The sequence below is a fragment of the Raphanus sativus genome, chromosome 6 (genome assembly GCF_000801105.2).
Source record: "Raphanus sativus cultivar WK10039 chromosome 6, ASM80110v3, whole genome shotgun sequence".
NCBI lineage: Eukaryota > Viridiplantae > Streptophyta > Magnoliopsida > Brassicales > Brassicaceae > Raphanus > Raphanus sativus.
The window spans coordinates 20,687,202-20,809,097 of NC_079516.1; the positions used below are offsets into that span (position 1 = coordinate 20,687,202).

General features: G+C 32.4%; 9 protein-coding genes, 1 long non-coding RNA gene and 1 pseudogene across 18 annotated transcripts; 5 read left to right on the plus strand and 6 right to left on the minus strand.

Moving 5' to 3' along the window:
* The first annotated feature begins 4,075 nt into the window (after nt 1-4,075).
* Nucleotides 4,076-8,321, plus strand: LOC108806152 (GDSL esterase/lipase At5g45960). The gene is made up of 5 exons (XM_018578188.2): nt 4,076-4,454; nt 4,533-4,663; nt 6,597-6,830; nt 7,417-7,687; nt 7,971-8,321. The coding sequence occupies exons 1-5, from the start codon at nt 4,145-4,147 to the stop codon at nt 8,165-8,167; spliced, it is 1,143 nt and encodes a 380-aa protein (XP_018433690.1). The 5' UTR covers nt 4,076-4,144; the 3' UTR covers nt 8,168-8,321.
* Nucleotides 8,322-9,482: 1,161 nt separating this feature from the next.
* LOC130495634 (uncharacterized) lies at nt 9,483-14,245 on the plus strand. Its single transcript, XM_056987059.1, has 3 exons — nt 9,483-9,882; nt 9,995-10,365; nt 14,051-14,245. The coding sequence occupies exons 1-3, from the start codon at nt 9,483-9,485 to the stop codon at nt 14,243-14,245; spliced, it is 966 nt and encodes a 321-aa protein (XP_056843039.1).
* A 3,814-nt stretch (nt 14,246-18,059) lies between these two features.
* On the minus strand, nt 18,060-20,837 carry LOC108806588 (GDSL esterase/lipase At5g45950). Its single transcript, XM_018578741.2, has 5 exons — nt 20,423-20,837; nt 20,069-20,196; nt 19,715-19,948; nt 18,466-18,712; nt 18,060-18,350 (listed from the first exon to the last, which is right to left on the minus strand). Exons 1-5 carry the CDS (start codon nt 20,694-20,696, stop codon nt 18,160-18,162), a joined length of 1,074 nt encoding a protein of 357 aa, XP_018434243.1. The 5' UTR covers nt 20,697-20,837; the 3' UTR covers nt 18,060-18,159.
* Nucleotides 20,838-31,970: 11,133 nt separating this feature from the next.
* Nucleotides 31,971-33,214, plus strand: LOC108805648 (nudix hydrolase 11). Its single transcript, XM_018577580.2, has 4 exons — nt 31,971-32,431; nt 32,520-32,662; nt 32,742-32,861; nt 32,928-33,214. Exons 1-4 carry the CDS (start codon nt 32,236-32,238, stop codon nt 33,132-33,134), a joined length of 666 nt encoding a protein of 221 aa, XP_018433082.1. The 5' UTR covers nt 31,971-32,235; the 3' UTR covers nt 33,135-33,214.
* On the minus strand, nt 33,128-34,738 carry LOC108805647 (magnesium-chelatase subunit ChlI-2, chloroplastic). Its single transcript, XM_018577579.2, has 3 exons — nt 34,540-34,738; nt 34,353-34,462; nt 33,128-34,256 (listed from the first exon to the last, which is right to left on the minus strand). Exons 1-3 carry the CDS (start codon nt 34,637-34,639, stop codon nt 33,204-33,206), a joined length of 1,263 nt encoding a protein of 420 aa, XP_018433081.1. The 5' UTR covers nt 34,640-34,738; the 3' UTR covers nt 33,128-33,203.
* A 3,942-nt stretch (nt 34,739-38,680) lies between these two features.
* Nucleotides 38,681-42,010, minus strand: LOC108805729 (ubiquitin-like modifier-activating enzyme atg7). The gene is made up of 11 exons (XM_018577658.2): nt 41,763-42,010; nt 41,367-41,575; nt 41,048-41,294; nt 40,841-40,941; nt 40,484-40,770; nt 40,261-40,405; nt 39,829-40,176; nt 39,578-39,739; nt 39,375-39,490; nt 39,145-39,307; nt 38,681-39,063 (listed from the first exon to the last, which is right to left on the minus strand). Exons 1-11 carry the CDS (start codon nt 41,905-41,907, stop codon nt 38,893-38,895), a joined length of 2,094 nt encoding a protein of 697 aa, XP_018433160.1. The 5' UTR covers nt 41,908-42,010; the 3' UTR covers nt 38,681-38,892.
* A 2,986-nt stretch (nt 42,011-44,996) lies between these two features.
* Nucleotides 44,997-47,303, minus strand: LOC108810221 (senescence-specific cysteine protease SAG12). The gene is made up of 3 exons (XM_018582350.2): nt 46,805-47,303; nt 46,080-46,340; nt 44,997-45,494 (listed from the first exon to the last, which is right to left on the minus strand). Exons 1-3 carry the CDS (start codon nt 47,256-47,258, stop codon nt 45,169-45,171), a joined length of 1,041 nt encoding a protein of 346 aa, XP_018437852.1. The 5' UTR covers nt 47,259-47,303; the 3' UTR covers nt 44,997-45,168.
* Nucleotides 47,304-51,159: 3,856 nt separating this feature from the next.
* Nucleotides 51,160-53,299, minus strand: LOC108810413 (uncharacterized). 6 transcript variants are annotated; one of them, XR_001943080.2, is made up of 6 exons: nt 52,839-53,276; nt 52,620-52,747; nt 52,346-52,460; nt 52,189-52,230; nt 51,904-52,072; nt 51,196-51,591 (listed from the first exon to the last, which is right to left on the minus strand). It is a non-coding gene; the product is annotated as an uncharacterized LOC108810413 (long non-coding RNA). The 6 variants fall into 6 exon arrangements; XR_008934751.1 differs by adding an exon at nt 51,676-51,692 and having other exon boundaries at nt 51,160-51,591; nt 52,346-53,299; XR_001943083.2 differs by having other exon boundaries at nt 51,160-51,591; nt 52,346-52,747; nt 52,839-53,294.
* A 19,289-nt stretch (nt 53,300-72,588) lies between these two features.
* Nucleotides 72,589-74,105, plus strand: LOC108809516 (pollen-specific protein-like At4g18596). Its single transcript, XM_018581654.2, has 2 exons — nt 72,589-72,841; nt 73,554-74,105. Exons 1-2 carry the CDS (start codon nt 72,664-72,666, stop codon nt 73,898-73,900), a joined length of 525 nt encoding a protein of 174 aa, XP_018437156.1. The 5' UTR covers nt 72,589-72,663; the 3' UTR covers nt 73,901-74,105.
* Nucleotides 74,106-98,658: 24,553 nt separating this feature from the next.
* Nucleotides 98,659-102,009, plus strand: LOC108811706 (alpha-barbatene synthase-like; annotated as a pseudogene).
* Nucleotides 102,010-102,155: 146 nt separating this feature from the next.
* LOC108811707 (DNA replication licensing factor MCM6-like) lies at nt 102,156-103,921 on the minus strand. 4 transcript variants are annotated; one of them, XR_001943357.2, is made up of 6 exons: nt 103,546-103,921; nt 103,418-103,473; nt 103,205-103,331; nt 103,001-103,111; nt 102,798-102,923; nt 102,156-102,724 (listed from the first exon to the last, which is right to left on the minus strand). XR_001943357.2 is itself a non-coding variant. In XM_056988867.1 (3 exons), the coding sequence occupies exons 1-3, from the start codon at nt 103,290-103,292 to the stop codon at nt 102,820-102,822; spliced, it is 303 nt and encodes a 100-aa protein (XP_056844847.1). In that variant the 5' UTR covers nt 103,293-103,921; the 3' UTR covers nt 102,156-102,819. The 4 variants fall into 4 exon arrangements, 1 of the variants encoding a protein (XP_056844847.1); XR_008935795.1 differs by lacking the exon at nt 103,418-103,473 and having other exon boundaries at nt 103,474-103,919; XR_008935794.1 differs by having other exon boundaries at nt 103,205-103,916.
* Between the last annotated feature and the right edge of the window lie 17,975 nt (nt 103,922-121,896).

Genomic DNA, 121,896 nt, shown 5'->3' on the forward strand with positions numbered 1-121,896 from the left:
TTTGTTGTTCATTTCCGGTTCCTTGTGGAGCTACGGCTTTTGAGTGTTTTGTTGACTCTCTCCTGCATCTTTCTGATAGCAAGTTTGTTACATTCTCTTCTTAATAAGTTAATGTCCACTGTAACAGGAATTGGTCTTTTAGTGATGGATCTCAAAATTGTGTTCTTTTCAAGCCACTACTGTGGATAAAAAAGGAACCAGTTTCAAAGATCCCAATTTGTGTTTTATCAATCTGGACCCTAATTTTGGATATTCGATATCAAGAGCAAATGGCACATAATTTCATCATCTCTGCGGCCTCATTTGTTCATGCTTAAGATGCTGTACCTGTTGCATTGTTCATGCTTAAAACAGGGCATGAACTTTTTAGTTCATCGCTAATAGTGTCACAAGTGGTCACTGCGTATCTTGCGACGGCTTGTCCTCAATGGCTTGGCCTCTCTATGAGAAGAGGCATCCAGTGATGGTTTACAGTCACATGGATGTGGAGCTGTGGATATTATGTTCTCCATGCAGCTATCCTTCACTTCTTCAGTTTACTGGTCTTTGATACGGCACCTAATGGTGTTTACTTTTTAGCCTTTAATTTCTAATTTATTTATTATGTTTTTTTTATTTTCCCCCAATCCTCTGTTTGTGAGGTGTGTGCCTCTTAGGGGGCTGTTTTGTTAAACTCTTTTTATTATTGAATACAATTAGCGTTAAAAAAAGGAACATAGAGGTTAAAAATCTCTTTTTAATGGTAGCTAAATATGCATAATTTTAGGAACAGAAACTTGGTCGAATATTAGGATATCTTGAGATAGGGTTACGATATAGCCGACATTACCAAAACCCTATATCTATCAACGTCCCTTCTTCTCTTCCTAAACAAACCACTACCATCAAACACATCTCACGTCTATGGCGTCAAATATGCAAATCACAAATCGGTTGCATCTACTCTGAAAAAGCTGCGATGATTAAGGATTCGAGGGCTTGGAGATCAAATTGGTATGTGCATGTCAAGGTGCTACTCACTTGGAAACAATGTAATATGGTATCCGGTGAAACCATGAAAATCATTTTGGCTGATGAGAATGTAAGGTTTCTTATCATTTATGTTTCTCCTATTAATTTAAATTGTTTCTCCTGTTCAAACAATTCTCATGGTTTCTCTAACGTGTAACAAGGACATAAACTTCATGCAACATGCAAGCAGACTTACATGGAGAGTCAAGGAAGTCTGCTTCCGGTTGGAGTATGATTATTGGCCATGAGAATCTTATTATGTTTCCATCTTTACAATGTTCTGATTTCGATTTTTCTTACAAAGAGTTAAAGAAATGTGATTTTCACCATCAAAACAAAGCTTTTGGAGTCGCAAATTATTCGTCAGTAAAGAGATGACTGTTTCTTTTGTCAAAAAAAAACAGAGACACTGTTTCTAGATCTCTCTTTTCTTTTCTTTTTTCTGTTTTTCCTTTTTTTACTTGAGAAAATGGTGACGGTCACTTTTAGATAACCTAAATTTTGCTGTGTTGGGCCAAGTCATCCAATTCATGTTGGATATATTATTCTTTTTCGTAAAACCTATAAAGTTGGGTAATTTCTTTTGGACCAATCAAGAGCCAATATTTATTTCCTATAGTGTTAGATGTAAAATTATAAATAAAATCACTGTATTTTGTTACTTAATAACAAACTTAATTGATTTGAAACAAATCCATATACTTTTAAAGTTATAAATTAGCCAATAATATATATATATATATATATAAAATAAATTGGCATTCGATTATATATTATTATTGTTATATCTCAGTACTTATCATTCTAAAACATATAAGAAACTACTACACATAACAAAAATACATTTTTTTATTATAAATATGCATGTTATAAAAAAATATGTTACTAAATAATATATTTCAAAAGGAAACAAACCACGCTTTCAAAGCGCGGATCAAAATCTAGTCGTAACTTAAATTTTAATATGGGTGCTAATTTGGGAGTGGTCTCATCAGTGCCATCGTCTACTAATAAAGTTTTTGAAACGTAAGCTTATTTACAAAATTATTATTTAATATTATCTTCTTTTTTGGTCAATTTATTTAATATGATCTATTAACTGGTAAAATATTTTTTTTAAAAGTTGAAATAAACTGAACATGGAATATACTAGTATTTTGTAACTTTCTTTGCTATAAACAAAACTCAAATTTTAATATGGGTGCTAATTTGCTATAATAAAATTTGTTAAACATAAGCTTAGGCCTACTGTTGTATATAAAGCATACGGATTTACAAAATAATTATTCAATATGACTTATCGGTAAAATAATGTTTTGAAAAGTTGTAATAACTTGTACATGGATTACTACTAATATTGTTATAACTTTTTGCTATATTTTCTTTTTTGGACAATAACTTTTTGCTATAATAAAAACTTAAATTTAAATCTTGGGCTTATTGGCCCAATAACCCAAAACAAAAATTAAATTTTTAGCAAGAAGTTAGAAAAAGATAGGAAGAGAAAAAAATGAGAGAAAGAATGTTTCTGGTTAGATAGTGAGTTTTTTTTTTATAGTTATAGAGTGCAATTCCCTTAAATATTTATGGGTTTTTTTAGGGAATAACCAAAAAAAAATAGAAATTAGATTTTTAGAGAGATTGAAGAGAAAAGAGGAGAGAGGGTGGGATTTTAGATAGATTGTGAATTATGGTTTTTTTTAGGTTATTAAGCCCAATTTCCCAATATTTATCCACATTTAAGAAAACGCAATCAATTCATTTTTCCTCTGTCATATTTTTAATAAAGTAATTATTGTGATAAAACTAATTTACTATTAATATCATTGATTGTAAACCGCCAAATATTTTTTGTGAAATAAATTTAAATAAACAATTTTATATTAAATAATATTTATCTGTACGTTACCATTTTATAAACTAAACATAAAACAATAAAATCCTCTTCGTAAATTTTTAATCAAAAAAAGATTAGTTTAAAAGTTATTAGAACAATTAAGTAAAAGTATTAAGTAAAAGTAGATATTATTTTATTTGTCTTATGGCATTAAAAAAACTAATGTTCTGCTCTGGGTCCCCTCATGCAAAATTAGTAGTTGTACTATACATTTAAAAGAAATTAATAAACACCCGCAATTTACAACATTTAGTGTAGCATTACAGCATTTAAAGCCTTCACCTAAATAAGACTACAAGTTGCATTTCACTAATCGATCCATGTGATAATTCATCCAAATAGATAGTTTCCGTTTTATGGTAACAGGGCAGTTTCTATTTTAGTGTTATCAGTACTTTTTCCTTAAACTAAACTTTGTTTTGCGATTTTTTTTTTTGGTTCAGTAAAAGGAAATATATCTTCAAGAAATTAGTACTACTATCATAATTATTTGATGGGACTACTTCCATTTCTCTTCGGTTCTTGATTACATTTTCCTTTTGAAATATAGAAAATAGAATCCTTACAATGTGTTCTGTGGATTGTTTGGTTTGGATCGAGCCTTCGGTTCAGAATCAGTTTTGGATATAAATTAACTTAAATATACTATATATTTTAGTAATTTGCGACTGAACAGAAATAAAGCTCTTGTGAGGAAGACGAAGTTGAGAGACTTTGGAAAGTAGTGAATATTGACAAAAAAAAGGAAACTATTGAATAGTTTCTTTTGATTAAATGTCAATATACAAGTGATTATATACAAATTTTATCTGGTACAAACCGGTTCTAACTAAACCGAAGTCTAATGTCTAAACCACATTCTGGTATCTAATAATATTATACCATGTTTATTATAAGACATAAAATGTTTTTGACATGATGGAAACTATGATTTCTAATATTTATATCTAGATGTAAATGTTTTTTATATAAATACTTCTGAGGAGGAATTTAGTTACAGATTTGCCTCGATCTTGACAATACTAGTTTATTTGAGCATGAAACTGAAAATTTAAACTGATTTAGTTTACTTTATTGAGCAAATTTTTGATTCAATTATAATATTTATTTGGTTGGATCAATTAAAAAGTAGTATACACCCCTTATAAATACGATCGGATATTTTATTATGTTATGTGCTTACACTAGAAGGTGTCAACCAAACTTCTCATTTGTCTCCCTCCAAACGTTCACAACATGAGAAGTCATCACACGCATTCTTCGTTTTCCTTATCCTTCATCTTCTTTATGTTCCTATTCTTCAATATCTTCTCATTCTCCACACCAAAACTCGAACCGGTAAATCCTGGTCCAGTCGGATCATACCATAAACGTAAACAACCAGTCTCAGCTATTCTGGTTTTTGGAGATTCAACCGTGGATCCTGGGAATAACAACTACATCGAAACAGCATTCAAGTGTAACTTTCCTCCTTATGGACTCGATTTCAAAAACAGCATTCCCACCGGTAGATTTTGTAATGGTCGACTGGTGACAGATTTCGTCGGTTAGTATTCATATACTATTTATTTGTTTTACTGAAATATCGTGATTGTATAATGAATCTTTAACATCATATGTACAGGTTCATACATCGGGGTGAAAGAATTTGTGCCGGCATATTTGGACCCAAATCTTGGAATAAATGACCTAATGAGTGGAGTTAGCTTTGCTTCAGCTGGTTCTGGATTTGATCCCCTCACTCCAACCATTGGTGTTAGTATCCACTATCCAGTCTCTTCTCTATCTTTTCATTTTGTTTTAGAACAGATTAACAAACAAACGATATTTATTATATTTGGGTCTTTATGGTCCTATAACTATTTTGGTGCTGATCAGACTTCCAAACGGAGATATATATTACGTTTCAAATCTAGATCTAAGATACGTTTTCGAAGAACTATAAATTTAGGATTATCAATGATGCATAAATATACAACTTTCTTTGTTCTATATGAAATATTACATTCTTCAATATTCGAGGAATATATTTCTATATGCCATATGAACAAAACCAATCATTTAATTGTTGGGCCAATTTCATTTAATTCTAAGATTAAAAATTTGAAATCTCATAAATTTTTATGTAAAAAAGCTAGTGTTTATTCACGGGCCGGTAGGTTCGAGAATGCGACAAAGAAAACTGAAACTAATAATCACCATCTTAAATCAATCATTATTATTTTTTGGTCAAATAAAATCATTATTTAACGACAAAAAGATAGCGAGTTTTGGCATTTTTATCTAGGTACCGCACCGGATACCAATATCCAAAAATTATCGCGAGTAGACTCGTTGAAGCCAAATAAAACGAGTTAAAATTTTGGCCCTCAGCTCTCGTGATTTATTAATATTGGTCATCTTTGAGTCTTTTCGTCTCCACATAGGAGTTCTATCTATGGCCAGCTCGAGTTGTTATTTTAAGAACTAACCATTAAGAAATCAACTATACACCTAGCCGTTTTAGCCTTTTATGTTTAACTTAGAATTTAAAAAGTAATATAACAATTTGAATTTTTATTATATTTTTTTGTCAAGACCAAAGAAATTTGGAAAGTAAAGTTGGAAAACAAAATATGGAAAAGCACATAAAAGCAGTGCCGTGCCAAGAGTTTTGGGGACCTAAAGCAAATTTGAAAAATAAATTTATTTGTAGTTATGTTAAGAAAACAATATATCGTGACTAATCATGTCAACCATATACATAAGTCTAATGTTTAAAAAAAAATTATTACATATATGTATAGTCATGCTTACATAAGATAGGAGAAAAGAACTGAAAATATTAAGAGATTTGGTCGAATGCATGTGGAGTGCATCTTTGAAAAACGGTTAAACCACTGAGTTAGATGTGACTTTTGTTATTTAGGAGCCCCAAATATATCTAGTTTAAATGGGGGCCTCAGGCAAATGCCTTTTTCAATGAACTGTAGGCACGCCTCTGCATAAAAGAAGCTATATTTTGTGTTAGTGCAGGAACCAACGACTTCATCATTTTTCAATTCCAAAATTTTCTTCTTATTATTTAAAATACGATAAAATATACCAATTTAACATTTTCATTGCAAGTAAAATTGCTAATTAATAATTATAGTGATTTGGACTCAAATACTGCAATTATTCATTCCAACTCAACAATTATATTAGTGTACTGTTAGCTAATGAAAAATTATATAGTTTGTAGTTATAATATTTATATGAATAATTAAATATATTTTAAAATCCAAATATATTAAGAATTAACTTCAATATTAAGTCTGTGTTAATTATTTATTTTATTTATTTTTACGATACATATATAATTTCCCATAAATAAAATATTCAATTTCAATCTATCAGTAATTAAAAACAATATTGATGATTTGATATATCCCATATCCAGTATTTATACTATTAATAATACATTGATATGATTAGAAGATGATGTAATAATGTTCAAACGAACAACATGAGCATTTAGATGAATTGTCTAAACACAAAGTTTGCATTTAGATGCATTGTCGAAACACAAAAAACGAATAGAACCATATTAAAATAAGGGTTCTAAACGGTGAAAGTGATATATATTTCGGATATTTTTCTTTTGCTTTTCAATCTTTTTTAATAATTAATATATTGTGTATTGTTGCTTTCATTGGTGGGGCGGTAGAACGTGATAGACATACCAACTCAACTGGAGCATTTCAGAGAATACAAGAGAAAATTGGAGAGTAAAATTGGAAAACAAAATATGGAAAAACACATAAAAGAAGCTATATTTTGTGTCAGTGCAGGAACCAACGATTTCGTCATAAACTATTTTTTGGTTCCAATTCGAAGGAAAAGTTTCACTATTGAAGCTTATCAGCAATTCGTTACTTACAATCTCAAGCAACTTATCCAGGTAATTATATTTTTACTTTTTGTAAATGTTTTCCATTTTGGATGTTTAATATCGAATTTTCTTTAGTTGTAATAATAATTTGTAGATTTTGGCAACAAAAAGATAGAAATTAATTTTGGGTGGTGTATCGGTATATGCTTGATTTATAATTAAATAAAACACGTTGTGGTATTATAAAATGTCAATAATTAAACAAGAAATATCTGACCATTGTTTTCATAAAATGTCAAAATATTACAAATACTAGGTTTGTGAGAGGTTCATAAAGGTTTAGTTAGGATTCTAAAAATCAAAAATCCCTTCCCAAATGGTTATGATATATATCTTTCCTGAATCTAAAATTATTAACACTTTTGGAATATTTCGTACCTTAAAATTTGTTATTTCTTAGTGTATATATGCTTTCCACTTAGGCTCGGATTACTAAATTTTATAGTTACTAAAATGGGTCTGGTATCATTGTTCATCTTGATTCTAGTGTGTCAATTTGTTTTTGTTTGGACTTTGGACAACGACCGGTTTAGTTTGTATTTAATAAATTTCTTATGAAATATACTTTTTATATTGATGGTTATATAATGGCTAGGATTTATGGCATGAAGGAGCAAGAATAATAACGGTGGCAGGTTTGCCACCAATTGGGTGTTTACCAATTGTTATAACCGTGTTCTCCGGCGAACCTTTGACCAACCGTCGTTGTATTGACCGTTTCTCCACCGTGGCCATAAACTACAATTTCTACTTACAAAAAGAATTGGACCTCATGCAAAAAAGTTTGGCCCACCTTGGGTCCAAGATCTTTTACCTAGACGTGTACAACCCACTCTATGAGATCATTCTTGATCCTCGAAAATTCGGTAAGCAAGCACATTAACCCATTAATACTCTGTGGATACAGTTTTAGCCTTTTGGGATAATCAAAAAAAAATAAATCCAAGATAATATACGGCATTTTAAGAAATAAGAAAGTATTATTTTCTATCAAAAATTCAGGCTTAAGAGTTTATGTTTTGGATTTACATTTTGATGCAAGTTTTAGGGTTTAGGAATTTTAAGAATTTTCGTTACTTTTCGTTGTACCAATGTGAGTTCTTCTTTTAACATATATATACAATATTTATATATATTTGCATGTTATAGGATTTGAAGAAGTGAGCAGGGGATGTTGTGGAATTGGATACTTAGAGGCATCGGTCTTGTGCAATCCAAAGTCATATTTGTGCTCTAATACATCTGCTTATGTCTTTTTTGATTCCATCCATCCAAGTGAGAAGACTTACTTTATCCTCTTTAAGGCACTCCGACCAATTATTGATTCCTTTCTCGGTTCTTTCTGAAAATTATAATTAGTTAATACATCTGATTGTCACTATTAGATAATTGATCAGTTGATCCTAAATACACTGATATCATGTTTGGTGATGAAATGTAGTGATGGCTTATGTAATAATAATACAAATTGAAATCAAATGAAATTTATAAGTTACTAGATATGCTGTTTCTTTTGTTCCGTTCATAGAAATTAATTAAAAGAACCAAATCAAAATTATAACGGAAACAAACCTACATTACATCTCTTGATCAATTTGTTTTGTAGTTATAAACCCGAGTGTGCAAATTCAATGGCACACACTAAGATTTATAACTAAATAAAAATTTGAAAAATTAAGTGAGATATTTCTCATGTTATCAATTATGATATTTGTCACATATTTATTCTCTAGCCTAAAGATATAACAGCTTTTAGTCTAATTCAATCACAACCACATTTTTCATACACTATGATAATAATATGAACTTGTAACATATTATAAACAAATTCTAGCATCTTGCAATTCATTCAAAGAATTGTAATCATAATGCAGGAAACTTTGAAAGTTTGTTATAGCTTCCTTAATCATGATATTATCTCTGATTTGCATATAAGTCTCTGGTACTATTACTACTTTTTCTTAAATGTTGTTTACAAAAAAAAATCGGTAAGGGCTGACAAATTAAATTAAGCTGCACTAATTATAAGACTTACCAAACCCAGTTGAAAATTTACAAAACAGTCAACGCAAGGAAAAGCTATTTGTTTGCTATTGGTAGCAGTGAGCATGATTATATGTTCCACATTATTCCTCCGGAATAACTAAATAAATTAATTTCATATCATCCCCTCGGTTTTCTATTACGATCAATGGGGAGCTTGCTGGCTTTTTTGTGGGTAAGAAAGGGTAAAGGAAAGGGGACTCTATCTCTCCTTACCTATTCATTATGGTAATGGAAGCTCTATCCAAAATGGTAGAAGAGGCAGTGGACCAAGGACGCATTCGACTGCATCCAAAATGCACAGACCCTCTTTTTTTTCATCTATTGTTTGCTGATGATTTACTAATCTTTTTTGATGGGTCTCGCTATTCTATCACCGGTATCTTGGATGTAACAGTTTAAGGAGTATAGTGGGCTGGATATGAACCCCGCAAAGTCAAAACTGTTTTTTGGAGGATATTTGGACATACATAAGTCAATTCTGAGTGATCTATTTGATATTAAACTTGGCTCATTCCCTGCTCGGTACTTGGGTCTACCGCTGAAATCCGGCCGTATTAGTCAAGCAACCCTGCAGCCTTTCATAGAGCAGTCACATCTAAGATCCACGACTGGACAATGAAATACTTATCCTTTGCTGTGAAGATCCGTCTTGTCTCTTCGATTATTTATGGGAAAGTAAACTTCAGGAGCTCTGTCTATACATTACCAAAGAGTTTCTATGCAATATTGACTCTCTTTGTGCCTCGTTTCTATGGAGTAATAAATCCTTTCCATCTCGAGGTGCAAGAGTTGCTTGGAAGGATATCTGCATGCCAAAGGAGGGGGGGGGATCTAGGAATAAGATTGTTGGAAGATTTTCAAGTGGTGTTTCAGCTCAAGCATGCTTGTAAGTATTTCACTAATGCTGACTCTCTGTGGGTGAGGTGGTTAAAATCGAATGTTTTCCACTGGAGACCTTTCTGGTTAATGGAGGATTCAAACAGGTTGTCAAAACCAGTGCGGAGTATGTTGGGAGGTTAAGGACAAGCTGGTGGATTTCTTAAGATGCCAGATAAACAACGAATAGACAGCTTTGTTTTGGCATGATTCTTGGTGTGATTTGGGTCCGTTTTTGAGCTTCGTTGGAGATACATGGCCTCATCAGCTGCGGCTTAGGCTGACTGCAACAGTTGCTGAAGTTATCAGAAATGGATCTTGGAATCTCCCTTCAGCAAGATCACAACAATCTGAACTGCTGCAAATTGCTCTTACTGAGATTCAACCTTCAAATTCAGAGCTCAGAGAAGATTTGTTTCTCTGGATCCAGTCAAATGGCTCCTTTGGTTCTACTTTCTCCTCCAAGACAACATGGGACTTAGTTAGACACTCATCTCCACCTCAGCAGTGGCATAAGGTTATCTGGTTCAAGGAGCATATCCCTAGAAACTCTTTCATTGCTTGGCTAGCTCTTCTTCGTCGACTGCTAAAACGTGATCGGTTGAGGCGCTGGGGGATGAATGTCCTGGATCAATGTGTTCTCTGTTCCTCGGCTCAGGAAACACACCAACATCTATTTTTTGAGTGTCGATTCTCTAGCATCATTTGGTATTTGTTTGCTGAAAAAGTCGCTCCTAACCCGCCGCAAGACATTCACTATGTCGCTGCTTGGATCAACATGACTAGAACATATCTTTCACTGCAGGCTCGGTGTATCCTTAAGCTCATATTTGATACACTAAAAATGAATCCTTGCTACTGCCAAGTTAACAGTTGCAATTGTAGTAATTGAGATTCAAATCCAGAGGACCAGTCTACACTCTAGTTCTATGAGTTCCGAAATCAAGCTAAGAAGAAGATAAAGATTTGGTTTTAAAAGGTGACGTAGAGAACAAGTAAAAGCACAAGCGATTAATTCAAGTTAAAAGGAGTTAATCTAGGATGAATGCGAGTGATCTCAATCACGACCGAGCAACTATTCAGGTTCGATACAGTTCTATCTAGAACTCGGAGAACAGGCTAGAACAACACACTGTCGTGTAGTTGATCCTTTCACCGATCAGGCCCAGCTCCTAAGATGTCGCTTGGTCTGAGATCTGATGGTGAACCTTAATGAACGACTCCGATTTGTTCACAATGCACCTTAACATCTACTTTCGTGTGGCTAAGGATGCAGTGCTCATTCATACAGGATCTAGCAACCTATTACACTTTTGATGCACAGATTTACTTGGGATCAAACGCTAGATGATCAGTTTAACGCAGGCATGAAACAATGAATGAATGAAGATTTACTAAATGATAACCTATCTATGCTCAGTCGCGAATGCACTCTATCACCCTAGATCAACAGTCGACTACTCAATCATGATGCAAAGAAGAACAACAGATGAAACTGAAATACTCATGATCAGATTAAGAAGAAATAAACTAGGGTTCAGGTTGTTCTCTCGAGGGAGATGAGAGCCGTCGCCCTTACAAAAGCTTGAATCCAAAAGTATGAAACTTGTCTCTTGCAAAACTAGCGTAAAAAAAATAGAAAATAGACATATGGCGTTTTTATATGGAGGCGCCAATCAGAAGAAAATAGATTAGGGCAACAGGGCTTAAATTCCCGAAATAGGAGTTTCCATATTCGTCTGGAACAATCTCCGGATCATTCCGTCTGCTTGTTCCGCTTGCGATAGAACAGTCTCGGGACTGTTCTCTTGAGTGTTCTCCGCAGGAATGCTCCAAAACGACTTCTTTTCATCAAGCACCTTCTCTTCTTCCTTCTACTAACTCCAGACCTGTAAAAGGTCAAAAAGGACTAGACTGACACGAATTAGTGACTTGAAACAAATGAAAACATATATACAATGATGTGAAAAACACCATATATCAATATTCCAAGCCACCATTACATGATATGGAAGGAACAGAACATGAGGTTATTCTCTGCCAGGTTCTCATCGGCGCAAATGATCAGAGCTGCAGTGGATCGCCGAATCCGTGACAGGTTGCTCTCCATCAAGTCTTCTCCCCGGGTCCAGCCTTCTCTCCTCTTCTTTTTCTTCTTCTGCACTAGATCGCCATGATGATCCCTTTTTGTATGTCTTTTTGTACTGGATTGTTTATGTTCGTTTATGGTGTAAGAACATCCTCAATCCAAAGAGCTTAAATTAGGGTGCTTAATTTTTTTTTTGCTTTTTCAGATTAAAAAAAAAGTGAACCAATCGCGGACCGCCACATATTAATGGGGCCCGCAAACAGTTTGAGCAACACCAGATCTGCGACCGTTAATCAAGCGCTTCTTCTTCTTCTTCTTTCTTCTTCTTCTTCTCTTTCCTTCTTTTTCTTAATTAAAAAATCCTAAGTTACTTCCTAATCTCCTTGCATTGAGGATGCTCTAATAAGATGTTAAAAACATGTAAACTTTTTCAAAAAATGTATGAATTTAATATGATTACCAAAAACGACAACAAAAAATTAAAATGCATAATTTTTATTCCGTGGAAAAATAAAGCCTCATGTGTCAAGTAAAAAAAGGTTTAGCAAAAAATTAAAAAAGGGTACGCATAGGTAACTCAACCGTTTTTCAATCAAAGCCATGATCCCCACCTTTTTACGTGTAAATGGTTTAGGGCTAACTGAATAAAATTTAAAATCTTCTCTTTTTTTTTGCATTGAACTATAAAATCTTTAACAACAATTTTTTTGTACAAACTGATGTTAGTTCTGGCTGGTTTCTTCATATCTTTTTTTTTTCTTTTTCTGCATCAATTTGAATTTTTTATCATTCATTGCATGAATTATTTTTGTATGCCGGCTTCATCACTAAGTTTCATGACGAGTTCATAAGAAAACTTATTATGCAAAATCTGAGCTAACAAAAGAAAAACATTAAGCATCGATTTTTGTATTGTTGAGTTTTTTGAAAATATTTTAGTACGCTGCAGATATGTATCAGAAATCAAAGCTAAAAAGAAAAAGAAAAAGAAGACAAAAAATATGAGGAATTAGTTTCAAAAAAAAAATGAGGAATCAAAGAAAAGTTTGGATGAGATATGTTTTGAGTAAAGTTGGTGAAGGTTTGAAGGTAATGGATAGATAGAGTTGCAGAACGTTTTTTTGTCAGCAAGAGTTGCAGAACGTTTAACCATTCAAAATTCAGGTAAACAATAATTTTAGTTACTTTTTAGTTTTGTCACTTTAAATTAAATTTCTAATCATTTTCTGTAATTAGTTTTAAAATTCCTTAAAAAAATATATACAATAGTTTTTTAATGACTATCTCCTATTCTGGCAACTTCTCCGCTCACCGCATTGTTGGGAGATCTATGCATTTCTAGAGACGGTTTTCAAATGTTTTCAAAACCCATTAGTTGGGTCATTCAACTTCGTTTTCGATTTTTTTGTATTCGTTCGAACGCGGGTTTTAGGATTAAAAGTGAAGATCTTCTACAGGATTCTTTTCTTCTTAGCCACCTTTATTTTTTGTTTTGTTTTTGTTTTAGTTGTGTTAGCTTCTACATTTATCATCGAGTATTTCTTTGGTTGTAACCGACTTGTATCATCAGATGTTTCATTTTAATATAAGAATTTGTTGTCCAAATTTTTTTTAATGACTATCTAAAAACAGAAAATAGTTAAAGTTTTTAAATAAACACTTTTCCTGAAATACTTAATTAATAATTCAAAGAATCAAAAATTTAATCATAAAAATCAAATTTTCATCTCAATATTTTTGGAAAATATTGCAAACATGTAACCATTTTAAAATTAATATCAAAAGTTTTGTTTAACCCCTCCTCCTTTCAACCCATTTGTTTAAATTTGAATGCACCATAAAATATTTGACATAAAACAATTTAATTCTAAGTGAAAATTATACCATGATCAAATAATGTTGAAGACAGTAAAATATTTTTTTTTTGTTTGCCGTTAAAAAAAAATAATGTTGAAGACAGTAAAATTAACATGTGCTTAGCATGGGTGTTGATACTAGTATTGTATAAAAATCCCTAATGAGTCCGGTGTACCGGAAACAGTTGAGTCCAATAACATATGATTTAAAATAAAGGATTCTAATAACAATAGATTTAAAGGAGGAGGGCAAGCAGAGAAAAGAATTGTTGAAGCGCTAGACTTGCATCTCCGACGAACACGAGCTGGCTACAAGATCTGAAAACTCCGCAACTTCACTCTGAGTTGGTGGGTGTTTGTAGCCGACCTGTCGATCCATTCACGGTGTCGCTTCAACGGTTGAGCTGCTCCAAGAGGTGACCCTCAACCACAAACGCCGGGATCTCGAAATTCTGACTCTCACCATTGTCTTCGTAGACTCCATTGACGCATTGCCGTCACAGAATGACCTAGAGCACCAAACAAACCTAAAGATTCATCCTGTCAAGACCAGATAAGATTCCAACATGCTTGAAAGAACCACCATCTGATGGAAGAAGTTTCCGTCACCGAAACTCTCACAACCATCAATAAAAATTCTAGCCCAAGTGACTGACTTGCGATTTATAAGCCGCTTCTTCACCATTTTCAGCTGAGAGCACCGACCAACAATACCGGCGAGACACCAAAGCCAGAGCTATCCTCTAGTTCACCACACTAGGGACCAAACGAGATCTTGGCGAAGGAAGATGCGCCGCCAAGTACAAAATGAGCCGTATATCTTCATCGGGGATGATGAATTGATGACCGAAGCCGATAAAAAAAAGGAGATAGAGGTTCCATTTCACCGGGCCGGTGACCAGAGACGATCACCCAAACACAAAAAGATGAAAGAACTCTAGAAAAAGAAAAGAACGTGTGAAGGCCATTCAAAGCTTTGATGTAAAAATGCTTTGATGTAGTGTGTTTATATTTAATCGGTTCTTATTAAGCTAATTCTACACCCTTCTGTGGGACTCGAAACACAAACCTACCTTATGATGTAAAAATATTAATGAACCTTTAATCAAATCACTAGACTAAGAAGACTTTCTATTCTTGTTTCTTGTTTAATCAAGGCTATAACAAATAACAACCATTTTAGAATCAAAGTAATTGATCACTTGACTGCTATCAAATTATAGATTCGACGCCAACCTTATCAAATAAGAAAAAGATAGATTCAATTCTAAATCAGAAAAATTAGGGTTAATAAAAGAGATCGATCATTTATAAATAGGATGTGGATGTCTTAAAATGGAGCTTCAAAAGACAAATAGAGAACGTAATCATTGTGCGGTAAAGTACTTATAATATCATAAGGATAAGCTCTATGTTTGTGTTCGGATCGGTAATCACGAGGGCCAGTTTTCAAATTTGCTTACAGATACACTTTGGTTTAATACATTTCCAAAGTAATTTTTTTTTATATTTTCTTTGTAAAATAGAAAATTTCTGTAACAGAGATATAAATTGCACAAATGTATTCTCTTATAATAGCAATTTTCAAAATATATAATAACTAATAGAGATTGCTATTTTTTCCCTAAGTATAGAGGAAAGATATAGTACTTTAGAGGGTTTTGAAGGTTTACTAGGAGTTAGGAATACGAGGGCTAGTCAATCCCCGTTACATGCAGAAGTCGAAGCTCTTATTTGGGCGATGGAGTGTATGAGGAATTTAAGGCAATTTAATGTTACATTTGCAACGAATTGTTCTCAATTGGTGAAGATGGTTTCAGAACCAGAAGAATGGCCAGCATTTGCGAGTTACTTAGAAGACATCAAGAGTCTGAAGAGAAGTTTCAACAGCTCAGAGATTATTCATATACCACGGACGCAAAACAACAAGGCGGATAGCTTAGCACGCAGTGTGAGGCAACAAACGTCGTTTACTGTCCATATGGATACAGAACACCCAGTTTGGTTTACAGAGTCCACATGAGTCTGTAAAATGGTCGACAAAAAAAAAAGAGGAAATATATAGTAATCTCTATTTTAGAAGAATAAATAGCAATGAATTAGAATAAAACTGACTATAAATGCTATTATAGAGACAAAAATTGTAATAAGATGGAGAATCTCTCAACCGCATATGTTTTAAAAAAATGATTTGCATAGAAACAATTTTACGACTTCATACTGTTTAAACTTTTTTGAAGTTATAATAATTTTAAAAAATATTTGCATAGAAACAATTTGCTTATATTTTGCAATTATTTTTGAGAAAATGTCATTTAAATCATCAACTTTCAAATTTGGTTGAAATAAAGCATCAATTTTTCGGTAAGCAAAAAGAACACTCAACTTTTATTGACGAGCTATTTTAGTCATAAACTTTTGTTGACTATATTATTTTAGACATATCGTTAGTCAACAATTATAGTTGACTATCAGTATGCCTAAATGACTTTTAAAGTTGATTTTTTTTTGGCACAAATATAAATCAAATTTTTTTTTCAAAAAGATGAAAATTAAATTTTAGAATAAATTATTTACTAACAAGATAATATTATACATAAAAATATTAAATAAATAAAATATTTTTTATTATTTTCTTCAAAATAAAATGTAAATGTTTTTATTTATATTCTAAAATAGTTAGTTAACATATCATTAGTTTAATACTTTTGTAATTATTTATTATATTTATATTACTTTTGTAACTATTCAGATAGTCCTAATTGGATTATGATTCATAATTTTTATTGTCTGTAAAATATTAATATATTTTTATTCTCACAAAAATAAAAAAATTAATGGTATTCTAATTATGTAGCTATATTTTGGATCTTCACAGTTTTTGGTGGAATTTATTTATAATTAAAATGCAGAAGTAATATTGTAACACATTTATAGGAATGATATAAATTTTGTTTTGGATAACTATTTTCGTTTGAAAATAAAAAGTTGAACTAGCACTTCACTAAAAATAATTTGACGTCAATATTATAAAACATAATCCCAATAAGATTATATAAATAATTACGAAAATTGATCATAGATAATTATAAAAGTTTTTGATAATTATTTTAAAATTAATTTATTAATTACTCGTTGGTTAACTAATTATTTGAAAATATAAATAAAAATATATAAACTTTTACTTTGATAAATGAAAAAAAAATGGATTGAATTGTTTCTTATTTCATTATTAGTATTATAGTTATTAAATATATATTTTAAATATTTAAAATTTAATATTTTGAAAAAAGTGTTGATTTATTTTTGTGCCAAAAAGGCATCAACTTTATAAGTCATTTTAGACATAACGTTAATCAACTATAATTGTTGATTAACGATATGCCTAAAATGATATGGTCAACGAAAGTTTTAGATTAAAATGGATCGTTAATAAAAGTTGAGTATTTTTTTAGCTTACCGAAAAATTGGTGCTTTATTTCAACCATATTTTAGAGTTGATGATTTAAATGACATTTTTTCCAATTATTTTTACTATAAGCTCTACTGTGTTATATTTATCATAGAAACGAATGAAAGAACCAAATGAAAAGTGTAACTGAAAAAACATTGGTCTACTAACAAACTGATCGTTACATACAAAAAAAAACTTTGTTATTAGGACCCATATACTCTTCTTTATCAAATTTATTTTCTTATTTATATAGCTAAAATTTTATGAAAATGTACAATGTTGGAGATGGATTTGACAATTTTATCAAAGCCTTCTTAAATTCAAATCGGACCATTTAATAATTTCAAAAAAAAAAAATGGAAGTCGACAAAGAATAGGAAGTTAACAGAAAAAAAAATCGGCGTAGAATAGAACATTGTGATAAAGTGCACAATACCTTAAAACAAAAAGAAAAGCTTAGAAGAAAAATGAAAAGACACTGACTAACTTATACACATAAAGAGGCTCGCAAGTCTAAATGATCATCTAAAAACATCTACAAGCACCTCGACAGCTTCCTACACAAAGAGAACTCTCCTAAACGTCACTCTGTGACTTAAACGCATAATAGTGAATTACGATTTGGCTTGATCCTTTTTCAAATGGTATGTAGGAAGTCTTTAATCGGGTTTAACTATAATAAACAAATCCTCTTTTATGTTCATTCTCCGAGTTCTGATCTCAATACGTAAACTTCTCTTAAACCGTCAATCAAAATCGTGCTCTTATCAAATACTCCTATTCCAGATTCACCAAATACAAGTTCATAATTACAGCTTCTTTAAATTTATAAAATAGTTCTAAATTTGTAAGAGAATGATACTTTTCTCAAGAATAATATTTTCACATAATTATTTTCTAGTTTGAAACATTAGAGATAAGTATATAACATATCTTTCAATCTTTGTCTATTACATTATGGGACATAACTTTAAATTATTCGTACACGATGATAGTAATGCGAAAATACAACATATTCTAAACAAGAAACTCTTCACTAATAGATGCAATTGCTTTTTTAACAATGATTTGATACATTCTTTGTGTTGGATGGACTGCATCCCAAAAAATATATTTGGTAGGATCTTTGCATACGTTCATATCTTTACATGTCTCTCCATATTCATAGGTACCAGTTCCACAACATCCTTTTGAAGCTTCTAGGAAACCTACAAGTTGAATGGTTTTCAAAAATAATGCTTATGAGATCTCTACTTTATGCTTCCTTTGATTACTAATTGTATTTTAAAATTACGTATGAAGCAATCAGATCCATATTCTTACCAAATTTTCTTGGGGTTTTAATGGCTTCTTGGATGGTGGAATAAGCATCGACGTATATAGTTTTCAGACCAAATTTAGATTGCAGAAGCTCGAGATTCTTGATGATTTTTGAGTTGAAGGAGAAGGCAATTTGGTTTAATTGATCAACGCAAGTCTTCTGCCCTTTTAGGTATTTTATTAGGGGCATGCATCCCATGGGAGGAACTCCTACCACGACCAACCTTCTAGCTCCAAGTCTATGCAACATCTATGAAACAACAAAAGCAATCTCAAAAGCTGATTAGAATATTATCTATATGAAAAAATGCAATATATATATTCAGTGATGGCTTTGTTAGTATGCACATGTACCTATTAGAGTTTTCTAACCAGTTCGGATTATCCAAATCATAAAAAACTGGATCGAAAGAATCAAGTTAAGAGTTTGTGATTTCAAAAATATACTGAGTGTGAATTAAACCTCAAGTTAGTCTTTGTTGTCATAAATCCTATTTAGTATAACATTCTGCCGATAGTGAAACAAAAACTGGACACTTCTAGTGACCATATAAATATGGTTATATATTTTTCCCAATATATGGGAATCGAAGTCTATTAACTTAGTGGTTCAACAAAATAAATGCAAAAATAAAATTTACAACTAACCAAGAAAACAATTTTATATACTTGTGGATATGAGCTGTGTACCCTTGGACAGGTTCAAAATCCGGACATGAAAATCGGAAATTCATGTCGTTGTAGAGTAGAAATTATTTATGGAAATTAAATGTTGTCAACAACCAGATATGATTCTTAGGAGTATTATTTTCTTATACGCCGTGTCTTTTTCTCCCTCTATTTTTGTTGTAATTTACTAATTTAATTTATGACTTTTCACGTAATTCATAATCAGGACCCACACACATGACACATACACAAGATATTTGTCGATTTAATAAATTTCAATAATTCTATTCGCATTTATTTTAGCAGCTACACAGAGACGCGTCTACTTTATTTTACAGTCGATAGTTCAAGCCATAGTGTAATATAGTTGTTACAAGAAGCCCAAGAATTAACGACATGTACAAAACTATAAATAGATATTGGCGACATGTATTAATGTATATATGTAAACATGCATAATCTAGAAATAGAGGGAGTATCTATTTATACATGTAACATGTCGTCAAATATCGTTCTCATATATCATTATTAATGCATACATACATGTATGAGACTAAGAGGTTTAGTGGAGACGTATGCGTACCTTGGCGTCGTCAAGCATACGGGAGGAGAGAAAGTCGATGTATTGTTCAACAGTGAATTGCTTTTGTCGAGTAAAATCGACTAAGTAATTTTGAAGAAAGTCATTTGATCCCATACTCATAAGAAATATCGCATTATTTATCATTTTTGCGCTCTCTAAGGGTCCGACCAATTTATTGAGGTGAATTTTGTAATGCAAAAAGTAAGTTGCTTGCGTCGAGAAACTCCACACGTTCTGTTTCACCGGAGAAAAGCAAATCGATTTCAGTTTGACTTTATACTAAAAGAAAATTTTAACTTTATGTTTTTATTAAAAGTAAAAACTTAATAATAAAGGAAACTTGTTCAGGCTTACGGATATATTAGCTGTAAGATCGTCATAACCGGAACCAGCCGAGGCAAAACTTGCACCGCGAGGTAGATCAGCTGGGGTAAGGGTTGGATCAAGAAAAGCTGGTATAGGTGGGTGACCCATGGCCTCAGCTGAAGAAAGTGCGAAATAAAAATGTAAGTTTGACGTGAAACTAGTTTCGTAATAAACTATAGAGTTTATTCAGCATATATTAAGTCTTAAGATTAATATCCAGGGACTAATGTAAAGCTACCAAATACATAAGTTTAATGTGAACATAATTTATAACTAAAAAAAATATCTTTAATTAACTTATAGAAAATTTAAGACTAATAAAAACTTTAATGTCAAACTTACCGATAAAATCAGGTGCGAGCAATCCATCACATAATCTTCCGGTGGATTTATGGTTCACGAAATTGCCACCATAAGGTGGAAAATTTCCTTTCAAATCGGTGTTAAGAAAATTATTGTTTCCTGGATCAACACTAGAATCTCCAAACACAACTATTGTTGTTACATTGTGCTTTGCAGCTAGCTGGCGGAGGAGGTGGACGTCCAAAGCCACGACCAAAGATGGCGGCTGCAAAGCCATCGCGGCGAAAAGGGACATAAACATAGCAAGCAACATTTTAATTAATAGACAGGAGACTGATTGACAAAAAAAAGACAGGAGACTAAAAGACTTTTCTTTTAGTTAGAAAGTTCCTTTAGAGAGAAGGTGAATATGTCATGTGGTCTGAGTAGAGAATCGTCATATATATAGAGGTACTTTTGACAGCTTGGCGTTCAGATGTTGGTTGAGAGAACATAATGTATTGTAGCTAACGGAGAAATTCAAATTTGGTTCTTGAGTTGGTTTGGTTGTGATATATAAAGTATTTATGACTTTCTTGTCTCTCACTCCTATTTTTGGTATTTTTTTACATATGGGCTCCATCACATATTACCTATATTCGTTTAAGTACGTTGTTGGCTTTAACCGGGTACTTCTTTTCATAACTGAATCCAAAATAATTATCAAACTTAACTGTCATATATGTAATTAAAAGTCAATTTGGTTATTAATCATATTAAAATTTATACTAATAAGATTTTATTAGACAACATAATCAAATTCCTTTGTATTTTTTTTTTCTTTTTGTAACACAGAATCAAATTCCTTTGTATTAATGTGGAAAGTGACATCTTCGTCAAAAGTACTTCATTATACTAATCCCTAAACGGGTGGAATCGTACAATACATTTCTTAGCTAAATTTCTACCCTCTTTGGAGATAAATCGAAAAAGATGGATGCAAAAGAATGAAGTTAAAGAGATGGAAACTCAGAACTAGCTCTAATCACTTAGGGGGGTGTATTCAACCGAGAATTTTAGGTGATTTGTATTAAAATGTCAAATCTACTGTTATTCAAACATAAATTTTAAAAGCTCATTTAAAATCCACTGTTATTGAATTTGACATTTCGTAAAGTACTCTGAAATCCACTGTTATTGAAAAAAATTTAAGTTGTGGAGTTTTAAAGTTTTGAGGTGATTTTAGGGTGTTTGGGTGGAGTTTCTTAGTTAAAAAAATTAAAACTCAAATCTCATGGTTTTAGGTGATATTCTAGAGTAGTTTAACAAAAATCACCTAAATCTCTGCAACTTATTAAAATCATCTAAAACTCCATTAAAAATCAAATCACATTAAATGTTAAATTGAATACATTCCTCTTAATGTGAATCAGACTTGTAAGCAAATCTTCTTGAAACGCGGAACAACTGAGTGATCTATTGCTACTCATACGACCCATCCCTTCTATAAAGCAAGTAGAGCACTTGCTTTAAGCCACAAACTTAAGGTTCACCTTCTATATATGCGGTGGAGCAATTAATGCATTCCCTTTTGGTCATGATAAAACAGGAATGCTTATCGCTCTAAACTAACCAACGAACAAATATCGATAAGTTTTCGATGTAACACAATTTATGATAACCATATTAGGAGAGAAATAACATTCATTGTTGTGTATTTTGCATTGAAAATGTTCCCATAATCAGTACTTCATAGTTTGACCAAAAAAAAAAAAAAATCAGTACTTCATAAATGGTCATGGTCTGATGTCAAAAAAATGATGATCATGGTCTCTTACTGTAAGAATTTGTAGTCGCCATTTTCCGTAATAAACAACAGTTGTTATTCGTATTCAATATTTCGACTCACAATCAAATTCGTTGCGTTTCATTCATAACAGTATTAGCTGTTTTGCGTTTGCCTCATTTTTTCCATTGATTCAGCTGATCTCACTACACAAACGAAATAGACCTTTGAACATATTCAGAAATGATGTGTTCATTTATACTTTTGAATATATTGTTTTTGTTTCAATATACCTTTGCTTTGATAATTACAAAATTAACCTTCTAACTGAAAAAATAACTAAATTTTGTTACTTAAATATTAACTATATTTATTTAAAAAGACACCTTATTACTAAAAATTTCTTTGTTTTCTGCGTCATTGTCACAAGACAAAAGAAAACAACAAATGACGAAAACAATTCTCTCGTACTTTCTGCGTTCTCGACGCTCTTCGCCGTTCTCCGGCTCACAATGTTATTCTCCCGGCGTTTTCTCCATTTTCTCGCCGCCTTTTAGCAAAAAGAGGAAAGCACAAAGATCGTTAAATAAAAAAGTGATGGATTCAATCCCATTCAATATAAAATACGTCAAGAATAAGATTTTTGTATCACCCGTCAAAAATAAGATATATTTGAATAAAATTAGTTAAAATTGTTTTGTAGATTTTCTCAGATATAAAAAACATAAATAACCGAAAATATAGAAATACACATATGTATTCTAAATATGATAGAACACAGACACAAGGTTACGATATAAATACTAACCTTTTTAGAATATAGCATAAAGGCAAATGTAGATATTTTTATCTACAATAAAGTAAATAATAGAACAGAAGTAAACGTTTTCTAGATCATAGAGAAGAAGTTACAATGCAAATTATAAATTTAGTAAAACGTTGAAAACAAGTTAAAACGTCTATTTTTATCCTTGTAAAAAGAGTTATAAGATATATATATATATATATATATATATTCCAAAAAATCTAGATTAACACATCCAAATTGTTTTTGGAATTCAGTTTTTATATAAAATATATTAAATATTCTCACGATTGTATTTATTTTTAATGTTTTTTAACTCTATATATTTTTAATAAATATTTTTATTATTATGAGGATAATTATGTCAAAAAAAAATTAATATACATGTATAGCGGGACAAAAAAATTCTCATTATGGGCTATTTTTCCAATTTCCCAACAAAATATCAGACTAGTAACAGCGTTTACAATTACTATTAAAATAAGTTATTAAATAACTGAAAAGTAATATAGTAAATACTAGATTTTAATCTGCGATTCAAAAGTGTGGATTATTTATCATTCATAGAAATTTAAACTAAATTATAATTTTGAATATAATTTATGGATTTTAAAATTTTACTAGCTTTGAATATGTGTTTTAAAAGCGCGAGATTTTATTTTGTTAAAATAACTATTAACCCATTCGTTAGTTCATAAAATAAAAATAGCAAATTTGTTTTTTTCAACCTGTTTGTACTTGATATATATTTTAAATAATTTGATGGAATAACCAAAAAATAACGTTAATTGTTAAAGGTGTACTCATTAATGTAGTTTGGTTTAGGAAAATTGACTTTATTTGAGTTTTTCAATTCTTATTTTAAAATAATTATAATTTACTTAAAAGTATTTAAAATTATAGGTTTGGAAGGCATATATATATATATATATATATATATATATATATATATATATATATATATATATATATAGTAGATGATGTTACATTAGTTTATAAAATAATTATTTCTATGATTTTAAAATATTTTTCAATGAGTAACTGTAATATTTTTTTAATATTTTGTCTAAATATTATAAATTTTGTTTAGAAAATATGATCTTTGTGGTTTTTGTTTTAAATTAAAAATTAAAGTTTATGTGGTTGTTTTTGGATGATAATGTCAACACATACATATATATGTTTTTGAAAAAATGACTCAAAACTAAAAATCAAATACGAAATTAACCTATGAATTTTTGGGAATTTTCATTTGCCTATTCATCCCAAAAGTTCAGATTATTCGCAAAATACCATTACTTTTATTTTTTGGTAATGGTTATTTTACTCAATCATCCTCATTTTCCTCTTTTATTTACAACACTGTCATTGTCATCAATACATCAACCACTATGAACAAACAATTTCAAGCTCTAAATTTACCTAACATCAACATCTACATCTTTATAATCTTATTTCTCACACACACAAACCATTTCCTTTCACTTCCTCTTTTATTTCATCCCAAAATCTCAACTTTTTATTTCAAAATTTATAAACTTACTAGAGTTACTCAAGTTCATGATTCTTGGTTAAGAACGAGTGAGTAACTTTCATAAAGAAGTGATTTGTGCTTGGAGAAGATAAACATGAACCTCAATGGATTTAACAATGATTTTTGATTTTTTCCCAGATATGTTTGTCAAAAGATTTCCGTTTAAGTCTTATGGTCATAGAAGACTTCTTGTCAATGCAAATGTTACTTTTGCAATTGACTTTATATCTATTTTTCAGAGACGACTTTCAACGTTTCTATGTTAATAAAAAAAGTCTCGAAAATACCATAAAAGACTTCTTGGTAAGTCGTCTAGGAGAAACATGCTATTTTTAAAATTGACAGGATTGTGTCAGAAATTTGGAGAAAATTAGGGGTGTTATTGAATAGGGTAATTTAATAGAATTGAATGTAATTTAATTCCAGACTTAAAACCAGTGTTATTGGATTGTGTATTTGGTGGATAGAATTTAAATCCATTAAAAACCCATGTTATTCAATATTTTTTAGATGTCTCTGGAATTCAGTTATGATAGATTTTAATGGAATTCATTGTATATTTTTAACTAAAACAAATCCTACTATTTTTTGTCAAGACTTCAAAAGAAACGGGACATGATATCTTTTTCCATCGAAGTACTTGCAGACTTAAATTCCCATACTTTATTGAAATTCCAGTTTCAATAACACCTGTGTGGGAAAAAGGTAAAAATTTATGCAACATGAAGTTACCAAATGCAAAAAAAAAAATCAGACATAGAAACTTATCAAAACGCTCAGATCTGTTATGAAAGAGGAAACATAGAAGAAGATTTTGTCATAAGTCTTCTAACGCATTATATTTTAGAAAAATTCTGAGAAGAGAAGTCTTCTAAAATCTGATCTAAATCTGAAAACTTGCATATCTAAACCCATATCTGAAAAACCTACACATCCAAATGATTTCAAAATAGAGAAAATGAGTGGAATCTATAGGACACACAAAAATATTTATCCAAGTGGAAGATGAGAACCATTTGAATAAAAACCTAAATAAAGATACATTATTGAGAAAGACAAATTATTAAGAAAGACATGAGACAAAGAATGAAAAATTCATAGAAAGTTTGGTGTTTTCAAATTCAAAGAGATTAGAGAGAGGTTTGGAGATTTTTATTTTGGGAAAAAGGTAAGAGCTTTATGCAACATGAGGTTACTAAATAAAGAAAAATCAGACATAGAGACTTACCTAAACGCTCAAATATGTTAAGAAAGAGAAGACATGGGAGAAGGCTCCGTTAGAAGATTTCCACGAAGTCTTCTAGCGTATTATATTTTAGAAGACTTCCTAGAAGTCTGATCCAGATCTGAAAAACATGTATATCCAAATCCAGATCTGAAATACTGCATATCCAAAAACGTTCAAATGACTTAAAACAGAGAAAATAAGTTAAAGATTAGATAGATCTACCTTTACAAGACACACAAAATATCTAAAATTTATAGATCTACTTTTAAAAGATTGGAAGATAAGAACTATATTGTGATTAAGAACTTGCAAAAAAAAGATAAATTAGTGAGAAAGACTTGAGACAAAAATAAGAAATTGTTATAAAGTTTAGTGTTTTCAAGTTCAAAAAAGAGAGAAATGTGAGAAAATATTACATTTTTGTTGCAGTCATTTGAAAAGAAGAGAGAAAATGTGTAGTTTTTCTTTATATATAGAGACAAAAAATTCCATTTAGATCAAATAATTTTGATTCAGAAGACTTTAAGGGAAGTCTTCTAACCCGTATATATAATTCATCAGAAGACTGCTCGGAAGTCGTCTGTCTAGACCCTCAATATAAACCCTAAACTTAATTAACTAACTAAACACTTTATTAAACTTAAATTCAGCTTAAAATGTTTAATATACACATAACTAAACACATATAGATCAAATTTTAATTTTGTCAAAAGAAAATATTAAGCTTCCAAAATCTAACCCTAAGAAAACATACAATACTACAATATATGTTACTAAATCATAAACCAAATAATACCATGACTCACTACATTTACTCATCTATGTTGAAAACAATTCAATTTTACTATATCTTAACTTATATTACTTACAAATGTTTATAATTATATGATTTCAATTTTTTCGCAGCAAAATATTTGTAATAAAATTTATAAATGAATTTTAAGATCTACTATACAGGAAGACTTGCAGGCTGCAAGTCTTCCAGATAACTTATAGAACCTCTGAAGATTTATAAAATCTCAAAACACTTTATGAGGTTATTTCGTAAAAATAATTTCTATTTTTTTTGGTCATAAGGGGCTAGTTCAAGTTTAGTTATACTTTTGAAGTTAAAATCAAGTTTTAAATCATATTTGGCAAATTCCCCTACATATATTGTAAAATGTTGTATATCTTTTGAATATATAATTTAATTTTGGTTATAATATAGTTCAGATGTTAAAACATAGTGAAATATCTTTTATAACATAATTTGAATTTTGAGTTAATTTTTTATTTAATACTGGAATATCTTTAGTTATATCTTAAAATATAAATCAATTCAATCATAAAATATAAAAATCTAAACTTAAAAAAACAAGAAAGATTTGGGTCATTACGAGTCAAAATTTATTATCTTGACCTTAACTAAAGATTTGGGTCATTACGGATTGAAAGGAACCGGTTCCTCGAGTTCTTGTCGATAAGCTTAATTATGTGTGATGTGGTCAAAGCAATGTCTCCAGTTTTTAATGTGGATTGAAACATACACCTTACGATGAATGTTTTTGTTCGGTCCAGGAAGGCTGTGTCTTAGATTAAGAAAATAATCTGGTCCCAATTTGCTGAAAACTGATTTCCAAACAACTTGAGAGTTAAGCTCCGGTGTACTCCTTCTGTTTCGGAATATGGTTAGGTGTAGAAATAATAATGTTTTTATTTTAGAAATATATAAAATTAAATATATTTAATATGTGTGCATAAATTTAAACAATTTAAATGAAACATAATGTGTATATCTCAATTGACTAGAAGTAAAAAAAAAAAATATATGTGATATTTCTATATATTTTTTCTAGTCTTATATTTCGTAGAATCTAAATCTGTTTTCTCTTTTTTTTTTGGTCTTTATAAGTTTAAATGGGTATTACCAAACATACATCAGATAGCTAATTCACCATGTAATCAATATATTAGGGCTGGACAAAAATCTCGAATCTGAAAAAACGAACCGAATCTTATTCGAAAATATTACCAAATCCAAATTAAAATTGGTTAAATATTTGAATCGGTTCAAAATTTTGATATCCAAAAAACCGATACCAAACCGAACCTGAACCCATATATTTTAGATACCCGGATGTATTTTAAATAGATTTATATATCTAAATCCATTAACTAGTTTTAGATTTAATATATAAAAATATCTAAAATATATAATTTGAAATTTTCCAAAGTACTTGATAATATATAAAGATAGCCAAGATTAAATGTCTAAAATATTTAAATAATACTCAATATACCAAAAATACTTAAAATATCTATTAATTTATATCCATATATTTAAGGCAAATCAGTTTATATGTTAAGTTTAGTTATTTTAGCATATGTTATTTAAATTTATTGTAATATATGATTTTGTTTTAAGATTTTGAAAAGTATAAAGTATGTAAAGAATTTTTTTTTTAATAATTTAAACGGGTTATCCGAATTCAAACTGAATCCATAAAAATATGAATCGAACTTGAACTAAAATTTACAGATATCTGAATGTGATCGGAATTTTTAACTCCAAAAACCTAAAACCGAATAGACCCAAACAATCTAAACGGATAACCGAATGTCCACCCCTACAAAATATAACGAATGATTAACCAAAAAGTACAAAATTAATAAACAGGACGTCGATATTTATTGACTATGTTAGTGACATGAAAGTTTCCAAATATTTTTAGGTGACCTAAACGTGTGGAACAAACATAACAGTTGGAGAATGGCCGGCCTTTGCCGTAGTATTAATTATCACTGTCCTCTTTTTCTTGCCAACTAATTTTTATTGCCCATGTGTATAATACACAAATATATCATATACAGATAATATATTGCAAAAATATAGATATGTTTTATATTTTTCTATATACCTATACAAAACATATATAATCGGAATATACACAAGGTCGTTCAATATATTTAATGCAATTCCGTGATAGAACTTAAATTTTATTCTACTTTCTTTATTTATTACTACCTCCGTTTTATATTGTAAGTAGTTTTAGCAAAAAAAAAATTTGTTTTAAAATAAAAGTAGTTTTTACATTTCAATATAACTTTTATATTTATTGTATATTGTATAACCAATGAAAATATGTTCATTTTTTATAATTGGTTGAATTCATATATTAAATGATACTTTTTGAAAAGTAATAAATTTCTTAATATTAGTATTTTTATCTAAAACTACTTACAAATTGAAACAGAGGGATCATTATTATTTTTTGCTAAAATACTACTTTCGTTTAAAATACCAGCATCATCTTAAGATTCTTAACAATAAATAAATTAAGTTTTCGTGACTCGTATTAAAAAAGAAGGGAAAATTATTTTTAGACGAAAAATAATAACTATTCTTCATTAGGCTAATTTCTATTTTACCTCTAATGTCTTTTAGTATTTTGGAAAATAAATTAAATAAATAGTTTTACAAACAAAAAAATTGGAAAATAGTAACTGCTAATGAAATATCTATATCAACTTAGTAGTATTTTTTCCAATTCTAAAAATGTTTAAATCATAATTTCAGATTTTATTTTACATAAACTAGAATTGTTATTTTACGAAGTAGAAAATAAAATCAACTTTTTTTCATTGAATATACTTATGTTTAGAATATGTGATCTATGTAAATAATAATATTCTAAAAATATATAGAATACACATTTTGCGCTTAACATATCGCTCTAAAATTTGTAGAAATATGAATCTACATGTTACTATAAATCTAAAACATGTATAAATCAAAATCTACATATTACTCTAAAACTGAAAACTTGTAGAAACCAAGTTCTACAGATTTAATGTATTTTACGAATAAAAATAATCAGTTCTGAAAATTATCGAAAGAAAATATTTGAAAATATTCAGTTTACATATATGAAAAAGATCAAATTTTCAGAAAAAATAAAAATCTGTTATTAAGTGTAATGAAATGTAGTTATCATTTTTGGTCTAGAAATTTTTTTTCGTAAAAAGAATCACAAGACAAGGAAATAATTATATGTTAGAATGTAGGTGACATTAACTGCTGTATTGATCTCAATAAAGAGAGTAGAATGATACGTAAGAATAGTAGGTAGTTGTGTGGCCTATATTTATTGGACACGTCACCCACTTTTGTAAGTTGGGGACATTACCGACCGTATGGGCGTATGGTCATGAATTACAGTACAAAGGAAAAATATTTTTCTTTGATAAAAAAGGTTAATTTGACTGACAACCATAATAAAAAACAAAAATATAACCATATGACTTAGTCAATGTAATAAGTAACTATATGAGTTGACAAAAAAAAACTACATGGATACTGTATAAGAAGAGTTTTGTCGAAATCGTTCTTCTACTTTTTTGGTTTTTTTTTTGCTTAAAATTTGGTGAAAATCGTTCTTCTACTTTATGCAATCAATTTTGCTTTTTCAAAATACATATAGAATAAAACTACATAATAAAAAAAGTAGAAAATCATAAACCTTTTATGATTACATTTTAAAGATAAATTAAGTTGACTACCTTAATAGAAATCTGAATAATGGATTCACTTTAAGAGATACTCTTTATAAATTTTAAAAATTGAGACATATAGTGGAATACAATAAAATTCACAAATGAAAAAATTGAAATTATGAAATATATATAAATATAAATCAAACAACATAGAGTGAGAAAATAAAAACAAAGAAAATTAAAAACTGAAAATAAATGGATAAAAGGTCTAAATAAATATGTGCTATTCTATACAAATAATATAGAATAAAATGAAAATATATTTTTTACTAACAATTTGTAATTCTGAAAGAAACTTTTATCTGTTTGGAAAATTTTAAAATACAGCATAGGTAGTATTATTTGGCTGAAATTTATTGGTAAAAAAATATAGATCAAATGAAATGAGAGGGAAAAAACAAAAAAAAAATGAAAAATGAATGTTTGTTATTGATTAAGGATAAATAAAGTAATACTACATAAGTATCATATTCTAGCTATACTTTTGATATTGTTATATGGTAAATTATAATTTTTTTTATGGTTATGCAATGCGATTTCTCTAAAAACAAATCTATGAAACATCCAGAACAATTGTTTATTTTTAATCATTGTAAATTAGTACAACACTAGACTTTTAATCATACACTCACTATATTTCACAAAAGGTATTATCTGAAGTTTTTACAAAAATTATAAAAATATGCTTTACTTCTTATTAATATACTAAATAAAGTTCTCTTTCCAAGTAAATCTAACATACTGAAAATAGGTTAAAACCGTATTTTATTCAAAATTGCATTGGAAAAAATAAATAAATTACACTTTGTAAAACAAAATAATACTTTAAACTGACACTCTTTATAACATAGAGGAAGGATATGACACCATTTCTATATGTAGATGGGGGTTCGGTATGGGTCCATGATTAATTCCAAAGATAGAACTATAAAAGTTACAAATTTGTAACTTTGATGGGGGGTTTTTTGAAAATGGTCGTACAAATACTAAACCTGGATAGTGTATCAGCAATGAGTCAGGACAATATATATAAGAGCAGGACAGATAGATTAGGGGAACAATGAATGCTTTAGAGAGTGAGGTCCAAAAGTTGATAGTTTCTATTCAATGTTGTTGGAGCAAATGTATCAAACGAATCATTTTGAAGGGGAGTACAAACTGTTAGTGAGTATGGTAAACAAGGAATCCATCTACTTTAGTCGAAAATTATGTTCGAGAAGTTTAGTATTGGATTAGCAAGTTTGAGGAAGCATCGATTAAGAAATCTAATAAACCAGCAGATTTACTCACCACCAAAGATTTTGCAGAACATGTTTCATAAATTTTAATATTTACTATCTCCTAATTCATCTTGTAATATGTGACAGTTATCTTATGACTACTTTGATTCTTTTTTCTTTTCTTTTTTCAATGAACAACTACTTTGATTCTAATATATAACCATTTATGTTTGGGAAAAGTATTACAAAAGTGTTCCATCATTTCTGGAAATTACTGAAGAAACCCCATAATTCAAAAATGATACACAGGTTTTTCATTTCGGTTTGAATAGTTTGGTTATTAATTTCAAAATAAAACAACTTTAAAACTAATTCTAACATTTGAATGGTTGTGTTTTCATCAAGTATACCAATTCAACAGATTTTAACTTCTGTTTCAGTTCGGTTTCGTTTAAATCAGGTTATCTATCATACAATACGAGACTTCAGTACGCAAATTAACATATGACATGCTTTAAAACCATTTTTTTGTTTTTTTTTTTTGGGGTGGGGGGGAGTAAACAATTCTCGGTATCTAATAAAAAAAAATTCTTGGTAAATCGGATTGAACGCTCCCAAATCAAGAACCATGGATGTTAAATATTTGATGTCCACCCTTTTAACAGATCTGATTCTTGTATCATAACAAAGTCCCTTTATTCAGATCTGAAGAACACAAAAGAACAACAAACAAAGTTCCCAAGTGTTTTTAACTCTGTTCCAATATGTCCTCAACACCAACAGATTCTTTGCAATTCCTAATCCAACGGTTTCAAGATTACAAATCTCATAACCTTCTTCAACACATTCCAGCAAAATCTTCAGCTGTCTTAGTCTGTATATACCAAGAACAAGGAGAAGATGGAAACGAGCTACGTGTAATCTTAACCAAACGCTCCTCTACACTCTCTTCTCATCCTGGTAAGATCAAAATCTCATTCTCTCTCTCATTTAAAAAAAAAAGAAAGATCTCATCTTCTTGAATCATAACGTGTGGAAACGGTTAAAGGGGAAGTAGCATTGCCTGGAGGGAAAAGAGACCAAGAAGATGCAGATGATATAGCTATCGCCTTGAGAGAAGCTCGTGAAGAAATCGGTTTAGATCCTGCTCTTGTGACAATCGTCTCCGTTCTTGACCCATTTGTTAACAAGGTAAATAAAAACACTAAATCATCCAAAATATCTAAGATTCAAGTTAATTGGCTATTAAACTATCAGTCTCTATTCGCAGAAGGGAATGTCAGTTGTACCAGTTATCGGTTTTTTACGCGAGAAGAAAGCTTTTAAACAGCTACCAAATCCAGCTGAAGTAGAAGACATCTTTGATGTTCCTTTAGAGATGTTTCTTAAGGTAATGTATCCATCACCAAGTTTTAGTTATCTTTAATGAGTCTCTCTCTCTATCTCTCTCACGCAGGACAAGAACAGGAGAGCAGAGGAACGAGAGCACGAAGGAGAAAGATATCTTCTTCACTACTTTGATTACTATTCAGAAGATAAAGAGAAAAACTTTGTTACATGGGCACTCACTGCTGGTATTCTGATCAGAGTTGCCTCCATTGTTTACCAGAGATCCCCAGAGTTTCAAGAACTCAAGCCAAGCTTCTGGAAACAACCTTCTTGAAAAATGTATCTTTATTTAAAAAAACATGAAACTTATCCTTGTAATAATAAGCGAAAACAAAGTACTCTTTTAGCTGAACACCTCGTAGAACTTCTCTGAAACGACAATTCCTGAATCCATAGACTCAAGAGGATCTTTCCTAAGACGGTGTCTTAAGCAATTGGGCATAACAATACCAACATCTTCTGCTGTCACGTGATCTCTTCCTTTGAGCGCAGCGAGCGCTCTCGCAGCTCTGTTCGTCACAATGTCACCTCTCAAACCATCAACGTCAAGCTCAGCGCAGACCCTCGAGATCTTCACTTTCAAATCTTGATCGATCTCGACTTCAGAGAGATTGCTTCTGGCACACGTAATCTGCTCCTGAAGCTTCATCTGCTCCTCTAGATAAGACTCTCGAAACTCCTTTGGGTTACTATCAAAACGAGCTCTCTCTTCAACGATCTTTACTCTCAGCTCAGCGTCTCTAACCGTCCCCACTTGCGCGTGCATACCGAACCGATCAAGAAGCTGCGGTCTAAGCTCTCCTTCCTCCGGATTCCCTGAGCCAATGAGGATAAACCTCGCCGGATGAGAGATCGAGATCCCTTCTCTCTCAACAGTGTTCCAACCAGAAGCAGCTGAATCAAGAAGAACATCAACCAGATGATCATCCAAGAGGTTAACCTCATCCACATAAAGAATCCCTCTATTAGCTTTAGCTAGCAGCCCTGGCTCAAAGGCCTTAACACCTTCTGTTAAAGCCTTTTCGATATCGATCGTTCCGCAGACTCTATCTTCAGTAGCACCTAGAGGAAGATCAACCATGTTGATTTTTGTTTCCATGACATCAAGCTCTTCACCTCTTTGAACTCTCTCTCTCACTTCCTTCCCCATAAACTCAGGATCTCTAGGGTCTGAGTTATAAGGGTCACCAGCAACGACCTCGATCTCGGGGAGAAGATCGACTAAAGATCTAACGGTTGTTGATTTGCCGGTTCCTCTGTCTCCCATGATCATCACACCGCCTATCTTAGGGTCGATGACGTTTAACAAAAGGCATAGCTTCATCTCGTCTTGACCAACTATAGCAGCGAAGGGATACACTGGCCTTGCACTTTCCTTTGTATCAATCTTCTTTGCCTGATGAACACAAAAAGCTAACGTCTTTAGCACAACATTGTAAAGATATGGTCACAAATCATTCAAAGGTTGATGCTTGGTAAAGAAAGTTCGTACTTGTTCTATAGAGTTGATCCCAGTGGCGACATTTGTAACCAATAAATGGTGATGACGAGATCTGTTCTTCTTTGGCTCTGATTGTACTTTTCTGTATAACTTGCCTCCACCTGCAAAACAAAGAACAAGCTTCAATGTTAGATGTAAGAATGAGGAATTCATAGGGTTTTTAAGGGCAGATTGGAACCTGGTCGGAAGCAGCAGACAGGGGATGTTGAAGGTGTTGAGGAGAGACGAGGGCAAGTCAAGAAGATTGAGGAACAAGATGTTCGGACAAGGGAGACCATTGTTAGTGTAGTGAGCTCTCTGGTTTCGCTACTTTCTCTTGGAGCATTCGTTTCTGTTTTGGATAAGGAGATGAGATTGATAGTCGATTTTCCGGTTAGAGAATATTCTGAAATACTACTTAAAAATGAAAATACATTTTATTAATTTTTAATTTAAAATTGCAAAACTAAAACAAATAAACATAAAAACAACTAAAACAATATGTTTAAGAACATATAATTTCACCTTCACTTTATTGTCCTTAAACACATACTAGATTTTTGATCTAAGCGCATATGTACTATTTTTATTGTTTATTTAAGTATAGATTGATATTTTTTTTTTGTTTAATTATATAAACCATATAGTATGTAAAGAAGATTTTCTGGTAAACCATAAAGAAACAGGACAAGATAAGTTATTTAACAATGCTCAATAATTACTAATTAGATCTCAATAGTTTGATATCCGTATTGTTATTAATGATTTAGCACATGTTGCTAATGATGTAATGTTATTAGTAACATGATACAAAATAAAACTAATGGTTTTACACAGACATCATAACTTATAGGAGAATGTAACGTATAATAATTTATAGGTCAGAATGATTAAAATTCATTGTTGTATAAAATCAAATCCACTTAAATGTATTATAGGCCAAAAAATCCGAAAGACAATAATGTCATTAATAAAAAAGTTTATTTGTTCATAAAATCAAAACAATATTGGAAGACTTAAATTTTTTATTAAGGATATAAAACGAAAATGATTACTTTTTAATGGTATTGATACCTCTTGAGTTTGTTCTCCTTAAATTTAATATCCTCTATGGTGAAATGTTTGATATTGAGATTCATGACAATCCAACTTGAAATTTCTTGATTTATGTGAAGTCATTAAAATGCTACAAAATTCTTCAGAATAGACTGTTCACTAGTGCTTGGATGGAGCCTTGGAGTCCTCGTTACAAATTCCAAAACCACAAAGTACCTAACTAACATCTTCTTTATTAAAAAGAGAATTATTATTTTATCTACCATAAAAATCATAATAGATCAATTTTATTAATTATATAATATAACATAATAATTAATAAAAATATTAATAATAAATAAATTTTGGTTATAAATTTAAATTTTATTTTTAATTATAAAATATCTGTTGAGAAAAATTTAACAAAATTCTAGTCAAATTTTTAAATATTTTTTTATTAAATAATATATAAATTAATTTCGTAATCAATAATATAATATTAATTAATATTAGTTAAAATTTATTATAAATCCTAGCTAAAATGTTGACAATAATATGGAAATCATTTTGTGTAAGTAAGCATCATTCGTTTTTTTCACCGAATATATATATATATATATAAATATATTCATCACTGAAATACATGGTTGAGACTAGGGATGTTAATGTGGGTAAAATAACCCAGCCTAGTCCAATCCAGTTTATACCCAACTCGTGAAAACCCAGAAACATCAAGGCTAAAATTTAACCTATAAAAATAACCCAAATGTGTATAAGTTTACCTATGGATATCCAAATTACTACTTTATTTGTTCTAAAAAGATCATGTAAAATATTAATATCATTAATGTGAGATATTTCTCCAGTTTTGATGGAAAATTTTGGTTTTGCGGTTTTGGTGAAAAAACTCGATTTTCGGATTTTGGCAGAAAACTTGATTTTTGGGTTTTGGCGGAAAAACTCGGTTTTCGGGTTTTGGCAGGAAAACTCGGTTTTCGGGTTTTGGCGGAAAAATACGTTTTTTGGGTTTTGGTGAGAAAACTCGGTTTTCGGGTTTTGTCGAGAAAACTTGGTTTGTTGGTTTTGGCCGGAAAAACTCGGTTTTCTAGTTTTGGCGGGAAAAATCTGTTTTCCAGTTTTGGCGGGAAAACTCGGCTTTTCGGTTTTGGCAGGAAAGCATTTTTCCGATTTTGGCCGGAAAATTCGATTTTTGGGTTTTGGCGGGAAAACTGGAAAACTGTGTTTTCCGGTTTTGGCGGAAAAAACCTGTTTTCTGGTTTTGGCGGGAAAAACTTGTTTTCCGGTTTTGGCGGGAAAATCCGGTTTTCTGTTTTTTGGTGGGAAAATCCGGTTTTCTGGTTTTGGCGGGAAAACCTATTTTCCGATTTTGGCTGGAAAATCCGGTTTTCCGGTTTTGACGGAAAAACTTGGTTTTTTGGTTTTGGTGGAAAAATCCGGATTTCCGATTTTGGCGGGAAAACTTAGTTTTTGGTTTTGGCGAGGAAACTTAGTTTTCCGTTTTTGGCAGAAAACCTGATTTTCCATTTTTGGCGGAAAAACTCGACGAAAAAACTCATTCTGATTTTGGTTGAAAAACATATATTTTGATTTTGTCGGAAATTATTTTTTTGTGTTTGACAGAAAAAAGTTTTTACAAATTTTTTATTTAAATAAAATAGTGGAAAATATAATTTTATAATTAAAAATTCATGGGTACCCATTACCTTTTATTTTATCCACTATGAATATGGGTTTTAAAATTTATATCCATAATTGACCTAATTAATTTTGGATGGGTAAAAACCCAATCCAATATTAATGGGTTTGGGTAAACCCATGGATAATCACCCATGTTAACCTCCCTGGTTGAGACGCACACTGGAAATCCAAGTAGAGCCATCACTCAACCACTGCGATTGACAAAAAAAAACTCTGATTCGCTAGAAACACGAAAGAGAAAAATATTATCAAGCATTTGTAGTATTTGGTACTTTATTAAACCATGATTACATAATAAGATCCATGCCTATAAAACGGTCTTTAAGATCAGATAGGCCTTCTGAGGTTAGTCGTATCGTTCTCCATCAGGAGGACTTCTTCAAGTTCTGCTCTCGCTGGATAGTGTCATATTCATACATCATCTACCACACTGAGCTTGTTTCTGTTGGAGATCAAAAAAAAAAAAAAGTAAAGAAAAGAAGCAAAAATTAAAAAACTCCTATATGATTATTGCTTAAAAGCTCCAAAAGAAATAAACTCAGTGTGGTAGATGATGTGTGAATATGACACTATCACCGGTGATAGCAGAACTTGAAGAAGTCCTCGTGATGGAGAAAGAAGAAACTAACCTCAAAGGCCTATCTAATCTTAAATCCCTCATTGAAAGATCAGGAAAACCCCAATTAACAACAACTTCAGGGACATTTTCTTCTCCATTCAAGTACCCTAATCACAATTCTCATCGATTCGTCTTTGATGGCAACAGAACAACCCGACCATGAGGGATAGCCGTGCCTCTCTATAGTTACAACAGTAGAGAGGCAAGGCTAGCTCTCAGAGTGGGGCTGCTATGCTGCCATCAGAGACCAGTGTGTCAGCCGTGGATGGGAATGGTAATTAGCTACTTAAATGGAGAAGAAACTCTACCTGAAATTGATGATATTTGGGGCTTTTCAGATTCGTCAGTGAGTCACATAGGCCTTCGAGCTCAGTAGCATCTTTCTCCCTCAAGAAGACTTGCTCTCAGTGGGCCTTCGAGCTCAGCGCATTTTTCTCCCTCGAGGACATATCTTTTTAAAAAATGAACCTGCATTCATGACGTGCTATTTTCTTTGCATCTTAGATGCCTTATATATACGTGAACTGGTTCAACGGGTTGTGGCAGTGGAGTATGGTTGCTAGGAACAAGACACCATCCAAAAAGTAGATCTTCGTACCAGATCCTATTGTGAGACAACGAAAATGGGGCTTTATTGTTACTACGGCCCATACGATGAAATCTTTACTTACAGAGAAGCATGTCATGTGTTCGTGTTGATTAACGGGTTACTTACATGGACCATATCTCCACATGTGAGTTAACGAGATTAAATTAACTATACTCTATAGCAGTGATAGAATGAGTACACATACTTTTTAGATGATCCCATATTTTTACCAAAACGGTTTAAACATTGCATTGTCTATGCGATATGTTCCATTGTGTGTTTCTTGGTTACTTTTCCAACATATTTTCCTTTCTTTTGTAGGTGAACATCCAATCATAAATCTTAGGTAGCGTTTCAAATCGAAAGAACTCTATAAAATAAGAAAAGAGTATATAAATTTTATTAATAATAAAACGTGAATCAACACTGCTAATGAATGGCAACTAACTGAATGTTCTTAGCGAAATGAATTTGGAAAATGATGGTCCAGTCACTTGTGATTATCAAGAAGACCACCATTTAATATGAGCCAGCTTGTGATATAGTCTATGGTCTAACTGGTTCATAAAACCTGTAATGAAAATAACTTATTACATATCTACAGCTTCATCGTCGTCATCATCATCGTCTTCCCAATCAAGGCTAAACGAATTAGCAGCTTTCTTAAGCTCGGTTAAACCGGTGAGATCCTCCAGGTATGTAGGATGGTTAATAGCTTCAAGTATGAAACTGTTTCCTTTTTCTCTATACTCTGATACCACCTGAGATACAAGTATTTAAACATATATAAGAAGCCGTGCAAGCCACGTTTTGTTAAGAGAGATCTCATGTATGAAACTTACGGTTTCAGAACAAGCTGTACAGCTGTTGGAAGCTTGCCCTAGCAGCGTGATCTGTGAGAACTGAGAAACCGAGCCTCGAATCTGATGAGGTAAGATCCCGAGAGGTGATTCATCGGTGTTTCCTCCACTACTCGATCTCGAGTTGTCTCCTTTTGCATAGATACTACAAAAGAAAAACATATGTAAGAAGACAAAGCCTGTGGACTGAGTCAGACTTTCAAAAGGCTTACCCTAGTGGGTGTTGTAGGACTCCTACTAAGAGTTCAACGGCTAGAGCTCCTGCAATAGGAGCTAGTCCCGGGCGTGTAACAGTGCATTGCTGGTCAAGAGTTCGATCAGTCATTGACTGCAAAATGTAAAACAACAAAATAAGTTCACCACAAGTAAAAGCTTGAGGTAAATATAAAACAAAGTCTCAGCCAAGTGCTATTACATCTTGAGGTGCAACAACATCGTTGCAGAAGTAACAACCAAGTCTCCGTCTTCCTGTCTTGTTCATGTCAAGATTCTGCATTTCATCAGTTAACGAGGTGGGGCCAGCGCCATGTCGCATTACCATGTAGCTATCGAAACCTAAAGCCGCGTTTATAGCGATCTGAAAATTCAAAAATCAAACAGGTTGTTTTACTTGTGTCACAAGAAACAAAAAAAAAGAAATAAAGAAACAGAGTTAAATGTTGTTACCTTATTAGCATTAGCGCAAAGAAGAGAAGGTAGCCACCTGCTCTCTCTTGTATCAGTCAACAAGAACACTGCATCATGAGACTCAATCAAATCACGAAGGCGTTTGCAATCACCGAGAACAGACTCTTCTTCTTGGCTAGAGATGGGATGTCCAGGCATCGGTATAGCCATAACAACTCCACTAGATTCCATCGCTGGAAAGATCTGTTTAAGGCTTTTAACAGCAGCAACGGCTTTGAACTCGCCGCGGCCTAGGCAGTCTTCAAACGTGTAGAGAGATTGCCTGACTGGATTAGACATGGCTACTTTGCCGTAGTCAACAAAGGTTATGTTGCGGATTCCCCAACCCTAAAATGAAAAGGGATAGAGAGGTTCTTTAGTTAGTAAGTGTATGATTGTTTAATTAATCTCTCATTCTAGTTGATGCATTACCATAAGAGTACGAGCAACTTGGCAACCCAATGTACCAGCTCCGAGAAGAAGGCATTTCACAGAGGAGAGAACGTTTAAGTCTAGAGACGGTAACGCACGCCATCTCATTAACTTTAAGTTTAAATCACAAGCAGAAACAGCCAACCTGCGGAAAAAGGATCGTTAATCAGATCTTATCAATTTGGCTTTATCTAAAGCCATTGATAGGGAGCAAAAGATGTACCTTGTTGGATCCATGGAGTTAGCAAGGCTAATGGATCGGGGAGCTCGTTTGCCTTTGTTAAGCTCCCATCCCACTGAGCTAGGTACAGTCTCATCTGATGGAAGAAGTGTAATGGAGGCTTGACCAACAAGGGAAAGGCTCATGTCAGCGAAACCGCGACTCTCTCTGTAGCAGAAGAACAAAACAGTCTCTAGGTTCCACTTTGAGCGAATCAGTGCTAGATAATTTCGAAGTGGCCAGCCAGGATTACTAGGGAGGTGACACGGGTCATAGAAACCGAAAAGCAACTGCAGGAAAGAGAGGTGAAGTTTTTAATCAGCTCTGAAGCATTTTGAAAGAGGGTTAGTTCGCACATACCTTATGATGATCATCACCTTGGCAAGGTTCCCAGTCTTTAAGATGTCTGATGGTAGCTTTTGAATCATCAGAAGAAACCGAAACCAGAAAGAACGGAACATCTAATAGCAAAACAGGTTTCAGCTTCCACTCTTTAAATTTGCATAATAATAATAATAATAATAATAATAATAATAATAATAATTGGAGGAGAATGTTGTTGACTACCTGTAGTTAAACTTGAGTCTCTCCACTCATTACAAGCAGCAGATACTGATTCTGCTTCTTCTAAAGTAAAATGCTGTGAAGCTGGCTTTAATTGAACCAAGCTCGCAGGAGGATCAAGCACAAGAGCAGGGAACGCAAACCAATAACGAAAACTCCACTTCTTAAGGTCAGCAAAGGAGATAACAAAGAACCTAGCTAAACAAGCACAGTCCTCGAGTGCTTTTCCCGATTGAATATCTTCCCAAATCTGAAACAAGTTTTAGTTAGATATTCTGTCGGAAAAAAAAAAAGAAGAGTCGAAACCATACATATACAGTACCTTGTTTGCTTCTGCTTTTAACAAGCTTTGTTTGTCGAGTTTAGTAAAGCTTTCGACGGTGTTGGTGTTGTAGAGAGTCCCTGGAACAGGACACTTGTTCCTATTCCCGTGAATCGACGATGACTGTTGATCTGAAGAAAGCAATAACGACTCGGAAAGAAGAGTGAGATGGTTTGAGACTTGTGGATGTGAACACGGTGCATAGAAACCTGCATGTTCCCAAATCCAAATTAAAAAAAAAACATAAACACCTCAGCGCATAAGATGAATCTATAACATGATCTATATAAAGTTGTAAACTTTATTCCTAAAGTTGCCAACTTTTTATTATTTTGTTCTCTAACAAAAATCGAATTGGAATGGATGTTGAGGGTATTTTGGTAATTGAGGGTTTACCGGTGATGGGGATCGGAGAATCGTCGATTCCGAGCTTATCGAGTTTCAGAGAGGAGAAGCTGTGCCAGAAACCTTCGTCGACGGAGCTGTTCAATGGAGCGAATTGAAGTATCGTCGTCGATGGAGATTGTCTATTATCGTCCATGCCGGAATCTTTTAATCTCGGAGCGATTGCAATTTGTGTCGACGAGAGTCAATGGCTTGTAGGAAAGAAAGAAGAGAGGAGAGAAAGAAAAAGGAGTCGTGCAAGGAACATAAGTCAATCATGGTCGGCTTTTAATCGAAGCAAACCAAAACCGGTTTACTTTTTAAAAACAAAAAAAAACTGGTCTATTTTTTTTTTTTTTAGTCAAACTAACTGATTTATCTATCTATCTTATTAAAGTAGAAGTACTTTAAGTTTTTGTTTGGTAATAGGGATATAAATCTTTAAAAAAATATTAATTGTGTTTGGTAACAAAGATAGTAGAGATTTTTTTTCCTTATTTAAATGATAGATTTAAGTATTTAATGTTCTTTCCTAATTTAAATAATAGATTTCTTTAATAGAATGAATCTTAACCATAATATATTTTAGTTAAAATTTAATATTATTCAATATTTATTAATAAAAATAATAAAATAAAAATCACACATCAAAATCAATTTATATATCATATAAATAAAATATAAAATATTTTATTTATAAATTGTTAGTATAACACTTTTATAATATAAGTCCAATTAATTATAAATATTAAATTTTTATATGATACACTGTGATATAATAGACGATTAAAATCACATAATATAATTATTTAAAGTAATATATTAATTTTTTGTTTTAAAATGTTATACTAACAATTATGTAATACATATTAATTTACATATATATATATATATATATATTATCATTAGAACAAAGAAAAAAAATTGAAGTGAAAGCAAATATTTATACGGCCACGGGTCAAACTATAGAAATAAACAACAATGGCGTAAGATTTTTTTAAACAAATTTATTTTAGTTTCAAATATGTTTATATATTTTATGTATTTATAAATTATTTTATTTGTTATTAAGAATGCTAAGATTTTGGAATTGGAAAAAATTATGATTCATCTCTATATTATTTTAATTAGGAATTTCAAATTAATATCAAAATATTTTTTTAAACTTTTAATTTTTATTATAACTACAAATGTTAATTTTCAATCTAAATTTATGTTTAAATATTACAAATATATCATTTATAAATAAAAAAACTAAAAACATAAAATGAATACCCGCCCGGTTGGGCGGGTCAAGATCTAGTTTTTCTTATGGTGGAAATCCGAAATCTTAAAGCAGGTCCAATCTATCTATCTATACTATTATTTATGAAGTGATTTTGCTTATATGTCATGCTCTCTATGATTTTAGATAATATTGATTATTAGTTATATTCTCCATAAGAAATTTTAGTAATTTAGTTGATGATTTATCATTATCATCTTTAAATAATTTTAGTGATTTATCTGATAATTTATTATTATATCAAATAATTAAAAAAATTTAACGATAATATCAAATTTATATTTACATTATATTTAATTAAGTAATATTAAAATATTATATATGTATTTACTTTATATTTGGTTTAACCAAATATAATTTATATATATATATATATATATATATCACATAATTGGAGTGAATAGTATATATTTGATTTTTTCGATCTACTTTAAAAATTAGAGCATTTAAAATATTTATTACCCTTATTAATATATAGTTATATTGAATTTCTAATAGATAATTACCCACAAAATAAATAAAAAATCATTAATTTGATAATCATCACTATCTAAAAATATTATATATTATGTTGTCTAAAAATATTTTAAATTATAATAGTTTAAAATAAATAAATCCATGTATATAATTTTATGAATATATGAATTTTAAGATTATTTACGTAATAAGAGATATTCTATTAAATTAAAATTTGCATATATAAAAAATATAATATTTAATTAATAAATATTTCAAAACATGATTAATTTATTCTAATAGTTTTTGGATTGATGATGTATCTATTTATATTTTTTGTAAAATTATAAAGCCCGCAAGTGCGGGCAAAACACCTAGTATGAAGTATTTTCTTTAGAGTTTTAAAAATACATATATATATATATATATATATATATATATATATGTGTGTGTGTATTTTTAGAATTTCAAAAAGAGAGTTTTTTTTTTATCAAAGATGCTCTTATACATCCATTAGTATAAAAATAGTAAAAAAACACATCCAGTAAATTTTAACATCGGTTTTCTTTGTTTCTGATTAAAGGTTGTTTCAATTTTTTACAAAAATATGTTCTATTTTGTTGGACTCAATACAAGAAGGATAATCAGAACTAAAAAAAAGAAATATTATTATTATAAGTTTATAGAGTTGTACATATACACACAAGACTCAATCATATTCAATCAAAAATAGAGTTATCAAATTTTATGGTATGTATCTAAAATTTTTAATTTTAAAAATTTAGACAATATTTTTTAATTTGTGTTTACTAGATTTATTTGACAATCGGTTTTTAACCATCTGTAGGAGCTGGTTCCCAAGATATATTACTGTCTTTAGTTATCTCTAATAGGATACATGCTTTGTTAAAAAAATTGGTTAATTAATTTACTATGTTTTTCATCTTATGTTTGTGATTATAAAACTAAGTCATATTTACATTTATTGAACAAGGTCCAATAATAGGTGTTGTTAAGGACCATATTAGACGAAGCTGAAGTTTTGTTTTTGAATTAAGGATATAAAAATTTTGTATTGTGATTGTAGATTTTTAATGTGATAGGATTTATATGTGGGTAAATTTTTTAGTGATTTACTCATAAATCTTTCAAAGTTGTGATATTAAATCTGTAAGTACTTTTTGTTCTCTAAAGCTAAATCAGAAGAACAAAATATGTAGTTTCTAAAAATCTCTATAAATATGAATGGAAGAGATTTGGTGTTTCTTGGAAAACAAAAAAATGGATGTGAAAAACTCTACAAACACTTGTCAATCAAACCCGGAATCGGACTTGTTTGACTGAGGAACCAAAACGTGTTGTGAACGATGAACAAATGCGGTTATCACTAGGAACAGACTAATCTCTACTTATCATCCGTTTTCATTATTATTTTGCGTACGTGTTTGAAATTACACCTAGCTATCATCGTCAAGATTCATTGATATCGAACTTACGTGACTGAATTTGAAATAAACAATCTGAACTTATCATCATATCTTTTGCATCCTTACCTTTTTCACAGATTACATACAACAGTCTTAAATTATAAGCATACATACTATTCATATCACCATTTTTAGACATAAGAACCCACACATATACATTTTAACCTTGACCGGGTATTAAACGGGGTTTTCATATAGTTGGGTAAGAAGCCTTCATGGCAAGACCACATAGTCCTTCTTTATCTTTGATATCTTTTTTAATCCTCATGTATCCAAGTTCTCCCCATTTTGTTCCCCATGAATTTTTGATGATCCAATACTTTGATCCGTTGGAAGATTGGCTGTATCCAACCGCAGTCACCGCGTGATCAAGATACGTTGTGCACTCTCCGGTGAACACACCGGACGAGTAGAATTGGAAATCAAAACCACCTCCTTCAATTCCAACGCTTACCGGTTGGTGTGCCACTGCCTTCATTAGAGCATTCTCGTCGTTAACCGGGACATCCTCATAGCCTATGATTCGTGTACAAATGATTAAAATTCAAAGCATGAGTACTAGTATCTATTTCTTAAAAAAAAACAAAGAATAACTAGTAACACAAAGATGAACATTTAGACCAAAAAAAAAAAAACACAAAGATGAACATTTGCTCGTTTGGTTTGGTTTACTCGCTTGAAAATTATGATCTAATAGAAATATATTGGTTGGTCATGACCGAAAATGGACATAGATAAATGAAACACTGTGTATGTGTAGAGACACCAAAATTTTAAGAATTGATATATATATATATATATATATATATATATATAAACAAAATTGTGTAAAAATTATTAGAATTCATACTAAATTATGTGTAACTCCCAAAATCTCATGACTGATCTTCTTTTATATACTCGGTTGTGAGAATTATGATCGAATTTGAAAGTTGGTTTTGTTATGTATGATAATTTGTTATATTTGGTTTGGTTTGTATATTCTTTTATAAACATTTTTTCTAGATTTTAATTAATTTTAGTTTGTTCGGTTAACTTTTGGTTTATTATGTGCATTTCAAATCTTTTGTATGACTTTTATCAGAGAACAAAAAGTGAAACCTGTGATAGAAGCTGCTGTCGGTTTAGTGCTCTTGATCTTGCAAGTGGCGTCTTCGCCTTTATAAGGATAATTTGATTCAGTGGTTAAGCCGCCAGTGGCCATTATGTGCTCAAACGCAGTATCCATTAGACCGCCGCTGCAGCCAAAATCGTTAGTGTCGCAGTCAACAAGCTGTTGCTCAGACAAAGAAATAAGTTTCCCTTTCTTTATCTGCGTTGCTCCTTCTATAGCCGCAACTGCTGAAAACGCCCAACAACATCCTACACATACACTCCCTCGTTTATTAGTTTCACCATCCATGCAAAATTATCTTAGGGATGGTTATTAGATCTGGTTAGATTACATATTTTGACTTTTTCGGTTTTGAGCTTTCATAATCGGAACTTTTAAGTTCGGCTTAAAATCCTCGATTCATATTAGCTCCGATTTTGGAATAGAAGCTACTTGAAATATATTTATTTAAATTCTCTCTTAGTTTTAGCATAAAGAAATCTATTTTATTTTGTATATATATAATTGAAAAAAAAAGTATCGGTTCGGTTTATTTTGGTTATTTGTTGTTTATATTAGGTACAAAATAAAGTGATCAAATCGTTTGGGAAAAGGAAACCAACTTTTTCAGTTTCAAACTTTCAATAAAAACGGTTCAAAATTTCAGCTTGGTCTAGTACTTTAGTTTATATTATTATATACATGAATAAAGATTACGAGTTATGTTTATTACCACAACTGCCTTGATTCTTGATAGGAGTCACAGCTCCTTTCGTCCTCCAATCAACAGCAATCGGCAAAGCACCAGAAGAAACGTTTTGGTACCTAAACGAGGTCGATTTTGTTTGACTTTGGCTAGACAAGACCGAGTTTCCTTTGTAACCAGTGTACATAGAACGAAACTCGTCGTTGGTTAGATCAGCAAACTGGTTCACCGCGAGCTTAAACGTTCTTCCGGCGGGAACGTTGTTTAAGCGTTCAATGCGTTCCACGTTGCGCTTGAACACAACGTAGCGATTGCTTTTCTCATTCATATCTGCGTAAACACGTCCATGTTCGGCCATCCACTCGTCGTGCCTCTTTTGCATGATGAGTTCATCGTCGAGAGGGCGAGAAAGCGTGATCGAGAAACATAATGATGAAACTAGAGAGACTATGAGAAAGATTTTGACGTGGTTTAAAGCCATTGTTTTTGAAAAGTTGAAGGGGATTTAGATACTAGTTTGATTACTCCAAAAGGGTTTTGAAGTGGGGTTTTTATAGTGAAAAAAGTGTGATCTTATTGGTAATGTTCCTATGAGGTGATTATGACAAAGTATTTTTAGTTTACAAGTAATGATCACTTATACACCTATGTAGATAACTAGAACGTATCATGGTTCAAACCTATTAGACTTTCATCTCCCAAGGCTTAACGATACTGGAACTTGGTTACTGATTGGTGTTTGGGAAATATATTTATTAATGTAAAAATTGAAAATCAAATATTAAGGAAGCATTTAAAAATGATATTTGTTACAAAAAAAAAACTGAAAATCATGTGAAACATATTTGTTTGAACTAGCAATTTTCAGCTGCTCAATATATCATTTATGTAACTATGTTTACCCATCATAGCGTCTCTTTTTTATTTAAAAGGCTAAGACTGTAATCTTGCATAGTTTAGAAAATAAAACAATGGGTTTATTGTAACAGTTAACGCTTTTTTGTTTGCTAAATACAATTAACCAATTTCTACGTACTTTCATAGTTTTTTTTTTTTTTTTGTAACTTCGTACTTTCATACAGGGGCGGACGGACATTATAGGGTATGGGGTCACATGCCCCCTACTCTTTCAAATTTTTTCTTAAGTAATCTAAATTAATCTGGTTGAATTGTACATAGTTTAGTGAAGAAATAGGTAAAGTGCCCCCAATTCAGAATTTATCTTGTCATTTTTAACATTGTGCCCCCAACTAAAAGTGTTTCTGCATCCGCCCCTGCTTTCATAGTTTGTTTCTGAGGTTTTATAATATGTTCAATATGATCATTAATCTTTTTCAACTAGAAATGGAACTTTCGTAGTTCAACATTCTCAGTTTTGCTGATTAACGAATTTGTTTCAAATATGCCGTTAACGCATAAAATCATTATAATCTTATCAAAACATGGAATCTTATTTTGTCCTCTTATTAATTAATTAATTTGAGTTCAAAGATTCCGTTCATTCAGAAGAGAACCATTCGTGCAAGTTAAAAGTTTAAACAAAGAGAAGAAAATGATTCGACAAAATTAACTAACTGGATCAAATCATCGAATCATAATCACTCAGAACAAGTGAACTTCATTACGCTAAGTATCCTTTGGTAGATAAATCTAAATGATTTGCTTTCCTTTTCAATCATGTTTCCCACCAATTTCATCTATTCGAATTTCTATGAAGTTTTCTATTTTGTTCATAAAATACAATACAATTGCTTATAAGTTACAGCTAGGAGGTAGTTCAAAAGAAAAGAAGCCACAGCTAGGGATGATATAAGAAAAAATGAATAATCACTGGGCGGACAGGTACATCATTTCATCAAATACTATTAAAGTATGAAGCACAAATTGGGCCAAACTTTTGTTCACCGGGTAACATTACCAAATTTAAACAACTATTAGATTTTGCTCAGCACTTTTAAAATACAGAATTATTTTCAGAACAAACTAAATTTATTTAATATAAATTTATATTTTTATTTGTGTATTTACATTTAAATGTTACAAAAATCATATTCTTGCAATTATTGTATGTTTAATATTCTAATGGAAATAACTTGAATTGCGGAATATGCAATCAACTTTTAGAATGATACGTAAATATTGGTGATATGGTTTTAAAATATTTAATCAGGTTTGAAAAAAAAATCAAAGTACATTCTCTTGCAGTTATTAGCATTTTGAGTTATTAACATAAATAGTTAGAGCATCTTCGACCCTAATTTATTTTATTCTAAAATGGAGTAAGATGAAGTAATAGTAAAAAATGTTCCAAACCAATTAATAAATTTCACTTTAAAATAGAGTTTACTCCATAAATGTAGTAATCTATTTTTGGTTATTCATTACGCCATTATGAAGTGAGAAATAGAAGTGGATTGAAACATTTTTATTCTACATTCTCTTTTACTCCATTTAAAGGGAAAAAATGAAATTTTACATCAGAGATGCTCTTAATAATATTTTTACCCAAAAATTGATCTGTAAGTTAGACTCCCAAACCCAATTAAACTCATTCTACATATTCAAACATGTCTTAAATTGCTATATCCGAAAATAATATCGAACACGACCTGTACCGAGAACCGAATAAATATATAAATAAGTATATATATATATATATATATTATAATTATAGTTATAATAATATTAATACCTAAAATTAAAATTAAAAATTAAATATATTAGTTATTATAGGTATTTATGGATAAAAGGATATATTAGACACAAAATATCCAAATAAATTCTATCCATGGATAATTTAAGATAAAAATAACCAATTTTAACAATATACTAGATTTTGACCCGCGCTTCAAAAGCGCGGGTTTTTAAAATATAAATAAATTTATGTATTATGTTACAAATTATATTATATTGTATAAGGGAATTTTATTAAAATTTATAATTTTTGAATTAGTTTGTTTGAAATTCGTATGTACACTCCTATGTAACTCTTTAGTAGGTATGAGCATTTTTACCAGGCCGAAAAAATGAATCACTCAAAAATGCAGGCTCAGTTCGGGTCTCGAACCAGGAAAATTTTATATATTGGGTATAATTTTGGACCCATGGGTCTCTTTATGAGTCTGGATCTATCCGAGACCGGATCGAATATTCAAAGTATTTGAATTGTATATTTAATTATTTTGGATAAGTTTTTGGTATTACATACAGTTTTTAAGTTTCTTGTTTGAGTTTTTTGTTTATTTTTTGGATTTGAGGTAAAATATCAAAATTTTAAAAATATATTTCAGGTATTCGAATAGAATTTTTGGTATCTTCGGTTCTTCTGATCAGATTTCAAGTAAAATTTTAGTTTTTTGGATATTTGAATATTTATTTTGTTTTTGAGTTTTTCGTGTTTTATATATTTTTGGGTTTTCGGATAATTCTAGTATTTTTGGGTTTTAAATACTTGAACCAATCCAAACCTGTTATACCCAAAAGTTATAGGTTTTTAACATGTGTTTGAATTATATACATGAACCCGACTCGTAACCAAAAAAAACTGATCCAAATTCAAACCAAAATTTTAAAATTCTTATTTGGATCCAAGTGTTTAGGATTTGAAGGACATGGACCCGTAAAGAGCCGATATGTGCCCGATTCGAGGATTCAAATGTCCATGTCTACTCTTTTTATTATATTTTATGTGAATTTTATAAATCATATTTGTTGAGTTAGTAGAATATAAGATCTACTTGGTAGATTTTTGGCTAATTTAATAGTGTAGATTTGTATGGTTATCACAAATTTAAATGTATCTTAGATAGCAAATTTTTATCGTAAATTATGTTTATAAAGATAATTTAACATGATATATAATTTAGTTTTAAACATATTGTCTGCTCTTCTTTATCAAATTTGATTTCGTAAATATTTAAAACTATATATGTAAGATGGCACGATATATAATATAAGTTAATTCATTTTGATAATTAATCTCTAAATTAGATCCATTATTGAGTGTAAAATATAGTGCATAACAACTTTAACGTTGGGTGCTAAACTATTTTTAAAATTTGTTCGTTTGGACTGTACTTGAATGGTTATTTTGTGTATAAATTATCATTGAATATGATCTTATTAATAAACTAGGGTAAACCCGCCCTACGGGCGGGACAATAAATTAAAAATAACATATATATAACATAAATATAAATGTATTTTAATTATATTTTGTTATTTTTGTTCAAGATCACAAATTTTTTTTTTGATTATGATAGTATTTAGAATAAAAATCTTTGGAATGGTAGTTGATTGGATTCTGTAAGATAAATATAGATTGTTTCTTATGTTTGTATGTGTATTTTTGAATCTATTGGGACTTTGGAAGTAAAAAAAAATTCTCTAAAAATTTCTGATTCAAATGATGTTGTAACTCACAAAGAAAAGAACATTATTTGTTCATTATTTGATATGCTTCCTCACTATACACAAATTATTCCAGTGAGGAATAGAACCCTTTTCTGTTAGATATGAAACAACTACTGCCCATGGTCTTTGGGTTCACATGTGAAACTCAATTGAGACAGTTTGGTGATAATGTAAAATTCTCTCTCCCTATTTTGCCTATTTGCAAATCATGAAAAACAATATGGAAAACAATAACTTTATTTTCCTAATAAGGAAGATCAGCGAAGAAAAAAAAAATAGAAGCAACTAAGCTTTTGTGTGTTGGTTGTTGAGACTTGTCGTTATCGCTTGCAATTTCAGCATTATTAGGGTGTTCCTGCAGCTCTGCTCATTGGTTTGAAAGGTAATTGTCCACATGGCTCCTAGATTTAAAACAGGTTTGTGAGTGGAAAACAAAAGCATAGAATATATGAGAGGAAAACAACATATCTTGTTTCAGTCTCTACCTCTTTCCACGATGAAACTGAGGCGAAACATATCATATTAGTATATTCCAATCTAAAAGAAATAATCTCAAGCTCCATTTACCTTTGAAACCAAAGGTTTCCGCCTACAAACTATGCTATTGCAATTCCTAACAAAAATCGACAGGTATATCTAACTATCTCTTTATTTTCTTTAGATACTTATAAATTTTGAAGATAAAAGATAATGCTTTGATCTCAAAGACATACCTCTTGGGACCAAACCAAGTTGTCATGTTCTTTTTAATCCAATCATCCAACTTTTCCAAACAAATCGATCAAAGCATCTTTTATCTTCTTCATTCCAAGTCTCCATGATAACCAACTTCATGTTTTCCCATCTCTCCAATATTCCATCAATAGTTAATCCCTCTGCAACCTTAATTCAACAAATGCAATCATCATCAAACTATTCATCTATCATACACAAAGGATCTCTTTATCCAAGAGCTATAAGTCCTGGAAAGGTATATTTTGATAAGCATTCACACTCACTAAATATTTTGGAATAGAAGGTATCTTCGTTTCCAACAACAGCTGAAATAAAAGATTTTCATAACCAGTTTACTTTCATTCAAAATCAGAGCATTAGATACCAATATCAAGTTTCAATCTGAAAAAACTAAATATATAATAAATTTACAATATGCACCTCATCAATGATCCATTCCTCTAAAGTGGGATCAACTCCTTCAAACAAACTGGGCCATCTCATTCTCACATTCTCGCAGCCTAAACATATGAACAATCTAGTCTGTTGTCGAAACCTAGGAAGAAGAGATGTGAAGAGAAGATGAGTTCAAAGTGAGAGATACTAACATATATTTATACACAACACACACGGCCTCACAGATCTGACAACGCATTCAAGACCTCATCGTGGCTACTGAATTAACGGGATTAATAACAAAAGACATAACTCGGACCGTTTCAGTTAGCATGCGGAAACTCAGACGTCACCACGCGGCCGCGAAGAAGAGAGACGACATACATCTCCTTGAGTTTACCATTCATACTTGATCTAGCAAGGAACTCTGCTTGTGGATTCTTTTCTCTGAAAATTTTAGGAATGATAATGATTGAAAGGAAAGAACTGATGAATTTCACGAAATGAAACTCACGTATTTATAGTTGGAGATTCATACAAAAGAGAAAGGGGGAATGCATTGAATAAGAAATCGTGTGAGGAGTGGGGAAGCGTTGTTAATGAGGGAGTCAATGACGATGGTTGATTGCAGTCGACTTCCGTAACGTTCCCGGATTTCGTTCAGAGTGAGAAGATCACCATTGGATTAGACGTCGGTGTCGGGTTCCATCAGGAATTGGCGGAAACCATTGATGTACGTAACAGAGACTTCAGCGGGGGAAGAAAAAAAAAACAGAGACTTCAGCAGCGACTACCTTCATCGTTATTAGCCGGAGTTTCAAAATACAATACATTTTTGGTTTAGGTTATATCATATACACCGACCCAATTTTCTATTTTTTACAGGCCCTAAAGTAGTTGATATAAATAATAGTAGCCCATTTGTCCACAAAAAAAAAATTAATAGTAGCCCAAAAAGAAATCAAAGAAAAACTTAATGAAACGCAGCGTACTAAAAAAGGGACAGGTGTTGGCTTCAGGTTGAATGAATTGATGACGTGTCTCTCTCAGGAGAGAGACAACTTTTCTTTATAATAATAGATATGCTATGCTGTTATTTATGGCTTTAAGACTTGAAATAATAATATATTAGAATATAATGGCTGAGTAAAATATTAAACTAAATATGATATTGTGATTTATACGTGAATTGTAGAAGATACATTATTAAATGATTCCTTTTTTTTTTGGCAATCTTTGAAGATCTTATTTATGAATATTGTTGTGTAAATAATGCAGTCAACTGATCTTTCCTAAAATGTAGGTGAATGAGCCTAAACGATTTGTTACATTTATAACTAATTGTATGTTATGCTATGTTATTAAGTCAAATAATTCTAACGAATAAGTCCAATAACCTTTTGTAAGTAGATTTTTTCAGAATGTTTCTCTTTTAATAGAATAGATAATGAGTATTTTTTTTTTTGTATATTTGGGTAATTTGAATATAAAATATTTAAACCGAATTGGGTAGCTTGGTTATTTCGATTAAAATATCAGAATCCCAATCATATATAACAGCTATCCAATTTTTTTTGGTTCTTTTATATGAGAACCGTACCCATCAAGAACCATACCGTTAGAACCCAGGAAAACTTGACTCGAACCTGGCACAATGTTTGATAATATCTAAACAAAACATTTTTCAAAACCCAAAAAGTTGATACTTGAAATAGCCGATCCATACCCAAATACCAATACTTAATCTCAACTAAGTCACATACTAAAAATAAAATTGCTATCAGTTATATATATTTAGCTCTTTATTTGTGAGCTAAAATATCCTTTTAATTTGAATATTCAATACCACAAATAGATTACGAATATTTCTTTTTCTTTTTTTTTAAATTGTTAAGTATCTAAATCAACCCATATATATCAAACAGATTTGACAATAAAATAAATAGATCCGTTCATTTTAAGATTTAATAAGATTATTCATTTAGACTTGTGATAGTTATGTTTATCTATTTAGATCCATTTAAACCTATTTAAAATGTTTTGAATATATTCTTTTTAATAAAAAACGTACTGAAAATATATTTAAAGTATATTTCTTAACAACTTTTAACTTATTTTTTTTCAAAAAATCAGATTTTTTTTTTAAAAATAGTATATCTAACTAAATATATTAATAAAAAAAACTGAATATTTAGAGTAGATTCTTATGAGCTCATGCTGATCTTGTATTTTAACTGTGTTACTTCCTCCATTTCATTATAAGTGTCATTTAAGTTTTTTTTGCACATAAATTAAAAAAAAAGATTAAATTTTCTATTATACCCTATATAATACATCTTTTTGTTTGATTTCACTATCTAATGAGCTAAGAGTAAGAGTAAAACGACACTTATAATGAAACAAAATAAAACTAAAAATGACATTTATATGAAACAGAGAGAGTATATGATACGAAAGTGTGTGTGTCCACTTTAATTTTTAATATCTAACTAGATTTTGATCTGCGCTTTTAAAAGCGTAGGTTAATATTTTGGTTAATTTTTAATTGAAAAGTTACTATCAATTTTTTAGTTTAAAATTAATATACGAGCTGTTAACATCTATAATTGAGAATAATTTACTTTGACGGTTCATAATTTTGGGCATTTGTGTTTTCAATTCCGGTTATTCGTTTTTTGGGTTATTCGGGTTATGATGTTTAAAACCCATTAAAGAATATATTTATTTTTGGATTGAATCGGTTCGGGTAATGTCGGATTTAGGTCATCTTTTTATTTTCTTATAAAAATTGTAGTGGATGCAAATTAGAAATAGATTGGGTTTAATTCAGGTTTAAAGGAAAAAAATCCCCAAAACGCTTTAAAACGAGAGTTAAACCCGTAAAGACCACAAAAATCCAGGTAATTAGAATAATTAGGTGATTTTGGATATTTTTTATTTTAGGTACCCGTTTGGTTTTTGGTTTGGCTTCAGTTTTTAGGTTTTAGAGAGATAAAAACCACTGATTTATTTTTATAATTTTGGTCTGATTCTAGTTCTGATTTTTTATTTGGTTTGGGTATGGTTTTGACAGTGTTTTGAAACCCCGAACCTACGGATGAACCTGTAAACCCGGTGATCCAAGATAACTACATTTTGGGTTTTGTGAAAAAAACTAATATTTAAAAACCCAATAAAACATATAAGAACCTTAAACCCCAAAATCTGGTTACCGGTCGAATCACTGGTTGAACCAATAAATAATTTTTACAATTTTTAGATTTTAACTATGATTTAAATCTTTTTGTATTCTAAATTTTAATTTAGAAGTTATGTTATTTTTAGTTTTATTGTCATATTCCTCTTTTGACTATGTATCTCCTTCTTTTTTAAAAAAAAACTTTTTTGCTTTTTGATTATTTTTCTTATCAATAAGTCTCGCATGCTACGTTTTACATGTTCTAAGTTCTGAGTTCTACTATGTTTTCCATTATTTGTTGTGAATCACATGAGTTTATTTTATCTTTTACATGTTTCTACATAAATATATTTTGTCTTGAAAGTCACTGATTTTATTCTAATTGTTTATGCAAAACCATATGATTTGAATCATGTTTTGCAGTGATTTTTCCACACTAGACATTTAAATATTATGATTATAAATCTTGATATATTTTTGTTAGATTTCATAACTCATAAGTTCTTAACTTGTTACAAAAAAACTAAATAATCTAAACTATTTTTGATATTTTGTATGTCAAATGAAAATAAAGATATAATGTTTTCTAAAACATAAAATATATATATCCAAACTATTATTTTATTGTTTAAAAAATATTTAGGAAATACTTGACTTTAGTGTCTATATTTTTATTTTCAAATCATATATATTATTATGTAATAAAATTAATTTGTTTATTAACCCGCAATTTCCTCGCTGTTGATCCATTGATCTAGTAATTCGTGAGGTTGTCCAGTTCGGTGTCCGGATGAGTTTCAAAATACTGGTTTGAGTTTCAGTTAATATGTCAAGGACTAACGTTTCATTAGACTACGTTGAATATCACATTTAGTTTCATGTGTATGTAAATTGCTGGTAGGAGATAACTATCATTTATCCAAAAGAAAAAGACAACTTATCAGAAATATTACATGTTATACAAATTAAATGTTCAGCTACGAAAACATTTTAAATTCCAAGACAAAACCGATAGTTGTTTAGTATCTATTTTTTGTCTAGTATATAAGATCCCTTTGTCATTTCATTTGTTGATAAAATTGTTAATGTTAGAAGATAAAGATGAAAATAAGATGATTATTCATCTTGGACACATGTCTTTTTTACAGCAATCATGTCATCCATCACCCCTTGATATTTTAACTTCTTCTCTTAAAGCAACCAACTTTTGTGTAGTATAAATAGCTTCTTCTCTTGTTTACTTTATGAATGTAAACAAGAAATAATAAACACATTTTTCTCTCTCGTTTCCAATCATCATTCCTCTCTCTTCCTTTTATGTTTAGTCATTTTCAAATCATATAAATATATATAATAAATAGAAAGTGATCTCAATCATTTCTTCTCATCTTGTTGTTCATAACACGTTATCAGCACGACGAACTCTCTTATACCAATCGTTCTTATACCAAACGACGTTAAGCAAACAGGTGATGTTTAAATTTTTGTCTTTCAATATATTTAATTTATTTAAAATTTTATTTATTATTCCGGATAAGAGGTTAGGCCTTCTCCGTTTATTTTTTGGGATGATAGGCGTTGTCTTTCCCGACCGATCGTTATGGTAGGCTAGCCCTCCACGATCAGAGAAACACGTGGTAGGCTTTACCTCCGTTAATAAAAAGAAAATGTCAAAAATGGTAGGCTAGGCCTCCTGGACCTTGAAATAAGAAAAAGTTAACATGGTAGGCTAGGCCTCCTCTGACTTTGAAAAATGATTGCTATGGTAGTCCATGACTCCTCAGATCATATGGTAGGCTGGGCCTCCAATTTTATCTATACTATTTAAATTTCTGCAATTCAAGTGTACGCAATTTATTTTTTGTCTTTATTTTATGCCTTTAATTTCTGCATTTAAATTATGCATTTAATTCTCGTCTATATTTATATTATTATTTTATGAATACAGTAATCATGTCAAATTTGACAAAGCTCGTAATTAATGCCCTGGATATTACGATCTGGGCACTGGTGCAAAGATGCATCTGAGAGAAAATAAGCTTTGAAAAATCATCGATAAGTTAATCAAATGAAAAAAGAAAAGCCATGATATCTTACACCATTTGAAGATGGTTTATAAGATGAGGTGTGTATCATGAGAAAAGATCTAGAAGATCTTTGAGTAACTAAATCCTTGAAAGAAAGGAGTCACTAAATAGTTGGAGTTGATGTAAATCCTCCATGAGAACTGAAATATTGGAAATCATGATACTAAACCATCAAGTTGGTCCTATTAGAAAAGGACGAGGGTGTAGATGCGGTTGAAACCGCTATCGTGGTCGTGGAAGAGGACGAGAAAGAATATATCGTCCCTATGAAATAATAAGAACTTCCACGTAAATAAAAATGGTCGGGTGATAAAAGGCAAACAGAAAAGGTGTGCTACAGATGTGGCAAGAAAGAACGTTGGGTACGTATTTGTCGTACGTCAAAATATTACCCTATCTGTATTGATAGTCAATAAGAAAAGAGAAAGGAAGTGAAATAAACTTCATCTCTTATGAACCGGGTCATCCTTTCATGATTTAAATGATGATACTTATCTCGATGTATCAGACTTTCTGGTTGAGCCATAGAGTATCGATAAATGAAATATGATCGATATGATATATGTTTACTGTATTATATTATCTATATATATATGTTATTTTCATGTTTTACGATATATGTTTTATAAATATTTTAAAATTCAGAAAAGTGCCAGACTTTGAGACTTTGGATTGAGATATGTGCTTGGTGGATAGTTCATAAACGCACACGATAATTAGAGATAAAAAATATTTCTCCAGTCCCAAAATGAAAGATTACACTGGAAGCGTAAGTACAATATCTGGTAATGCAAAAACTTATTATTGGCTCTGAAAGAGCAAAATTTTCAATGCCAGAGGAAACAATATTTTCAATTCAATAAATTATGCATTGTATTCTCCCAAGTCTCATAGAAACTTGTTAAGTTTCAAGGATATCCGAAAGAATGGATATCATATTGAGACTATGAGTAAAGATGCCATTAAATTTCTTTGCATTAAGTTAGAGGGAAAACATGTCTTGAAAGAGTTAAGAATGTTATCCTCTGGACTATATTGTACAAAAATATACATGACTGAGTCCTATGCCGTGGTAAACATGAAGTTTTCTGATACATTTAAAATTTGGCATGAAAGGCTAGGACATCCTGGTTCAGTTATGATGAGAAAGATATTGCAAAACTCGAATGGCCATCCTTTGAAAAACGGAATTTTTTTGCAAACGAACGAGTTTACATGTAACGTTTATAACTCGGCCATCACCATCAAAAGTAGGCAATGAATCACCAATGTTTTTATAAAGAATACATGGTGAATTGGTGATATATGTGGGCCGTTTCACCCACCGTGCGGGCCATATAAGTATTTCATGGTATTGATTGACACATCTGCTAGATGGTCACGTGTGTGTCTTTTGACAACACGAAATACGACTTTCGCAAAGTTCATTGCCCAGATAATAAAGCTGAGAATGCAGTTCTCAGAGTATGCCATTAAGAAAGTAAGGCTTGATAATGCTGGTGAATTTGCATCGCAAGCCTTCAATGATTATTGTATGTCAATGGAGATTGATGTGGAGCATCCAGTTTCCCAAGTGCATACACAAAATGGCATGGCCGAGTCATTGATAAAATGGTTGCAGTTGATTGTAAGACCATTAGTCTTGAGAACAAAGCTCCCAATTTATGTATGGGGTCATGATATATTGCATGCGGCTGCACTGATTCGGTTGAGACCGAGTGCATATCATAAATACTCCCCATCACAATTGGCATCTGGGCAAGAGCCAGATGTATCCTATCTCTGTGTCTTTAGGTGTGCAGTCTATGTTCCGATAGCACCGCCACAAAGAACAAAAATAGGCCCAAAAAGGAGATTATGAATATATGTGGGTTATGTGTCACCAAGTATAATAAGATATCTAGAACCAGTAACTGGTGATATGTCTACGTCACTATTTGCTGATTGCAATTTTAATGAGTATGAATTTCCAGCGTTAGGGAGAGGAATTAGAGAAATTTCTAAAGAGATTACATGGTGTACATCATCGTCGTTACACCTTGATCCCCCTACGAATCAGAGAGAGCTAGAAGTTCAGAAAATTGTGCATTTGTATAATTTGGCAAACCAGTTACCAGATGCGTTCACAGATATGAAAAGGGTGACAAAATCGTATATACCCGCTGAAAATGTTCCATCAAGAGTTGTTGTTCCTGGGGAACAAACTGATGGAAACAAAATAAATGAACCTGGGGTTCAGTTAAAGAGGAGGAGACCAGTAGGTTCTAAAGATAAAAATCCCCGAAAAAAAGAAATTGGTTGAGTAAAGTGGAAAGATTCCAGAAAAATCTGATATTGAAAGATGTCTGAAAGAAGGCATAAGTGAAAAGGTTCAACAAGAACCAAATAAAGATGATGATCCAGATGACGAGGAGTGAACATAAAAGTATGAGATTTCCATCAACTACGCTCATGATTAAAAATTATTGATCAGAAATAAGATAAAAGATGTTGATGGAATGTTTTTCTTTTCTGTGTCCAAAGAGATCGATCATGAAAGTGATAATCCCGATCCAAGGTCCATTTTAGAATATCAGAAAAGACATGATTAGGAGTGGAAGAAGGCCATTCAAATTGAATTACTCTCCCTGAATAAAAGAAATGTCTTTGGACCTATATTCACAACACCTGAAAATATAAATCTTGTTGGGTATAAGTGGGTATTCGTGAGAAAAAAGAAATGAAAAGAATGAAGTAACACGATATAAAGCCCGATTAGTTGCCCAAGGTTTTTCTCAGAGACCGGGAGTTGATTTTGAGGAAATGTATTCCCTGGTAATGGATGCAATTACGTTTATATTTTTGATGAGCCTTACGGCGTCGAAAAATCTTGAAATGCATCTCATGGACATTCTGACAGCATATTTATATGGATCGTTGGATAATATATATATATATATATATATATTAAACTCTTTGAAGGATTAAAAATGCCTAAAGCATTAAAAAGAAAAATACAGGGAGGTATGTTTGGTCAGGTTACAGCGATCCCTATACGGAGTAAAGCAATACGGACGCATGTGGTACAATCGCTTAAGTGAATATCTTTTGAGTAAAGGATATATGAATGATGAGATATGTCCATGCGTTTTTATAAATAAATCGTCATCTGGCTTTATGATCATCGCTGTATATGTAGATGACCTGAACATGATTGGAACTCAAAAGGAGGTTGATGATGCTCGAACTCATATGAAAGAGGAGTTCGAAATGAAAGATCTTGGCAAGACAAAATTTTGTCTTGGGCTCCAGATAGAGCATCTCCGAGAAGGAATATTTGTGCATCAATTAAACTATACAAAAAGGTTATTGAAACGCTTTCGTATGGACAAAGCGACTCCTTTGAGTACTCCAATGGTTGGTAGATCTTTCAATGTTGAGAGTGATCCTTTTAGGCCCTGTGAAGATAGCGAGAAGATATCAGGTTCAGAAGTACTTTATATGAGTGCTATCGGTGGGCTTTTATACCTAGCAAATTGTATCAGGCCTGATATTGCTTTTGCAACTAACCTCCTAGCAAGATATAGCTCTGCTCCTACTCACAGGCATTGGAACGAAATTAAGCATTTATTCCGTTATTTACAAGGTACAATTGATTTAGGGTTAATGTATTTTAGAAAATCTGAGTTTGGTATGGTTCGTTTTGCAGATGCAGGATACTTGTCAGATCCTCATAAGACTCGATCGCAAATCGGCTATGTTTATACAATTGCTGGAACCACTATCTCTTGGCGGTCCCAGAAACAAACTCTGGTTGCAACTTCTTCAAATCATGCAGAAACTATTGCGCTTCACGAAGCATGTCGAGAATGTGTGTGGTTGATGTCAATGAGTCACCATATACAAGATTCAAGTGGAATAGTTAACAAGAAAAAGCCGACAAATTTTTTTGAAGATAACTCGGCTTACGTCGCTCAACTCAAAGAAGGCTATATCAAGAGCGACAGAACAAAACACATCCCTCCAAGATTTTTCTCGTACATTCAGGAGCTCGAGAAAAATAAAGAAGTGGACATGGAATATGTAAGGTCATGCGACAATCCGACTGACTTGTTCACCAAAGCTCTTCCTACTACAACATTCCGAAAACAAGTCAATGGTATCGGGATGCGGCGTTTGCATGACCTGTGATTCTCAGAGGGAGATTACGTCAGTGTACTATTTTTTCCTTATCATGATTTTTATCCCATCGGATTTTTCCATGACTAGGTTTTTAACGAGGCAATACGTAATTAATGATGGAGAATCAATGGAGAGTGTTAGAAGATGAAGATGAAAATAAGATGATTATTCATCTTGGACACATGTCTTTTTTACAGAAATCATGTCATCTATCACCCCTTGATATTTTGTCTTCTTCTGTTAAAGCAACCGACTTTTGTGTAGTATAAATAGCTTCTTCCCTTGTTTACTTAATGAATGTAAACAAGAAATAATAAACACATTTCTCTCATCCCTCGTTTCTAACCATCATTCTTCTCTCTCCCTTTTATGTTTAGTCACTTTCAAATCATACAAATATATATATATATATATATAATAAATAGAAAGTGATCTCAATCATTTCCTCTCACCTTGTTTTTCACAACAGTTCTGTTCTATATCAAGATTTCATAATATACTTTCCGATTGTCGTTTCATTTGTTGATAAAATTGTTCAGTTCTATATGATTTCACAACATACTTTCCGAGTGCTGTAAAACACAATCCATATAATTTAGTTTAGAGAACTGACTTACCGCAGTATGTTAATAATATTCATATCTGTGTATTCACTATAAAAATCTATATTTTCGAAAGGATTGGTCAAATTTCTCACTTTTAATAAGTGGATTTGAAACTAGCTAGTTTTGATGTTCTGTAATGGCTTATCTTGGGAAAGAGGATGATTTTTCCATATGAAGATAGATGTCTATGTTTCTACTATTCTAATCTGTATTTTTAACCAGAGATCGAACGGAAATACTACGCTTTAAATAAGACTAAGTATGAGTTTATCTAATCTAAACGATCCAACTACTCGGTAATATCTTCTTTTAACCTTCACAAATCTATACTATTATTTATGAAGTGATTTTGCAGATTTGTCACATTGTTCATAATTATAGGTAATTTGCTTATTTATCATATTTTCCATATTTTTAGACAATTATTTATTTTTTTGTTCTAAATAATTTAAGTTTTTCTTATTTGTCATATTCTCTATAATTTTAGATAATTTATTTATAAGTTTTTGATAATTGTAATTAGTGATTTTACTTATCTATCTTATTTAAAATACTTTTAGTTGGTAATTATAAATCATTGTTAATATAAACATGTGAGAAGAAATCTGTTAAACAAAAAAGCATATTATATCCATCAATTGTTTAATATAAATATTCATTAAATAATGTTTTGTTTGGTTCCTTCAAATACACACCTGGGCAAAAACACAATGAAAACATATACTTTATGAACTATATATAATAATTGACATTTGACAGTATCGTATTATTGTAATAATACCGAGTCAATGTAACTATGTATTATTCTAATTTTGTTTACATCAACACAAACCAAAAACTACACACAAAACTCATAAGAATTCACACCAAAAATAATGACTTGCAAAAGATGTTTTTTTGAGAAGTAATTTTACTTATTTTTATATTTTCTATAATTTTACATAATTTTATTATTTATCATGTTCTTATGATTCAAATGAAGAGTCATCAGTTTAAATTTATCCTATAATTTAAAATTTATTAAATAAGAAGAAATAAGCATTAGGATAGAAATCTAAATATTTAGCTCGACCTAATCTTTAATCTTTAAGATCATATTTGTCATACAATATATATCGCAATATACATCAATCAATATGTAATAAGTTTTAATTTGTGAAAACTTTATCATATTTAATATTATATAGTGTTTTTAAATTAATTTTTGAGCTTCAGTCTTTATCAAAGAAAAATATATATACATAATAAATTTTCCGTCACCGTACTGATCAAAACTTTGAAATATTAATAATTGTCAATGAAATAATATCTAAAATATTAATACTGAAGTACAAATAACTCTGTCCCCTTAGTTTTGCACAAATATTACCACTGCATGCCACTGCCATCACAATTAAAAAAATGTGGCCTATTATCATTGTCTTTGGGCTTTCTTTTTAACATGCACATGGTCTATCCTAAAGCAGTCTTAAATTTTCGTATTTTTTTAATTAATGTACATTAATGACATTTAAAGCTATTTATAATTGATACTCACTCTAATATTTTTCTAATACTACGCGATCTTTCAGTTATATTCACTCAGAGATTTTCCTAATCCTACGGGAAAAGAATATAAACTATTTATTGTTAAACAGCTCGATGCAAATAACTAACCATACGAAAATCTTTCAATGTAATCTTGACCACCAAGTTCTTTTTTCTACGAAAATCTTTTTAAATATCTTGACCACCAAGTTCTCCTTTTCTCTACGAATATTCTTTTTCCCTAATAGATACTAAATAATAAATGTACATTTAATTACTTTTAAGATATTTTGCCTTTGATTGTGTTTTTAAATTATAACTACCAAAAATAAAATATCGAACTTAATGACATTTAACCTAACCTGCGACATCTTTCACCACCACTATATATATCTCATCATCTATTCTCCAAACCATATCCCAAAAAATATTATTTCCATATATTAGTAAATTGGGCCTATTTGCTATTCTGGCCTATCATAATATAATTTTCAAAACAAAATAATTTGGGTACATTTCCTTTACTTTTTAGATTTAAAAAATCCTGTAATTAAAAGTTTAGAATATTTAAACTTACATACACAAGTTATACTAAATTATAATTAAAAAAGTACACACAATAATATTTTCAAAATTATTTAATTTTGGTAAAATATCCTTTATTTTTTAAAAAATTAGAAATCATGTAATTCAAAGTTTAGAATATATAACCTTACATACACAAGTTATAATAAATTTGAATTTTAAAAAAACACACAATAATATTTTCATTCTAAAAAATGGATATTTATATAAAATCATACTTTTTAATCAAATACTCAACAAACCGAACAAAAAACACAAATATAAGTTCAACAAATATGAAAGCCTCTAAATTTTTATTTACCATTTCATCTTTCCAAACATACACCCGCGCGGGTGCGCGGATCCAAAATCTAGTTAATGAAATTAAGTTTCATCTGTATGTGCCGTTAGGCTAATTTCACATATTATAATTATACCATTTAATGTATCTTTAGTGCATATATAAATAATTTCACATATTATAATTATAGCATCTAATGTATCTTTAGTGCATATATAAATAATTTAGATCTTTAACAAAAAACAATATTTTTTCAAAAAGTCACTTACTATGTTATATTAAATATTCTGCTTGAAACTCTCTTTGAAATAATATTTTTATAAAATATGTGGCTAAATGTTTTAATATGTTAGTTTGTTTTAAAAAGCTAATTTATCGTTTGATATGATAAAATAATATTATATATAATTGCAGTTTACATGATTTTCATCTTTATCAGAATATGAATATGAATCTATAAGACAAATAAATTTATCTATATCCTAAAATTTCTTGAAATAATCTGAATTTAAAGCTATATTTCGATTAGAATCCTAACTTTATTATGTAATATATTATATTTAATATAAATTAAATAAATATACATTTTTTGAGAATATTTATGGGATCTCTTATTTATATTTCCAATTGTTTTGAAATTAATTTAATATTGTTGATTGTGTACACAACTAAACTATACCTATTACTCTCTCTGTTTCATAATAAGTGTCATTCTAGCATTTATTTTCTTGTTATACAAAAATATAATTTTACAATTCTACTACAAATTATATTTACTTTCAGATGAAAATTAATTGCAAACTGCATTGATTTTATAAATAATTTTATTTATCTTAAATACTATTGGTCAGAGAGATGTAGTTAATAAAATTTACATATATTTACGTCACTTTATTAATTTGAGTGAAAAATGTCAAAATGACACTTATTCAGAAACGGAAGGAGTAATTAATATTTTTTTTGAATAAAATTAATTTTTAAAATCCCTAATAAATTATATTATACCCAAGTAATATAATATAATCTTTTCAAACTTACCATTTCTGAATTGAATATATATTTATATATCGCAACTCATATTTGGTAGTTTCTTTTTTTTTTTTCAGATTTAGGAGATGCATGTGATAAGATGATTAATATAATATTATAGAATTCAAGGTTATTCTTACATTACTAACCTATCAAGAGTTATTTATCAATTTTTATCAACACATTTAATTTATTGTAACTATTATAAATTCCAAATACATACAAAATTTACTAACCGGATATTTAAATGATATTATTCTGCGATATCGCGGAAAGTCATCTAGTAAAAATTATATTTTATTTACAAAAACTGTAGAAAATCTTGTAAATCTCGAAAATCTATTTATCCACTTTTTTATATTATTTCTACACATTTTATTCCATCAAAACCATATTTTCACAACTACTCCGACAAATGTGTTATCTCACTCATAATTTTTTTCACTGTTTTTGGTAGTTTAAAGTTTAAATCATGATATAAATTTCTGCATTTGTAACTTAACTAGTAAACAGTTTCATAGCAAACAAAAAACAAATCTCTAATAGAAACAAGAAAACATTAGTGCGGCGGCTGTCGCCCGGTGTTCGGTGTCCATTCCCGGTGGCTTCTTCTTTTCACCTCCTTGTTTTCGTTTTGCCCTCCTGGTGAGCTTCTTTTTTCTCGGTGATATGCAAGGCAACTATGGAAGCACTTTTTCAGTTTCGGCCGTGCTAGAGCTGGACTCGCTAGAGCTGGAATTGGTGGTGGAAGATGGATCTCTGGAGCGGCTTCGAGTCGAGAAAAGAGTAAGGTCCAGGATGGGCCAGCTTTTTAGGGTTATGTGGCTGATTTCCGTCGAAAGTTTTCCCAGTTGTTCGGCTGCTCTTACTACTGCAAAGGAGGCGCATGGCTTCGTGTCTCGTCATCTCTCCCACAAATCTGGTGGCTAGCCCGGATGTGGCGGCTTGTGATTCAGACTCAAAAAGGGAGGGGCATGGGTGGAGGTGGTGAGCGACTCGGTGATTGGGTGGCTCTAAACGTCTTCACCCGACAAGTAGATATCGTAGGTTTCTCCTTTGATGATATGAAAAGATACATGGACGACTGATGTGGTTGGAATGAAGTGCTCTTGATTCATGTGCTGCTAAACTTCCCTCGATCGAGGTTTGTCCTCGATGGCCTCACCGAAGGATGGAAGGTAGCTGCTTCATTTGGACATATAAAGCGTCGTCACCAGTATGAAGGTCTCCTACAGAAGATGTCCTCTGGTTCTCAGATACTTGATGTGTAAAGGCGGAAGCTTTCCTCGCTTTGTCATCGAGAGAGCTCGAGTTTTAGTGGCACACACATTTTGATGCCAATCATTTGCATTACCGTTTGATTTTTTGATCCAGTAGATTGGCTTCTTCTTCTGTTTGTAGGCTGTGCCGGAATGTGGGTGGTGCTGATCTCTCAACCCGTTTTATGGGGGATGTGTGGTCATCTAGCTTTCGGATTGCTTCCGGTAACGGAATGCATGTGGTGATGATATCCATGTCCCTTGCATGGTTTCAAAACTGTTGTTTCTCGTCATTCGGAATCTCCTGACTGGAAGAATGCATCATTTTGATGTTGAGGTGGTTGGTCACATACCTGAATTCCAATCATTTCGTACCAACAGCTCTGGTCTAAAAGGTCTTCTTAGGTAGGCTATTATCAACGACTTAGGAATTATTTTGTAACTTTGTTTTTAATGATATAATTTAGTGGTCTAAGAGACAATTCATTCTGGGTTTTGGAATGATTTTGTTCTCATAGTGATAAAAAATACAGTAATGTAGTCTATGTTGCACTGAATTCAAGTGACAGATCACTTAGTAAGTGTTCCAAAATGTTGCTAACGTGCATTGTTGTATGTGTGGTAAGACTGGTGTAGTAAAAAGCTTTGTTGTATGTGTGGTAAGACTGGTGTAGTAAAAAGCTTTGTACAAATTTATTTCTAAATGAAATAGTTGATGCTTGTGATCAATAAAAAAACATGATGTAATATGTATCAGAAATGCTATATATCACTGATTTTGTAAATAGCTATTTTCCCTATATGTAAAGAATGCTAAAGTTTCTCCACTGACTATACTATAATCGTTCATTGAAAAACCTAAATATTTGGGTTTTTATCTCACCAAGACTGTCTGAAATACCTCAATAGTTTCTCTTATCCCCAATCGTAGTAATCAAGATTAATTTGCATTTCTATTTCAAGAGTAATATTTTATCTCACCAAGACGATTTTGAGAATTTTTTTTTTTTGCGACATATCCTAGTCTTTGAATTCTAAAATGAGCGCACACTTTTTTATATTTTCTTTATATAAAAAGTCCAAATGGTGACTGCGGTTTTGATGATATAAGCGATGTGTAATTAAGTGCGGTACAGTTCAACTGCGGTTCATGCGGTTTGCAAGACAAGTGCGGATTTGGTTGAAAAAATAGTGTGATTTTGATAAAAGAGTAGTGAGATTTGAGAAAAAATGAAAATTAATACACTGATAAATTGTGTTTATTAGTAGTTTTTTTAACAAAAATCATACCCAAAATGAAATTTGATACCGTTTGATAATTTGTGCTAGACGAAAAGAAGTGAACTTTAATTCATATTCTGATATAAATTTACTTCATGGTAAAACTAAAGACAAAGAAATAAATAAATACCTGATTATTTTAAGCATTTATTCATTTAAATAATAAAAATGTTTATGAATTTCAATATGTTTTTTTTTTAATTTCAATATGTTAATATTAATATAGGTGATGTTATTTATTTGTTTCTGATGAAAATATTACGTTATTTTAATAGTTGATATTAAAATATTGAATAATTTCTATAGTTGTCAAAAAAAAAAATAGTTCGTATATTTTGTATCAACCAAGTACTCTTACTATCGTTTTATAGGTTAGTAAAATTAGTCAACAAATGTTTAAGTAATTTTATATATTTAAACTAATAATAAAAAAATATAATAACATAGAAAATGCTAATAAAAGTGAAAAACGCAAACGGACAGCATCAAAATGGAACTTGATAAAAAAATTTTTTAAGGCAAACGGTTATTCTATTATTCAAACTTGAGGTGGTCTTGACCGGAATAGAACAATCAATAAAATGTAACTCTTTATGGAAGGATCTATCTGTTTTATCTAAAAAGTCTGAAAAAAGATTGCGTGCTCGAGGAATATAAGAGATATTGAAGTCCAGGAAGCATATCAGTAGCGTCTTTATCCTCTCCAGTTCCGTTGCAAAGCTTGGCTAAGCACGAGGGTCCTTAACCATGGCAATCAGCTCTTTGCAGTCAGTTCCGAAGTTCTGGCATATCGAATGTTGAAGCATATTCTCCATTGCCCATCGCAGTACTTCTACTTCCGAGTGTAGAACTGATTCTCGTCTAATGAAATTCCGTGTTCCCATAAGTTGATTATTCCCAGAACTATCCATCCATAACCATCTACATCCACTAAATTGGCTCTGTAATATCCATGATCCATCTAATAAGCAAATATTCTCCAAGCTTGAAACTTGTGATAATTAAAGTGCGGTATTCTAGAGAATAAACCAAACAAAAAAAATTGTCTCGAAATGCGTTTTTTTTTCAAATTACGTCCCGCTTATTGTATATTTCGGTGATTGGTGACATTTACGTATTCCAGTCAAATCATTATAAAACCGCCCGCACTAAATGCTTCAATTCATACACAAAGAATGAGTTGTCTTGATGTCTTCTGTAAAAAGAGAGAGAAAATCACATGGTACTCGAGGCTGTATTTAATTTTGTTAAGTGTTTACTCCTCTTTCCTATGATTATTCGCAACAAAAGTTTTCATATGAAATAGGAAATTCTTTTTTAAAAAACACTGAATAATTTTCATTTTCTAATAAAATATATAAACTATTTTAGATCTTCGTCTATGACAATATTCGTTGTTTACTATATACACAAACTTTTAAAATTCGCAGATTTTACACAACGTTTTAGACAATATTAACTATGTTTAACGGAAGTGATGACGAGTGTTTAATTAAACACATGTTAAAATTACGAAAAGAAAATTCTTTAAAAATACACAAACTCATTTTCATTTGCTAATATAATACACTAACTATTTTGGATCCCTCTTTAATACATGAACCTGCTTTTGTTTCATATTTAATAAACAAACTTTTAAAATCTGCAGATTTTACACGTCGATTTAGACGATGACAAGTTAGCTTCATTTCGAGTTTGCACCATAATCTGTTATAACCTCTTTTATTCTCCAAACCATGTTCATTTTCTTCTTCTTTGCTTTGACTTCCCTTTATATTGCTTCTAGTTAGACTCGATTTCCATGTCGTGAGAAAGGACGAAGAAAACTAGGTAATTTTAAACGAGTTTCTGATTATGGAATTACTTTATTGTTATGTATTTCTGATTCTTATATTTCGCTTTGATTGCAGTGATAAAGATTCAAGAAAGGTTAATTTACATTATGGAATCGTAATGGAGATGAAAGATAACAATATAATCTATCGATGAGATTTTTAAGAATTTTTTTCCTTCACAGTTTACCCACATGTTTGATTAAACATTAACATCCTCTTCACTTATGTTAAACAAAGTTGATATTGTATAAATCATGTTGAAAATAGTTGACATCGTCTATATCGATGTGTAAAATCTCAAAATTTCAAAGTGTTATGTTTTAATGGGAAACAAAAATTGGTTCATGTATTAAACAAGGATCCAAAATATTTTCTGTATTTTATTAGAAAATGAAATTTAGTTTGTGTATTTTTGAGGAATTTTTAGTACAGTTTAAACATGTGTTTAATTAAACATAGTTAACGTAAATTTAAACATTGTGTAAAAGCAACGAATTTCAAAACATTTGTGTGTTTTAATAGGCAAAGAAAATTAGTTCATCTACTAAATTGAGATCGAAAATATTTTATGTATTTTATTAACAAATGAAAATTGTTTGTATATTTATAAAAACAAATTCCTACAAAATATAAACATATATGTTGACAATTAAGGGTGGACACAAAGTGGATATCCAGAACTTTAAGGGTATTTGTGATCCTTTGCTCCGCACGGATAATCGGTTTTTTAATTTGTTTCGATCCGTAAGCTTTTTGATATGCAGTGTTATAGATATCCAAGAAAATTAGTATATTTTACTGGATATCTGATTCGATTCGTCGATCAGGTAAAAATAATAAAAAGTTCATTTTTGAAAAATATTAAAAGAAAAGGAAATTTTTTATATAAAATAATAATATTTAACTACAAATTATTTAAAACTAGATATTTTAATTTTTAATAACCAAATTATTAATTTAGTGGATAAAAGTATTTAGACAGACAACCCAAAAATAAAATAATTTATACATGTATATGCATATATATATTACTGATCGTATAGAATATCCATTTTTTTAATATGAGTATTCGTGATTTGGTAACAGATATTGAATTTTATTATTTGCTTTGATTAGTAAAATTATCGATATCCGAATTTTTGGATTGAATCGAGACGAATAACAGATCAAATCAAAATTTAAGGATATTTTGCTCACCCCTATTGACAGTGGATTAACAATGTGGGGATTTTATATTTAAAACCCCTATTTTTAAAAGAAGATTATAGATTTAAAAAAAATTCACCCACTCGATCATAGTCCTATGAATAGTTTGGTAAAAAAGCACTAAAGCAAATCTTCATAATACGTGAACCAAAAAAAAAGTAAATCTTCATAATATTACCATAGAATGTGGCTTCTAGTGAAATTTTTTCTTGCATCCTACTATCCACTTTGCTTATTTATATATGGTTATATCGTCATTGCTAAATTGGTCTGTGATCTTTTTATAAAAAAATATTTCTTCTGTTCTAGGAGTGATTTGATCTTATATTAATAGCTCTGGCTGGCTTATATGGAAAGCGGAAGCGGGTACATACAAGCGGAAGCGTATGGAAACGCAGAAGCAAAGTTTTTAAAAAAATTAGGAAGAAGATAAGTGTTGAAAGAATATATCCATATATATATAATATATATATATATATATATATATATTTTAAAATATAAGATAAATTTATAAATTTAGAATTAAAATTATATGATTTAAATTTAAAATAAAGTATTTATTCATTTATAATAATTTTGAAATGATTTCATGTCAAAACAGTGAAAATATACATAAATTAAGTTTAAAATAAATTATTATATTAATTACTTTTATATTTAATATACTTCATAAATAATTGACACAATAGATTTGAATATATGATATATCTTTTAATAAAAACTTCAATGCATAAAAATAATTTATAGCATAAGTTTTAATATTTGCATACTTCTATTCTCTCTATTTTATTACTATTAAAATTTGGATTTTATATAAATTAAAAATATTAGTTTATATTTTTATTGATTATGACATTGTATTTTTTAAAAAAAAAATACAAGCGTGATTTCAAACTGGAATCGTAAGCTTCCAACATGTTTTTAAAGAGAATATTTTAGAAGCGTTGGAAACGAGATTCATTAAGCTTTCACGAGGTTCTGATTCCGATTCCGATTTCGAACCGGGAAGCGGACGTCTGATGAAGCTTCCATGCAACCTTCTTTCTACCAAAACAAAGAGAAAATGGGTGGTAAAAACAAATTTAGAAACCAATGCTATTATTAATTAAGTTTTCATAAACTAAACATTCTTATATTTAAAACCTGTGAAATTAACTAATTTTAAATTAGGAAACCAACGATTAACCTTTTACTTTTAGTCTAAAAATAACAATGGGTTTCTAATATAAAACAAACTCGGTACTCCACGAAAATAGTTGTCTTCTTCTCAAACATATCTAAACTTATCGTTTGAAACTAAAAAAGAAGAGACCACCAAACAAAAACAAAAATGGCGTCCAAAACCATCTTCTTCTCTTTCTTAGTCGTCTCCGCCGTGTGTTTGTCCACTCTCGCCGGTTTTGTCGCCGCCGATGCTGACGATTTTGACCTTTTCCAGATTCAGGGATCTGTTTACTGTGACACCTGCCGTGTCCAATTCGTTACCCGTCTCAGCAAATTCCTCGAAGGTAAATTAAATTTAAAAATACAAATAAATTATGAATATGTGAATATGTGTATTTAAGCCTCTAATTCAAAAAACATCAAATATACGTTTGATAAACGAAATGGTTTGAGACGACTATGTGTGTGCGCGCTCTATCTTGTATGTCATAAGAGAATGCATGCAACGTCTTAGAAGATCTATATTGGTTTCTGAATCCGAATTCTTCATGCGATTCACCAAATATTACTGGAGAAATCCGACCACAGTTACCAGTCAATCTTATATTATGTTCAAACAAGTAGTTAATTTTATTTTGTGCCCTTGGGATATTTCAACATACTATTTTGTATTTTATTATATTTAAGAACTTCTATTAAAACCGTTTAATAAGGGTGGTCTTCGGCTCCAAGTGAAAACAGGTGGTTCACTTTTGGCAATATTCTGGTTCAGTAGTTACATAAAAAAAAACCTGCTTCCCCAGATAGTCATGCACTGTTTCAATTCGAAGCTTTTGAACTAGTCTATATCTCTTTTGTTTTGTTTTATATTACTAAGACATGAAACCATTATAGCATTAACAATTCCAAACCATTCATGGTACTTAAATCAAGTGCATAGGCAAGTGAAACGTAACGGGACAGACAGGCATAGTAACTAAATTCACTTTCTCATACTTTGGACTAATTTATGCCTCCTTTTTTGTTTTGTTTAAACGTGTTTTCGTGTTTGTGAAGGTGCGAAAGTAAAGTTGGAGTGCAGGAGCAGAACAAACGGAACCCTAACGTTGACTAAAGAAGCCATTACCGACAAATCAGGAAGCTACAAGATTGAAGTAACCGGTGATCACGAAGAAGAACTTTGCGAGCTCGTGTTGGTCCAATCACCAGACAGTGGTTGCAGTGACGTAAGCAGAGACGCCTACTTACGTAACGCCGCTAAGATCAGTTTAACAGCGAATGACGGAATCGTCTCTCACGAGACACGTATCGTTAACCCTCTTGGTTTCATGGTTAAGACGCCATTAGCCGATTGTCCCGCTGCTTTCAAGGAGCTCGGTATTGTACCTGACGTCATCTTTTAAGCGAAGAAGAAGATATATTACGTCAGAGATATAAATTTCTACATGCTTAATCTTGAAGGGTTTTCCGTCAAATTTATCAATGATTTATTGTTATGAATTAATATCTACATCATTTATTGAGGTTAATTTCTCGCTTTTTGTTCTTGTTTAATTTGAATTGTGAGCCATACTTGCGTTGTTATACAATGATGAGGACATTATCATTTATTAGTACAAAAACAGCACTTTACTAGCCTGAGTGGGTATAATAATGGTTGTCTGAAACCTAATTAAGATTTGAATTACATTCTTAGCAAAAAAAAGAGAGTTGAATTGATACACAAAGGAAAGGATAAATTAACTAGATTCTTCTCTTTGTTAGCTTCCACAAATTATAATGGTTTTATTACGGTTGAAACAAATCCAGCTACTTGATGTTCGTCTGGTCACTATTAAAGGAATTTACATTTGTTTTATCCTCCAAAATTTAGTTGGTTAGTATATACTAGATTACTAGGTGTTTTGCCCGCACATGCGGGCATAAATTTCTTATAAATCTTTTAGTTTATGTCTTATTAATCTAAAACCAGCATAATAAATTATTATTTATGTTTTTAAATAGTTAAATCAAACATCAATATATTTATATATGTCAAATACTTTTAATCAAATATATACTTATTATTGTGTTAAGTTTTTTTAAAACACTCTTATCTTAGAGATAGTTTAGAAAATATATTTATATTTTTGGTTGACTAATATTTAATAATAAATTGTTTTGTATCTTAATTTTTTTTAACTTTTATAATAACAATATTGTTTTCAGATAGGCACAAAAAAGAATATATATAGAAGAATTATCTTTTTTTTTTTATAATCCTAAAATATTATTTTGTAATCAATTATTTAATATAGCATATAACATATAAACTTTATATCATTAAAATAAATTAGTGAATAGTTAGAAACTAATAATAAATTAATAACCTATCTAAAAGTCTAAAACCTAATAAAAATATGACAAATAAGAAAAGCTAATATAACATATAAATTAATATTAATAAAATAAAATTCGTTTTTATTTATATAGAATATTCATCAAGGCTATTATTTTAAATTAATGATTTAGTGACTCGGTTCAAAACAAATAATACATCAATGATAATTTAGCTTAAACTTATTTAGCTAAAATCATGGAGAACATGACAAGTAAGCAAAATCACTTCATAAATAATAGTATAGACTAGGTCATTTTCCCGTGCACATGCACGGATATAAATCTATATATAATAGCAAACCAGATTTTGGTGACATGTGATGTCATCAATTTTTTATAGGAAAAAAAAATTAAATCCAATGGTCACATTTGTTTAATTTTTATGATCTAATGAATATGAAGTTGTTTTACTCTAAGTGGTTTACGTCATCAAAATAACTGCCGTGCTTGACACCTTTTCCCAAATAGTCACCTTCCCAAACAACACGACCTGTAGAGCACCATTAACGTAGTGGTTAATGGAAGTGCTTATTATTTTTTTAATTAAAAAAGCAGGAAAGAGAAAGAGAAGAAGAAGAAACAAGAAGAAGAAGCGTTTGTTTAAACGGCGTGAAAGGTGGGTTGTTTCAACTGTTTGCGGACCCCACCGACGTGTGGCGGCCCGCGATTGGTTTCTTTTTTTTTTATTTCAGATAAAACAAAACTAAAAAGAAAAAAAAAAATAAGCAACCCAAGAGGGGTTGCTGGGTTGATGATGTTCTTAGAAGAAGCATCTCTTATCAACTTATATATCTATGTTTTTAACACCTAATCTGAAGAAATTCTATCTCTACCCCCAATCTAGAAAAATTAGAAATAACGCTTTTCGTAAGACAAAAATTATGTGGCAGTAATTTCAATTGCCATTGAAACTGATTTGGTTATTAATTTATTATCATCACTTACTTCTATCTCTAATTTCACTAGGTAGTTTTAGTGTTGGATTTGAAAAGTGGTAACAATGATTTTTCACTGTTCATCATAAACCCATATTTCTTTTCGAAAACCATTATCAGCGTCCTTTCCTTCGGAAATTTTTTGGAATTTTCATCATTCAATTTTCTACCAGGTACAACACATCTAATATATTTGTTGATGTTATTTTCTTTGCTCCTTTGAGAAAAGGGTTTGTCTGTCAGTAAATTATGACAGTAAATTTATGAGTTGATCAAACGTTGTATCGGAGAGTGTTATTCTGGTGATAATATCACCGTTTTTTCGATGGTGATGGTGTTTCCTGCAGATTCAGTTAGTTCGGTCTGTCGAAATCTCACCAAAGTGAACCGAAATTTTTTGGTTATTTCGGTATGGATTTTGGTTAGTTTGGATCGGTTAGTTTGGTTACGTGGATTCAGATTTTCGTTAGTTTGATTAGTTTGGTTCGGAATTTTGGATAAGACTGGTACTGTTTAAAAAAAACTAGAAAATAAAACTAACTGATTACCGAAAACTAATTTTTTTTTGTTACCAAAATCTCTGACCGAACATAACCGAAAAACCAATTTTTTGGTTTGTTTCGATTCGGTTCAGCAAGTTCGGTTTGACAAGTTCGGTTTGGTTAAAAATTCCAGCCCCTACTCAGCCTCTCCCTCCCTCCCCCACCCCCCCCCCCCCCCCCAAACAAGAATCATTATAATTGTTCAACTCTGAATTTACATTATTTTCAACTGCCTGATTGGAGATGTGCTAATAATTTATGAGATCGTATTTATTTAAAAAATTTCATAATAACCAAAAAGTATATGATTAATAACTAAAATTAAACAATGACAAAAAATAAGTAAAATTAAACATTCTAATCTATAAATTCGACATTTAAAATTAATATTACTTAAAATGTTAAAAAAATAATAAATATTACCAACAAAAATCTATGACAACTAAATCATTAATTCAAAAATATAAAGTAGAACACAATGAGTCCTAATCCTGGATCATATTTTTTGGTTGGATATAAATCTACTCTTATCGGGTTGAGTCTATTCAGAACCGGATCTATTCGATCAGTTTTTTTTGTTCTTTCGGGTAGAAAAATTTGTAGACTCGACTAGGTACTTGTAATTATCGGTCAGTTTCGGGTAAGGTATATTCGGGTGGTTGCAGTTTTAATATTCATGTCCGGGTAAAATACCCTAAGTTTATGTATGAAGCAAAAGTCAAAAACATATCTTACAAATTCATATATTATTTTAAGTGTCGATAACAATCTGAAATGGTACATGTAAAAATGACATATATTTATTATGAAGTCAAAAGTAAAAAACACATCTTACAAATTCATTTATTTTTAATTTGTATATGAATTTGTAATATCAAAATGTATTAAGTCAAAAATTTATTTACAAATTCATTTATTATTTAAATTTCACGCATATTTTTAAGTTATCAAAATGTATTATGTAACTATATTATTCTTTATGCATTGAAATTATGGAATTACAAATCTACTGAAATTATGGAATTTATAATTGAAACATCTATTAAAGGGACCTAATTCTAGCAAAAAATTATTTTAATTTAGTGAACAAATTTATAACAAATCATGTTCCTTTGAGACATTGCTTTAAAAAGTTTAGTTCATCTTTATTTCACGATTATGTATTCTATTATATATTAATTTAAATCTCAATTTCAGAGATTCATATAAATGAAAATGGTTATTTTGTATAAATTTTCATTTAAATCTATTTGTATAATTTTAGTTCAATTATATTTAAATTTTAGTGTTATTTCAGAATATGACTTTTATCAGGAGAATATCCAACTATAGCTTCCATTGAATGATAATGGATCCAGATCCTAAAACAACAAAGCTTTCGAATAAGCATGAGTAATCAAATGAAATAAAGCGGATCTATAAGACCCATACCTAGAGCTAACATCATATAACCCAGTTGAACATTGTAGCCGTAACATAACGGTCCTAAGGTAGCAAAATTCCTTGTCGGGTAAGTTCCGACCCGCACGAAAGGCGTAACGATCTGGGCACTGTCTCGGAGAGAGCTCGGTGAAATAGACATGTCTGTGAAGATGCGGACTACCTGCACCTACTCTTATTTTTACAGTTGATTTAGTTATTATCTGGGTATATTGGAGTGCATATATTTATCTGAATTTAATATAATACTTTTTATTTTAGATATATTAAATTATGACTAATTTTCTTATTTGCATTTGCGTTGGTTGTTGTCTTAGATGTGTAAATATATTTGAGGAATATTATGTATGACTTAAGATATATTGTGCTTAAAATGACATAAAATAAACTAATTAAAGTGTCTAATTCCAATTACATAAATTAATATAACATATATTAACGATAATATTCTACAGTCTTTTATAGGTTTCGAACTTAGATAATATTCCCCTTAGATAAAAAAACTTCTATTTTGCTCAAGGGTCGGTCCGATAGCAGGGTCAGAACCTGGATTCTTCTTGTGCAAGGGTCCGAAGCTGGAGGAAACTAGTGCCTGAATATTTTTCCCCAACAGGTTAGTTGGAGAAGAAGTTTTCTACCTTGGAGAGAGAGATCTGAACTGCATAAATAGAGAAGATCTTGAACTCCTTTTGTTTTCTTACTCTATTACTATTTTCATTAAGTTCTATTTAAGTGTTATTGAGACCATCTTGATCATGCTTCTTATGAATATGTCTGAGTAGTCCTACTGTTAGATTTAGGTTTATCAAAGGTTAATTTATGTATTGCTGATCATAATATGACTGTTAGGGTGTTTTAAATAGTTCTTTCATTCTAGTTGTGCTTAATGCTAAGTAAAAGATTGATCACCCTTGACCTAGACCTTAGGTTTAATTTGCGCAAGCGACAGCATGGTAAAATTGTCTGAAAATAAACTAGACTGATCTAATTAATTAGCTCAAACAAAAGTTGTCCTAGTTAATCTGAGAACCTATCAAACCTGCTCGGTAATGCTTACTGGAAGGAGAATCGATCGATACGACATTAGTTCATCGATCGATTATCTGAAAGGCATATCGATCTATTGTCATGAAGACACATCGATCGATGCTTTCTCCAGACAGAACATACTATAGTTGACTGTCTTGAGATCCAGCTATTAGACATCATATAGATTGTTCCTAAGAGTTTGATTTCGAGAACAACCATAATTAAAACACTTATAATCCTTAAAGCAACATACTTCTCATACCTAAGATTTACCTTAATCTAGCTATCTCCCTGAATTGATAACAAACTCATTACAACAAATCTGAACAATCGTCTTGTTCATCGATCGATTGTCTAAAAAGTATATCGATCAATTTTCTTGTCCGAGCCAGCACTCATTTAATTTACTGTTTAAAACTATCCAATCTAGCTTTATTTGAAAACTATAACATCTATTGTGTAATCCAAGAGTCTCTGTGGATTTGATCCCTAAGTACTAAAATTGAAACCTATTTTGATGAGAGTAAAGTTGCTCTAGGGTAATTTGAGCACGTATCACACTGTCATCTAGATAGTTAGCGGCTTGAGGATACATGCTCCTAAAATCATAAAATCATTATAGCATTTTCTAAACTCTATCTTTGTGTACATACCAGCAATTTTTCTAAACTTTCTGGTCACCCCTTTCTTGTTAACATTGCTGCATGCTCCGCTGACATTATTAGACAAGTGATAATTGCAATATCCATGGTTACACCTCGTGTAATTTCTTGATGATGCTTTGATTTTTATCAGTGCAAAAATACAAGCTGAGGATCATCTGGAATCAAAGTTTTTAATGTAGTCAAATACTACTCCCAGCTCGTATTTTTCTCACCATCGTTTACCGCAAAAGCAAAGGGATAATGATGATGATCTGGATCATGAGCATTGGCAATGAGAAGCAATCCTTTGTACACACCCTTCAGGTGAGTTCCATCCATTATTATCACTTTCCTCATCCCCTTAAACCCTTCGATGCAAGCTCCAAGTGCAAAGAACATATACTTAAACTGCTTCGTCTCATCCACTACCAATCGTGTGATGGTACCAGGATTCAACTTTTCTAAAAATGTACAAGTAAGATGGCAGTTTAGCAAAACTCTCCTCAGGGTTACCACGCAGATCACTGACAGCTTGGTGTTTCCCTCTCAAAGCCGTAGAATATGAAACTGTGACACCTAGTTTGTTCTTCGCCAAACTTATGAGAGTCCTTGGATCTGGAGTCTTGAATTGGCCTGAACAATCAGCTTGCACACACAAATGCAACCAAGCTTGGTGTGCCTCTTTTCCCCCTCTTGGTTACACTTCCTCCCCCCCCCCCCCCCGAGAACATGTATGTATCTTTCTATATGTTATGATAGTGAAAAAGCCGAGTTTTTCAGATTTGCAGCTCGTAAATACCATCTGCATCCAACCCCACGACATTTCAATACGTAGAGAACATGATTCGACTTCAATATATCAACCTCAAAACAATTCGAATGCACTCCTTTGTCCACTAAATCCCTCACTTCCTCCTTAGTCGCAAATTCTTGATGCAAAGTCATGTCAATACCATCATCCCACTCAGTATCGACAACTGTTTCTTTAAATGATGTAACAGCCTCCAAATCCTCCCTATCATCCATTTCATCACCCTCTTCATTGCTTTTCTCATGCTCATACCCATCTGATTGTGTTTGAGGAACAATTGCCAACTCCTCAACTCCAACCATACCATCATTAGCTCTGGCATCACTCAGAATTTTTTCATTCAAAGAAAACTGCTAGTTACTCTGATTTTCTGAGACGATTTTGGAAAGCTCCACATGCAAGACACTACACCAGTTTTTCTTATCTACCTCATTAAATATCCTAAAACATATTCATCATCCAAAATATAACAAGGCCTCTTAGTATCCACAACCAGAGGAAAGTAAATCAGTTGAAGGTTTGTCGCAGCTACATCAATATTCGTTTTCTTTTATATTCTATCAACCAAGTGAGAATAAGTAATCTCCTCATGTCTTCTTTTCATCACTAATGTAGAAATTTGTCGGTCTCCACCATGATCAAAATGTATCACCACAGCTCCACTACTATCCATAGTTTCTGAAAGGAGGATAAAACAACATTACCACTTTATAGTTATACCAGTTATACTAGTTCTACTGTCGCTAAAATGCTGGCTATACTAGTATTACCGGTTAGACTTGTTTACATGTAACAGTAATTATAAGTTATACTAGTAATACCAGTTACACTATGTTATTTTTTGTCACATGACTAGTGTAAGTTATACAAGTTTTACCCATACTCTTATTCAATGTTACTTAGAGTTATACCAAGTTTATTAGTTGTATGTTTCGTATGAACAATACCAGTAATACTAGTTCTTCCAGTTTTACTACTTTCACATTTTATAAGTTTTACGAGCGTAACCGGTTCTTAACGAATTTTGACTTAAAAGTTGTACCAGTTGTACCATATGCAAAATTGTACCAGTTGTACAAATTGTGGTTATAATTATAAACAGTAACTTTATTTAGTAATTACATAGATATCTTTTTTATTAGATTTTAAAAATAGTGTATCTTATTAAACAAAACATTATTACGAAACTAATATCTAGTTGGCGTATTATTTACGATTTGGGCCATAAGAATTTTAGATTTTTTTTAGATATTCATTAAATATAATACTGTCTAACTGATTTTTAGTAAATTAATTAAAAATATAATATATGTTTGAATTATTAAAAATATTTTCTTTTTTAAAACACGTATCAAATCTAATTTTAGTTAATTACGGTCAAGTATGTCATATTTTAATTGATAAAAAGAGACATAATTGGTCTCTTACATCCACATCATTTTTTGGATGTTTGAATTAAAGTCGTGATGTTATCTACATAATATCAGTAAATTAAGAGATATTACCATACATAATATATATTTCGAATACTTAGATATACATTAGTCTAGTTTGAATTATTAGCTATGTGATGGCAAATACTTTATTTAGTCAATATAACCCTATAATTGTAGAATATATTGAAAAATTAGTTCATTTTATGGGTTTGACCCCTTTGTTTATTATAAAATCTTTAACAGTTTCATAATTATTTTATTTTTATCCAATTATATTTTGTTTCTACAGCCGTCATTGTCTTATTATAGATATATAAGTAAAAAAAATTAAGATAAATTTATTTAATTTCAATAAAAATATTTTTCAGAATACAAAAATTGCATCTTTAAACTATTTTTATCCATGTATTTGTAGAAGCTTGCAAAATTGGTATAGCCAATAATTTTGACAGAGAACAAAATATAGCCAGCAATAAAAGATAAGAAGCCACTATTCTTTTTATTTTTGGTGTATATTCTCATTATACCACATGAAAAATGTGCTTTAAGAATAAACTAAGTTTTTAGATTATTTATCTCAAAGAAAGTTAATAATTTTGAATATAAATTGTACATCATCTGTTTTAAGATTATAAATTTGTGGGTTAAAATTATAAACTGTAACTTTATTTAGTAATTACTTTGATAACTTTTCATTAGATTTCAAAATAGTGTATCTTATTAAACAAAACATTATTAATATCTACTTGGCGTATTATTTACGATTTGGGCCATTTCAATTTTAGATTTTTTAGATATTCATTAACTATAATACGGTCTAACTGATTTTTAGAAATTAATAAAAAATAAAAAAATATATATATATATATATATATATATATATATATATATATAATTTTATGTAAATATAAATTTCCTTTTAATTTCTAAACAAATCCAATAAGATTTTTTTTTATATTTTTAAATAATACTTATCACCAAAAGATTTTTTAAAGAAGTAAATAACAACATATATCTGTACTCCAATGGTGAAGGCAATGAAAGTTTTAAAAGGTCAATTGACCCTTATCAGTTTTTAAATTTAGTTTAATATATCCCTATAGATTTAGTATAAATTGAAAAATTTACCCTTTGTTTATTGTAAAATCTTTAACAGTTTTATACTGTCATGACTTTGATCCCATGAATTTTGTTTCTACCCCTGCCACTATCTTATTATACAGATATAGCAGTGATAATTTATTCAGGTTATCAAATAAGTATATATTACACATTTAATCAAATGAATTACAGAAATTTTATTAAAATTTAATAATAAAGTGGATTAACATAATTAAAACTAAAAATTAAATAATATCTAACATAACTTTTATATATAATATAAATAAAATAATTCTATTATATAGTTTTCAATTACACTAAAATAAAAAGTTAAAAACACAATTTATAAAAAAAAACATATTGACTTTGTAAGTAATAGTTTGTTAAAAATATTTTCTTTTAAAACGCGAATCAAAATCTAATTTTACTTAATTACCATCAGGTATGTCATATTTTAATTGATAAACTAGAGATGTAAACAGTTTCTAACATCCACATCACTTTTTGGATGATTGAAATTAACATTTTGATGTTAACTACATAACATCATTAAATTGAAAGATGTTACCATGCCTAATATAAACTTCATATACTTAGATATACATTAGCAAAATTTGCATGATTAGCTATGTGATGACAAATACTTTATTTCGTCAACAATCATTTTTCCTTTTAATATAACCGTATAACCGTAAAATATATTGAAAAATTAGTTCATTTTATGGGTTTGACCCTTTGTTTATTATAAAATATTTTAACAGTTTCATACTTATTTGATTTTTATCCAATTATTTTTTGTTTCTACCGCCGTCACTATCTTATTATGTAGATATATAAGTATGCAAAATTGAAAAAGAAATATTTAAACTCAATAAAAATTTCTATCAGAATAGAAAATTGCATCTTTAAAATATTTTTATCCATATATTTGTAGAAGCTTGGAAAATTGGTCTATCGAATAATTTTTACAGAGACAACAAAGTATATTCAACAATCAAAGATAACAAGCCACTATTTTTGATTTTGGTATCTCCTCTCACTATACCACATGAAAATGTGATTTAACAATAAACTGAGTTTTTATATTATTTATCTAAAAGAAAGTTAATAATTTTGAATATAAATTATAAATCATCTGTTTTTAGTTTATAAACTTTGTGGGTTAAAATTATAAACAGTAAATTTATTTAGTAATTACTTTGATAACTTTTTATTAGCTTTTAAAATAGTGTATCTTATTAAAAAAAAACATTATTAATATCTACTTGGCGTATTATTTAAGATTTGGGCCATTAAAAGTTTATATTTTTTAGATATTCATTAAATATAATACAGTCTAACTGATTTTTAGTAATTAATTAAAATAAAATATATATTATATATATTAAATTGATGTATATATCAATTTCTTGTTAATTTCAAAAAAAAAAATCCTACAAGATTTTCTTTCTGTATGCTAAAAAATAATACTTATAACAAAAGATATTTTTTAAAGAAGTAAATAACAACATATATCTGTACTCCAATGGTGAAGGCAATGAAAGTTTTAAAAGGTCAATTGACCCTTATCAGTTTCTAAATTTAGATTAATATATCCCTATAGCATTTAGTATATATGAAAATTTTGTATATTTCCAAGGGCTTGACCCTTTAGTTTATTGTAAAATCTTTAACAGTTTTATACAGTAATGACTGATCCCATTGAATTTTGTTTCTACCTCTTTTACTATCTTATTATATAGATATATCAGTAATAATTTTATTCAATTTTATTCAGTTTATCAAATAAGTATATATTACACAATTAATCAAATTAATCAAATTTTTAAAATCTAATAATAAAATTAATTAAAATAATTAAAAGGGAAAAATAAATAATATCTAACATTAATTTTATATATAATATAAATAAAATAATTTAATTATATAGTTTTAAGTACACTAAAATAAAAACGTTAAAACAGAATTATAAAAAACATATTGACACTGTAAATAAGAGTTTGTTAAAATATTTTCTTTTTAAAACCCGTATCAAAATCTAATTTTAGTTAATTACGATCAAGTATGTCATATTTTAATTGATAAACAAGAGACGTAAATGGTCTCTTACATCCACATCATTTTTTGATGTTTGAATTAAAGTTGTGATGTTATCTACATAGCATCAGTAAATTAAGGAATGTTACCATACATAACATATATTTCGAATACTTAGATATACATTAGTCTAGTTTGCATTATTAGCTATGTGATGGCAAATACTTTATTAAGTCAACTAATATTTTTCTTTTTAATATAATCCTATAACTGTAGAATATATTGAAAAATTAGTTCATTTTATGGGTTTGACCCCTATGTTTATAAGAGTTTTTTAAAAAATATTTTCTTTTTAAAACGCGGATGAAAATCTATTTTTAGATGAAAACCCTTTAACAATAAAATATAATTTTAGTTAATAACCGTCATGTATGTCATATTTTAATTGATAAATCGGAGATGTAAACAGTCTCTAACATCCAGATCGCTTTTTGGATGATTGAAATAAACGTCATGATATTAAGTATATAACATCATTAAATTGAAGGATGTTACCATGCATAATATAAACTCCGTGTAGCTAGATATATATTAGTTTAGTTTTCATAGTTAGACATATGATGCCAAATACTTTATGTAATCAGCAATAATTTTTTCATTTAATAAACCCTATAGCTGTAGAATATATTGAAAAAAATAGTTCATTTTAAAGTTTTGATCCTTTGTTTATTATACAATCTTTAACAATTTCATATTTTATTATAAAATCTTTAACTGTTTCGTACGTATTTGGCTTTTATCTCATTATATTTTGTTTCTACCTTCGGCACTGTCTTATTATATAGATATATAAGTAAAAGAAAATTGAAATAATTTTCTTTAATCTCAATAAAAATTTGTTTCGGAATACAAAAATTGCATTTTTAAAATATTTTTATCCATATATTTGTAGAAGCTTGGAAAATTGGTATAGCCAATAATTTTGACGGAGACAACAAAATGTAGCCAACAATCAAAGATAACAAGCCACTATTTTTGATTCTTGGTGTCTCTTCTCATTATACCACGTGAAAAATGTGCTTTAACAATAAACTGAGTCTTTATATTATTTATCTAAAAGAAAGTTTATAATTTTGAATATAAATTATATATCATATGTTTTTAGTTTATTAACTTTGTGGGTTAAAATTATAATAAGTAACTTTGTGGGATAAATTTTTATTAGATATAAAAATAGTGTAACTTATTAAACAAAACATTATTACGATACTAATATCTAGTTGGCGTATAATTTACGATCTGGGCCATAAGAATTTTAGTTTTTTATAGATATTCATTATCTACAATACTGTCTAACTGATTTTTAGTAAATTAATTAAAAATAGAATATATATTCTTTATATTCATTTTATGTAAATATCAATTTCCTTTTAATTTTTAAACAAGTGCTATAAGATGTTTTTTATATTTAAATAATAATATTTATAACCGAAAGAGATTTTTAAAGAAGTAAATAACAACACATATCTTTACTCCAATGGTGAAGGCAATGAAAGTTTTAAAAGATCAATTGACCCTTATCAGTTTTTAAATTTACTTTAATATATCCTTATAGCTTTAGTATGTATTGCAAAATTTGTATACTTTAAAGGGCTTGACCCTTTTGTTTATTGTAAAATCTTTAACAGTTTTATACTGTAATGCTTTTGACCCCATTGAATTTTGTTTCTACCTCTGCCACTATCTTATTACATAGATATATCAGTAATACCCTTATTCAATTTACTGAGTTTATAAAAAGTATATATTACATAATTAATCAGAAAAGTTACAGAAATTTTATTTAAATTAAATAATAATATAAATTAAAATTATTAAAGGAAAAAAATAATATCCAACATAACCTTTATATTTAATATAAATAAATAAGTTAATTATATAGTTTTCAAATACACTAAATAAAAAGTTAAAACACAACTTATCAAAAAATTCAAAACATATTGACTTTGTAAATAAGAGTTTGTTAAAAATATTTTATTTAGTTAATTACCGTCAGGTATGTCATATATTAATTGATAAACTAGAGATGTAAACGGTCTCTAGCATCCACATCACTTTTTGGATGATTGAAATTAACTTCATGATGGTTACTACATAACATCATTAAATTGAAGGATGTTACCATGCATAATATAAACTTCGTGTAGCTAGATATATATTAGTTTAGTTTTCATGGTTAGAAATCTGATGCCAAATACTTTATATAATCAGCAATAATTTTTTCATTTAATATAACCCTATAACTGTAAAATATATTTAAAAAATAGTTTATTTTAAAGGTTTGACCCTTTGTTTATTATACAATCTTTATAAATTTCATATTTTTTATAAAATCTTTAACTGTTTCGTATTTATTTGGCTTTTATCTCATTATATTTTGTTTCTACCTCCCGTACTGTCTTATTATATAGATATATAAGTAAAAGAAAATTAAAATATTTTTATTTAATCTCAATAAAAATTTGTTTCGGAATACAAAAATTGCATCTTTAAAATATTTTTATCCACACATTTGAAGAAGCTTGGAAAATTGGTATAGCCAATAATTTTTACGGAGACAACAAAATATAGCCAACAATCAAAAATAACAAGCCATTATTTTTGATTCTTGGTGTCTCTTCTCATTATACCACATGAAAAATGTGCTTTAACAATAACTGATTTTTTATATTATTTATCTAAAAGAAAGTTTATAATTCTGAATATAAATTATATATCATATGTTTTTAGTTTATTAACTTTGTTTGTTAAAATTATAATAAGTAACTTTATTTAGTAATTACTTAGATAAATTTTTATTAGATATAAAAAATAGTTTATCTTATTAAACAAAACATTATTACGAAACTAATATCTAGTTGGCCTATTATTTACGATCTGGGCCCTAAGAATTTTAGTTTTTTAAAGATATTCATTAACTATAATACTGTCTAACTGATTTTTAGTAAATTAATTAAAAATATAATATATATTCTTTGTATTCATTTTATGTAAATATCAATTTCCTTTTAATTTTTAAACAAGTGCTATAAGATGTTTTTCTATATTTAAAAAATAATATTTATAACCAAAGAGATTTTTAAAAGAAGTAAATAACAACATATATCTTTACTCCAATGGTGAAGGCAATGAAAGTTTTAAAAGGTCAATTGACCCTTATCAGTTTTTAAATTTACTTTAATATATCCTTATAGCTTTAGTACGTATTGAAAAATTTGTTTATTTTCAAGGGCTTGACCCTTTTGTTTATTGTAAAATCTTTAACAGTTTTATGCATTAATGCTTTTGATCCCATTGAATTTTGTTTCTACCTCTGCCACTATCTTATTACATAGATATATCAGTAATAATCGTTTTTAAATTTACTGAGTTTATAAAATAAGTATATAATACACAATTAATCAGACAAATTACAGAAATTTTATTAAAATTAAATAATAATATGGACTAAAATAATTATAAGAAAAAATAAATAATAGCTAACATAACCTTTATATTTAATATAAATAAAATAATTTAATTATATAGTTTTCAAATACACTAAAATAAAATAGTTAAAACACAACTTGTCAAAAAAATTCAAAACATATTAACTTTGTAAATAAGAGTTTGTTAAAAATATTTTATTTAGTTAATTACCGTCAGGTATGTCATATATTAATTGATAAACTAGAGATGTAAACGGTCTCTAGGATCCACATCACTTTTTGGATGATTGAAATTAACTTCATGATGGTTACTACATAACATCATTAAATTGAAGGATGTTACCATGCATAATATAAACTTCGTGTAGCTAGATATATATTAGTTTAGTTTTCATGGTTAGACATGTGATGCCAAATACTTTATATAATCAGCAATAATTATTTCATTTAATATAACCCTCTAACTATAGAATATATTGAAAAATTGTTTATTATAAAGGTTTGACCCTTTGTTTATTATACAATCTTTAAAAATTTCATATTTGTTTATAAAATCTTTAACTGTTTCGTACTTATTTGGTTTTTATCTCATTATATTTGTTTCTACCTCCCGTATTGTCTTATTATATAGATATATAAGTAAAAGAAAATTGAAAATGATTTTATTTAATCTCAATAAAAATTTGTTTCGGAATACAAAAATTGCATCTTTAAAATATTTTTATCCATATATTTGAAGAAGCTTGGAAAATTGGTATAGCCAATAATTTTGATGGAGACAACAAAATATAGCCACCCAATCAAAGATAACAAGCCACTATTTTTGATTCTTGGTGTCTCTTCTCATTATACCACGTGAAAAATGTGCTTTAACAATAAACTGAGTCTTTATATTATTTATCTAAAAGAAAGTTTATAATTTTGAATATAAATTATACATCATATATTTTTAGTTTATTAACTTTGTGGGTTAAAATTATAATAAGTAACTTTATATATTAATTACTTAGATAACTTTTTATTAGATATAAAAAATGGTGTATTTTATTAAAAAAAAATTATTATGAAACTAATATCTAGTTGGCCTATTATTTACGATCTGGGCCATAAGAATTTTAGTTTTTTATAGATATTCATTACCTATAATACTGTCTAACTGATTTTTAGTAAATTAATTAAAAATATATAAATATATATATATATATATTCTTTATATTCATTTTACGTAAATATCAATTTCCTTTTAATTTTTAAACAAGTGCTATAAGATGTTTTTATATTTAAATAATAATATTTATAACCAAAAGAGATTTTTAAAGAAGTAAATAACAACACATATCTTTACTCCAATGGTGAAGGCAATGAAAGTTTTAAAAGGTCAATTGACCCTTATCAGTTTTTTAATTTACTTTAATATATCTTTATAGCCTTAGTATGTATTGAAAAAATTGTATATTTTCAAGGGCTTGACCCTTTTGTTTATTGTAAATCTTTAACAGTTTTATACTGTAATGCTTTTGATCCCATTGAATTTTATTTCTACCTCTGCCACTATCTTATAACATAGATATATCAGTAATAATCTTATTCAATTTACTGAGTTTATAAAATAAGTATATATTACACAATTAATCAGACGAATTACATAAATTTTATTAAAATTAAATAATAATATGGATTAAAATAATTAAAAGAAAAAAATTAATAATATCTAACATACAGTTTATATTTAATATAAATAAAATAATTTAATTGTATAGTTTTCAAATACACTAAAATAAAACAATTAAAACACAACTTGTCAAAAAAATTCAAAACATATTGACTTTGTAAATAAGAGTTTGTTAAAAATATTTTATTTAGTTAATTACCGTCAGGTATGTCATATTTTAATTGATAAATTGGAGATGTAAACTGTATTGAAATTAACTTCGTGATTGTAACTACATAACATCATTAAATTGAAGGATGTTACCATGCATAATTTAAACTTCGTGTAGCTAGATATATATTGGTTTAGTTTTCATGGTTAAACATGTGATGCCAAAAACTTTATGTAATCAGCAATAATTTTTTCATTTAATATAACCCTATAACTGTAGAATATATTGAAAAATAGTTCATTTTAAAGGTTTGACCCTTTGTAGAATCTTGGAAAATTGGTATAGCCAATAATTTTGACGGAGACAACAAAATATAGCCACCCAATCAAAGATAACAAGCCACAATTTTGATTCTTGGTGTCTCTTCTCATTATACCACATGAAAAATGTGCTTTAACAATAAACTGAGTTTTTATATTATTTATCTAAAAGAAAGTTTATAATTCTGAATATAAATTATACATCATATGTTTTTAGTTTTTTAACTTTGTGGGTTAAAATTATAATAAGTAACTTTATTTAGTAATTACTTAGATAACTTTTTATTAGATATAAAAAATAGTGTATCTTATTAAACAAAACATTATTACGAAACAAATATCTAGTTGGCGTAATTACGATCTGGGCCATAAGAATTTTAGTTTTTTTTAGATATTCATTAACTATAATACTGTCTAACTGATTTTTAGTAAATTAATTAAAAATATAATATATATTATTTATATTCATTTTATGTAAATATTAATTTCATTTTAAGTTTTAAAAAAGTGCTATAAGATGTTTTTTATATATTCAAAAAATAATATTTATAACCAAAAGATATTTTTTAAAGAAGTAAATAACAACATACTATATCTTTACTCCAATGGTGAAGGCAATGAAAGTTTTAAAAGGTCAATTGACCCTTATCAGTTTTAAAATTTAGTTTAATATATCCGTATAGCTTTAGTATATTTTGAAAAATTTGTATATTTTCAAGGGCTTGACCCTTTTGTTTATTGTAAAATCTTTAAAGTACTGTAATGATTTTTATCCCATTGCATTTTGGTTCTACCTCTGCCATTATCTTATTATATAGAAATATCAGTAATAATTTTATTCAATTTTATTCAGTTTATCAAATAAGTATATATTACACATTTAATCAAACGAATTACAGAAACTTTATAATATAATTTATTAAAATAATTAAAAAAGTTAAATAATATCTAACATAAATTTTATATATAATATCATAAAATATTTTAATTATATAGTTTTCAAATCCACAAAAATAAAAAAAAATTTAAAGTACAACTTATCAAAAAAAAATTAAAACATATTGACTTTGTAAATAAGAGTTTATTAAAAATATTTTATTTTTAAAACGCAGATCAAAATATAATTTTAGTTAATTACCTCCAGGTATCTCATATTTTAATTGATAAACCGGAGAGGTAAATAGTCCCTAACATCCACATCACTTTTTGGATGATTGAAATTAACGTCGTGATGTTAGCTACATAACATCATTAAATTAAAAGATGTTACCTTGCATAATATAAACTTCATATACGTAGACATACATTAGTTTAGTTTACATAATTAGCTATGTGATGGAAAATATTTTATTTAGTCAACAATCATTTTTTCTTTTAATATAACCCTATAACTGTAGAATATATTGAAAAATTAGGTCAATTTATGGGTTTGACCCCTTTGTTTATTAAAAAATATTTAACAGTTTCATACCTATTTGATTTTATCCAATTATATTTTGTTTCTACCGCCGTCACTGTCTTATTATATAGATATATAAGTAAAAGAAAATTGAAAAAAAAAATATTTAAACTCAATAAAAATTTGTTTCGGAATCGATAAATTGCATCTTTAAAATTTTTTATCCATATATTTGTAGAAGCCTGGAAAATTGGTATAGCCAATAATTTTGACTGAGACAAAAAAAATATATTCAGCAATCAAAGATAACAAGCCACTATTTTGATTTTTGGTATCTCTTCTCATTATACCACATGAAAAATGTGCTTTAACAATAAACTGAGTTTTATATTATTTATCTAAAAGAAAGTTTATAATTTTGAATATAAATTATACATCATATGTTTTTAGTTTATAAACTTTGTGGGTTAAAATTATAAACAGTAACTTAATTTAGTAATTACTTAGATAACTTTTTATTAGATTTCAAAAATAGTGTATCTTATTAAAGAAAACATTATTTTGAAACTAATATCTACTTGGCATATTATTTACAATTTGGGCCATTAGAATTTTAGATTTTTTTAGATATTCATTAACTATAATACTGTCTAACTGATTTTTAGTAAATTAATTAAAAATATAATATATATTCTATATAGTAATTTTATGTCAATATCAATTTCATTTTAATTTCTAAACAAATTCTATAAAAAAATTTCTATATTTTTAAAACAATACTTATAACCAAAAGAGTTTTTTTAAGGAAGTAAATAACAACATATATTTGTACTCCAATGGTGAAGGCATTGAAATTTTAAAAGGACAATTGACCCTTATCAGTTTTTAAATTTAGTTTAATATATCCCTATAGCTTTAGGGATTTTCCAGTGCAGAACCACTTATAATGCGTTCAGAAAACTGTTCTTATCAAATGGAAAGACTCTCACTGTTGGAATTTAGTGAGCCCATATCCAACTCTATATTATCTGATTAGTACGATATTGTCCACTTTTGACCTTAATGATAAGCTCGCATGGATTTACTTTTGGTTTACATCCCAAAAGGCCTTGTATTAATTAGAGTTGGACTTCTCTTGATATCTCACATTTTCCCCCTCAAACTAAGGATCACATTCATCTTGTGTCACACAATTGACTTTCAGGATCTTCCGACTTGATTTATTCCACACACCTTTCATTCCTAACTCATAGGATACCATTCATCTCTCAAATGGTATTTAGATCTTCTTGCAGATTTCTCGTCAAACTCTCTTATACCAATTCTTGGAATTTAGTGAGCCCATATCCAATTATATATTATCCGATTAGTACGATATTGTCCATTTTGGGTTTTAGAAGCTGGCCCACATGAATTTACTTTTGGTTTCCTTTCCAAAAGGCCTCATGCTAATTAGAGCTGAACTTCTCTTTATATATTAGACACTCCTTGTCTAATTCTCCAATGTAAGACTTACTTTGATATCTCACACTTATGGTCCTACTGCAGTCAAGAGGTTTAAGGAAAGACTACACTCTATCCATTTATTTTTTTTCGTCATTGCAATTATTGTGCTATTGCATCTTTTGAACAGAGCAGCTACATCAGGGAGTATTGGTTATCATCTTACTTGTCGGAAGTGAAACTTACCCATCTTAGTTTGCTGACGATATCCTTGCTTTCACCAATGGTGATACTTTATATTTTCGGAGTATTTTCAAAGTTCTGGACCAGTTTGAGCGCCTCTCCGAACTCTCTATCAATCCAGCAAAATCATCTATTTACATGGCAGGAAGAATTAGTCAAGAATTTTGGGATGAATTAAATAGTATGGGGATACCATTGGACACACTTCCGGTTCGTTATCTTGGGCTTCCTCTCACAAGAAAGTCCATGACTCAAACCGACTACGAGCCTCTCATTGATAAGATCAGAACGCAGTTCCTCTCCTGGTAATCTCCTGGTAAAGCCGTTCACTATCATACACTGGTCGACTACAGATGATAAACACAGTTATTGTCAGTATCACTAACTTTTGGTGCTCAGTGTTCCATTTCAAAAGTGATGTCTCGAAACAATTGAGAGAATGATCATCGCCTTCTTGTGGTCTGGATCACCGAACTCTACTACCAGAGCAAAGGTGTCGTGGTAGGATGTGTGTAAACCAAAAAAATGAGGGGGTCTTGTATAAGGTGTATGGTCGACTCATCTCTGGTATTCGCCGTAAGTCTCATATGGAGACTGCTTACTAATTCTGGTTCTCTTTGGGTGGCTTGGACTCGAAGATACCTATTGCGTACTCTTTGTTTCTGGGATGTCAGTGATAAATCATCCGGTTCGTGGATATGACGTGAACTCACTCAAACTACCCTAAGGAGTGAATTACTCTCTCAAATAAGAGGATCAGTTGTAATACTTAGAGATTGAATCCACAGAGAGCTATGGTACACAATAAATCCTAAAAGCAGTGATTAAGTTAGGTCGAATATGATTAATGAAAATAAGCAGTGATGAACAAGAAATTTTTCAGATGAACTGATTATGTTTTAAGACAATAATAATAAAGAGTTAAGCCTAAGGTTTCTATTGAGGAAATTAGGATTGTAGAGATATAGATACTAAGCATGCATGCATGATATATGAGAACTCAAAAAAGCAATAGTCGATCAACTTTCGTATTTTTAGACTATCTATTATCTAGATCTTCAAACATCAGCTTCCGCTTGTTGGTCTGGAGAAAGTGTCGATCGATGATTCTATAGGAATATCGATCGATGCACATTTCATCGCGTCGATCGATTACTCGATAGGACTATTGACTGATACGCTTATAAAGAAGCGGTAAGATCAGGCTGAATAATGTCCACTAGTTTTCCTAGATCAAATTCCGCATGTTTCTAGCAATCCTAGCTCAGAGAATCAATTCTGGTGAAAGACCAAGCCATCGCTTGTGCCTAACTATCCTATTATAAGGATTCTAGTTAGCTATTCTAGAATACAAGAACTCAACACAATTCTCAAGATGAATATCTCTAGCAACTTAGCAATTTTATAGTTTGGGATAATCTTTCATATCCTATTTGAACCTTAAACCTAACAAGATGAATTACACAGACATAGCAAAGTAAAACATAGCAATAGATAAATAAAACTGCATAGATTAATAGATAAGAAATTTGGAGTTCCAAGACCATCTGTGAAGGAGTTATGCTCTTTTCTCAAACTCTAAACCTAAAACCTTTTGCTGTGAAATTATGAAAGTATGAAAGCGTGTGTTGCCCAATGCAATGGCAGAGCACATAAATATTATGTTAGAACTCGTCAGGGGCATTCTTGTAATTTGGTGAAGTCTTGAGCTTCAAGTCGGCTGTGACCAAAGTGGATTTCTGCGCGCTCGCCATCGATCGATAGCAATAGGTGTGCATCGATCGACTATAATCTCTCAGTGTCAACCCATATGTGTTGGTCGATGGTCAGCTCGGGTGAAATCTCTAAAATACTCTAAAATGCTCCAAAATCTTCACTTTACTCCAAATGACTCATGAATCTGTAAACATACTAAATAGACTCCAAAACATAATAATTATATCTTAAAACACTTATATACCATAGTTGAAATCAGGTAAATTCCATGGTATATCATGACGCAAGCGCCTCAAGCTTCGGCAACATGTAGCAATTTTTCTGCGAGCTGATATACATAATGGTAGAGACACTTTGTTCTGGTTCGATGATTGGTTGGGTATGGTAAAGTTAATTGATGTAGCAGGAGAATCTGGTACTCAAGTTCTGGGAATTCAATGCTATGCAACAGTTGCTTCTCCACCCTCGTATGGAAGGTGGAACTTAAGGCGCTGTAGGAGTAGTCACCTATGGGCGATGATTACGCGCATCAACTATGTACTACCACCGGTAGAGGATGCAGGCAGTGATCGTATGTTATGACGTCATAGAGAAGATGACTTTAAGTCATGGTTCTCAACCAAGAAAACTAGGGATCAGATACAGAGACGTGGCGACGAAGTAGTTTGGAGTAATTTGATCTGGTTCTCGCAATCTGTTCCCCGTTACTCATTTATCGTTTGGTTGGCCTTCCGTAATAGGCTTTCGAATGTTGATCTCACTTAAGTTTGGGGCGAACATCAGTCTTTTCGATTATGTGGTGAACCAAATGAGTCGCATGACCATCTTTTCTTCGCTTGTCCGTACTTCTACACAATTTGGACAGACCTCACAGGTTCTCTACTGCCTCGACGAAGCCCGGACTGGAGCATCATTGTTACAACGCTCATGTCCCTCGTTGTTCTTCCATTAACTCATGTCTTCGTCGACTCTCCTTCCAAGCTGTGATTCACAGTGTGTGGCGGGAATGGGACTGCAGGAAGCACAGCAGCACCTATTGTACAGCTCACGAGCTCACACGGTTCATCGATAGAACAATTCGTAACCACGTATCTTCTTTGCGATGCAAGAATATAGCTCACTACAGCACCATGATTCTTAGGTGGCTAGGCAGGAACAAGTAGCTTTTCCATTCTTTAAGCTGTTGATTATTTTCAGATTTTCAAACTCGATCGTACTGTAAATTTTTTTTCTTTTGTTGATAAATAAATTAAACATTTCAACAAAAATTATTACTGTATACTGATTAGCGAACTTAAAATTTTCAGAGTACTTTATTTTCTCGAGTATATTAAAATAGTGGACAGCAGAAGTATACTAATAGAATATATGAACTGTCGGCGGGTATTCTCTAAAGAAAATTCACCAAGAGGTTATGAAAGTATACTAAATTGTTTTTTTGTCATCGACTAAAACAGACTCAAACTGGCTCTGTGAACCATGCAGGTAACTTTGAATCCATGTGAACAACAAAGGACGGTTGATTCCTAACACTCCGTGCTAGCTTATCCGCCGTATTGTTTTGCGTCCGTGATACATGAATGATCTCTGAGTTGATGAAATTTTGTTGCAGGATCTTGATATCTTCTAAGTAACTTACGAAAGCAGGCCATTCTTCTGGTTCTGAAACCATCTTCACCAATTGTGAACAATCCGTTGCAAATGTAACATGCATCTGATGTAAATTCCTCATACACTCCATAGCCCATAATAGTGCTTCCATCTCCGAGTGAAGCGGAGATAAACTAGCCCTAGTATTTTTTTGCTCCCATCAATCCTTGAAAACCTTCTAAAGTACTATACCAACCTTGTCCTGAGAAACGTTCATTTTCTTTCCAAGATCCATCAGTGAAGCACCAACCTTGTTTTTCTCTCATGTGCTTCCTTCCAAAGTGTGGATTCTGTTTTCGCCTATTTCAATGTATCTCTGGGATCTATATCCAGATTACTTAATACCTCATTTTCCTTTCCAAATATACCATAATATCCATGCAAATTGATGCTCCTCCATCTCCGGCTGAATTCGCCAGAAAAGATGATCAATGTTTGTGAAAAGAGAACTAGTAGAAAAAGTAGTTGTGTCTAAGGGAATCTGTGAGAGTGCCCAAACTTGACGCGTTGGTGGACGTTCAAAGAAAATATGGTTTATGGATTCCTCTGAAGCTCCACACCTATCACAACACATATCCCCAAGTAGTCCTCTTGCTTGCAATTTTTTCCTAACTGAAATACAACAAGATACTAACTGCCATAAAAATGCTTCATTTTTGGTGAACACCGTATTTTCCAGTAGAATGACTTCAATATGTCGACTGTGGGACCAAAGAGGACTGATGGCTTTTCCTTATCTGGATAAACTCGTTCTACCTGATAACCTGACTTGACTGTATATTTTCCATTTTTTGTAAAGTGTCATCCATCTCTATCTATCATATAGATTTTACTCGATGTAATGCTTGCAATGATCTTCACATCCTGAGGGTCCACTAAAGCCTGTATTGCCTAAAAAATCCAAGTTCTCGAAGTTGCTTCAATGAGAAAATCAACTTTGAAGTCCGGATAAAGATTATGTGGTTTTTGTTTACTGGTCTCGGGCGAGTGGTTGGGAACCATGGATCATTCCATACAAAAATAGATGATCCTGATCCCACCCGTTTAATTAGTCTTTTTCTAACTAGAGATCTAGTTGAAGTGATACTCCGCCATCTATAAGACGGAGAATATGACCGAATCGGTTCAAGGGGTGAAGTATTCCTGGAAAGCCGTCTTTTAAAAACTCTAGGGAAAAGCGTGTTTGATTTCTCGATCACGCATTGCACAAATTAATTAATACTATTAATTAATTTCTTAAATAACTTTGCTTCTATTACTGTTAAACAAGTCAAGAAATTGGCCTGAACACTTATATGAAATATTTGAATGGGGGGTCCATTTTTTAGACACCCCATTTTGATTTTTTTTAAATACATATACATCAATATAATTATTGTAAAATATTTAAGGAATTTTCTATAAGAAAACACTAAAAATAAAAAACAGTTCATATAAAATAAATATTATTATGATTAAAAATAAAATATACTTGATAGTACAACTAAAATGATATATTAATTATTATGTTACTAAAATTAATAACTTTGATTTTCGTTTAAATAATTTGAACTACTGTAAGAAAAATTAATAAATATATTCTAAAACTTTTAAATAAAATCAATATTTATTTATTTTGAATAGTGACCAAAAATCTTACTGCCGGCTCTAAACAAGTACCTCTGGTCTATATATATTTGCTTACTAAAAATAATCAATTGATCATTCGGTGCATCTCGGTATTTTAGTGCTCTTTCTTGCTCTGCCCACCAGTACCTTTCTTTCTCTCATTTTTATATTACATGGAAGCAAAAAGAAAAGTTGATCATGAAATTGGTTTCGATTTTACAAAATTCCCACCGTCTAAATGGAGTGATCACTTCCTCACTGTGACCGTCACTGAGTCGGTGAGTCCAAATATTTATATATATATATATATATATATATATAATATATATATATACGTACACACACTAATATAGATCATACATCTGTGTATAATTCGTTGTACGTTACATGCTTGTGTAACGATCTATGAGTTGTGTTAATTATCAGGATCTTGATGCTCTTGCAAAAGAAATTGAGGTACTAAAGCCTAAAGTGATGGACATGCTAATTTTGTATCCGGAAGATGATGGCGAGGTGATGAAGAGGAAAATTCTTATAATCCATATTCTAGTCAGTCTTGGTCTGGCCATATCATTTCGAGAATGAGATTGAACACATAGTGAAAGTTGCTTTCGAGAAGAGAGCGGATTTGATGGCGGATGAGAATGACTTGTACACGATTTCTACCATGTTCCGCGTTTTCAGAACACATGGTCGCAACATGTCATCAGGTAAGAAACTGGAACATGTTAAAAAAAAAAAGAACATGTCAAAAAAAGAAAGATCGAAACCCTTATCTCATTATGAACTAAAATCACCACAATCCGATATAAATCGGTTTACTACTCAAGAAAATGGAATATAACCAATTGCGAACGTAATTGAATCAATACAATCAGATATTTAAAATTTACCAAAGTTTGATTCGGAGGTTGGGTCGACTTTGTATTTAGATGTCAGGTTGAGTCGAATTTTAAATTCGGTCAAAAACATACTAATTTAGTATCAGTTGACGTTCAAACCATTAATAACCAAACCAAACCTTTATTTATGGGAATACAAGTTTCGATCTTTTTCTGATTGAGGAGAAATAGGTTTTAATACTTATAATATATGGAATTGGGAAGAAGTTAAAGATGTTGTTTCTTGAAATTTTTGGTGTGGAAATATGTCGTTTACCTTTTATTTTGATAGAAAACTTAGCTAAACTGAACTGAAAGAAAAAACAGACTGAAATCATTTTAAATTATTTAATGATTTTAGTCTTTATCTATAATTTTCAAAAGGCTAAAAACAACTATTGAATATCAAAATGTCTTGCTTACCTCTAAATACAAACGAGAAGTGTAACAACACGGTTTTTTTCAAGTAGATGTGTTCAAGAGATTCAAAGAAGATGATGAGAAGTTCAAGAGATATCTAATAAATGATTTCAAAGGGATGCTAAGCTTTTATGAAGCACTGCACTTTAGAACAACAACGGATTATATCTTGGATGAATCATTGAGCTTTACGTTGAGCCACTTGGATTCAATAGCTACCGGTCAATTAGCAAGTCCAAGACACATTTCAAGGCTTATACAAAAAGCTCTTCACATACCTCAACACATGAACATTGAAGCACTGGTTGCAAGGGAGTATATTTCATTTTATGAACAAGAAGAGAACCACGATGACACGCTGCTCAAGCTAGCAAAGCTCAATTTCAAGTTCTTACAGCTTCATTACTTCCACGAGCTAAAAACAATCACCTTGTATGTTAATATTCATCTAGTTTTAGCAAGTTTTCTTTTTGATTTCATATTTTAACATATTTCACATATTTTTCTGGCAGGTGGTGGAGGGGATTAGATCATACATCGAAATTACCACCTAATTTCAGAGAAAGAACCATTGAGACTTGGTTAGCGGCGTTGATGATGTATTTTGAGCCGCATTTTTCACTTGGGAGAATTATGTCGGCTAAGTTATACTTAGCAATAACATTTCTAGATGATGCTTGCGATACATATGCTTCTATTAAAGAAGTTATGGATCTGGTTTATTGTATAGAAAGGTACATTCGTTATATATATCCTGAAAAATTACGATGTTGGATCATATAAATCAACAAGCCAGCTAGCAATGAGTGAAATGTTGCATTCTTCTATTAATAGATGGGACCCTGATTACACGGGAAAACTTCAAGGACACATGAAGACGGCCTTCAAATTTGTGATGAGTGTTTATAAAGAGTATGAAGATATATTAAGGTCACAAGGAAGATTATTTGTCTTGGAGGAAATGATAGAAGAGGTCTTTTACTTTCAAAGGCATAAATAATTAAATGTTCACATAAACTGACTGGTAACATAATATATTGTTGTTATTAGTTCAAGATACTCGTGAGGACAAACCTCCAACTTGTCAAATGGGCACGAGAAGATTACATGCCTAGCTTTGATGCATATATGGAGGCTGGTGGAGCTGAGATTGGTTCGTATGCGACCATAGCCTGCTCTGTTATGGGACTTGGAGAGATAGGTAAGAAGAGAGATTTTGAGTGGCTAAGATCTAGACCGAAGGTCGTCCAAGTTCTAGCCGCAAAGACCCGTCTCATGGATGACATAACCGACTTTGAGGTATTAATTTTCAAGACCCATATAAATATATATGGTCAATCTTGACCTGTTTACCTTTGTCAGTTACTGAAATAATTTCAAAACTATTAACTCGCAAATATGTTTTCTTAAGTTTATTTCGACAAATTTGGTTCAATTTGACTAGTTAAGAATTGGTCTAAATTCACGGCTTAGTGAAATGTGTTTGAAACAAAAACAACAATCAACGTGAACATAAAAAAACATTTAATTCCCTTTTGAAAACATTCTTGGATTTAATTTAATTTGGCTAATATATCCAGCTCATATTTCATGTATTGGATTGTTGTTTATATGATCAGGAGGATATTGGTAAAGGTTACACTGCAAATGCACTCAACTATTACATAAAACAACATGGAGTTACCAAAGAAGAAGCTATAAAAGAGTTTGATAAGATGATTAAAGATATCAACAAGATCGTTAACGAGGAGTGTTTGAAGATAACCCACATCTCTCGTAGAGTTCTTAACCAAATCATCAATTACGGACGCTCACTAGACGTTCTATATACATCTGACGATGTCTTCAACCAACGTGAAGGCATGTTCAAGGAGATTATCACCACTTTGCTCGTTGATCCAATACACCTTTAGAGTTTGGACTTATATTATCTCTGTCACCATCAACTAAGTGTGGTATATGTTAGCCAAAAGAGTCAACACCAACTATATGCGAGTGTAACGTAAGATATTATGTGTGTGGTATGTGATGTAAGATATCAAATATCTAAAGAATATTCTATGAAATATTCATTATCCCGTGTACTATAAATAAGGAGGCTTGGTGTGTGTTGTAATCCAAGCCAAGTGAGTTGAGTGAACTAAATTCTAAAGAGTCCTTCCAATCCTTTGTAATATCTTTGAATCTTCTTAGTAAAATAAAGATTATCTTTTTTTTAATCATTCATGTCTATCTTTAAACAGTTTTAACATACCCTTGATCCTAAACACTTCTTTGGTGGTTGTACTTACTATGTACTTGTAAATTTGGTATAAGTGGAAATCAAGCTTTAACTTCCTTGCTTTGGGGTTCACATGAAATGTGTTAGTAAATGTTTTTGTTTCAATAATCTCCACTATGTTAAGAGGTTACTAGCATATGGTACAACATGTTAGGTAAAGAAGTTATTGGAGATGTCATATGACTGCTTTTAAAAACGTCTCTTTTTATTTAAACACGCTATTGAGGAATATTTTTTAAATCGTGTTATAACTGATAGTGGCCATAAAAATACAAGAACAGAAATTTAATGTGGTGGCTCACTGACCAAGCTGAAGTCACAATTTCATATTCTTGAAGATACATTACTCCCAAGAACTTAAACTATACACAGTAGTGAAATCAATTTAAACTAGTTTTGAATGATAACACAATAATTTAAGCCTCTACTTGGAACTACAGATGAAGCTGAACACTCGAGAACATCACTCGATCACATAGTTTTTAGCGACAGCCAAGATCCTCTCATATCTTTTTGAAGATCTTCTTCTTGGTTCTTCAGCTTTTGTGGCCTCTTGCTCATTGGCTAACACCATAAGGTGACCTTCTTTACACACCAAACTCTGTAAGATGCATATGTTGTGTTAGATACATAACTTAAAACATACCTAACTTATAATATTGTTTTGGATTCACCTCAATGATGGCTCTGATTTTCTTAATATCGAGTTTGATTTTCTCTTGCGAACTGTATTTCTTTTTCACGTTCGGTTGGTCGATGTACCATCGAATCCTTTTGTCTCATTCCAGGCAATTCAGAACCTAAAGAAGAAACATTTGTTTCAAGACTTGAAGAAAGAACTCATTAATATAGAGAGTTGAAGATTGATGTTGCTTACTGTCTTTTCTAACAGTTTCTTCGTGTTTTCTAAGCCGAATGACTAAGGCCTGTGTGATTTTATCATACTCTTTCTCACTAATCACAAGCTTTGGAGCTGCTGCTCCATTATCTGTTGTTACATCAGTAATATTTGTTACGGTTTTGTTACGGTTCTTGAGTAGGAAAGGAGGGAGATAAAATGAAAATATTAGGTGGTATGTACCTGCAGTTGCAGAAGCTGGCTCAGCTGCTCCATTTTGTTTATCTTCATCTCCATTACCAGGATTTTCGATATCATCTGTGTCGTTCATGTTTGTCACCACTAGAATCTAGATACGCAGATCTCAACACTGGATAAGAGAAAGCAAAGATGATTGTTTAAGGTTATAATACTGGAACAAGTCAAGTTAAACTTTAGGAGAGGTTTCAAAGCTACCTAATGACAGAAATCTTCAATAGTATGACAGCCAAAACAACATGACTTGGTTTTACCTGAATCAGAAAAGCAACTGTGCGGTGAGAAACAGAAGACAAGTGAGAGAGGTGGTTGTTTAGGACAATCACCAGAGTTTCCAAATGACTCCTAGCAATGGTTTCGGAAAGCCTGATCAGTGCCTCCAGCTGCCTAACTGTCATTCGATATGCGACTCTTCTGCCAGGAGTCGTATCTATAGAAATATGTGCTGAATTACATTCATTAGAATGTACAATACAATATTTATACTGATTACAATAGGTATTCTAGGGATTATATAATTACTGAAATGCCTTTATCTGCATATCCACTGCACACCCCCTCAAGATGGAGGGAGTTTGGTCACTCCAATATTGGACATAAGTTCTTGAAAACGAGATTGTGCCATTGATTTAGTGAGAGCATCTGCCAGTTGATCCCTTGTGGAGACATGGTGAACTCTTAGAGCCCCGGACAGGATGTTGGTGCGGACAAAGTGAAAAGCAAAAGCAAGATGTTTCATACGTGAGTGTAAAACTGGATTTGCACTAAGGTAGGTGGCTCCAACGTTATCACAGTAAACCATCAGAGTAGTGGGCTATTTAACACAAACTGAAATTAAAAAACTAATAATAATATTATAGAATTTAAGTTTTAATACAAACTGAAATAAAAAAACATTCAGAAAATTTTAATAAAAAAAACAAATAAAAAAACTAAGGATCCGTCGGGGGAGGAAACAAACGACATAACTTCTCCAATATCTCGAGGTTAGTCTTCTTCTGATCCGCCAGCTCAGCAAGGATTGTAGGATTCTGCTCCTCCAATGCTCAAATCCGTTCATCCTTGTTCTGTAGCTGCTCTAGAATCAAGGGATCGGCGTACGGGACTTGAGAAGAAGAAGTCAGACATGAAGAAGTACGACGGGTCAACCCAACGATACGACCCTTTCGTTTAGGGACCGCCTAAAAAAAATTAAGTTAGAAAAGAAAAAAATATAGTAATGAAAAAAATATTAAAGTTAATAAATAAAGTATTAAAAACAAATAAAAAATGAAAAAAAAATACTTTTTCAACCATCTCGTTTATTTGCAGTCGGGACATGTTGGTCGAAGCACCTGTACAATCAATGTCATCAAAGAGATGCTGAGAAGCTAGAAAAGCTTCTTTTTGAGTTTCCACCATCTGAATGACCTCTATGATCATGGGGTCCTGAATTTCACTCATCTTCTTGTTGGTGTACGCCTTCTTCATGACGACGAGATGATCGACGGGATTAGTGTTAGGCAATGCATATATATATATATATATATATATATATATATAATAACTACAAAGATAATTAAATATATTAAAAAACTTACAAGTTGATCCTCCTTAGAAGACATACTGCGAGCGCCGAGGTTGTGAACGTAAATACCATTCCCGCCACGATCACTCTTCCGGTTGGCAGAGTTCTTTAGAGACTTCTCTGCCAGTGCTCGACCAACTTATTCCACACCGTCTCGCTAAGAAATCGTGGCTTCTTGTTATCCAGCCATACGTGCTTCCACTCGTAGATCTGCTTCGTATAGACGATCATGGCTTTGACGCTGAATGCCTGATGGACTGTTTCCGTCAGGCCGGACTCCCAAGTGAATTATTGCTATAAAAACACACAAATTAATTAGTAGATATAAAAAAAATCAAAATTAAAAATGCTCAAAAAACTGAATAGTTACCGAGAACTGATGAAACCACAACTCGCGGTCCTCGGAAGGGAACGAACTCCACTTGTCATATCTCATCTGCAGCATCGAATACATCATCTCGATGATGCTCTTGCTAATCCCATTGGTCGACTTGTTGAACCGTAAAAAAAATGCTAGATTAAAAGGGACAAAATAATTGTACAAATGAAATAAAAATACTAACCAAGTTGAATATCCCATTCGTAGGTATGGATGGAGAACGGGGAGATGCTCTCGACCTGGTTGTTGAACCAATTGTTCAACTGGCATGACCCCCGGGTCATATGGAGCGGCTGCAGGACCGGGGGCGGGAGCCGGATCGTGAACCGGAATAACTGGAACCGAGTTTTGTTCGTGAGAACATCCCGATGCACGGGAACCATTCATCAAACTAGCTCAGCCACGGGGTGCGGAACGACGAGGTACGGCACGCTGACGACCACTCGAATCATCAGACCTACAAAAGAAAATAAATATATTAGACAAATATATATATAAATATTTAAGTTGCTAAATATATAAAAAATTCGTTTTTATCTATATAAAAATATTAAAATTCGTTTTTATCTATATAAAAATATTTAAAATCGTTTTTATCTATATAAAAATATTAAAAATAGTTTTTTATCTATATAAAAATACAAAAATCGTTTTTATCTATATAAAATATTAAAAAAACTATCTATACAAAAATATTAAAAATCATATAAAATAATAAAAACGTTTTTATCTTCATAAAAATATTTTATAAACTTTTATAAATATAGAAAAAGTTGTTAAATATATAAAAAATAGAAAAACGTTTTTACTATATATAATATATTACTGGAAAAGGTTTGAAATTTTTTAAAAATATATTGAATACTTTCTAAACCCATAAATGTTTTTACAAAAATCAACAAATCCAATATATAAACCAAAAAAAAGAATAAACAACAAATCCTAAAATCTAACATCCTAAATCGTAAACTATCCATTCAATCCTAACATGCAAATCAAACAAACCTCAAATCCTAAAATCGAACATCCTAAACCCTAAAGAAATGAAATAGATAGAGATTGTGAGAAACTTACATGTTGGAGAGGTTTGGGGAAGAGATATGAGGTGGGGAAGAGGATTCACCGGAGTTGGGGACACGGATTCGCGGTGAGAATCACCGGAGAAGAGAGAGAAACCAGAGAGGATTTAGAGAGAGGCAAAAATGGAGAAGAAGGAAGAAGAAACGTTTTCGTAAAGCAAACCGACGGACACGGGTCCGTAGGAATCCGGTCGGAAAAGGGAATAAAATATTAATTGGCGGTTCATTGAAAAAAACAAGCGGTCTAATGAAAATTTTCACGCGGTTTGTATTTCGGGAAAGTAATTAACCGACGGAATTCCAACGAACCTAGTAAAGTCGTCGGAATGTCTCACCGAATTCCGACGAAATATACCTACAGAATTCCGACGACTTGGGGTTTAGGGTTTATAAATAAGTTTCTAACTGATCAAATCCAAATCTTTGATAATAAATAGAGTATTTGGAAACGGTTTAACTATAATAAGGTTTTCATAACACAGTTTTACACAAAACTGTGTGTTTTAGTGTAAGTTTAGATTAATATGAGTGTAAGCATATGAGTGTTAAGATGATATGTAATGAAAACAATGATATACATACATAAATATTTAAATAACTTGTAAAACTTGAACGGTTGCTATGTAAATTATATTAAACATCTAATATGTGTCATTTAAGTAGTTTCGGTATCCAAATTTAGATATATTTTGATATTAACAATTTAAATATTCAAAGTCGTCGGAATATTTTGACGGAATTCCGGCGAAAAGTTAAACCCTGAATTAACCCCATGTCGTCGGACTTCCATCGGAATATTCTGACGGAATTCCGACGGATTTGCTTAATTACAAATAATAATGATAATAACTAATCATACAACTAATAAAAACCAAGTCCTAATCAGAATCTTCCGAATCAGTAGAATCTTCGTCAACTCGTCAACCTCAGCTTCTGACTTCGAGTGTACAACAGCATCAAGTCCAAACTCGGTAAAATTCTCAATGAGTTCAACCTCTGCCAAATCTTCAACTGCACTCACGTTGCTGGTAGAGTTTGGTTGTAATGGATCATTATCAGAAGGTTCGTTCACTCGTCCTCTTGGGTTGATTTGCGTTACAATGATCCATAGTCGTCTCTGTACGTAACCCGAGGGTAACTGATGTAGCACACCTATCAATTTTACAAGGCATTAGTAATAATATATAAACCATTAATTATATTGTTAAAATATTATATATGAATAAATTAACATACCTGATCAGCTTGCGAAGCAAGAATGAAAGGATCATAATATTGAAGTTTTCTCCGCGAATGAACCGAAGTAACACCAAACGCGTCAGTCTTCACTCCTCGGTCTGGGGTGATATCATACCAATCACAATAGAATACTATACACTGCAGTCCAACCATACCAGGATACTGGATTACCAATATTTCTTGTATGTTGCAGTAGTAGACATCGTCACCGGAAGAAGACGAAACACCATCATCATAAGTTGTCCTAGAATGACATTTTCTTTTAAAGGCATATCCTCGCGTACAATATTTTGGATATGATTTGACCACATAGTTTGGTCCCCGCACAAATTCGCATATCCAATCATCGAACACAAAACCTCTGGCCAAACCATCATTCACCTATAAATTAAAAATATATATGAGTGAAATATTAATTATTTTATACTAAATATATATGAGTGAAATGTTAATTAATTCATATATGTTATGACTCACATAATTAAGAAGGCATGCAGCAAATCCGTTATGTCTGAATTGTTGAACCTCCTCTTCTGTGGTATGTCTGTAAGTCATACGCAACTCTGCTATATAAACACTATATAAAAAAGATATTATTCATATGAAATAAAACTTATTGAACATTAATCTAACAATTTAAATGAAAAAATATTTTTACCTCTCATATTGTAGAACATCTTCACATTTGGTGGGAAAATATGTTTGCAAATGAGCGTGCTCAGTCTCCGTGAGTCTCCGCTTCGTGGGTTTTCCACTTAGTCGTTCTATTTCGCTGAACATGCTTGGGACAGTAACATGATATGTTGCTTTTTCTCATCTGTCATCATGCCGAGCAGGTTTTCGATTTTTTGCATGCACTTCTGATAGAAAGTAGTTTTCAGCAAAGTTTGAAGTTTCTTCATTAATCACCTGTGCAACTATAGATCCTTCCACCTTGCTTAAATTTTTGATCTTCTTCTTCAGATGATGCATATAACGCTCAAAAAGATACATCCATCGGTACTGCACAGGACCACCAAGTTCCAATTCTCTTGCGAGATGAATAGCAAGATGTTCCACTACATCAAAGAATGATTAAGGAAATATCTTCTCGAGGTTGCAAAGGCTGACATGTATATTTTTCTTCAAAGTACTAATACCCTCCTCACTCACTACTTTGGTACATAAATCGCGGAAGAAAACACTTATCCCTGCAACTGCTTCATGAACATTATGTGGCAATAGTGCGGAAAAAGCAAATGGAAGGAACCGCTGCATAATTACATGACAATCGTGACTCTTCAAGCCAGTAAACTTTCCTTCACTTCTATCAACGCAATTACCCAAATTTGATGCATAACCGTCTGGAAATTTCTCTCTATCTGTAATCCAATCAAAGAACTCTTCTTTTCTAGCACCATCCAGCCGATAACTGGGAAAAGGGGCCATACCGTTCTCATCAACGTGAAGTTCAGAACGATCACAGATATCGACTAAATCCAACCTTGACTTCAGATTATCCTTCGTTTTACCTTGGATGTTGAGGACTGTGTTCATCAGATTGTCGAAAAAGTTATTCTAAATATACATGACATCTAAATTATGCCGCAATAGATGACTCTCCCAATATGGCAGATCCCAGAAAATACTCTTTTTGTGCCAGTTATGTAGCTTTCCAACAGCATCGACTCGAATGTTTTCATGTCCACCTACGTCTGGCGTCCTTTCTGCACCAAAATCCCTAAATTGTATCCTCAAATCTTTCCCACTAACTTCCTCAGGTGGATCATCAAACACCTGCTTGTTCTTCGTAAAAAAAGTCGTACTCCTACGGTATGGATGATCAGGTGGTAGAAATCTTATGTGACAGTCAAACCAACATTTTTTCCTTCCGTGCTTTAGTTGGAAAGCATATGTGTTCTCTTGAAAATATGGACATGAAAGTCTGCCATGTGTTGTCCATCCGGATAACATACCATATGCTGGAAAGTCACTTATTGTCCACATAAGTACTGCCCGCATATGAAAGTTTTCTTTGCACGAAACATCGTATGTCTCAGCACCATCCGCACATAGTTGTTTTAACTCATATATTAGTGGTTGAAGAAACACATCTAGTGATCACTTAGGATGCTTTGGCCCGGGGACGAGAATGGAGAGGAACAAAAACACTCGTCGCATGCACAAATTTGGCGGCAAGTTTTATGGTGTCACAATCACTGGCCATAGAGAATATTGTCTTCTATGCTTTCCAAATGGGCTGAAACCATCAGTACATAATCCAAGATAAATATTTCTTCTCTGTTCTGCAAATTCTGGATATGTTGATTGGAAATGTTTCCAAGCCTTCGCATCTGAAGGATGTCTAATCTCACCATTTGTAGAATGCTCTGCATGCCATCTCATTGCCTTCGCTGTGCGCTCACACTGATACAACCTCTTCAATATTTCTGAACGGGACCGGAACTCTTCCCCTCGTCTCCTGAAAACGAGGTTTCCTACAAAATTTGCATTTATCCCGTTCCTTATCCGCTCTCCAGTAGATCATGCGGTTTTCGATACATACATCTATCACTTCGTACGGTAATCGAAGACCCACAACAAGTTTATGAACCTCGTAGTGTGAACCTGGTGCAAGATTATCCTCTGGCAGAACACCTTTAACAAAATCAGCTATCGCATTCACACATTCTTCAGCCAAATTATAATTTGTTTTAATACCCATCAATCTACTTACAGATGATAAAGGTGAATGACCATCTCTACAACCTTTATACAAAGGTTGTTTTCCTGCGTCCAACATGTCAAAAAATCTCCTCGATTCGAGATTTAGTTCTTCCCCTCTATAATGATCACGTACCATCTGCTCAGTACCTACACCATAATCTACATCCGTTCTCGGTTATTCTAACCAATCATAAGACTGAGGTTCACTAACAGGCTGAAGTTCGCTAGTACTACCATATTCAAAACCAGTTTCCCCATGAAGATACCAAACTTTATAATTCCGTGTAAACCCTTTCATATACAAATTTTTCCAAACTTCTCATTCTTTTACAATTCTACTGTTATTACAAGTAGAGCAGGAACATTTTAACATACCAGTATTTGCATCCAGATGCTGTTGAACAAGCTTCATGAATTCTCCAATACCTCGAACGTATTCTTCTGTAAGCAAATTGATGTTGGGATCCAAATGAGGTATATCCATCCACGAACGAAAATAATCTCCAGAAGACATGATTTTTTAGAATTTCTTGTGATAAGAGAGAGTGAAGAGAGAATGAGGAGTGAATGGGATGAATGAGGAGAGCTTGCATTTATAGGAAAATGCTTACGGCAATCCGATGTTGGGGTCAAAAACGGTTATCTCGAAATCAACGGCTAAGTCTATTTGTCATACGAAAAACCTTCCGAAAAACGAACACGAACACCCGTGAACCGAAGGAGCCGAGCAGCCGACCCTGGCCCTGGCCGTGGCCGCCGGGCGGCTAGCCCCGCGTTGGCCGTGGCCGCCGGCGGCTAGCGCCCGTGCTGGCCATGGTCGCCGGGCGGCTAGCCCCGTGCTGGCTCGGGTCTTCGGATGACGATCTTTCGTACACGAATCCCAGTCCCCGGCCATCGGAAGTCTGTATTTCGAGTCTTTCCCAAGTCCTCGCAGGACGAATCATTGAGATTCCGCATACGAAACTCCGTTTCTTACTCCAATCTAGGACCGTCGGGAAAACTTCGGAAACTCGTAAGGTATCGACAGGAAGGAAGATCTTAAATTCTTCGTACGAAACAGCGATGGTTATCTTAAGACACCACTCGTCTCAACTCTACGAACGAATGAAGAACTTCCGGAGAAATCGTAGAAAACCACGGAAGTCCTGGAAACGGCCCGAAAGGGACCAAACACGATCGGACAGTCCGTTTACGATTATCTAAGATAGATACGACGATTTACGTTTATCTTTACATAACAAGATAAATGTTAAATTTCCGGAAGGATAAAATGTCAAGTTTCCCGAAAAGCATGGAGGCCGACGAAAATGGAAAGAAGCCCGCCCTGCGGCCCAGAAGAAGGTTAGACCGTCATAAGGAGGAGTATATAAAGGAGCTTTGGGAGAGGAAGAAAGGCAGAGCAAAAAAATCTCAGAGAGAGAGCAAATCCGAAACTTAGGGACTCAGAGAATTCCTGCTAGCTTAGGACTTAGGAGTTAGACTAGCGGAGCAAAGCTTAGAACGTTTTGTCTCCTTTATTTCCGTCGTTTTTCGCTTCAGCGTTTCTCTACTTCCCTTTTCGGAAGAATATTGTACCATCTATTCAATAAAACGCCTTAGTGCAATTTTTCCGCTACATTGCTTTTTCTATCAATTTCGTTTGGTTATCGCAGAGAATCCGAGCCTTCAGGGAAAACTAGGTTTACTTAGTTTTCCTTCGATTAACTTAACTAAAATCGACAGTGCGAATTTCGGTTCCCACAGTTTGGCGCTAGAAGGAGGGGGGGTCGGATTCTCTTACTCAAAAACCTACGATTGGTAACAGCAGCATGGCCACATCACCTGTCCGCGACATCGTGTCATTCGGGGACAGAGCAACGGCTGATCAAGCCAAACCTCATGACGAACTCCTCGTTATCAGACTGACGATCCAGGACATTGACGTAGCGAGAATATTGGTCGACACCGGATGCTCGACCAATATTATATATAAAAACACCCTCGAGAGAATGGGAATCGACCTGAATGCTATCACGGACGATCCCAATCCGATAATCGGACTCTCAGGAAACATCACAATGACCCTCGGCTCGGTCGACCTTTCGGTCAGAGCCGGGAGCGTCACAAAGACGGCAGAATTTTTGGTAGTCGACGGTCCAGCAGCATATAACGCGATCGTCGGGACTCCGTGGTTAAATTCCATGCGAGCGATCCCCTCGACCTACCATCTGTGCCTCAAATTTCCGACCCTCTCCGGAGTGGAAATGATACAAGGAGATCGTAAAGCACCGCAAGTCTGCTTGACCGCCGGGTTAAAACGGAAAAACTCTGAGCCCGAAACTAAACCAAAAAAGCAAGCAACCCACGAACCAGCATCGCAAGACCCTCCAGAAATCTTCTGGCAATCGCAAAGAGCTGAGGTCCTGGAAGGGAAACGTGAGCCCACTTGCGAACCTGTAATTTCGGTCTGCCTCGATGAGACTAACCCAGAGCGGTGCGTAGAGATTGGAGCCAATCTTCGCGATCCGTTGAAAGCAGAACTCATCGCATGTCTCAAGAAGAACCTTAACACGTTCGCTTGGGCTGCGGAAGATATGCCGGGAATCGACATTAACATAACATGTCACGAACTCAACATTGATCCAACCCACAAACCCGTAAAACAAAAGAGGCGAAAGTTAGGCCCCGAACGGGCAACTGCGGTCAATGAGGAAGTCGAAAGACTCCTCAAAGTTGGATCAATAACAGAAGTAAGATATCCCGACTGGCTCGCCAATCCCGTCGTCGTCAAGAAAAAGAACGGGAAATGGCGAGTATGCGTTGACTTTACCGATCTCAACAAAGCGTGCCCGAAGGATTGTTTTCCGCTTCCGCACATCGACCGTCTAGTCGAGGCGACCGCAGGAAACAAACTCCTATCGTTCATGGACGCGTTCTCCGGTTACAATCAAATCATGATGAATCCCGAAGACCGCGAGAAGACAGCATTCATTACCGACCGAGGAACCTATTGCTACAAAGTAATGCCTTTCGGTCTTAAGAACGCCGGCGCCACGTATCAGCGACTCGTCAATCGGATGTTTGCCGAGCAACTCGGAAAAACCATGGAGGTGTATATCGACGATATGTTGGTAAAATCTCTTGACGAACGCGATCACGTAGTCCACCTAGAGGAATGCTTTGAGAGATTGAACCAGCACAAAATGAAACTCAATCCATCAAAATGCAGATTCGCCGTGGCGTCGGGAGAATTTCTCGGTTACCTCGTAACATTCCGCGGAATAGAGGCCAATCCGAAACAAATCAACGCACTGATAGAAATGGCTTCCCCGAGAACCAAGCGGGAAGTCCAGAGGCTAACGGGACGAGTCGCGGCCTTAAACCGATTCATCTCGCGCTCTACGGATAAGTGTCTCCCTTTCTACGAAACCTTAAAGGGGAACAAAAAGTTCGAGTGGTCAGAGGATTGCGAGAAAGCTTTCCAACAGCTGAAGCAGTATCTGGCCACCCCTCCTATCCTCGCAAAGCCCGTAGTCGGAGAGCCCTTGTTCTTCTACATCGCAGTATCCACATCAGCAGTCAGTGGCGTCCTGATTCGAGAAGAATTCGGAGAACAGAAACCGGTCTTCTACATTAGTAAAACATTACTAGATGCCGAAACTCGGTATCCGCTGATGGAAAAATTGGCACTCGCTGTCATAACTTCGACAAGAAAACTTAGACCGTATTTCCAATCTCATACCATCGTGGTACTTACCACCTTTCCGTTACGGACGATTCTACACAGTCCAAGCCAGTCTGGTAGACTCGCGAAGTGGGCGATCGAACTAAGCGAGTACGATATCGAATATCGTCCGAAGACCTGCACGAAATCGCAGGTACTCGCGGACTTCTTGGTAGAATTACCCACGACGGATTTGACTAACGAGGATCCAGGATCAACATGGGATCTCCATGTCGATGGATCTTCGACCAAGCAAGGATCTGGAATCGGGATCCGGCTCACCTCGCCGACAGGAGAAATCCTCGAGCAATCATTCCGCTTGGATTTTCATGCATCCAACAACGAAGCAGAATACGAGGCGCTAATTGCGGGCCTGCGACTGGCCCAGGGGCTGAAGATCCAAAACATTCACGCTTACTGCGATTCTCAGTTAGTCGCAAACCAGTTCAGCGGAGAATACGAAGCAAGGGATGAAAGGATGAACGCATATCTGAAGGTCGTCCAAGACCTGGCCCACGATTTTCAGCAATTTGCGCTAACCAGGATTCCCCGCTCGGAAAACGTCCAAGCTGACGCTTTAGCCGCTCTCGCCTCAAGCTCGGATCCAGGGCTTAAGAGAATAATTCCCGTCGAATTCATAGAGCATCCAAGCATCGGACCGCCGGTGATCGCCAACCTGATCAGAACACAGATCGAAGGCGCGGAAGAAAACGAAGATCAACCGGAAGACGACGCAGACCAAACAGACTATGGCTGCGACGCTCCCTGGTTACAACCTATCAAAGCCTACATCGTAGATGGTACCCTACCCGCGGAGAAATGGGCAGCCCGGAAAATAAAAATCTAGGCAGCACGATACGTAACCGTGGAAGGCGAAATCTACAAATGGCGATTCTCCGGACCTCTTATGACTTGCGCGGAAGGAGAGAAGGCGAGAAAAATCATGGAAGAAGTTCATTCCGGATCATGCGGAAACCACTCCGGCGGAAGGTCTCTCGCAACAAAAATAAAACGCCACGGATTCTACTGGCCAACTATGGTAAAGGATTGCGAGAAGTACGCTCGGAAATGCGAGAAGTGTCAGCGGCACGCCCCGACAATTCATCAGCCCGCCGAGATCCTCTCTTCTATCTCGTCTCCGTACCCTTTCATGCGATGGTCAATGGATATCGTCGGACCAATGCACAAATCAAAACAAAAACGTTTCCTGCTGGTCCTCACTGATTTCTTTTCAAAATGGGTGGAAGCAGAATCCTACGCAAGTATCAAAGACGTGCAAGTCGAGAACTTCGTTTGGAAAAACATCATAACCAGACACGGTGTCCCATACGAGATCGTAACGGACAACGGGTCCCTGTTTATTTCCACTCGATTCGAGGCATTCTGCGAAAAATGGAAAATACGACTTAACAAGTCTACTCCAAGATACCCGCAGTGCAATGGACAGGCTGAAACCATAAACAAAACCGTCCTAGACGGATTGAAAAAACGCTTGGAAGCCAAAAAAGGACGGTGGGCAGAAGAACTCGAAGGGGTCCTTTGGTCTCATCGAACCACTCCGAGACGAGCAACGGGGGAAACTCCATTCGCTCTCGTTTACGGAGCAGAATGCGTGATTCCGGCGGAAGTAGAATTCCCCGGCGTACGGGGGAGATTTCTTCCCGAACGGGAAGATCTGAACAATGCCATGCTGCTGGATAATCTTGACCTCATCAACGAGCGTCGCGACCAAGCCCTCATCCGAATTCAAAATTACCAGCAGGCCGCCGCAAAATACTACAACGCGAACGTGCGTCATCGAAGATTCAAAGAGGGTGAACTGGTCTTGCGAAAAGTCTTCCAAAACACTGCTGAACGAAACGCAGGAAAACTGGGAGCAAACTGGGAAGGACCATACAAAATCATAAAAGTCGTCCGACCAGGTTCGTACCAAATCGCGAACATGCAAGACGTAAAAATCCCGAGAACTTGGAATGCTATGCATCTCAAGAAATACTACCACTAGAGCGTAAACGTGGACAACAGAACTACGAGATGGCTTGATCCTCGAAAGAGGTACGTAGGCAACTCGCCAACCGGTGGGTTCAGCTATCCCCCCGATTCAAAAAGGGGGGAGTGGGGTGCGTACACCCGCACGCTCCCGCAATTTTCGAAAAAACCGAACTTTCGAAAACTTTCCACAATCAATTCGCCTAACGGCCTTAACAATGAATCCAGTATCCATCAAACAAACCATAAAACTATCGCCCGGAAACATTCCGCGATTTCTAAAAAGCCCATAAGTCCTCTATGGCATAAGAAAAACAAACTTCAAAGCACTGCGAGACGTCGCTTCGTGCTCGAACATCCGTTTTTCGATTAGAACTTTCGCACGCCTTCTAAACGGCATCATATCGTTGTTGCTGATCACAACAAACGAACTCTAACGTCCTAAACAGACAAGCCACCTAAGGGTAGGCTCTTTTACATCCGACAAGGATCCCATAGCGCGCTATACAAAAAATCCAAATTTGGTTCAGCACTTCGTAAAGGAAGTAGCTCGATTCGTGCCCATACAAATCATATAAGCCGATACCACTTCGCGGATTTTAAAACGGTACGAATCAGGTTAAAATCACGAACAGGCAAAACGAAAGCCGATTTGTCATCGCACAGCCTCAGTCTGAGAGTAAACCTAGGTCGTGCCCTAAACCCAGCCTTGCTGGTATCTTAACATCTCATAGGCAAAGCGTCAACGACGCGAGATCCCAAAACTTGTCTCTTCACTCAAGTCTGTACGTTTCCACGAATTTTCGCGTAAATCGTAAACCGCAGGAAAATCTCGCTTTGTACAAACTACGGATACGGTGATCATCAGGGAGGCAGGAATGAGACGACAACTCACACCCTGCCCCTCTAACTTCGACAAACAGAAGTTCTAAAAACGCAAAATATTTTATAAACGCGTGCCGCGACTTCAATACAACGCCCTAAAAAGGGCAGGGATTCAAAGCCACCAACGGCCAGTCCCGAAAACCATACATGATGGCCAACGGCCAAAATACAATCAAAATAAAAATCCCCTCAGGGATTGATCAACCTAGGCGTCCTCCGGGACACCGCCTTCATCTTCCGACTCACCCAAAGCAAGAACAGCTTCGCCATTGCCCTCGCCGACTTCCTCACCACCCTTGTCCGCAGCAACTCTAGCATCCTGGACCTCTGGAATTTCCGAACCCGGGACCAGGGTACCCGAGGATGACGGGCCGGCAAGCTCCACCGCAGTGCAAGTTCCCGTCTCCTCAAAGCGCTGGATCCGCCTCTTCAGACGTCGAACTTCCGAGGACTTGCTCTTCTTCTCCTCCTTCGCTTTGAGCAGCGAGCTCACAGTCTTTCCCAGATCACGCTCGAGATCGCTGATCCTAGCTTCAAGCGTTGATGTCTGGGCAGCATGAGTGCTCTCAATCGATTGAAGCACAGCCTCGGTACGCTTCAGAGTTTCCCGCGACGAATCCAACTCCTTGGACAAGCGTGTAACCTCCAGTCCGCAATCTCCAAGCATCCCGTCGATCAACGACACAAACTGATCACACAAGAGAATGTAAGAATCAAGGGGATAGCAAAGGAAAAAAGGTTTTCACGAAATACCTTGGAGCGATGCTGCGATAGTCTCGCCGAAACCTCGCCTTCCTCACTCCTAGTACACCTTTTTCTCTTCGCTGATCCGACAGCCCCAGCTCTTGAACGTCCCCTCGATGGTGGAACAGCGTTGGATGCGGGAAGTCCCAAGACGATCTCCCTCTTTTTCTCTGGAGGAGGAGGCATGACTTCCACCGCATCCTCCGAAACCACTATCTGGCGCCAAAGGAGAACCCTCCGGACGAGCCTGGACATCGGGTGCTTGCTCGGAAACAACAATTTCTCCAGCAAGCAAAGGGACATCGGGTCCAGAGGCTGGAAGTGTGGAGATCGGGACTGGAGTAACATCGGGTCCAAGAACCAAGGCCGCAGGATCCGGAGTTAAAGTGACATCGGATCCGGGAGTCGGAACCACGAAAGTAGCACTAGGACCTGCCACGCTAGACTCCATCTCGGCACGGCGTCGCTCCATCTTTTCCTGAAAAGAACTGAACCCCTCGACGAACGTCTGCGTAAGAGCAGGAGTATCCTGCGCCGGCGAGGCCTGGTTAGCTTCACTCATTTCAACATCGGAATCCTTCTTTTCATTTGGAGAGAAAGCCATGTTTTCTGAAATTTGAGAAAAGGGGAGTGAGTGAAAAATGAGAGGGGGATGAGGTGCTACTTATAAGAAATCAAAGGTGGTAGAGTTTTTCGGAATAAAATATTCCTAGCCGAAAATTTCGATTTTCAAATCTTTCGCACACAAAATCGCTCCCGCATCTTGCATGCTGGGGGGCTAACTGTTGGGGTCAAAAACGGTTATCTCGAAATCAACGGCTAAGTCTATTTGTCATACGAAAAACCTTCCGAAAACGAACACGAACACCCGTGAACCGAAGGAGCCGAGCAGCCGACCCTGGCCTTGGCCGTAGCCGCCGGGCGGCTAGCCCCGTGCTGGCCGTGGCCGCCGGCGGCTAGCGCCCGTGCTGGCCGTGGCCGCCGGGCGGCTAGCCCCGTGCTGGCCGTGGCCGCCGGCGGCTAGCGCCCGTGTTGGCCGTGGCCGCCGGGCGGCTAGCCCCGTGCTGGCCGTGGCCGCCGGCGGCTAGCGCCCGTGCTGGCCGTGGCCGCCGGGCGGCTAGCCCCGTGCTGGCCGTGGCCGCCGGCGGCTAGCGCCCATGCTGGCCGTGGCCGCCGGGCGGCTAGCCCCGTGCTGGCCGTGGCCGCCGGTGGCTCGGGTCTTCGGATGACGATCTTTCGTACACGAATCCCAGTCCCCGGCCATCGGAAGTCTGTATTTCGAGTCTTTCCCAAGTCCTCGCAGGACGAATCATTGAGATTCCGCATACGAAACTCCGTTTGTTACTCCAATCTAGGACCGTCGGGAAAACTTCGGAAACTCGTAAGGTATCGACAGGAAGGAAGATCTTAAATTCTTCGTACGAAACAGCGATGGTTATCTTAAGACACCACTCGTCTCAACTCTACGAACGAATGAAGAACTTCCGGAGAAATCGTAGAAAACCACGGAAGTCCTGGAAACGGCCCGAAAGGGACCAAACACGATCGGACAGTCCGTTTACGATTATCTAAGATAGATACGACGATTTACGTTTATCTTTACATAACAAGATAAATGTTAAATTTCCGGAAGGATAAAATGTCAAGTTTCCCGAAAAGCATGGAGGCCGACGAAAATGGAAAGAAGCCCGCCCTGCGGCCCAGAAGAAGGTTAGACCGTCATAAGGAGGAGTATATAAAGGAGCTTTGGGAGAGGAAGAAAGGCAGAGCAAAAAATCTCAGAGAGAGAGCAAATCCGAAACTTAGGGACTCAGAGAATTCCTGCTAGCTTAGGACTTAGGAGTTAGACTAGCGGAGCAAAGCTTAGAACGTTTTGTCTCCTTTATTTCCGTCGTTTTTCGCTTCAGCGTTTCTCTACTTCCCTTTTTCGGAAGAATATTGTACCATCTATTCAATAAAACGCCTTAGTGCAATTTTTCCGCTACATTGCTTTTTCTATCAATTTCGTTTGGTTATCGCAGAGAATCCGAGCCTTCAGGGAAAACTAGGTTTACTTAGTTTTCCTTCGATTAACTTAACTAAAATCGACAGTGCGAATTTCGGTTCCCACATCCGACGCAATTCCGACGACTTAGAAAAGATTCGTCGGAATTCCGTCGGATTTATTGAAATATCTAACGGCTATAAACGGGCATATTCTCTCTCTCCAACGGTCAAATGATTTCTTGTTTTTCGTTGGTATTTTCAGACAAAATTCTGACGACTATAACGATTATATTTTTGTCGGGCTGTCGTCGGTTTTTTCGTTGGTAAATTCCGACAAGTCACTTTCGTAGGAATTTTGTCGGACCTTTCCGACGACATACCGACAAATGATTGTTTTTAGGTTTCGTCCGTATGTCGTCAGAATGTGGTCAGAAAAATCCGACGATGTCTGTGTTCGTCGGAATGTTTGTTAGAATTTGCCTAGTTTTCTTGTAATGGCGATCTCACACTTGTCGGTCCACTGGAAATCTTTGGGATCCTTCATGGCCTCGAAGAAGGCGTGTGACTTGTCAGACAGCCTGGAGATGAACCTGCTTAATGCAGCCATCCTACTATTAACCTTTGGGCCTCCTTTACATTACGAGAGGAAAGTATCACTTGGATGGCCCTTATCTGCTCCGGATTGGCTTTGATGCCCCTGTGAGTGACTATGTACCAAAGGAATTTCCCGGAGCTGACTCCAAACGAGCATTTCGAAGGGTTGAGCTTCATGTTATACCTCTTGAGGGTGGTGAATGGATGTTGAAGGTGAGAGATATGGTCTTCAGCATCTATGGACTTTACCAACATGTCATCGATGTAGACCTCCATGGTTTATCAGATCTGATCAGCAAACATCATGTTGACGAGCCTTTGATAGGTAGATCCGACATTCTTCAACCCAAATGGCATGACCTTGTAGCAGTAGATGCCCCTGGACATCATGAACGAAGTCTTCTCTTGGTCCTCTCCATGCATAAGGATTTGATTATACCCGGAGAATGCATCCATGAAACTCATTAGCTGGTGTCCGGCGGTTGCATCTACTAGTTTGTCGATGTGAGGCAAGGGGAATGGGTCCTTAGGACATGATTTATTGAGTTCTGTGAAGTCGATACAGACTCTCTACTTCCCATTCTTCTTCCTTACGACCACTACATTAGCTAACCATTCTGGATATGGTACCTCTCGTATGAATCCGGCGTTGAGTATGTTCTTGACCTCCTCGTTGATGATTTCGTCTCTCTCAGGGATGAACTTTCTCCTTTTCTGTCGAACGGGGGGATGTAGAGGATCCACTTGCAGCATATGGATGATGACATCGGGGTCAATCCCTGGCATGTCTTTGTGAGACCAAGCGAAGCAATCGGAGTTAGATCGCAGGAAGTCGATCAACCTCCGCCTTAGTCCTTCAGCAAGCTTGGAACCTATCTTCAGATTCCGCTCTGGGTTCCCTTCTACTAAGGGTACCTCATCCATCTCCTTTACTTACGGTTCTTCCGTATACAGGGCCGGAAGCTTTTCCTGTAGTTGCTATAAGACATGGGTCTTTCCCCTTAGGGTAATCTGGTAGCAGGACCTAGAGTTTTCCTGATCTCCAAACATAGAGATACCTTCAGGAACCTGTCTAAGTTTCCCTACCACCATAATCATTCATAAGCAGCGAACCAGCATCTAAATAGCCCCTCATACTTGTGTGTACCCCAATAGTCAAGCGCAAGAATAAGATTACGAACAGTACGATCAATATGTTGATACATCTTATCTACTCCAGTTCAGCTTGTTTTATGTCTTCGAGCATTCCTTTCCTTCCAAATCAAATACACGACTACCTGGAATACTAGACGGAATAAAATATAGCCAATTGGTGAGAATGTATTATCCTGGAAGATGTTCATTGTATCAGTCTAGTCCAGCTTGCTCGATCTCCTAGGATGCCTCCTAGATGCCAAGTAAAGATGGTTTCGAGTTTCATCTTTTTCTCCACAGAAGACACAAGACTGTTCCACATTCCACAACCTCATTATAACTCCGGTGGAAAGATGGCCCAGTACAGTTACACAACTTGCCATGGAACCGGCTCTTTCTACTAATTTTCCACTCCCCATTTACATCCACATCACTCATTTAGCATCTCTAGGTCCTCCCAGATATCTAGTTCCCAAACTGCCACTAATGTCTATTAGTTTTCCTGCTTTTAACCAACCATCAGTCCAAAAGTAGATCTACTTACCATTTCCCAATTCTGCTCTCAAAAAATCATAAGCTACATGACGAAGTTCCAAATCCAAGAAACAAGAGTGGTCTCCTTGACGTCCTAGAAAGATAAACTGCAAAGTAGATAGTGCATTGTCTACTTTA

Bases quoted from the DNA above. Each gene is read 5' to 3' on its own strand.
- LOC108806152 (XM_018578188.2), top strand. From the start codon at position 4,145: ATGAGAAGTCATCACACGCATTCTTCGTTTTCCTTATCCTTCATCTTC. The intron at 6,831-7,416 runs GTAATTATATTT...TATAATGGCTAG, and splicing joins ATCTCAAGCAACTTATCCAG to GATTTATGGCATGAAGGAGC. The intron at 7,688-7,970 runs GTAAGCAAGCAC...TGCATGTTATAG, and splicing joins TCTTGATCCTCGAAAATTCG to GATTTGAAGAAGTGAGCAGG.
- LOC130495634 (XM_056987059.1), top strand. From the start codon at position 9,483: ATGAAATACTTATCCTTTGCTGTGAAGATCCGTCTTGTCTCTTCGATT. The intron at 9,883-9,994 runs GTTAAGGACAAG...GCTTCGTTGGAG, and splicing joins AGTGCGGAGTATGTTGGGAG to ATACATGGCCTCATCAGCTG. The intron at 10,366-14,050 runs GTCCTGGATCAA...GGGTGTTTGTAG, and splicing joins TGAGGCGCTGGGGGATGAAT to CCGACCTGTCGATCCATTCA.
- LOC108806588 (XM_018578741.2), bottom strand. From the start codon at position 20,696: ATGTTGCTTGCTATGTTTATGTCCCTTTTCGCCGCGATGGCTTTGCAG. The intron at 19,949-20,068 runs GTAAGCCTGAAC...CCGGTGAAACAG, and splicing joins ATCTTACAGCTAATATATCC to AACGTGTGGAGTTTCTCGAC. The intron at 18,713-19,714 runs GTACGCATACGT...GTTGTTTCATAG, and splicing joins GTATGCTTGACGACGCCAAG to ATGTTGCATAGACTTGGAGC.
- LOC108805648 (XM_018577580.2), top strand. From the start codon at position 32,236: ATGTCCTCAACACCAACAGATTCTTTGCAATTCCTAATCCAACGGTTT. The intron at 32,432-32,519 runs GTAAGATCAAAA...AAACGGTTAAAG, and splicing joins TACACTCTCTTCTCATCCTG to GGGAAGTAGCATTGCCTGGA. The intron at 32,663-32,741 runs GTAAATAAAAAC...CTCTATTCGCAG, and splicing joins TTGACCCATTTGTTAACAAG to AAGGGAATGTCAGTTGTACC.
- LOC108805647 (XM_018577579.2), bottom strand. From the start codon at position 34,639: ATGGTCTCCCTTGTCCGAACATCTTGTTCCTCAATCTTCTTGACTTGC. The intron at 34,463-34,539 runs GTTCCAATCTGC...TTTGTTTTGCAG, and splicing joins TGTCTGCTGCTTCCGACCAG to GTGGAGGCAAGTTATACAGA. The intron at 34,257-34,352 runs GTACGAACTTTC...TGTGTTCATCAG, and splicing joins GGATCAACTCTATAGAACAA to GCAAAGAAGATTGATACAAA.
- LOC108805729 (XM_018577658.2), bottom strand. From the start codon at position 41,907: ATGGACGATAATAGACAATCTCCATCGACGACGATACTTCAATTCGCT. The intron at 39,740-39,828 runs GTAACAACATTT...TTGAATTTTCAG, and splicing joins TTTGCGCTAATGCTAATAAG to ATCGCTATAAACGCGGCTTT. The intron at 39,308-39,374 runs GTAAGCCTTTTG...TTTCTTTTGTAG, and splicing joins GTCCTACAACACCCACTAGG to TATCTATGCAAAAGGAGACA.
- LOC108810221 (XM_018582350.2), bottom strand. From the start codon at position 47,258: ATGGCTTTAAACCACGTCAAAATCTTTCTCATAGTCTCTCTAGTTTCA. The intron at 46,341-46,804 runs GTAATAAACATA...GTGTATGTGTAG, and splicing joins CAAGAATCAAGGCAGTTGTG to GATGTTGTTGGGCGTTTTCA. The intron at 45,495-46,079 runs GTTTCACTTTTT...CACGAATCATAG, and splicing joins GACAGCAGCTTCTATCACAG to GCTATGAGGATGTCCCGGTT.
- LOC108809516 (XM_018581654.2), top strand. From the start codon at position 72,664: ATGGCGTCCAAAACCATCTTCTTCTCTTTCTTAGTCGTCTCCGCCGTG. The intron at 72,842-73,553 runs GTAAATTAAATT...GTGTTTGTGAAG, and splicing joins TCTCAGCAAATTCCTCGAAG to GTGCGAAAGTAAAGTTGGAG.
- LOC108811707 (XM_056988867.1), bottom strand. From the start codon at position 103,292: ATGAACGACACAGATGATATCGAAAATCCTGGTAATGGAGATGAAGAT. The intron at 103,112-103,204 runs GTACATACCACC...ATGTAACAACAG, and splicing joins GCCAGCTTCTGCAACTGCAG to ATAATGGAGCAGCAGCTCCA. The intron at 102,924-103,000 runs GTAAGCAACATC...TTTCTTCTTTAG, and splicing joins AGAAACTGTTAGAAAAGACA to GTTCTGAATTGCCTGGAATG.